The following is a 133,553-nucleotide window of genomic DNA, read 5'->3' on the forward strand; positions in this document are numbered from 1 at the left end:
TGACACAGTATTCCCAGACTAAAGGTGACCCAAAATGGCTACACAAAACCAGAGTAACTAACCTCTTTTAGTGCAGGGTTTCCACTAATCAATAATTTTTTTAATGAATACATGTACAGTACCGATCAGACCCAACCCAACAGAAAGTAAACCCCAACTAAACCCTGGGTTTACTTTTTGGGTTTACTCTGGGTTTACTAGAGTGGACGCAGAGTAAACCCAAAGTAAACCCAGAGTGGACCCAAAGTAAACCCAGAGTGGACACAGAGAGTAAGCCCAGTTAGAAATATACCCCTTAAAACAGACGCTAACTGTGCATTCGGAATATACAAGAGGCATAAATTACAGGCAGAAGGATGGTAAGATAAAAGACGGGTCTACTTCACACTTCAGTGCGTAATGTTGACCTCAAAAGCAATATTCAGGTAAACCCCGAGTAAACCCAAAGTAAACCCCGAGTAGACCCAAATTTTCCAAAAGTAAACCCAGGGTTTAGTTGGGGTTTAGGTTGGGTCTGATTGGTACTGTAGTCTTACAATGATATAAAAGTCATTTACATTCTTCTTTTTTAGTAAATGGGGTGTTACAAGTTTAAACAAGCGTTTCGTGTGGCTCACTTTCTACGGGAACGACTAATACGCCCCCAAGAAAATGTACATGCGTGATTTATGAAAAATTTATAACGGTGAGCATGTCAATCCGATGAAAATATCAGCCATCGAGCTAGAATTATCATTTATCATTAATTTCTTAAATTGGTCGCAGTTTTACAAAATGGCTGCATTTTTGCAACTAATAAACTTTGTTAGTAAAGTACTACTGAAAACTTTGTCACACCTGATTTGTTCGTCTGCAGATAGGAAAGAAGAATATGACGTTATAGGACAAGATTTAGTCTTTATTGTTAGGCTCTTACTTTTAATGTCTATGTACATAAATGAAAAAACACAAATGTCCAAAGGGCTGTTTGAAATTTGAAACTAGAAATTTTAGTTCCACTATTGGGCCTCCTAGTGTCCTCTTTGTGGCTTCAGATTGGGGAGGTTTAAGGATGTTTCAAGCTATCGTGGATGAACGGACACCCCCTTCGAGGTTGGGTCCATTTTTAAGTGGATGTCAATTTTCTAAAGGTTTATATAGAAGAAATAAAGAGGGAGCTGGGGGAGACTTATTCAATCGGACAATTTTAAGGGGATTTCAAGGGGTGTCTGTATTGGGAATATTCCATGCAAAGTGGGGATTTAACATTAAAACTGAATATATGCAAATCTGATTTTCCCGAAAGTGCAAACCGGGTGCCCCTGAGATAACTGCGCATATTCTTGGACTGTACCTGGAAATGCGCTAGTTGATTCCCAATGAGTCATCAAGATAATTATGCAACTATTACGCTTTTCGCAACGTCTACCTTGTTTTATCCACTGTCAGCCTAGTGCTAAGACACTAAGGAGCATTGTTCCGATGCACTGATCTTGAGATGCATGCATTCACACAGTAAGTTATGTTTTTATTGATATGCGCAATTCAAGAATTTACATTCGAAAGTATATTTACTTAAAGTGGCAAGATCAATACACTACTTGCTTTTCAAAGATGACTAAATGTCGCAATATATTTTGCCAATTTAGAGCTAGTTTTTCTAGATACTGACAGATGCGTCGTCTTCTACCCGAAAATCAACAGAGTTAGGTTTGATTTGTTTAAAAATTAAATTTAATACTTATAAAGTTACCACTATTCTGTTTTATGAAGACTGGTAATGGTTCCAGGGCAAACACTACCTTATGGGTTCTTTTCTTCTTTTAACAGCCTATAACGTTTACGCCTTTATCCAAAGTAAAATAAAAAGTGTCATGAAGACTGCATGGCGCTGTCAGGGGGTATAAAAATGGTAGATGTTAGAAGTTTTATTACATCACTAAAATCTACATGGATTAAAAGCTTAACTTGTTTACATAAACCATGGATGGGTATATTCTATGCTCTCAATGGAGATGATATTTTACAGAAATTGTATGATTTTGGAGATAGTTTTGTGTTTGATTGTTTGTTAAAAGAAAACAACGCCTTTTGGAAAGATGTTTTGATTGGTTGGACCTGTTATATGAAATTTTTTACTTACTCTCCGTATTTTAAAAACAAATTTCATTACATTCTTGTGTGGTATAACTCTAATATAAAAGTGGATAACGAACCAGTTTTTATCAAATTCTGGTATGAAAAGGGAATAAATTATGAAGATTTTCCTTGCAAAGAACCCCGTGTATTATTTTTACGGCCGACATTAAATTCCACATGCATCATTAGACAATTAACTTAGATTGTTCATCGATTAATTATCAAAATGCAGCGTGCATATCGAAATAAAAACACTTCTCTGTGCAACATCATTATATATTGATAACATTTGGAGCAAATTGAAATCGATCGCTATGCAGCCGACAAAGTTTGAATATAGAAATGAGATACCGGGTATAATTATTATAATTATAAAGAGTTCTGTACGATGTGTCTTTTTTAAAATCTATTTTCTTTACTATTTGCTAATTTGAATCTGTCATCGATTAAGAAATCAAAACACCGAGACTAGAAATCTCTCCCTTCTGATCTGATTGTGGACAACCTTAATACTACGGTAAAACGATGAACAATCTAAGTTAATTGTCTAATCGATGCATGTGGAATTTAATGTCGGCCGTAAAAATAATACAAGGGGTTCTATGCAAGGAAAATCTTCATAATTGTCAAAAGTTTTTCAGTTCAATCCTTATTAGTTTTTTTTTATCAGACGTATATTAATAAATGTACATAAAATCTGCATGTTTGTTGTACTTCCAGTTTATTTTTTGTTGCTAAGTTACGCGGGAATTCAACAGTGAAATTGACGTTAAAAGGAATACAACCCCCCCCCCCCCCCCCCCCCAATATTTAGACCAATCAGTATGAAAAACGTTAGTCAACATGCGACCCAGTGGAAGATATGGTATTTGCCGACACGATCGTTGTATCGACCATAGAACTTACGAAAAGATGATTTCAAACGAGACAGTTGATTGTTCTGTTTTATCAACTTGTTTGTCAGTAGTTTACCTCGCCTTAGACACTGTTCATAGAAAGAGCATGCCTTTGTGTATCGAATGAATTGAGAGACAAAAACACCATATGCAGGTGATGAAGATATACTAGTATTGCTATATAAGTACGAAAGTTGACTATAGAAACATTTAAGTTATCGCGTTTATCATAAAGTTTTGTTGTTAGGTTACCATTAAAGTCCATTTCCAGTACAAATGATAAAAAATCCTGATAAATGCAAAATATAGGATACCGAATTTAATGAGCTTAAATTCTGTTTTATTTTTGTTCTCCTTTCTTGTGTTATGTTTGTTTTCTTTTTTTCTTGAGGGAGGGGCCTTTAACTTGGCCGACCCAATTTTTAAGACATGTTATTAAAACTAAAAAACTACGTTTGATAGCATTACAAAAACCTCAAGTGCATTTTGGGATTACAGTTTTCGTACATTCTTTTCTGTTTAATATATTTCAATTGCGGATGTTTATATGATGTATTTGGGACCATTTTTCAGGTTAAGGTTTCTGTTTTGTCTTCTTTTTGTGAAAAAGTGTACATCACAAGGTTGGTGGCTCAGTCCAGAAAATGGACCAACCTGCAAACCAGGGACATGTGGAGAAAACGATGAAACATGTGAATGTTCACTGACAATTGAACACAGGCTTACCATGATGACGACAAACCCTCCCTTACTAGTTCTACCTACCAACGGGCGTCTTCGTTTTTATAATACTTCAAGTATAATGCCTGATGAAAAGATGTCAGAGGTTATAACGTGTGATGGATATGGATCTCGCCTTGTTATAGCTATCAATGGAAAGTTTCCTGGTCCTGAAATTGTTGCATACGAAAATCACAAAATGATCATCCATGTTCGAAATTTAATGCACACAGATTCCACTACGATTCATTGGCATGGCATGCATCAAAAAGGAACTCCAGGATCTGACGGTGTTGCCTTTATCAGCCAGAGTCCTATCTTACCTGGACGTACATTTACGTACAAATTTACAGCTCAGCCACATGGAACCAGTTTTTACCATGCACACATCGGCGACCAACGAAGCATGGGATTATATGGAGGACTCATAATATATCCAAGATATAAGTTCTACTCACAGCCTCAAGTCGGATTTACTGTTATAATTCAGGACTGGAATCATGATGATGAACCAGAGGCCTTGTATCAGCGAATGCTTAACGGTGTCTATAATCAAGATAAAAAACCATACATTGAACCTACCAAGTCTATTGATGGCGCTAATTTTAGCAGATTTCATATGCATTCTGGTTTGATTAATGGAAAAGGGCGCTTTTACAGTTATAACAATGCGTTGAACCACAATGGAGCGCCCCTTGAAATGTTTGAAGTAGAACATGGACGGTCATATCGGTTTCGTGTAATCAGTGCAGCCACCTTGTATCCATTTCGAGTTTATGTTCAAGGTCATCACGAACTGAATATCCGTGCGACGGACGGTTTTGAAATAGTTCGTGGCACTGGGAGTGAAAGCAGAGATCTGATAGTGGAATCCTTTATCATTCATCCCGGCGAGAGGTACGACTTTACATTTTTAGCAAATCAGGACCCAGATATTTATCTTCTAGTAGCCGAAAGTATTGAAGACCTTAGAACGAAAAATCCTCCAGAATATCATGCAGCAGAAGCGTTAATTCGGTATAAAGGGAATGCAAAAACCACGAAGGACAGAGATAAAGGACAGGGTCACTGTACATATAATAAGCCATGCATGATATTTAACTGCCCATACCTTTATTATCCAACATCCACTAATCTAAAATGTTTAAAATTTGACCAAGCAAACAGCTACGAATATTCGTCGAAGTTTAAGGAAGTTGTAACTGCCGACGAAACACTTTTCTTTAATTTTGCATTTCCTGGAGAGCCAGGAAACACACCAGGCTCAGTCAATGGACATCAATTTGTATCTCCTACCTATCCAATCCTTACAAACGAAGCGGCACTAACTACGCCCTGTAAAACTAGTGAATGTGGACAGGACAAAATATGTAGCTGCACTTACAACGTTGAATTGTCTTCTGACAGGGTTTATCAGTTTGTCTTAACTAATCTAGGTATTGGGAGAGGGTGGTCACACCCTGTTCATCTACACGGTCATTATTTTTATGTTGTGAAAATGGGATTTGGAACCTATGATGAATCAACAGGGAAATTTTTGCTGTCATCCACTGATATTGAATGTCTAGGTAACAAAAGCTACTGCAATGAGGCTCAATGGGCTAACAGTAGTTGGACAGATAACAATATTCCTGGTCTTCAGTTGGATTATCCTCCTGAGAAAGACACGATTATCGTTCCCACGGGTGGGTATGTTATTATTCGTTTTAAAGCTGACAATCCTGGTGCCTGGTTTTTCCATTGCCACATCGACCTTCACAACACAAATGGAATGGGAATGGTATTTTTAGAATCCAAAGACAAATACAAAGGTATTCTATATTACTAGATTTATACTGAGGTATGCGTATGCAAAGTTAAATTAATGTCAATTCTTTTCATTAAATTTCTTTTTTATATACAGGTTTAAGCAACACTGGGGCTACAAATGAATATGGAATTCTTCGAAAAATTATTCTGATAACAATATTGATGGTAGTTGTTCCGCTGTACTGAACAAAACACGAAAAGATCATTTTGAAAGAAAGCCCAGACGATTTTTCTAGCTGTTCAGAAAACGAAGACGACACTGTGAACAATGATTCCTATAATTGTTACATTTTTAACAAGTTTAACATATGTACTACTCTGCTGTGTGGTTTAATTGCGGCTGTTGTATGTTAAGACCTATGATAAGAATACACCATTTCACTTGTCATAGTGTATGTTGCCGTGTTAAGACTGTTTTGCAGTTTGTTATCAAAAGCTTATAACAAAGTGGTGTGATCTATATGGTATGTCTTGCTTGCGAAATACAGCTAAGAAGTGAATTAGACTTTTTTCAATTTAACAACTAACTGAAATGTTACGTTCTTTAACAAATTTACCTTATGTTTTACTCTGCTGTGTAATTTAAGATCCATTATTGCCGTGTTGATACTTTTTCAGCAATCAATTATCGAAATCTTTTTAGAAAGTGGTGTGATCCATACCTGCGAAAACTGTGTAATCGTAGAAATATTTATAACATTAAAATATCATTGCATAAATAATGCAATAAAAATTATTTAAAATCTGTATTAATAGAATGAAAATGTATCATACATGTAAAACATATTCCAAACGACACACATACCTTTTTGAAAGTATGTTTTATTTTTCAACCCTATAAAATTACCACCAACTAAGCATATATGATTCTACCACATATTCAATAAGCTGATCCTTGTTTATTCACATAGATTTTTTTGAAGAAATAAATTAGCCAAAAATAATTTTCCTTTTTTCTACGGATGATTACAAGCCAAAAATTACATTTAAATTTCCTATGCAAGTAAGACACCTGTTTAGGAACATATTATCTTTGTTCACTTACAGCTACAAGAGCACATGTGTATTTATTTTCTCAGACGCTGAACATTTAGTTAGCACAAAATATTAAGCCCCACAGATTAAAAAAAAACCCAACTAAATATTGATTAGAGTCTATCAAGAACCTAGATGTTAGCGAAGTTGTATTCAACAGTTTATAAGCACATAATGCCAGTAAACATTAAATCAATAATCTCATTCTGGAAAAAAAATACCCAAACGTGGTGTTAGATTTAAATCGGAGTAAGATTTAACAACTAATTATCTCTTTATTTCAATACCACTGACCTTGAAAAAGTCTTTTGTATTTATTGGATAGCACCCTTGAGGTAGGCCCCAGAATGTTGAGCGACTGTTAAAAATATAGGCGGGATATATCACAAATGTTTGTAGTAAAAACAAGAGCGGAATGTTGATTTTTGCCAAATGCACACACTACTTGTTCCTCAAGCATCTTGTTATCAAACCGCAAAGAATTATTCAACAATTTTAAAACTTTTTTTAGATTAACAAAATTGTGTTTTTTTTAAAAAAGTTATTTCTATTTATATGTTTTACTCCTAAGAACTTCGTTCACTAATACATCGTAGTCATCTGTGTTGTTCAGAGGGAACGTTAACATTGAATGATAAATAACAAACACAACGAGAGCACTTATGGGCCCCGGTATAAAGGGGAAAAAATGAAGATTCAAATGAAGCATATTTTTATCGCATTAAATCTATTGATATTCAAACCATAAGAATCAACACGTTTTAGCAATGAATTTAGATTATTTATAGGCATTGAACAATGCTAAATTGTTTAAAATGTATGCAAATTTTAATACTTTGGTAAAGTTAAGCGTGCATGTAAATCAGAAGTATCCATCAATGATTAAATACTACGAAAAAGGCAATCTGATATTTTATGCAAAAAAGACACTGAAAAAGGGTCCATTCTCTATAGCTTAAGTGCACTCGTTCTTTAAAAAAAATTGCGATACGCCGTGAGCAAGTCGGCATTGTTATGTACCAATACTCGATAGACTTTCCATTTAAATCATAGGAATCAGGTCATAACGATTAAAGAAACATAGACACGAATTGAGATCAAAATTCTATTTTTTATGTTTAAAATTGTTAACGTGCATTTTGAATGATTGACAAAAAATTGAATGCGAGAAATCAAGTTACAAATGAGATACATAGAAAAAAAAAACATTGTTATGTAAACAAAGCTCGTCTTATATTTATTTACAAATAATGCAAAGTACAGAAATTACCATTTCTTTGACCAAATGACTCATGGCCAACATGATAAACTGATTCAATATATTCAAAAATAATGTCAACCAAAGAGGCTTAACTTGATTGAAACTCGCACAATATCAGTATCAATGTACATGTACCAATATCACACACATGAAAACAATAACAGGACTCTAGCTTTCTTTCCCTAACAAAGAATTTTTAAATCTGTATCTTGCTTGAAACTCGATATTAAACTTTCAAACTTTGACGAATCATTAAAAACCCATATTTACCATTCTAGATACTTAAAATGGAATTTTAAAAAAATGAAAATTCTGAGCTCAAATCGTGTGTAAGTCCCTTCAATGAAGGATTAATTAATGTGTAGGCAGAGTAAAATTATTATTCTTTCGTTTCATTCGCTTTTTAGTTCACCTGGGCGGAAGACTCAATCAGCCTTTCTGATCAAACTATTCGTTGTCTATATAAAGTTGCCGGCGTCGTGGTTGTCAAAAACTTTTTACATTTTCACAATCATCGTCTTCGCCAGAGCCATTGTACCAATTTCAACCAAACTTCTTACAAATTATCCTCACCGATCGAATAAATCAGGTTTCATGGAATTCTAAATGCGAAAACGAAACTTTAGTTCAGTTAAACATGCGTATAGCGAATGTTTATGATGAATTGACGCTTACAGTAAAATGATAATTATTTATTCCACGAGGGTTTTCAACATATCGTAAAGCTTACGGATGTAAGAAATCAGGTTTATAACGAAGCAAAATCGCCATTCCCTGGCACTTCGTTTTTAGCGTGTTCTACAGGAACATGTTTGTAAAAAAGGGTAATAAAAGAAACCTTAAAAAATAAAATAAAAGAGACAGCAAATTCTCTGAAAATATTAAAAATCAACGATTTTTTTCAAAACCAGTAGCCCTAAAAGCTTTGCCCTCTAAAAAATCTTCTCATATCACTTGTAAAAATCACGTTTCAATCACAGTATTGGATGGTAAAATGTCGACTATAAGAACTAAGGTAAAGAATCTAACTCACAATGATGGGTGGGTAGGTTATCTAACAAAACAGCCGTACCTCATTGTTTTTCCACGACTACTACTGTACACACGTCCTCCCGTCAATCAACGAAATGGGATGACGTCACTTCTGTTACACGTGATTTCCCGTGGGATATTCCTGGATTATCACCCCATACAAAGACCTGTACACTATGATACGGTCATTTTATGATTATCACAAAGAAAGTCAAGTTTATCACAGCAAAATTGAAAACCATTTGATGTTCCCGGCCAGGTATCATATAATGTATACATTTAGAATATTCAGATCAACATTCACACGCACTATTAATTAATTTTTGATATCGACCGTAAAATGTACAGAATTATAAAGGAAGCATCCGGATCTTTAATGAAATATTGGGGGGAAGACTGTACAAACATAAAACAGTCCTTTTAAAAGTGAAACATAATAAAGGTATATCTTGAGTAAACATTTAAAGAAAAATGAGGATTCCTAAATTTCGCCTTCTCACTGACCTGCAATAGATAAAACCAGGGGAAACAATATTATTATTATTCTAAATAAAGAGTATTTAAAATTCGTGTTCAAAAGCTACATTTGTAATGCTACAGATTGTTTGTTTACATGATTTTTTAAACCAAATATATTTGTTTTAAAAATTATTATGTAAATGAATTTTTATATTTCATAATTAATACTAAATACAAGCAAGTAAAAACAGAATCGAAAATGTAGATTGCAAGTAAATTCTAATAATCAAAAACTGTTTTCAAAACCAGAATTATGTCTTTAGAAGTTTACAATTTAAATAATGATTTCGTAAAATTTTGAAACAGTGGGTTTTATTGCCAATAGCCAGTTCTGAGAGATGTCAAAATAGATATTATGTTCTTATTCAGAATTCTTAAATGACCATGAGGTATTCATAATCTTATGACGCAATTACTGTGCGTTTTCATTTTTCACATTGATCTTAAAGAAAAAAAACCCGTTTGTACAACGAATGTATCTAACTGGACAAATTTTGTTTCGTCGGTAGGTAACACTCGATCTTGATCATCACATACCGTATATCTATTTTTTTTGCGTGTCACAAAATTTGCGAAAATAGGGGAAATATGACGCATTTTGAATTTGCGTCTGTCATTACTTTGCGATTTTAAAAGTGTTTTATAGAAAATGATACAGGATATAATTTCTGTGAATTCAATATTTTGCAATTTAAAAGAGAAAATCAGATCATCACGCAAATTACCGGGTACATGTATACGGTAATCAGCGTATAAGTATGTCCTAAGCAGATCATTTTATATTAACAGAACCAAGATTCTCACAAACCGTATCTCTTCAAAAAAGTATGAAACCTGTTCAGAAAACAAAAGAATCCTCCGAGAAAATTAAGTTTATTGGTGTGTGTGGATCGCAGAACATTTAACTTGGATCGCAAACAAAGGATGACAATAATTTCTATGCGATTTTGAGATTAGTTGCACAAGATGACAAACAAAAACAAGACACCAAAGAAAGGAACCCTGAGTGATTGCAACAGCTTGAGGGAAATTACTCAAATGTCAGTGCTAAGTAAGATAAAGGCCAAGATAATCATTCGAAGAATGACTGGTGCTGTTGATGACGTACTGAGGATGGAGAGGCTTGGTTTCAAGAGGCATCGAGGCTGTACTGACCAGACCTTTGCACTCCGCAACATATAGTCCAGAACATGGCACAGAGTGGCAGAGACAACTGTAAGAAAACTTGTGGACTTTGAAAATGCATTTAATAGTGTCCGACATTACAGACTTAATACTGATGTTTTGGCAAGCTCAGGTGTTGCGCATGTTATGTTATCATCAAAATATTTAAAAATCTAAAATATGTTGTTACTCACTCGGTCAAGAGGACGAAACACCCGAGCCTCAACTGTTTCGAGTATGCTTGTCATCCCTACATCTGTGGGCAGTTTATTCCTCTCTTTTTATCGGTTCATAAGAATCAAAGTACTGACGGGAGTTGATTTTATCGAATTATTTATTTTAGAATCAACGATATGTTATTTCTCATGGCAAGAAGTTTCTAATCTGTATTTGAATTATGCACATTTTTAAAATAAGAATTCTCGGACAAGAATTTCGAGAAATCCCATATGAATCAAGTTGTATGATATTTAAAGATAGAACTAATTCCATCAAACTATGTATCAGTATCGAAATATTTTTGGAAAATTTTATTGTTCCATGCAATATTGTACTCTAGTCTCGTTCAACCAGACGCTAGGCTATCGCCGTTCATCTCCGACAAGCACTCTGCTTGTCGCAGATTTACGAAGACAGCCAAGCATCGGGTTAAACAACTATATTGAACTCTGGCGTCGAAATACAAACGACTACAAAAGATATCAAAATTGGTGGTACCATTTAAATTCTGACTATTTTCAAGGTATTTATAAATAAGTGTCCCTGAAAATCAATGTTTCAGCATACATTACATCGAATTTGTGCATTATTTTGAAGAAATAAGTCTTGTCAGTGGTGAAGATTTGTGCTAAGTTCTAAACATTGTTTCACTTCCGGTTTACCAGACATGAACTGTGTAAGAGAGTTGATTAAAATCAAGTCCCAAAAATGAGTGTTTGTGATAGTCGTGCTCGGAAGTTGGTGTTTGATATGTAAGCTGGTGAATATGGCGTGTACGTCGCAGTGTTGGTATGATGCGAGCATTCTTGATGATGGCAACTTGGTCGTTTATTACTGTGTAAGATAACACTAGTTTTTCATACTCCTACGTTGTTACAGTGACTGCCATTGCAGATATGAAACGTATTGTCCACACGTGACCTGTTGCCTGTTACTGACGTAACATGCTTCATCCCCTTACCAAATTGCCTAGTTTACTGCGGAATCATCATTGAACGTGGGAAACAATATACCTGACTTTTGTATGTAACCCTTGCCCACTGATTTACATCACCTAAACGCATATACAAGCATAGGTTTTATTATTTATTAAAAGTTATCCCGAACTTGCTACCATCGAAATTAAGTTCCAGCATACCAGGAAAATGTTGGCTTACCACAAACCCAACGAAAAAAAATGATAACATAATATCTATGTCGGTCTGGAGTGTTTGGGCGTCTGATTCTGGTGTTGCTGAAAGGCGTCATTTGCAAATGGTCTGACTGTAGCGTACGTTCAGGCCTTCTGGCATAACATTGATGTAGAATAGAAAAAAAATTTGGCCAAAGGACCGACCCTTCAGCTTCCCCCGACCCAACATTGGCATAACTAGACATTTACCAGTTAAGAACTAAATCATTTAATTTCGCGGGGGTCATTTTCGTGGATTGTCAATTATTTGCTTATTCGTGGGGATGTAATTTCCTGGATGCGTCGGTTTTTAGTTTCAGTAGGAAAATTAAATCATATCATTAGTTTTTATCGAGGATGTACTTTCGTGGGTGAGGGCTACCCACGAATTCCACACAAATTGAGCCAACACGAATTCTAATGCTTCTACAGTACACCCTGGGTTTTGTTTGAAAGAATACAAGCTTGCAAACCATTTGTTTCCATTTTGATCAAATATCGTGACCATGCCCCTTTAAGAGTAAAAATTTATATGTCATGTACTTGACCTTGTGCAAGAGCTATCCTTAATACATGTACCTTTTCTATGAAATTGCATCCAATTCCATTGACAACTGCTGTCATTCAAAACCACGTGATGTAAAAAAAAATTTCAAGTCTAGATGTCATGAATTCAAAATTTCGGAACATCTTTGACACGCGATCGCGAACAGTAAAAAGGTTCAAACTTTCAGAACTTGCACAAATTCTATTCTTTTATTGAACTGTGTTTGAAAAAATAGAAATGACCAAGATGAGGAAAATGAGCTGTAGTGTCGTAACGGAGTTTTGAGGACGTCACTGTAGTGTTCCCTGTATAAGGCAGCAACTGTGTAAGCATCAGTTTATTGAACAGAGTAGTCACTGTATTAGGGGTATCTTAGGCCACCACCGCTCGATTTAAAGACCGAGCTTTGTTTGAAATGACTCGTTCTGAATCCTGGTCCTTGCTGTGTTTGGCTTTGATTTCGGTATCGTGCCAACTCGATCAAGAGGAGAGAGGGAAATAAATTAATAAAAATTTCATAAATTCATCTTTATCTGATGAACAGCAATCGAATCATCAATTGTCAATTAATAAATCATTTTCACATTTTTAAAAGTCTAATGGGTGCATAAAATTACCACATTATAATAAAATCACCTCGTTATAATATATCGTCGGAAGCCATAAATTCGTGATGGTCTAAGAGCCGTGTCCCTATATATCGCTAGATTAAGGACGTTGGACCCTGCGATCAAAAGTCTTTATGTTTTTTCTACAGTACTTTTTAACATCTACACACATGGCTTAACCAAAATTCAAAACAAAATTCCGGGATCTATATGCTCCTTTCGGTGCTACGGTGTATTTAAAAACTATATACGTTTGGGTTTTGTTTTCTCTTTTTAGCAGATACATTGTAGCTGGGTAAATGGTCCGATGATGGTGACCTGGATAGCAGATCCCTTTGGGTTACTGCATACGTCACAGTGGTCGAGAGGGCGTGATTGTCACCTTCAGTTTAACCATCGATCTGCTCTTAGTATGTAGTGAGTTTGTTGTGGTTGATGTTGATGTATATAGATATATTATGTGGACTTATAGGACATTTGAGTAAAAAAAATCAAAATTATGTAATACAAATATATTATCAAATTCGTGATGAATTGTGTCCGTAGCATGATTGCGGTCAACCCAGCGTGCTACGTTTTCCAGCAGGGACGGCATAAAATGATGTAGGGGGTATGCCATGTTGTCGGATACCCCATTGTTGTAAAACCACTGTGGACAGTACCTGCCAACTTAATAAATCTGTTCAAAAATACGTGTGTTGTTGAAAATAATTATACTTATATAAGGTCTTTGATAACAATATTTATATTTAAGTTACGCGTTATATCGCGATAGCTTCGCGAAAGTAACGAGTTATATCGCGATAATGACGCGTTTATTCGAAAACTTTCGCGTTTTTTCGCAAACCTTTCGCATTAATTCGCAAAACTATTGCGTTCATTTGCAAACATTTCGCGTTTATTTGAGAAAGTTACGCGTTTTATTCGCGAAAGTTTTGCGTTTATTCGCGAAAAAAATATTTTTTTTACCTACGAAAATGAGCTCGATTGGCTTTCGTATAAATGCACTGTATTTACTCGTACATAAAATTGCAGTTGACACTTTGTTTACGCAAATAACAAAATCTGAAATGTGAACTAAAAATAAATACTACTTTTTGACCTTATCACCGCTTTTAGATAGAAAGTTTTTTCTTCACTATATTCAATCAATGCTTACTATATATAGGTAAGTCAGAATCAAAGCAATTTCAATAGAATCAGAAAATCAATACATAAAAAGCATATATTATAACACTTCAGGTAATTCAGAATCAATGCCATCAGCTTTAAATTCACTCACAGTTTTATAATTTAATCAGAAGCAGCAACTGTCACACATGTAATAGAGAAACCTGACCATGGATACTGTAGGCCTAAACTACAGAGTAAAGAACAGGACGACAAAGTAACAATTTCTGAAATGATGGAGAGGTTCAGTGTTAATGTGTCTTAAAGTATATGTAACTCGGTTGAACAGGTTAGCAGATTTGGTAAAATCGTATTATTTACCAAGGAAACAGGTGAACTCTGTAAGAGGAATTGGTTTAAGGACATAGCTATTGAGATGAGTGAGAAGTGCCCTGAACTTTTCCAAGTGCTGTTTTCTGCCATAGGTAGGTTATTATCTTTGGATGTCATGGGGAAAAACATTCATTTCATGTTTCTTTTTCTTTTGAAATATGTTTTAGCAGTATTTTAGTCATTGTTTCAATAACAATTAATAAAGGTGATAAGATCTCCATGGAGTCAAAACTTGCCACAATCTCAACAATTTATGGCATGATACTCCACTGTCACAATGTGAAGGCCTGTGCTGTGCAACGCATTTTTACAGCCTTGTGCATAAGATACCATGCAGATAATAAGGTATTTATTTGTTCATATGCATTAGTTCATATTATGGCTTATTCAGCTGCTATTTAGCCGGCTGTTATTTAGCAAGTTATGCATGTTGCAATACTTGGCTGTCCAGTATAAATCCATATATGGTTTATTTTAGTTTTGAAATTCTTAAAATTTTAAGTAATTATTGAGAATGCCTCCAAGATTGGGGTTCAAATAAGGAGATAAATTGACATCTATAACTCTCTGTTTGCATTTAATCTCTATTAATAATGAAATTTTTAAAATGTATATACCGGTAATTATATATATAGGAAATGATTAACCACACAATGAAAATGGATTGATCAGGCAGCTGTTGTATTTTGTTATTACTAACCTTGTTCATTCATATATATTGTTATGATAACCACCTAGATATACTCCCTGAACCAGTTTGTAAAAGGCAAGGGATTCTGATGGGAAATATGATTATGAGACCATGGTTAGCACTCACCTTGATTAAACCTTACTTCATTTCAAGTATATTATCTGAAAATAACAATGTGATTAGAAAGTTACCATTAAAATTAATTAAATCTTCAATCATTTGTGAGGGAGAGGGGGGAAGTGTGAATGTCAGGGAGCATATGTGTAACTTATTTTGTTATGCTATTTTCAATTTTCATTAGTTCGTTCCTTTATACCTTTGATTTTATGAAAACTGAGATGGTTTGAAGACTACCACTGTGATGGTCTATATAGCTGTAAGTATTTCAGGAAATATGTTCTTTTATAGCACCCATGTTCAGTTATCATGAGCCCATTATAATATCGAAAGACACATGTTAATTTCTAAATAAGGATAAAATTGATAATGAATATAATATTATAATATATGTATGTGAATATCATTTATTGACCAATTTCACATATTGGTACATGTAACAAATAACTAGATGAAAAGTTACCATCCCATTTATAAAAAAAACTAGTCTTTTAATTTCACTTGAAATATTTTTTTAAGACATATAATTTTTTTATTCAAAACTTTCAGCTTTTAGAAAGACTTAACAAGGTACACTTTACCTTATCACATGAGACAAAGAGGAATTTATTAAAAGACTTTGCAGAATTCTCTGATTTTCGAATCATTGAGAAGGTTTCTGAAGGAAATGATGGAAAAATCAATGGTGATAATCTTGATATCTACGTCACTACAAATGATATCCGAATGGATAATAAAAATAGGGACTATCACTTTTTTGCATCAGATTTTGTCTTTGACCGGATTAAAAATGCGATTTGTAACGAACGCACCAATCCTAAAAAAAAATCTGTTTTTGTTTTTCAACAAATTAGTCAAGAAAATATTTATTTTCGGAGGAGTGAAACGAGGGAGAAAATAAGTATTGTTCTTCTTTGACATAACAGTGCATAAAATAATCTATTTTAGGCTCACGAAGATTTTGTTCTGACAGTTGGAAATGCCTACCTCTTATCATTTATCATGAACAAATTTGGTATGGAGACATTGGATGCAGAACCTCAACATCCCCTTCTGAAGAATAGAAATATTAAGTTCATGCACAACAAGTATAAGGAGGAAGTTTTCCACACTATCATGGGTGAAATAGTTGAGGACCTCATCTGTACATTTCCAAAACTGGTAAATACCAGTATAGTATTCATACTTTTGTCACAGTCGGCAAACATTGGGGTGCCTTAGAATTAAAACGATACTACATTTACCATATCTAGTCTTAATTAATAATAGTTCGACTATAAATAATGTCACTGAGATCATTTCTTGATACCATATTTCAGTAAGGTATATAGATAAAGTGACACATATAGGTATCATACAAAGTTTAATTGACAGGTTAAATAAAATGTTAGCAAATGTTATAGAATGACTCATATTTAAACACATTTAATGTCTCCTTTCAGGAGCCCACGGTATCACTGAATGTAGAAATCTTCAATTCACAATTTACCGTGAATAGTACTGTTGGAGAAGGGAAAATGCTCAAGTTTGAGTTAGTCATCAACAATCAAAAGGTTCTTTTCAATGTTTCCTTGGAGGATGCACAGGAAGGAGTTAATATTGAATTAAACATGTTGAATCGAAGGATTCCAGTCAGAATTTCGATCAATGAAAAGGACAGAGATGATTTACAAAGTTATGTTTTTCAATTTCTTCAATGGTACTTCGTTATTTTGACATTTAAGGATGCAATCAAGGAGGGAGACTCAGATAGAACAAATATAACATTAAAGTTTTGCATCCCAATATTTTTCAGCCGATCAATCGTATCAAAGTACATGTATCTTGAAGATTGTGTTGACTATATCCTAAAAACTGAAGTTCTGCTCACAGAAAAACTAGCTATGAAAGTCAGGTATGGCTCGTTTGTGAATTTGACTGGTCATACAGGAGAAAACAAGGCTGCAGATCTTCAAAAAGAGAACGAAGTTCTTGTCCTTAAAGAACTGATACGTGGACTGGGGTCCAACAAAACAGAAAAAGCCATTGACACCATCACAAAAGCAGCACCTGTTATCCAGGATATTGTTGATAACTTTGATAAAATGTCCAATATTTCTCACAGAAATACACATCACAGAAAACGCTCATCAGAAGGAGATATTAAGTGTATTCTAAAAGTTATTGTTCCGTTAAAGATCTGGAATTACACAGAAGGGCGGACACTAGAAAGTTTTAAGAAAATTAAGAAATCTCCGTTTGATTTTGAAAGATGTCAGTTTAAAGAAGCGATAAACAGAAAAATTCAAAGACTTAGGCGAGGAATATCTGTTCCAGAAAGCAGTGATGAGGAATCGTACCAAGAGTAGAGCTGTCTAGTAAGTAAGCATTTTACATGTATCAATTTTAATGGGAAATTTATTCACAAAACTAATTGGACTACATGTACTTTACAATAGAAATTCAAGTTCTACATGTATACCTTACAGTTTGAACAGCAGTTTTCTCTCTCACCAGAAAAAATAAATTTGTCAAAACCAAAGTAGTTAACCAACATAAGTCTTAAACATTTTTGTTCAGTACAATTCATTCTTATCTCATCTGTCATTCCCTTTCGGTTTTTGGCAATGTCATTTTTATTGAAAAACATTACAGCTGTAGAAGGTTGTTGTCCATTACGTCCGGCACGTCCTATTTCTTGCAAATATTTCTCTAGATTTGTTGGCGGTCTGCAATGAATGATACGTTCGACACTTGGTGCATTCAATCCCATGCCTAGAGCAACTGTCGCCAGAATTAACCTAAGCTTTGAGTTGGTTTTGGTCAGTTCTTGAATTATGATTTGTTTCATTGACTCGGATAATCTTTATGAAACTGTCCAAGGATCCTATTTTTGAGGGATTTTTTCACCATCATAAGCATTATCCTGAAGCTCATGCAAGAGAAATTGAAAAAAATACCCCATTGCTTCTAGATTTTCAATGTACATGATGGTTACTGGGAATGCATGCAATTTTTCCTTCAGTTCTAGTGCAATTGGGTGGATCAAATCATCATATTTCTCAATTTTTTTTATATTAGGTAGTCTGTTTCTAATTTCCAAGAAAATGTTTGGTCTGTCCACATTTTCAGCAACCACAACTGGTGCCTTCAAATTCATTACCTTGGAAAGAGTTTCAGTGGCACTCACAGCTGCTGTTGCTGTTAGGAGTAAATGCATTGCATCCTCGAACACACAGACCACTTCACCAAGGTTCTTAAATGCAGGGCGAAAATGATCTCCCCTGAAATAGGAAATTAAACCAAAAATAAAACAAAATTTAGCATAAAATAATGGTTTGTTAAATCATTTGCAAATAGTGTTATGCAGCTATAGCAGAGGAATTATTTATAAAAATAACAGTATGAAAAATTAGTTTTTTGAAACAAAGTGGATATCAATCAATGATCATTATATACATGTATTATCATTTTATCTTTAATAAACATATACATGAAATACATGGCTACGTGGGGCCACTAGGCTGTTTGCCCTCTTTGCACCAGCTCTTAATTAAAACTGCCTAGGGAGGGAATCGAACCCTCTTACGTAGCCATTATGTTTTAGATTATCTCCATTATTTACAACCACTACCCATCTGAACGCATGTCTTACCTGATTGTCCTTATGCATATACATTAGTAAGTCTCAACTAGACACGAGTCCTTGAAAGTTTTCCAACAACATAGTTTTTTTCTTTACCATGTTTACTGTATAAATGTTGTAGCCCTGCAAATCAAAGAAGTCTGGGGGTTTCAAGCTCCCACCCCTTTAGATCTGGACATGATGACATCTCAAATAAATACTATATATTTGTGATAGTGGGTTGTCCCAAAGAAATAAACAAGTCCACTTTAAGGGTTCTTCATTTATTTGGATACATGGATAGGATTAAACCCTGTTTATGGAACAAGGTTTCACAATCCTGATTACTAGCTCTGATAATGGTACTCTCTTACTAATATAACTGACTGCTTCAAATATGTTGATGAAATAAATAAATAAGTTAAATCGTCTCTTGAAGAAATCAGGTCTTACTCCTAAGAATCCTAGCCTTGGTCTGTCACAAAGGCTACTCAGTTAGAGCGGGAAAACTTATAAAAACATACTATTGGCTAAGTTAACCACCTGATCCTGTCCACATGTATGTAAGTGACCATACAGGTGAAATGACTTAGGGCTATAAAATATTAGAAGCCACTAGTATAGGTAATTGAGTAATGATTACTTGATAGATGCATAAAAGACAGGGAGTTATAGGGATAGTAGTCTGTTTCTAAATATGTACATGTAAAATATGGAATGTAGGATGATGATGATAATGTTGATGATGAAAAATGAATAATATGCATGACTTTAATTATCATAAAATGCACCCTATTACATATTCCTTATCTTACCATTCAGAAACCATGTGGACTTCATCAACAACAATAGCTCCAACAATATCCTGGTACAATTTGGATCGCAGCAGTCTGGAAAACTTAGTTTTAATGAAAGCTTCTGGATGAGAATATATTAAGATGAATACTCCATTTGCCAGTTGTACGAATGGAACATCAGATTCCAGACATTCTGAACTAGTGAAATCAATTTCCTCTTCATCATCAATACTTTCTTCATATGTAATACCATGTGTACCTTGAAAGAGGGACATATATACTTACTAATTTATATATTGTTATATTTGTCTCTAATGAAATGAAATCGGTATATAAATAACAGAATGATCAATCATTTGACAATGTTAAAATATCTTGTTAGGGCTTGTCCACAGATTATTCCAACTTCATACAGGAAGGTTAACATTACATCTCTAAACTAACCATTACAGCATTTAACAAAAGGTACCTTAATCTTAACCAACTTTATTTTTCATTAATATCCTCTAATAAATATCATAAAACCGTGATCTGTTACAATAATACATGTAATAGCCGTTAGGTATTTACACCCGTTATAAATAGTCAAAGTAAACAGAGTGCACGTAGTAATATATAATATTTAAAATTCAAAATAAAATATTCAAATACCTGTTATATTCAAATAGCAGGCTTTAACACCCCCTTTCCTTAAGCTCATCACTTGATCAATCATCAAAGAATTCAAAGGTGAAACGACCAACACACACATAGGTTTATCGCGTTGCAGTTTTCGCTGAGTGAACCAAGGCAGTAACTGAAAAATTATGCTTTTACCGTATCCTGTAGGTAATATAGAAATACAGTCGTTTCCGTCATATAGTGTTTTCAATGTCTGTAGCTGTTTTTCTTTGAGAATTATGTGTTTTTCTTGAAATAGAGGACAGTTTTTTAATGCAAACTCGATACATTCATCAAATGACGCCATTTTGAGAACTAATTTTTGTAATCGGCACTGTTTCCATGTGAGTGATTAAACGGCCGCATTACAAATGTAAGGTGTAACTACATATCAAATCACATCATACATCCGAGGTTTGATGTAGGATACCGGAATCGGCCGAGGTGCGCCGAATGAGATCTAAATCCAAAAGATTTGAACTGCTTACTTTCACTTTGGTTTCAAAGAAGTGAAGCGGAAGATTGATAACTCTTACTCAGAAATTTCGATTGATAACTCGTATACAAAATTGATTATGACATTGATTTAATGAAATAATAATTTGTAATAGTATTAATGGTTTGGAAAGGCACATGCATTTTTTATTTGTTATTTTACAGAAGTGTGCAATCTATGATAAATATTTTTTAGTTTTGAACGAATTTTGTTATGCCCCCCCCCCCTCCTTTACAATGGTGTAATTTTATCTAAGTTTTTGCATAAAAATTTGACCAATTAATATGACATTGCATTTGTTTTAATCTTTTACAATGATGCATATTTGTGCAAAGGTTGAGGAAATTCTATTGGAAGGTTTTTTATTAACTTACTAGAAAATTGAAATGGAGTGCACACACACACATACGAACACACACACGCACGGTAGCGATGCTATATCCCCTTCGCAACAAGTTGCGCGAGGGGATAACAATAACGATGTATGAGCCTACTATACGACATACAGTCAGTGCACCTCTAAAGTTCACGGCAGTACACTCTCAATCAAAAATAATCGAGTGACGTCACAAAGGTTTACACATTGATTACCGTCTTCCTTGGAAGACGGTATAAAGAGTTGAAATAATTTACAGTCTTCGGGTTGTGCACTTCCTTTCCTTTGTGATTGGTTGAAAACACATGATGTGAAAATTTATATTTATTTCATTGGTTGAAATACTGTTCGGCGCAAGGGAGATAATTTTCTGATGATCTTTTTCACATACGACTTAACAAATTTCGTAGATTTCAAATCTTAAAAAATGAGAAAACGAAAAAGCACAAATTGCTATGAATATGAAATTCAGCCTTTGGTTTTCAGGTCCAACTAGTTGAAAGTAACATTCTACAATATCTATTGAATTATTATGTCTCCCCTTTCAAAGGGGAGACATATTGTTTTTGTCGACTTTCTTATTCTTCTTATTCTTCTTATTCTTCTTCTTCTTATTCTTCTTCATCCAAATTTGTCCAAGCCGTAACTTAAATACCCTTTGACATTAAGACTTCAATCTTGGAACATAGGTAGATGGTATTGAGAAGGAGTGCACGCCACCAAAAGTTTTGACCTTGACCTATTTTGTTCTTCAAGGTCAAGCTTTTTATAAAAAATATTGTCTGGACCATAACACAAGACTCCTTTAACATACAGACTTTAAACTTGTATCATAGATAGATGGTATATAACCTAGTTGAACCTTACCAAAATTTTTGTCCTTGACCTATTTTTTTTATTTCAAGGTCATATTAGAAAAAACTTCATTGTTCAACTCCTGAATATACTTTGACAGAAGGACTTCAAACTTTGAACAAAGAACAATAATAATACACTTAGGTGTACTATTGAATAATATTTGACCTTGACCTTGTTTTACTCAAGGTCAAATTAAGAAAAAAATAATAGAATTTTGTCTGGGTCATAACTTTAGTACCCTTTGACATTTAGACTTCAAACTTAGAACATAGGTAGATGGTATTGAGAAGGATTGCACACTACCAAAAGTTTTGACCTTGACCTATTTTGTTCTTCAAGGTCAAGCTTTTTATAAAAAATATTGTCTGGACCATAACACAAGACTCCTTTAACATACAGACTTTAAACTTGTATCATAGATAGATGGTATATAACCTAGTTGAACCTTACCAAAATTTTTGTCCTTGACCTATTTTTTTTATTTCAAGGTCATATTAGAAAAAACTTCATTGTTCAACTCCTGAATTTACTTTGACAGAAGGACTTCAAACTTTGAACAAAGAACAATAATAATACACTTAGGTGTACTATTGAATAATATTTGACCTTGACCTTGTTTTACTCAAGGTCAAATTAAGAAAAAAATAATAGAATTTTGTCTGGGTCATAACTTTAGTACCCTTTGACATTTAGACTTCAAACTTAGAACATAGGTAGATGGTATTGAGAAGGATTGCACACTACCAAAAGTTTTGACCTTGACCTATTTTGTTCTTCAAGGTCAAGCTTTTTATAAAAAATATTGTCTGGACCATAACACAAGACTCCTTTAACATACAGACTTTAAACTTGTATCATGGATAGATGGTATATAACCTAGTTGAACCTTACCAAAATTTTTGACCTTGACTTAGAATTTTTATTTCAAGGTCATATTAGGAAAAACTTCATTGTTCAACTCCTGAATATACTTTGACAGAAGGACTTCAAACTTTGAACAAAGAACAATAATAATACACTTAGGTGTACTATTGAATAATATTTGACCTTGACCTTGTTTTACTCAAGGTCAAATTAAGAAAAAAGAAAAAAATAATAGAATTTTGTCTGGGTCATAACTTTAATACCCTTTGACATTTAGACTTCAAACTTGGAACATTGGTAGATGGTATTGAGAAGGAGTGCACGCCACCAAAAGTTTTGACCTTGACCTATTTTGTTCTTCAAGGTCAAGCTTTTCATAAAAAATATTGTCCGGACCATAACACAAGACTCCTTTAACATACAGACTTTTAACTTGTATCATGGATAGATGGTATATAACCTAGTTGAACCTTACCAAAATTTTTGACCTTGACCTATTTTTTTTATTTCAAGGTCAAATAAGAAAAAACTTCATTGTTCAACTCCTGAATATACTTTGACAGAAGGACTTCAAACTTTAAACAAAGAACAATAATAATACACTTAGGTGTACTATTGATTTATATATGACCTTGACCATGTTTTACTCAAGGTCAAATTAAGAAAAAGATGGGTCTGGGTAACATTATTCTTTTTCAATTGTTAAAATTGTCCCATATTACAATCCTTTGGGAGAAGGGGAGACATGTGTTTTTTGTAAAAAAAACAATACCCACTAGTTTGTTTTTCTTTTAGCATTGTTTATTCAAATATTTATACCAAAATGTAAAAAAAATAAATTGATGCGGTATGCCTAATATCGGTAAAGTTATTTGCACCTTAGATAGATAAATGCAGTGGTATAACTTTGATTTTATCAAAATAATGCGAGTCTACGACCCTACCTAAGATCTCTTTCACCCTATAGTCGATCTCAACTTACAAGCTCGGGTACACAGTTCTCAATTTTAGACACGCAGGCTTAAACGACACACGACACAAAAATGTGGCTTGGGGTAAAATGCTGACGATGGACCCTCCATTTTGGAGGGTCCAGGGTGGAGGGGGTGGAGATTGGTGTGTCAATCTTAATTAAGAGTCCGTTTGATCTGTCATTCCAATTATGTTATTAGAAACAGAATGGACCAAAACATTGTTTTATTTATATGACTTTTAAACACAGGCACATAAAACTCTCCTCCCCTAATTCAAATTTGCTCATTATATACAATGAATATCATGGGGAAAAATGGAGTTTATATCTGTGTAATTGTTGAAATTAATAATGACAGTCAATGGATAATGTTCTTTTAGATCTATTAATTTATTAACATTTGTTACTCCAGGAAAAAAAAAATCTCTCAACATTGAGGTGAGTTAACTTCCTGTTCCCAGTTTCACTGGACTCAGAATAATTGTTACACAAACATAGATTAATTTATGTATCCTGATAAAGTTCATTTGAAGTTGCCAAAATCATTTAATGTTAGGACCCCCCCCCCCTTTTTTTATTTTTAAAACTTCTAATAAACAACCCATATGTTTTGGCTATTAGATGCATGATGAAATTGGAATGACAGATCAAACGGACTCTGAATTTAGATTGACACACCAAGCTCCACCCCCTCCACTTTGGACCCTCCAAAGTGGAGGGTCCATCGTCAGCATTTTACCCCAAGCCCAAAAATGTTTGGATAAATCCACTCGCCAAGCTATGTAGAGGAAGGCGACATTTATATAGAAAAAAAGAATTAAACTATCCTTGAAAACTAATTGCTGTTTAGGGTTTGTTCTAAAGACGGTAAGCTTTTATAAAAAAGCTCAACTTGTCCGATAGATTTTTTCGGCGTCAGTAAATTTTGACCCACAATTCATAGTACCAATGGTTTCCAACCTCACGTTCTCGCGAGAATCAAAGTATAACTTTTGAGAAGCATATATGTGTAATTGTAAGAAAATCATGCTTTTTTAAGTAAATAAAACGGTATACTTCGCGTACTTTTATTTCTCAGGGGAGTTTTAAAGAGTCAGGCGACACTTAACCAACGTCAGCTTTGACGTCACAATAAGCACTGATAAGGGGAAATTACTCTAATTGAAGTTATTGTAAATCTGCGGAAATGACTAAAATCCTCTCAAAATCTTGCAAAGGCTAAGCTAAAGAACAGCTGAAGAATAAGGACATTTCTTCAGATACAGGAAACAGTTGTAAATTGCACTCATTTGGATGAATGCTCACATTTATTTTATTCACTATAAGTACGGTAATTTCCTGGAACGTACACGTAGCATCGCCTTTTTTAAAAAGAGAGTGGGTGGGTGGATGGATGGCAGCCTCATCATCCAAAAAATCTTAGCAAGGAAAAAGAAAAAAATCCTTCAGCTCTTTAGCAGTTCAATGGTTTCTATATTTTCACTTCCATTTATTACAAGCGGGGGGTGGGGGGGGGGGGGGCACCATGTTCTTTTAATATGATAAGCAAATATTTTTAAGTGTAAATAAAAAAAATAATAATCAAACATTAATTTTTTTTTAAAGTGATGGGGGCAAATCCATGTTAAGTCGATTTTCTATGTGTGAATTGGAAAAAAAATAAAATATCATTTTTTTAACATGGGGGGAGGGGGGAGCTCTATGATGAATCAAGTTTTATATGTAAGTTTAAGAAAAACTGTCTTCTGCAACAAAAGGGGGGATGAACTGACGTTACAACCTCTTTAAGAGAGGAGATACATGTACAGTGCAATGAATATTTATATATTAAAATCTTTATTATTCAACAACATTGTATCTGAGATTAAAGTAGTCCGAGTATCGCACTACGTCATAATACGGATTTTACAATATTGGTTCGACTTTTACAAAGCGTTTTAGATACCCGGTATTGATTTTGCTCTACATCGCTGTTGTAAACAATGGCGATAATAAGCAATTAGAACGGTAATATATGTATTCTATGAGAGATAGAAATGATTAATGTTGAGAAACTCGATTCTGTTAAAGTAAAATGAAAAACGAAGTTTCTAATAAACCAGGATCTCAGGTATGCTTATATCTTCTTTGTTTTGATGCCCCCCCCCCCCCCCGAAATTTTATTTTTCTTTTACTAAATTTACTAAAACCGGTTTAAATTTAGAGACAGAAGCTATTTCGAAATTAATCAATCGTCAATTAATTAATGTTTAAATGATATCTAACATTGTTGACAGATCTAGACAGAAAACTGTAGCAAAATGTGATTTTTACGGATTTTTTCGTTAGGGTTTAGAGCTTATAGCGTGAAAAGTAATCCCGTCCACATATAATTAATTTTACCAAATCTTTTTTCTAAGATGTCAATCTATAGAATAAACACCATGAATTTAAGTTTGAGTCCATAAAATAGTAAAAAAAAATTACCAAACGCGATACTAGCATTGCATTTTTTGTATTCTATTTTGATACATCAGGTCCATAAAGCGTACTTACTTACAAAAATTTGCGCAAAATTATTGATGAGATATGGCTTAAATAAATATTCATACTCTACTTTGTATGTTCAGTTGTAAATTTCCCAAAATTGGTAATTATTTTTAGGAAAAACAGACGTCTGGCAAATTTCATAATTGTCAATAATCTTCGCGAGGGGGTACACCCGTCTGAGAGGTGATAACAAACAAACTAGCATGTAAACATGCATATTTTCTTTTGTATATGTATTGCTAGAATGTATATTTATCATTTAAAGCTAAGCTTTTAATGATTGAGCCCATTTAGTGCCGAGTATAGGACTACCTTAAACTACTGTTCTACTTATAAATAAATAAATTATAACAAATCTTATAAACTATGAATAATGAAAATTTACTGAAAAAAAAGTTTGTTTTATTTTTTTGCATTCAAATTTTACGTTGTTAATTTTATTTTTATTATGCCCCCCATCTAAGAAGGGAGGGCATATTGCTTTGCTGCTGTCTGTCGGTCGGTCTGTCGGTCGGTCCACCAACAGTTTCCGTTCATTTTCTTCGCAGAGGATTAACATATTGAAATGAAATTTGGTATACAGGTTTATCATGATAATATCTAAGTCAAGTTTGATGTTGGGTACGATCGAGCAATATTTGACAGAGTTATGGCTCTTGGACGTAGAAAAATTCTAGTTTTTTGCAGTTTCTGCTCATTTTCTTCGCAGAGGATTAACATATTGAAATGAAATTTGTTATACAGGTTTATCATGATAATATCTGGGTCAAGTCTGATTTTGGGTATGATAGAGCAATTTTCGACAGAGTTATGGTCCTTGGACTTAGAAAAATTCAAGTTATTTGAAGTTAACGTTCATTTTCTTTGTGGATGTTTCCATAGGAGGGGGGCATAAGTGTTTCACAAACATCTCTTGTTGCGTGGACCCTGAGGTCCACGCAGAAAATATATAAGCGAGGTTAAACCGGATGCTTTGGGGAAAATTCAGTCTGCGCATGAGCTAGCCATGTTCCTGTACGTAATGGGTAGCTCAGGGAACCAGGCTAGCACAGGTTTATCTGAATCGGGATCGGGATTCCATGCCATATGCTGATAGGACACAGACCACAATTATTTTTCCCTCTTATTCCTTTTTACAAAAATAAATCATATAAAAAATTCCACCGGCTCAAATGAGTTCAAATACAGCATACCTATAGAATGACACTAGTCCAACAACATATCCAAACTACAGGAAAATCAATCGAGAGGGGACTGAGATATGGCCCCTAAAATAACCCCTACCATGAAAAATTCACTTTCACTTTAAAATTTGTGTAAACATTGGCCTCTTTACACCCTTTCTATTGCGCCTGTTAAGATAATTTTTCTAAATTTTTTCCTGCCTGTATTTTTTTCAAACCTTCTTCTTTCCATCCATGCCATAAAAGGAACCAAATTCCACCATTTAGTACCCCTAGGAATTTTTGAAATAATACATACATTTTTAGACTGGAACTACTTGCGTGGTCAATGAGCACGGGGTAAAAATAGTGGTATGTGACCTAATAATTACACAATTCTTCTTTGATTTTGATGAAACTTGGTAGGTAGACACTTATACCCATAATACACCTCCCTGTGAAATTTGGCGGGAATTGTGTATTCTGCATCAGAGTTATAGGCCTTTGAAATCTGGTCAAGGAAGGCTGAAATAACATGCAAAATCTAGCACGTTACACACAATATTCGAATTTCAAGAGCTACATTTAACATTAATTACTTCTCAAAAGTTTCATTAATCTATTACATTCATTAACCTAACATGTCTACATGATGATGCTAATGATGATTTAATTCTTTTACACCTGGAACTATTTTTTGGAAATTTTTGAAAAAAATTCCCCAAATATGGCTCAATTTTTCAGAAAATGCCAAAAATGAAACATTTAATCACATGCTATGAGCTTGAAAAAATATTTAAAAAATTCTGCATTAAGTTTTCTATAGAAATCAGGTATTTTGATAAATATACAGTGGCTAATCCGTTTACATTAAGCAGATAATCACATAGAACCATTTCACACATTTTCAGGAAATGGCACTTGCTGACCAAATTTGATTAACTCAGAGTACACAGGGCTGATATGGATAGGCATGAAATGCCTTTTGAAACAAAACTAACAATTTAGAAGAATACACTGAATAAATTACTTAAACGTACCCTAATTCATAAGGAGCCTTGGTTCATGAAAACTGTACTCTTAAAACACAGGGAGATAACTCTACACATTGAAATCCAAAGTAGGGATTTTTTACAAACATTAACGAGAAACTATTTCAGAAATTACAATTCCATCACCTTTATTCAGCATTATCTGGTGTGATTAATCTTGAGGAGATCATACCTTTTGTAGCGAGGATTCACCATTCAAAGTCATGGGTTTCTACATACATTGTGCATTTAGAGGTGAAAATGTCTGGTATGTTACCATGAACAATGATGACCAAGACTCAAATTAATGATGAGAGTGCCAAAAAGATATTACTACAGTATTACAAATAGTAAAGCTTCAAGCAGACCTCATATATCTTGGGCAATCACTGTTCAATGCCAGCAACCAAACTCATACACATGCTACATTTGTTGGTAATTACATTTCTAGGACACAAATAGGAGAAAAATTGACATAATAAGACTTTAAAGCAGTAATTTAAATAAAAGTTTGCAAGGCATTGATAATTTAGATGCTAAAATGACTATTTCTAACCAGTAAAATGTATATGTCTCATATTAAATATCTATACATGAAGTTTACATATTCTAAAGTACTGAGGAAAATGTTGTGACGCCTACTCACCATCAGATTTCAAGTGTTAAATTGTAAGAAAAATATGAATAAATGAATAAAATCAACTTACCATTTGTAGTTTTCTTCATTATTTCTCTGTCAAAATGGTGTAAACTGGGGGGCGGGGGGGGGGGGCAGCAGGTGCCCCTTTACCAGCTTGTATGTCCTGTCATGCAATCTGCTAGGCAGTGAAATATGTCATCATTCATAGGAATTATAAAGTAACATAAGCCCTACTTTCCTCCTTATAATTTTAATCAAAATAATATTAAAGGAAATATATATATATATATATTTTTACATGTAATATGATTAATATGAGAGAGAGAGAGAGAGAGAAAGGGGGGGGGTATTTTTAAGGCTTTATAACTTAATGAAAAATCGACCAATTCTTTTATGATTTGGGTGATAAGTAAAGTTAACATTAGAAATTGTTTTTAGACATTTTGCAGGTAATTACGTCCCCTGTTTGACTCATTGATGACACCATGCTGTTCACACCCCGTTCAAATCCATTTCACACAATTTTTACCGTTATTTTTTCATATTTTCAGCCAAAATTGAAAAAGAACCCCACAAAATGTCATTATTCATCCTAATTGTTTGAAAAATAACGAAAAATTAGACTGAAGTTGATAAACGTGGATTCTGACCTTTGACCTGATAGGACACAGACCACAATTATTTTTCCCTCTTATTCCTTTATACAAAAATAAATCATATAAAAAATTCCACCGGCTCAAATGAGTTCAAATACAGCATACCTATAGAATGACACTAGTCCAACAACATATCCAAACTACAGGAAAATCAATCGAGAGGGGACTGAGATATGGCCCCTAAAATAACCCCTACCATGAAAAATTCACTTTTACTTTGGAATTTGTGTAAACATTGGCCTCTTTACACCCTTTCTATTGCGCCTGTTAAGATAATTTTTCTAAATTTTTTCCTGCCTGTATTTTTTTTCAAACCTTCTTCTTTCCATCCATGCCATAAAAGGAACCAAATTCCACCATTTAGTACCCCTAGGAATTTTTGAAATAATACATACATTTTTAGACTGGAACTACTTGCGTGGTCAATGAGCACGGGGTAAAAATAGTGGTATGTGACCACATGTAAGTTCAAAGGCGCTGTAATTTTAAAGTTGTCGGTTAACATTACAGAAACAAAGTATTCCTTTTAAAGAAATGATCGGCATGTGGTATAAACTGTCAGTATAATGAAATAAGGTAATGTTATGCCGAAACTACAGCATGCATCAAATAGCATAATTTGCAATGTTTTGTGGTTTTCTGAATACACATGTAGCTGAACTTTACTTTTATAGAAGGCGAGGCTAGATCGAGTACTTCCCGATTAAAATTATTTAAGTATTTAAGTATGAATGAATAATTATGTGACTGTATATAATATAATGGTTGTATAAAAGTTTAAATCTCAAGAAAAATGCATCAAAATCACAAAGCTGTCACTGCATAATTAACAAAGTAGTGCGAAGCGTAATGTGTGAGCAAATAGTAGAATTCGCCGAATGCCTGATACTACACATGCAATCTTCATTGATATAGATCATAATATTTATTATTTTAGAAGTATGAACCCTTTTAAAAATTCTGAGATTAAAAGTAAACTTTACATATACAGTGTACATAATACAAAGTACATATTTAGTGGTTAAAAGCGGGGGGCTAGAGTCGGTGGAATCTGTGATAATTTTAAGGCTTTCACGTTTTCGTTGGAAACACATGCAAATGGTCCACGTGTTGCAGTCCTTTTTTAAAGGACAGCAACTTGTTGATTTATTATAATTCATTGTTTGATCACATGCTGTGCTCGCCCCAACGGTCGCACCGTAAAACATATTAAACTTCGTTTTAGTGAACAAGTAATATGTTTTTTGGTATATTAATAAAAAAAATGATATGCATACAGATAAGGACCAGCTAAATTATTTACAAATCATTATCTCCAGGCTTTTACACTTATACACACAATTATATTTTATGGATTGAGCAGCTGTACTATATAATCTTTAAGACATGCTTTTATCTAAATCAGAGGCCCATGGGGGCCACATCGCTCACCTGAGCAACAATGGGCGTTCAAAAGATATTGCCCTCGGTAGAATAACAAAAAATAAATATTGTAAAGTAATCGAATTTCACACTTATTTTTGCATACTCGTAATTTTTGACATTGTACCTACATAGAATACTATTTTTACCCAGAATAAGAAAATCCTACGCAAGATATAAAACTGAACATTAGGTAGTGGTACACTGTTAAATTCCAATTCCCTATATTTTCGTTCTGCCCCCCCCCCCCCTCAACTTTATGAAGCGATCAAAATATATGAGAGATTATAGGTACATTTTCTTCCTTAACTACTTACTAGTTATTGTATTTTTTTTAATATAATTTAATAGTTCTTGTATTTTATTTTTAAAAAAACCCTATAGATGTGTAGAAGAAAATTGTACATCAATGCACTCAATCCCTCAAATTAAAAACATTCAAAAATTTAATCAAACATCAAACGCAAGCTACTTACATACAAAAACTTCGATAAAATTCCTTAAATACTCTCCATACTGAACTTTTATTCTGCAACCACATTGACTTCGGACAGGGCCAGCCATTTTGACGTCTTCGAGAAAGACTGATTCTGATTGGACCATCAGGAATATTAACCAATGAAACTGAGTTTAACATTAGCTATCACAATGGCCAGTCTGGTCAGAAGCTGATGTGGTTGCAGAATAAAAGTTCAGTTTGGAGAGTATTTAAGGAATTTTATCGGAATTTAAGGATGTATATGTAAGTAGCATACGTTTGATGTGAGATTTTAAAAGATTAGTGCGAATGTTCCTCGCCTTGTTGCAATACTGCTGTTGTCATAGGCAAAATCCCATCGTGAGCCCTGGACCGGTAAATGTCCGAGTAAAAATAAACTGGCGACTCCGAGAGAATAATGACGTATAACTCCGCTAGTTTAAGACCCATCAACTTAAAATTCGGCATGAGTGTATCTCAGACATTACTTTGAAAAATACATGCATATTGCGAGTGTTTAAAAAAATTGATTAATTAGGCTTTTGAAGCGAGCTGGTAATTTTTTATCTGGGTGAGAGTTCGACCCCTTTCTTTATTTATAGTTACATTGAAATCTATAAATGTTAAAACGGGCCCCTGTGGCTAGAGCGGCTAACAGAGAGCCGAATTACATTGAACTCACGCTATATTTTTATTTGGAATGGTAGAATGACCACATACTACGATAGCCTCAACAAGAGAGTTAAGAAAAATGTAATTTTCTAAAGACGACAGATGTACCCCCATCTGATTGAAATGGAACAGGACCAGGGTTTATGTCCGTGCGATGGATAATTGCAACCCCTCCCTCGGATTAAAAAAAACATGGTAAATATGTGGGAATATATACGCTTGCGAGATTTTCCCATGACGCGTAGGTTAAAAGAATATTAATAGCGCTAATAACGAGGGGGGGGGGGGGGGGGGGGGAGGATGTACAACCATATCACCCTAGCATTTGGAAAACGATACTTTATATAGTCAAGCGTATCATCTGCAACGATTCTGAAGTTTCTACCCAAAAGCTTGCTTTGATCATTTTTCAAACAGTGTAAACATATCAAATAAGGTACAGGACCCACCTATTCCAATGCTTTAATCGTTTGGCGTGTCTGACTTAACTGGAGGCCACCATACCCTTGCCACCACACAGCTAAATGTCACGCCTGTCTTATGTAAGAGTGTGCCACCCGGTCTTATAACTGCCTCCAAAAATGCATGTTTAATTTGTGAAGAACCCACTAACGATATAGTCTTAAACGAATAATTAAAACTTTGGTATACGAATATAAAATTGTATGATGAAGACTTTCGGCGCCCTAATTTCTGGATTTCTTTAGTAGATCAAGTCTCGAGGATCAATTGTTTCAAATAGGTATAAAGAACACCGATTATGATTTCAAGTAACTTTCATTTGCTACATAAACGTCCAGTGGAGGGTATCTGAGATACAAATGTTGAGTAGTAAATGGTTCAATTTTACTCTGTTTAATCGACCGGCAAGGCATCAAAGGCATTTAATGCAAACACTGTTTTCTGATAGAATAGTTATGTAAAAGACTAGAGACGAGCTCGTTGCAAGCAACGATTAGGTCTTCCGTCGTAGCTGCGTCATACTTGTGACGTAATACAAAAAACTGATAGCTGACCATAGTACAATATTATATGTATAAACACTGAGAAACAAAGTATTATACTACTGTGACCGCGTAGATATTACGGTGCTAGATAATTCGTCTGGATCTGCATCGGTCGTGTGCAGTACGAACCGGGTGAGGGAATGTTGGCGTAAAGTGTATAAGGTATAAGGTTGTGGCGCGCTGTGGGCCGTAAGCTAAAACGAAGGGTAGGTTTGACGTATTCCCGAAGGTCCACCAGTATACAGTTCCAGAGAAATAAACAGGCAATTGATGCAGGATTCCACATTTATTGGACGAGACTCAACGATGGCAACATTATAACAATTTAACAGACAGACATGTTACAAACAAGTCGGATATGGCCAGTAGTGGCCTCCGGACTCAAGACTCTGGGTGAGTCGGACGTGGCCGGGGCTGGCCGCCGTATTCCAGACTACGCATTGACAATTGTACATAACTATATATAAGAATCTTAACAATGAGTATAAATTGACAGGTAATGATATAAGTAAGCTGAGTGAAAGATATAGAATAATTAAATAAACTCAATTTATGAGTCTTTGATATCCAAGAAAAGAAAATCTGATAAATGCACAATGTTGTTTTAAGAGATTAACAGTCCTAGAGACATGACACTCTGTGAAATCTCATGTAGAGTCTAAAAAAGTGTCAATCACTAAATAAAAAAGTAACTTTGTAAGAAATAAACTGTGAGAAAAAATACGAAACAGATGTTGAAATTTACAAGTAAACTAAAAAAAAAATTATAATTGAACAGTGAATTCTGCATGATGATACTACATGTTTATAAGCAAGTACAGATCTTAACACGTTGTTTCTAGTTTGATTCGCCGCATTTTAATCACAGAGTGGGACTGTGGTTATGCCCGGTACGAAGGTAAAAAGACCATTGGCAAACGTTTTACACGCATTTTTATCGAACGCTAGCGCCAATGAATCTTTTAATATATATGCGGAGATCCTGGAAATTTTACAAGGGGTTTTGAAAAATAATTTTGTATTTCGAGGAGGGGGAACATGCGCGATTAAGTTTATAATGTACACGTAATTGATAGGGATTTCGCTGGGGGGGGGGGGGGTCTGGAACCCTTCCCCTTCTAGATCCGCGCATGGAGAAGACCGATGCCGGTAATTCTACTGTAATTTTAACCATTTTTATTTAATTATGCATGTCCATAATTATCAGAAAACCAATATTACCTTTCAAAGCGGTTAAAACGGCTAATTGTATTCAGCGCGTCGGCGCGCCCATCTCATCTCTTATATTCCAAGTAAATTCTTCCCGTAGTAAAACAATCAAAAGACGTCGATTTTTCTTTATTTTAAAGGGTGCAAAACACAGTTTTATATGTAACGTTATAAGGACGTTTTCAGATGAAGGGCAAGCAAAACTGACCCCTATAAAAATAAATTGTTAAAACATGTTACATATATATCTATATATCAATAGAAAGATAAAATCGTGATTTTTTTAAATATTTAAAAATAATGCACATGTAACTTAATGCTAAAATTTATTTGGCACTCAAAACATGCGGAAAATAGACAAAAGGATGCCTCTAAATGCAGTACACCAATGTATTTTAGGCTCCCCCTAAAAGCAGAATGCAACCAAGATGGATGATCTGGGTCCTCGGTCGTCCATCCGATTCTTTTTCAGACTAAAAGCTACAGACCTGCAGTTAGAGATTGTCAAACTCTTATTGATTATGTCAATGTGTTTGTCTCAATGAATCATTTTTAAATCAATAAAGTTTAAATTTAAAAAAAAGAAAGAAATCGGGCACAATTTTCAATGTTAGCATTTTACAATTTTATGGTCCAATAAAATTTCAAGAAACAACTTTTCATTGCTTTATCCGAAATGTTGCATGAAAAAATATTTACATCGCATTTTTAAATTACAAAAGGATATTAAAAATGAAATTGGATTACCCGCTAACAAACAGGCATAAAGAGAGACTGAGAACCAATTTCTTCTCTTTTTTTACATCAAAAGAAATTCAAAAATAAATCAAAATATTTTTTTTTTTCTTCTTTGTATGATTTAATGAAACTGTAGATCAGCAAGGGGTTCTTTGTCGTGCAAGCACCTACTTAACAGATTGTTACACGGGTCTACAAAGATGACAAATATCGAAAAGGCAATATTGTGGGTGAAGGATGAATGTGTAGTTTGTTTTTGAAGGTTATTTTTGATACATATAATTTTATTTATCGATCGTTTTTGTTTGTTGGTTTGTTTTGTTTATTAAAGAGGGGAATAAAGAAAGTAAATTCCAGGCACGTAGCATCGTTTATGAAAGGGGGGGGGGGGGGGCAAACTCATCTTGGGGGGGGGGGGGAGGGGGCGTGCGTACTATATAACTTCAATTTCACTCCTCATTTCTTTATTCTCATATCAATTTTTTACATACTCCAAAAAAGTGGGGGGGGGGGGGGGCAACTCCATGATAATTTCATTTTTTATATGTAAATTTTAAAAAAATTGTTGCTGCGAGAAAAAGTGGGGGGGGGGGGGGCAGGCCCCCCCTGGCCCCCCCTGATGCTACGTGCCTGTAGTTAACAAAGTAGTGCGAATCGTAATGTGTGTGCTGACAGTGCAAATGGTAGAACTCACCAAATGCCTGATTCAAAGATAGATCATAATTATTTTAGAAGTATGAATCCTTTAAATTCTGAGATAAAAAGTCAGGGCTATACATACATGTATACGTAATACAACGTACAAATTTAGTGGTTAAAAGCAGAGGGCTAGAGTCGGTGGAATCTCTGATAATCGTAAGGCTTTCACGTTTTCATGGAAACACATGCAAATGGTCCACGTATTGTAGTCCTTTTTTAAAGGACAGCAACTTGTATCCCTAATAACCGTAACTTATAACTAGCGGCTTTGGAATCAAATATTATCGTATACGAATATTAAGTTCACTTTTTAAAATCATCTCCACGATGATAATATTATATCCATCGCTAATCAGTAATTTGTTTTGCTTTAAAAGAAATGTTCTATCGGGAGCAATCCCGCGTTCGTTTAAATTGGAAGCTTACATTTGTCATGTCAGTAATACACATTGTGCTTTATAAGACGGCCGTGTATACGTATTGTAGAAAAGTTAAGTTTAATTACCATGCATTGGAACCATTTTAATAACATATCTCCCAGTACTGAAACAATTCAAAATGTCTCTGTTACAGTAACACAGTGGGGCGTTCAACGTGTACGTCCAGCTCTACAAGCACATGCACTGTCGTCTAGGCGACGGCCTGAATACAGCTAGCGACTTTCCTCTCGATCGGTTACCCGAGTCTCGTAATTCATCATAACCTCCTAAACGTGCGCACCCCCACAGAAATTGACCGAACTGACAACAATTGTTTCTGCAAATACTGACTATAAATTACGAAAACATTAAATTGAAAACTATGGAAGGATTCAAAATTAATTTCTTTACAACTTTGCTTCAATAATGCATTAGAAATTTTTATTCCTTTACAAGTTATTGACAAGAAACTTTTGACGCCTATTACTCCCTAATTATAGGGGCCAGCCCCTTTTTCTGTATACCGAATGAAAGGTCTTTGTAAGACCAAGAACTTTTAAAATACATGTTATAACAAATTTTTATCAGGTAGAAAACTAACACGGAAAATACGCGAATTTTTTTGAGTTTTTTTTCTTGCCTTTGTTTCAACATCTATATCACCCCTTTTATTTGCATTTAAATAATCAGCCCATCTTTGAGACTCTGCCAGTCATCGTTAAAGCTAAACCCCCCAGGACAAAAGAAGTCGTTAAATTTTACTAAAAGGGGAACAACTCAAAACCGGATAGGGATTTTCCTCTACTAAAATATGCAACGACAACATCACGCGGCATTTTATCAGTCCTGAAAATTTCAAAACAGTCTGTGAACAAACTAGCGAGATATTAAGGATCAAAGTTGGCGTCTAGAAAAGAAATTTGAATAATTTTCCCAGCGGAAGACCTTAATAATGCAGTCTTGAGAGTTTATTGTAACCATGATGCAAATCGCATTCATACTAAATTATTTTGAAGTTGAATGTTCTCAAACATTAAGCACACTATAATACACCTATGTATTCAGTTTCATTTTGTTTTTTATCATCAAACTTTGTTGCCAAACAATGTATGTGTGCATGGAAGATACATGAAACACGATTGTGGTTTCTGGATGACGCTCTCGTAAATCTTACTCTCAATCAAATTCATGGTAAACAGTACCCTTTAAGATTTACTGGTTAGATGTACATGTATTTTCATTTAATTCTTTATATAGACTTGCAATATTGAACATTTTCTTTGTTAATAAAAAATTAAATCAGGGATGGCAATCGATTAATTGCAATTCGTTCCGACATTTTAACTGGTAATTCGTATCAAAATACACAAATTTTTGTCAATTTTTTTTTTAAGTTACTGTCATGAATACCACGATCGAACACCAAATATTCAAGAAAAATCTAAATAAACTATCAAACAAGTACATGTCACAATTCAATAGCCAGTTCAACTTATCAAATAAAATATGATTGACTAAGGTCGATTTAGGTTTTTATATGAGAAGCTCTAGATGTTCTGTTTGGAATAATCATTAAATGTTATTCGGATCGTAATTACATGCACGTGCCCAATATAAATAAATGCATTTGCTATGTAATTTCATATTTCTTATGTAATAAATTAATATTTGGTTGACCCCCTTCCCCCCCCCCCCCCCAAAAAAAAATGTAAAAAAACCAAACAACATTTAAAGTAGCTACAACAATAATAGTTGTAACAGTACTCAACAGTAATGTAGTATGATTTAGCACTTTAAAGTAAAGCTGAACAAGACGGGACACCGGCATGATAACTAACACCTGTACAGACCGATTCTCCCTCATGATTGAAGCGTCAGGGTCCAAACTGTCTCCAATTTAACTTGTTCAGATGTAAATGTTTCTTGATTTACAAATATTTGATATGAAATTGCGTTAAAATATACAATTTGTTTATTTTATACGAGTAACAGATTACTGTTTTTGTAACCGTTTTCCATCTTTCCGACCGAGCAACTGTTCAACCGGTTTGAAATTGCCATCCCTAATCTAGATTAAAATTAAATTAAAAAGTTATTAACTGTATAACTGTACAATTTACCAAATGAATATATATTTTAAAAACTCATAGCATGAAAAGACACAAATTATTATATATTGCACTATTTGCTTTCACTATCTAATTTCGATCAACTTCCCTGATGCTGTATTCCCAGACCTCGTTACATTACACATTGTCAAAGTTAATAACTTTCATTGGAATAAAACGGCAGTCTTTGTAAAAAAACATAAATCAATTTTGTTAATGAAGTGCAAACATTCTATTTAAACATAACCAATGTATTCAATTTATTGTCAGTCGTCTGAGTCATTATTATCGAACACATGCCAGTATTCTTTAACAAACCTAGTATAAACCTGTTAAAATGTCATCTCAATGCATTGCTATGTTAAAAATTTATCAAATTATGAGCCTGTTCTGGATGCATGAGACATTACAATGAAAAGCCTTGAACGTGAACCACTATGAAATGGCATGGTATGTTGCTATGCTTTTTTAATTTCGCACTTGGTACTTTTGGGCCTTTATTGGTAGACGTATTGAAAAAGATTTGTGTTGTACCAGTTCTGCATGGCAGTCATGCCTTTTGCCATCGTCTTGATAATTATTGCCTATCTCGGAATCAGATTAAATTTTTAACCCAAAAAAAAATTAAAATAAATAAATATATGAAATTTTAAGCATAACTTTTAGCTACATAATACTCTTTGGTTTATCAGTTTTTAACCGGGTTTTCCGAAGGAAAATTCCGGTTATTATAATGGTGAAAATGGTGGGCGGGCGGCTGCCAAAAGGGTACCCTCATTGTACGGATAACTCCTCCTACAGATTTCAAGATAGGAAGTTGTTCTTTTGCAGATCAATTGTACATATTTCAGAGGTGTGCATATTGCTCGGATTTTGATTTCCGATAATTTATAAAAAAAAAATACCAGCTTTTGAACTTTCTCATTTTTTGGCAAAATATTGCATATAGGGTACCCTCATTGTACGGATAACTCCTCCTACAGTTTTCAAGATAGGAAGTTGTTCCTTTGCAAATCTTTTGTACATATATCAGAGGTGTGCACATTGCTAGGATTTTGATTTCCAATAATTTATTAAAAAATACCAGCTTTTGAACTTAGTCATTCTTTGGAAAAATATTGCATATATGGTACCCTCATTGTACAGATAACTCCTCCTACATTTTTCAAGATAGGAAGTTGTTCCTCTGCAGATCAATTGTACATATTTCAGAAGTGTGCATATTGCTAGGATTTTGATTTCTGATAATTTATTAAAAAAATACCAGCTTTTGAACTTAGTCATTCTTTGGCAAAATATTGCATATAGGGTACCCTCATTGTACGGATAACTCCTCCTACATTTTTCAAGATAGGAAGTTGTTCCTCTGCAGATCAATTGTACATATATCAGAGATGTGCATATTTCTAGGATATTGATTTCTGATAATTTATGAAAAAAATACCAGCTTTTGAACTTCGTCATTCTTTGGCAAAATATTGAATATAGGGTACCCTCATTGTACGGATAACGCCTCCTACAGTTTTCAAGATAGGAAGTTGTTCCTCTGCAGATCAATTATACATATATCAGAGGTGTGCAAATTGCTAGGATTTTGATTTCCAATAATTTATGAAAAAAATACCAGCTTTTGAACTTAGTCATTCTTTGGCAAAATATTGCATATAGGGTACCCTCATTGTACGGATAACTCCTCCTACATTTTTCAAGATAGGAAGTTGTTCCTCTGCAGATCAATTGTACATATTTTAGAGGTGTGCATATTGCGAGGATTTTGATTTCTGATAATTTATAAAAAAAAATACCAGCTTTTGAACTTAGTCATTCTTTGGCAAAATATTGCATATAGGGTACCCTCATTGTACGGACAACTCCTCCTACAGTTTTCAAAAGAGGAAGTTGTTCCTTTGCGGATCAATTGTACATATATCAGAGGTGTGCATATTTCTAGGATATTGATTTCTGATAATTTATGAAAAAAATACCATCTTTTGAACTTTGTCATTTATTGGCAAAATATTGCATATAGGGTACCCTCATTGTACGGATAACTCCTACTACATTTTTCAAGATAGGAAGTGGTTCCTTTGCAGATCAATTGTACATATATCAGAGGTGTGCATATTGCTAGGATTTTGATTTCCGATAATTTATGAAAGAAATACCAGCTTTTGAACTTAGTCATTTTTTGGCAAAATATTGCATATAGGGTACACCGTTTCATTGGATATGGGTTGACATGGATTTCTTTTTAAACGATTTTAAAATTTGCTATTCTAATGGCCTTTTACCGATGAATACGATATCTTTAAACGCTTGCATGGACAGATTTATGTTCATTATTCATATTTATTTTGGTCGGTGCGTGTTCAAATCAAATAAAGCTTGAAGGGCTTTATGATAGGTTTGATATGCACGCTCCGACCGATATTATCACCTAATAATATTCAAAGAATGATGCCTTTTTGCTTATATTTATATTATTTCCAATTTCTACACTTCAAAAAAAAAAGCATTTTAAAACCACTAGGTTTTTTTCATGCATAGCACATGTTATGTATTATTGCAGCAAATACCGTTTCTCGGTTATGCTGTAGGACACGCCAATTTTGTTTCGCTCATATTTTAAAAATGATTGGACTATAGGTTTCAAAATTGATTTGTAATTTTATCACAGTAAAGGACATTTGAAAAATATAAATATGATATTTTATATGACAAAGCCAGGCATTATAGCCAGGATGTGTGCATGTGTGAACCAACTTTCCATCGGGATTGGTAAACGTTTGGGAGGAAATTCGATAGCTTCTTGGAGGAACTTCAAACTGATGATAGGTGCTAAAAAAAAAAAAAAAAAAAAAAAAAAAAAAAAAACTAAAACAAAAAACCGCGACTTTTATATTATATAGTAATTAGAAATTAAAGGAATGTTATGTACCTTTGGTTAACACTTTAACAAGAGGCCCATGTGGCTACATCGTTCACCTGAGCAACAATAACTTTATATGGGCGTTTCAAGGATATTATACCATATGGCCCCTCGGTAGAATAACAAAAAATAAATATTGTAAAGTATTTGGATTTTTGTTACTTATTTTTGCATGCACTTAATCAGCAAACATAAGGCTTAACATTTACTTCCCGAAGAATGACAAAATTGTATAACTTCCTTTGGCTAAACATTTACTTCCCGAAAAAGGACATATTTGTATAACTTCCTTTGGCTTAACAAGCTCTTACCGAATGCTGACAAGACCAATGAGTAACAGTTCCCCTTGGAAAACATTATCAGTTGCCTGAAGAATGACAGGGCCGCTATGTTATACGTCCTGTAGGGAAACATTCTGAGTGACGGTATTTGACTACACTCTTTTCAACTGTCATCAATAAGAATGCTTCCTTTATTGCTGAAATATCTCTGATGGCTGAAAAACATATTAAAGTACTAGTCATTTTTGTTTACTTTCAGAACATGTAGGTTTACCTAAACACAAACCTTAAAGAGCTATCCTTTCTCAAAGCAGCTGTTCTGTAACAGTTTGAATTGCCGCTATAAGAATACTTGTTTTATACACTTGTCAATATTTATTGAATACGTCACAAAGCATGTTTAATAGTGAATATCGATGCTGGGAGACAAATCATCGAAATGCAGTGCAAATAATGCCGAAAAAAGGCTTACCCAATACAGAGACCCCAGATTTGGATGTGTCAGTTACATGTAGAATATAATCAGGATAATACAGGCATGGATATTTGTAATATCAGCAAGTGTTATGAGGTATACAGATAGACATTTATATGGCTTGACCGGCCTTTCCTCTCGACAGCAGTGTGAACAAAAATGACAAGAGTGTAACACTACCCTGAATATTATGAAAGATGAATTTGTCAAATATAAAAAAAAAAACTATGACCCTTTCTTTTTTTATTTCGCATGGACAATTTTATGGTCAGGATGAACCCATACTAGAACTCCCAAACATTAAGGAATTAAGAATTTGGGGTTAAATGCTCAATTTTCCGTTAAAGAAAAACATTAAAGATCGTTTTTTTTATTTATATTGAATATAAGTTATGATTATAATTATTATAGTTTTTTTTTATATTTGCCAAATAGTTATCATTACACAATGTCCAAAACCGTGTTGATATGCTGTACTGACTTGGCTATTGTCTCTGACTTTGTTAACCGAACCCAATGACAAAAATGATTCGCTTTCAACCATTTTATCTTCACAAAACATGAAATAAAATAAACTTTAGGAAGTAATATTTTACTAGGAGTACTTTATTTCGTTGTTATTGAACTTTCACAAATATATTCCTTTATCACTAGAGGTAAAAAACAAGGACAATCTAATCACTGTGCTCAACCGATAATTAACTAGTAAAAGGCAGTAAACGTACATGAATAAACATGCACTGGCTTTGAAAAAAAACGACGGAAATGATCGTTGTTAATTAAAGCTTGCATAGTGTGGTCAACTGCGATTGATAATATACAAGTCAAGAAATCTAAAATATATATCTAGGTCAGTTGAACCTAGCAGATATAGGTTAATATTTAAATCTCGTGGATACAGCTGAACACTGTAGTAAAAATAATATTTAATAATATTGCCAAAAAATGAAGACAAATACAAACTTCAAAGGCAAACTGCATAAGCAGACATTTTAAGGCACTTAACAAATATCAAAATTGGAGTTTTCAAATTACCGATAATCATTAAGTCAAGGTGATACTGACCTTGAAAAAAATGAGCGAAACAAAATGGGCGTGTTCTACAGCATAACCGAGAAACGGTAATTGCTGCAGTAATACATAACATGTGTTATGCATGAAAAAAACCAAGTGGTTTTAAAATGTTTTTTTTGAAGAGTAGAAATTGGAAATAATATAAATATAAGCAAAAAAGCATCATTCTTTGAATATTATAAGGTGATAATTTCGGTCGGAACGTGCATATCAAATCTATCATAAAGCCCTTCAAGCTTTATTTGATTTGAACACGCACCGACCAAAATAAATATGAATAATGAACATAAATCTGTCCATGCAAGCGTTGAAAGATATCGTATTCATCGGTAAAAGGCGATGAGAATAGCAAATTTCAAAATCGTTTAAAAAGAAATCTTTAACAAAATAATTACGGATACAACTTTCTAAATCTGCGATACTTAAAATAACTAGATAGGTCAAAACATCAGACCTATATCGATCATTTTTGCTGTAAAATCGAATTTATTTTGTATTTGTATAGCTTTGTAAGGTAATTTCCCTCGTGTTGACCTCGTGACGTCACTGAAGCCTCGTTATCGCCTAATTTCATTTTCTCTTGATACGATTTCTAAAAGCAGGTAAAAATAGGCACTTTGAAGAGGCATAACTTCATTATTTTTGAATCGATTTCGGTGCGGTTTAACATTAAATTCTGGTAAATAAATTCTATGACATAAGTTTGACATTGCCTGGGCTGCAAGTGCCATTTAATAAATCAGCATGATCATTGATTAATAACATAGACTAAACAATTTTTGGGATTTTGCGCAGAAACCAGTCGAAACAAATCTGTATATCTTTCATGGTATTTTTGGTGAAAATGCGTTGCTACATATATAGCAGTTCTTAAATATTTTGTTTCTATCTATGTAGGAATTCTAGCAAAGCCGATAAAGTAAGGTGTCTTTTGGAATTGTTACATCTGTTACCACGGTTACAACAACAGCTCTGACAATATGTTCATCCACTTTCGATTTTACTCCAACAAAATTTATCCATTTACCATTTCGCCGTTTAACGCCGATCAATTGATCGGCAAATTTCGTCGTACGCCGATATGGAAAAAATGAAGTCCGACCCGTTTAATTTGTTCCCCAAAACATGAAATTTGTTACCATAAATTGGATGAAATAGGTTAAAACCGATTTTAAAAAACCGAAATTACGAATAAAAACTTTGAAATAACGAATTCAAGAATTCGTTATTTCTAATTCAATTTGTTAAAACAGATTTCAAAATTTGAAATAACGAATTCAGCGAATTTGTAATAACAGATTAAATTCGTTAAAACGAATTCCTAAAATTTGTTATAACAAATTTAATTCGTTATAACGGAATCAACAATTCGTTATAACGATTTAAATTCGTTTTAACAAATTTAAGAATTCGTTATATCAAATTCAAATATATTTTTGATAGGTCCTAAATTGGCTTCCGTACACAAGCCAAAACTTGTTCTCTTCATTGTAAATCGTATATCAAGTTTCCAAGGACAATCGTTTGTGATACCATGTGCAAAATACCTAATCACGAAAACCATTGAACGTTGCACTATCTTTGAAATGGCATGGTGAGTTTTTGGTTAATGTATATGTTGTAGTTAAGTATTTATTATCATAATTTTTTTGCAATGTCATTAATAACTTTCACGTGTAGTTCAATTACAAATGATAACAAATCCTGATAAAATTATGCAAAATATAGGATACCAAATTTAATGAGCTTAAATTCTGTTTTATTTTTGTTCTCTGAAATATATCGTAATATTACATCCTTATATGATAGATTTGGTGTGTATGTTTGCGGCTAATTATCCTTTATTGTGTTATTTGTTTGTTTTCTTTTTTTCTTGAGGGAGGGGCCTTTAACTTGGCCGACCATATTTTTCAGACATGTTATTTAAACTAAAAAAACTACGTTTGATAGCATTACAATAACCTCAAGTGCATTTTGGGATTACAGTTTTCATACATTCTTTTCTGTTAAATATATTTCAATTGCGGATATTTATATGATGTATTTGGGACCATTTTTCAGGTTAAGGTTTCTGTTTTGTCTTCTTTTTGTGAAAAAGTGTACATCACAAGGTTGGTGGCTCAGTCCAGAAAATGGAACAACCTGCAATCCAGGGACATGTGGAGAAAAAGATGAAACGTGTGAATGTTCACTTACAGTTGCACACAGGCTTACCATGATGACGACAAACCCTCCCTTACTAGTTCTACCTACCAACGGGCGTCTTCGTTTTTATAATACTTCAAGTATAATGCCTGATAAAAAGATGTCAGAGGTTATAACGTGTGATGGATATGGATCTCGCCTTGTTATAGCTATTAATGGAAAGTTTCCTGGTCCTGAAATTGTTGCATACGAAAATCAAAAAATGATCATCCATGTTCGAAATTTAATGCACACAGATTCCACTACGATTCATTGGCATGGCATGCATCAAAAAGGAACTCCAGGATATGACGGAGTGGCTTTCATCAGTCAGAATCCTATCTTACCTGGACATACATACACTTACAAATTTACAGCTCAGCCACATGGAACCAGTTTTTACCATGCACACATTGGCGACCAACGAAGTATGGGATTAAATGGAGGACTCATAATATATCCAAGATATAAGTTCTACTCACAACCCCAGGTCGGATTCACTGTTATAATTCAGGACTGGAATCATGATGATGAACCAGAGGCCTTGTATCAGCGAATGATTAACGGTGTCTATAATCAAGATCAAAAAACATACATTGAACCAACCAAGTCTATTGATGGCGCTAATTTTAGCAGATTTTATATGCATTCTGGTTTGATTAATGGAAAAGGGCGCTTTTACAGTAATAACAATGCGTTGAACCACAATGGAGCGCCCCTTGAAATGTTTGAAGTAGAACATGGACAGTCATATCGGTTTCGTGTAATCAGTGCAGCCACCTTGTATCCGTTTCGAGTTTATGTTCAAGGTCATCACGAACTGATTATTCGTGCGTCGGACGGTTTTGAAATAGTTCGTGGCACTGGGAGTGAAAGCAGAGATCTGGTAGTGGAATCCTTTATCATTCATCCAGGCGAGAGGTATGACTTTACATTTTTTGCAAATCAGGACCCAGATATTTATCTTCTGGTAGCCGAAAGTATTGAAGACCTTTCAACGAAAAATCCTCCAGAATATCATGCAGCGGAAGCGTTAATTCGGTATAAAGGGAATACACAAACCACAAAGGATAGAGATTATACCGGTCAGAATCATTGTACATCTAATAAGCAATGCATGATATTTAACTGCCCATACCTTTATTATCCAAAAACCACTAATCTAAAATGTTTAACATTTGACCAAGCAAACAGCAACGAATATTTGTCGAAGTTTAAGGAAGTTGTCACTGCCGACGAAACACTTTTCTTTAATTTTGCATTCCCTGGAGAGCCAGGAAACACACCAGGCTCGGTCAATGGACATCAATTTATTTCCCCTACTTATCCAATCTTAAAGCTGACATGAATTCATAAAAGCATGTGGTCGCCATATTAGTTTCGATCGTTCCTCTACTGCCACTGGGGTATATATACCGGTTGAGAAAGTTACGGTCGGTTGCTTTCCGATCGAGGCATTCACGTTACACGGACTTCTAAATGCATGAACATACACATTGTAGTAACATGTAGTAATAAAGAATAAAGGAAACAACAGTCAATGAAATGCAACATTTATTTGTTCTTTGAATAGATGTCCAAGGTATCCGTATTATTTTGTACAGACAGTGCTGCCTTACTTCGCATGCACATCGAACACGTGTGTCGTTCATACAGAGTGCATAACGCCTGCATCTTCTTGAAAACCCCGGCGACACTATATCCAACACAGTAGCTAAATGATAGTAAATCCAAGAAAGTAACAACGTTTCCATACGTTCCTACAAAAATGCCACGTTTCTAAAATCCATGCGATACTTGACATTGCTCGATCTGCCACAGTGTGTTGTTTGCGCATGTGCGATGTAATACACAGGAAAACGGTCTACAATTATCGAGGAATTTTTGAAGTATCTGCGCCTGGATTTCAGCCTGTCTTGTTTCGTCGTTTATTGGATATATCTTGCCAGTGCAGTGTTTGTCATATTATTTTTGTTCAAAACGCGTTTTACAAGTCTCTTCGTCCAAGGTAACGTGTTCGGGTGTATGCAATTCCTGAATGCGGTGAAGCATGAAGAGTGCTCTCGGCCTTATATAGGGGGTGTGTAGCGATGAGCAGAACAATAGAAATCGACAACTAATATGGCGGTAGTCAGAGATAAAAGGGAAATAATGCGTATTTATGAATTCATGTCAGCTTTAACAAACGAAGCGGCACTAACTACGCCATGTAAAGCTAGTGAATGCGGACGGGACAAAATATGTAGCTGCACGTACAATGTTAAATTGTCTTCTGACAGGGTTTATCAGTTTGTCTTAACTAATCTAGGCATTGGGAGAGGGTGGTCACACCCTGTTCATCTACACGGTCATTATTTTTATGTTGTGAAAATGGGATTTGGAACCTATGATGAATCAACAGGGAAATTTTTGCTGCCATCAAATGATATTGAGTGTCTAGGTAACAAAAGCTACTGCAATGAGGCTCAATGGGCTAACAGTAGTTGGACAGATAACAATATTCCTGGTCTTCAATTGGATTATCCTCCTGAGAAAGACACGATTATCGTTCCCACGGGTGGGTATGTTATTATTCGTTTTGAAGCTGACAATCCTGGTGCCTGGTTTTTCCATTGCCACATCGACCTTCACAACACAAATGGAATGGGAATGGTATTTATAGAATCCAAAGACAAATACAAAGGTATTCTATATTACTAGATTTATACTGAGGTATGCGTATGCAAAGTTAAATTAATGTCAATTCTTTTCATTAAATATCTTTTTTATATACAGGTTTCAGCAACATTGGGGCTACAAATGAATATGGAGTTCTTCGAAAAATTATTCTGACAACAATATTGATGGTAGTTGTTCCGCTGTATTGAACAAAACACGAAAAGATCATTTTGAAAGAAAGCCCAGACGATTTTTCTAGCTGTTCAGAAAACGAAGACGACACTGTGAACAATGACTCCTATAATTTTTTTGGCGAAATGACTGCTATAAGTTGAATCAGACTGTTAAATTTAACAATATACATGTATCATTATATTGGTGAACAAACTGAATTGTTACATTTTTAACAAGTTTAACATATGTTCTACTCTGCTGTGTAGTTTAATTGCGGCTGTTGTATGTTAAGACCTATGATAAGAATACAGCATTTCTCTTGTCAGTGTTTATGTTGCCGTGTTAAGACTGTTTCGCAGTTTGTTATCAAAAGCTTATAAGAAAGTGGTGTGATCTATATGATATATCATGCTTGCGAAGTACAGCTATGGAGTGAATTAGACTTTGTTCAATTTGACAACTTACTGAATTGTTACGTTATTTAACAAGTTTACCTTATGTTTTACTCTGCTGTGTAATCAATTGCGACTTTTGTATGTTAAGATCCATAATTAGATTGTTAATGTTGCCGTGTTGATACTTTTTCAGCAATCAATTATCGAAATCTTTTTAGAAGGTGGTGTGATCCATATCTGTCAAAACTATGTAATCGTAGAAATATTTATAACATTAAAATATCATTGCATAAATTATGCAATAAAAATTATTTAAAATCTGTATTAGTAGAATGAAAATGTATCATACATGTAAATCCCTATTCCAAACGACACACACACCTTTTTAGCTCACCTGAGCTGAAAGCTCAAGTGAGCTATTCTGATCACATTTTGTCCGTCGTCCGTCTGTCCGTCTGTAAACTTTTTACATTTTGAACTTCTTCTCTAAAACTGCTTATCCAATTTCAACCAAATTTGGCACAAAGCATCCTTATGGGAGGGCGAATATAAATTGCAAAAATTAAAGTCCGATCTGTATTCAAAGCGGAGAACATCTTGAAACTGTAGAAAAAGGGGGGTGTATTTTTAAAAATCTTCTTCTCAAGAACTACCGAGGCAAATTCAACGTAGTTTAGCATAAATTATCCTTATGGGAAGGAAAATACAAATTGCAAAAATTAAGGGGTAATTTTATTTCAAATCGAAGTTATTACGAAAATAATAATAAAGGAAAGGCGTGTTTCAATCGGGCTCGGCATCCGGTAAAATGGGTAGGCAAGACTTGGCCTGGGCAAAACAAAAGATTGGCAGTTAATAATCTGCCAATCTCATTAAAATTTCAGGATATTTGATGGACTAGTATATTTGTATTCGCTGTAGATATTGCTGCAAAATAATGCGTATTTGGAATTGACGATTGCCGATCTGCCCCGGCATTTATTTTGCCACGGCCCGGGTTTGCATACCCATTTTACCAAGACTCGTATTCCATACTTCTAAAACGAGGTTCTTTGTTTAAAGCAGCCATGACATTATACGAAAAAGGGTCGATCTGACTATGATGAATTTGCTTGTTGTGCAACAGTTCGCGTATGAAGGGAAGTTTTGAAACATGAAAAATATATTGGTGCCGATTTTGTGAAGTAAATTGAGGCTAAATATTTCAATGCGTTGACAGTTTTCACACATGACGTTGGTGTTAGCTTGTTCTGATTTTCGTTTCGTTTTCATTATTTATGCTTTGTAACCTGGAAACTATCGTCTGTATTTCGTGATTTTTACGTATCAAATCAATCAGAGACTTCGGTAAATCAAACAGTTACGTTAACTGTTTACCTGCGCAAATTAAGCAAAATCTGATGTAGGGGTACTGAAATACAATTCATTCTATCGGTAATTCGGCATTATCTTTTGCGTAATGGTAGATTAATGCAATAGGTTTTGTTGAGATGCTCGGCATTTTCTCTAGTTTATTCAGTTTAAATAGAGTTTGATATCGCTTACGGAAATATGTAGGTATATCCATGTATATGTATATGATTCATTTCGAAAAAATAAATTGTGTTCTTTATTTGTTATACATGTAGTGCATGTTGTTTACAATTTCTATTTACTAACCATATTTGAGTGTTAAGCTTCGAATTATAAGCAAGATACAGAGATTTGCTCACAATTCTATGTTTGTACACAGATCTTAAAAGCTCAAGATTAAAAAAGTATAAAAAATTGTCAATATTTATAACGAAAATTTTCAAAATCTGTTCTTCCAGAAACCCACTTATTGAATTGTAAACTTAACCTTTTTAGCTCACCTGAGGATGGGGCCACAATGGGGGGTCGAAGTTAAACATGAATATATAGAGTAATTCTTTAGAAATCTTCTTCTCAGAAACTAATCGGCTAGGAAAGCTGAAACTTGTGTGGAAGCATCCTCAGGTAGTGTAGATTCAAAGATGTGAAAATCATGACTCCTGGGGGTAGGGTGGGGCCACAATGGGGGATCGAAGTTTAACATAGGAATATATACAGTAACTCTTTAAAAATCTTCTTCTCAGAAACTAATTCGCCGGCAAAGCTGGAACTTGTGTGGAAGCATCTTCAGGTAGTGTAGATTCAAAGTTGTGAAAATCATGACCCCTGGGGGTAGGTTGAGGCCACAATGGGGGATCGAAGTTTAACATATGATTATATACAGTAAATCTTTAAAAATCTTCTTCTTAGAAACTAATTAGCCAGGAAAGCTAAAACTTGTGTGGAAGCATACTCAGGTAGTGTAGATTCAAATTTGTGAAAATCATGACCCCTGGGGGTAGGTTTGGGCCACAATGGGAGGTCGATGTTTTACATAGGAATAAACAGAGTTATTCTTTAAAAATCTTCTTCTCAGAAACTAATCAGCCAGGAAAGCTGAAACTTGTGTGAAAGCATCCTCAGGTAGTGTAGATTCAAAGTTGTGAAAATAATGATCCCCAGGGGTAGGTTGGGGCCACAATGGGGGGGGGGGTCAAAGGTAACAAAGGAATATACTGTATAGGGTAAATCTTTAAAAATCTTCTCAGAAACTAATCAGCCAGGTGATTCTTTATAATTGTTAAGACTTTGGCCCCAGGACAATTCTTTGGCCTCACGAGAAGGTTCAGAGTTTGATGTACCTTTATATCCCATATATAAACTATTGTTAGGGATCTTTTTTAGATCTGCAATACTCAACATATGATATGACTATAAAATCATCCTGTTAGAAAAGGGACTAATGATTATAAACATAATATAATATCCAGGGGAAAATGGATTTTATTTATACAGGATTTACATGAATTATTGTACATTGTCCAGATAGTTTGTATTATGACTCCATTGAGCTGATTTTATCATACCGCTTGTTCCTCAGGTGAGCGATGTGGCCCATGGGCCTCTTGTTGAAAGTATTTTTAATTTTTTTAACCCTATAAAAGTACCATCAACTAAGCATATATGATTCTACCACATATACAATTAGCTGATCCTTGTTTATTCACCTAGATTTATTTGAAGAAATAAATTAGCAAAAAATAATTTGCCTTTTTTCTACGGATGATTACAAGCCAAATATTACATTTAAATTTCCCATGCAAGTAAGACACCTGTTTAGGAACATATTATCTATGTTCACCAATAGCTACAAGAGCACATTTGTATTTATTTTCTCAGACGCTGATCGTTTAGTTAGCACAAATTTTAATATTAAGCCCCACAGATTAAAAAAAAAAACCCAACTAAATAGTGATTAGAGTCTATCAAGAACCTACGTGTTAGCGAAGTTGTATTCAACACTTTATAAGCACATAATGCCAGTAAACATTAAATCAATAATCTCATTCTGGAAAATACTCAAACGTGGATTTAAAGATTTAAATAATTCGCAGTAAGATTTAAAAACAACTAATTATCTCTTTATTTCAATACCATTGATCTTGAAAAAGTCTTTTGTATTTATTGTATAGCACCCTTGAGGTAAACACCAGAATGTTGAGCGACTGTTAAAAATATAGGCGGGATATCACAAATGTTGGTAGTAAAAACAAGAGCAGAATGTTGATTTTTGCCAAATGCACACACTACTTGTTCCTCAAGCATCTTGTTAACAAACCGCACAGAATTATTCTACAATTTGAAAAAAATTCTATATTAACAAAATTGTATTTTTTTTAAAGTTATTTCTATGTATATGTTTTACTCCTAAGAACTTCGTTCACTAATACATCGTAGTCATCTGTGTTGTTGTGAGGGAACATTGAATGATTCATATACATGAATAAATAACAAACACAACGAGTGCACTTATGGGACCCGGTAAAAGGGAAAAAAAATGAAGATTCACATGAAGCATATTTTTTATCGCATTAAATCTATTGATATTTAAACCATAAGAATCAACACGTTTTAGCGCTGAATTTATTGTACGTGAAAAGCACGAAGCTTTACAACATAGTAGAGGTCAGACGACGATCGTGAATTTATACAGTAATTCGAGGACGGACAATCATTTCAGTGCCTTTGTTTACTGTCAGCCTAACCGTGCACAAACTTGTGGAAAAGAAAAATGACGCCTTATATATTTAGAAAACTATTGTGAAAATAAGAAGTTTGTACAACATTAGGCTGGTACTTCAGATATGAAAAATGTATGGAAATTTCAAGGTTTTTCCTATAGCAAGCAAGAGTTATTACCTGTATGACCCATGTTTAAACCCAAGTGTATGGAATAAATCATTTAAAATAGTCACGTGGGTATATAGATAGACGTTTGTCGAAATTTTTAATGTGCTCACTATAAAACACTGACACGTTTTAAATCGTTTTCCATCGACTTGGTAGGTCAGGAATGTTTGTTTGATCACTATAGTAATATAGAACTTTAAATTTTATTCTATGTTTTTTACAGATATAAAATATGCAAAGAAGTATAATTCAGCAAACGCGCCAATCGACCCACCAACAGAATAGTGTGGATTTAAATGTCTCCTCCCTCTGATTTAAATAAACATAACTCAAATAGGGTCGGTACAATTTTTCCGGATTTAGATTATCTATAGGCATTGAACAATCCTAAATTGTTTAAAATGTATGCTAATTTTAAGAATTTGGTAAAGTTACATGTAAGCGTGCATGTAAATTAGAAGTATCGATCAATGATTAAATATTACGAAAAAAGCAATCTGATATTTTCTGCAAAAAGGCACTGAAAAAGGGTCCATTCTCTATAGCTTAAAGCTGACATGAATTCATAAATATGCATTATTTCCCTTTTATCTCCGACTACCGCCATATTAGTTGTCGATTTCTACTGTTCTGCTCATCGCTACACACCCCCTATGTAAGGCTGAGAGCACTATTCATGTTTCACCGCATTCAGGAATTTCATACACCTGAACACGTAACCTTGAACGAAAAGAAACGCGTTTTGAAGAAAAATAAAATGACAACCACTGCACTGGCAAGATATATCCTATACACGACGAAACAAGACAACTGAAATCCAGGCGCAGATACTTATAAAATTCCTCGATAATTGTGGACCGTTTTCCTGTACATGGTATAACATCGCACATGCGCAAACAACACACTGTGGCAGATTGAGCAATGACAATGGTTGCATAGATTTTAGAACCGGTGCGTTTTTGTAGGAATGGATGGAAACGATGTTACGTTGTCTCTTTCTTGGATTTACTATCATTAACAACAGTGTTCGATGTAGTGCCGCCGGGGTTTCCAAAAAAGACGCATACGTTATTCACTCTGTATGAACGACACACGTGTTCGATGTGAATGCGTAGAGAGGCAGCACTGTATGTGCAAAATAATAAAGATATCTGGGAAATCCTTTCACAGAATATTATATTTTGTATTTCATTGATTGTTGTTTTTTTTATTATTTACAAGAAACATTTTACTACAATGTGTAGTTCATGCATTTTGAAGTCCCTGCAACCTGAATGCCTCGATCGGAAAGCAACCGACCGTAACTTTCTCAACCGGTATATATACCCCAGTGGCAGTAGAGGAGCGATCGAAACTAATATGGCGACCAAATGCTTTTATGAATTTATGTCAGCTTTAAGTGCACTCGTTCTTTAAAAAAAATGCGATACGCCGTGAACAGGTCGGCATCGTTATGTACCAAAACTCGATAGACTTTCCATCTAAATCATAGGAATCAAGGCATAACGATTAAAGGAATATAAACACGAAATGAGATCAAAATTCTATTTTTCATGTTTAAAATTGTTAACTTGTGCATTTTGAATGATTGACAAAAATTGAATGCTAGAAATCAAGTTACAAATGAGATACATAGGAAAGAAAACATTGTTATGTAAACAAAGCTCGTCTTATATTTATTTACAAATAATGCAAAGTACAGAAATTACCATTTCTTTGACAAAATGACTCATGGCCAACATGATAAACTGATTCAATATATTCATAAATAATAATGTCAACAAAAGAGGCTTAACTTGATTGAAACCCGCACAATATCAGTATCAATGTACATGTACCAATATCACACACATGAAAACAATAACAGGACTCTAGCTTTCTTTCCCTAACAAAGAATTTTTAAATCTGTATCTTGCTTGAAACTCGATATTAAACTTTCAAACTTTGACGAATCATTAAAAACCCGTATTTACCATTCTACATACTTAAAATGGAATTTAAAAAAATGAAAATTTTTAGCTCAAATCGTGTGCAAGATCACAAAATTCTGCGAAAATAGGGAAAATATGAAGCATTTTGAATTTGCGTCTGTCATTACTTTGCGATTTTAAAAGTGTTTTGTAGAAAATGATACAGGATATAATTTCTGTGAATTCAATATTTTGCAATTTGAAAGAGAAAATCAGATCATTACGCAAATTACCGGGTATACGGTAATCAGCGTATAAGTATGTCCTTGGCAGATCATTTTATATTAACAGAACCAAGATTCTCACAAACCGTATCTCTTCAAAAGAGTATGAAACCTGTTCAGAAAACAAAAGAATCCTCCGGGAAAATAAAGTTTATTGGTGTGTGTGGAACGCAGAACATTTAACTTGGATCGCAAACAAAGGATGAAAGTAATTTCTATGCGATTTTGACATTAGTTGCACAAGATAACAAACAAAAACAAGATACCAAAGAAAGGAACCCTGAGTGATTGCAACAGCTTGAGGGAAATTACTCAAATGTCAGTGCAAAGTAAGACAAAGGCCAAGATAATCATTCGCAGAATGACTGGTGCTGTTGATGAAGTACTGAGGATGGAGAGGCTTGGTTTCAAGAAGCATCGAGGCTGTACTGACCAGACCTTTGCACTCCGCAACATATAGTCCAGAACATGGCACAGAGAGGCAGAGACAACTGTACGAAAACTTGTGGACTTTGAAAAGGCATTTAATAGTGTTCAACATTACAGACTTAATACTGATGTTTTGGCAAGCAGGTGTTGCGCATGTTATGTTATCATCAAAATATTTAAAAATCTAAAATATCTTGTTACTCATTCGGTCAAGAGGACGAAACACCCGAGCCTCAACTGTTTCGAGTACGCTTGTCATCCCTACATCTGTGGGCAGTTTATTCCTCTCTTTTTATCGGTTCATAAGAATCAAAGTACTGACGGGAGTTGATTTTATCGAATTATTTACTTCAGAATCAACGATATGTTAATTATTTCTCATGGCAAGAAGTTTCTGATCTGTATTTGAATTATGCACATTTTTATCATAAGAATTCTCGGACAAGAATTTCGAGAAAATCCCATATGAATCAAGTTTTATGATATTTTAAGATAGAATTAATTCCATCAAACTATATATGTATCAGTATCGAAATATTTTTGGAAAATTTTATGGTTCCAGGCAATACTGTACTCTAGTCTCGTAAAACCAGACGCTAGGCTATCGCCGTTAATCTCCGACAATCTCTCTGCTTGTCGGAGATTTACGTAGACAGCCAAGCATCGGGTTAAAGGAGGCTATATTGAACTCTGGCGTCGAAATACAAACGACTACAAAATATATCAAAATTGGTGGTAACATTTAAAATCTGACTATTTTCAAGGTATATATAAATAAGTGTCCTTGAAAATCAATGCTTCAGCATACATTACATCGGATTTGTGCATTATTTTGAAGAAATAAGTCGTGTCAGTGATGACGATTTGTGCTTAGTTCTAAACATTGTTTCACTTCCGGTTTACCAGACATTAACTGTGTAAGAGAGTTGATTAAAATCAAGTCCCAAAAACGAGTGTTTGATATAGTCATTCTTGCAAGTTGGTGTTTGATATGAAAGCTGGTGAATATGGCGTGTACGTCGCAGTGTTGGTATGATGCGAGCATTCTTGATGATGGCAACTTGGTTTAATTACTGTGTAAGATAACACTAGTTTATCATACTCCTTGTTACAGTGACTGCCATTACAGACATTGAAACATATTGTCCACACGTGATCTGTTGCCTGTTACTGACGTAACATGCTTCATCCCCTTACCAAATCGCCTAGTTTACTTTGGAATCATCATTGAACGTGGGAAACAATATACCTGACTTTTGTATGTAACCCTTGCCCACTGATTTACATCACCTTTACCCATATATAAGCATTGGTTTTAATATTTATTAAAAGTTATCCCGAACTTGCTACCATCGAAATTAGGTTCCAACAAACCAGGAAAATGTTGGCTTATCACAAACCCAACGAAAAAAAATGATAACATAGTATCTATGTTGGTTTGGAGTTTTTGGGCGTCTGATTCTGATGTTGCTGAAAAACACCATTTGCAAATGGTCTGACTGTAGCGTACGTTAAGGCCTTCTGGCATACCATTATATAGGAAAAAAATTGGCCAAAGGACCGACCCTTCAGCTTCCCCCGACCCAACATTTGCATAACTGGACATTTACCAGTTAAGAACTAAATCATTTAATTTCGTGGGGGCCATTTTCGTGGATTGTCAATAATTTGCTTATTCGTGGGGATGTAATTTCGTGGATGCGTCGGTTTTTAGTTTCAGTAGGAAAACTAAATCATTTTCATTAGTTTTCGTCGAGGATGTAAATTCGTAGGTTAGGGCTACCCAAAAATTCTACAAAAACTGAGCCAACACGCAAACAGTAAAAAGGTTCAAACTTTCAGAACTTGCACAAATTCTATTCTTTTATTGAACTGTGTTTTAAAAAATAGAAATGACCAAGATGAGGAAAATGAGCTGTAGTGTCGTAACGGAGTTTTGAGGACGTCACTGTAGTGTTCCCTGTATAAAGCAGCAACTGTGTAAGCATCAGTTTATTGAACAGAGTAATTAATGTTGTCAGAGACACTGTATTAGGGGTACATGTATCTTAGGCCACCACCGCTCGATTTAAAGACTGAGCTTTGTTTGAAATGACTCGTTCTGAATCCTGTGCCAACTGGATCAAAACGAGAGAGGGAAATAAATTAATGAAAATTTCATAAATTCATCTTTATCAGATGAACAGCATTTGAAACATCAAATGCCATTTAATAAATCATTTTCGCATTTTTAGAAGTCTAATGGATGCATAAAATCACCACGTTATAATATATCGTCGGAAGCCATAAATTCGTGATGGTCTAAGAGCTGTGTGCCTTTTGTTTTTCTTTATATATATACATATATCGCTAGATTAAGGACGTTGGATCCTGCGATCAGAAGTCTTTATGTTTTTTCTACAGTACTTTTTAACATCTTCACAAATGGCTTAATCAAAATTCAAAACAAAATTCTGGAATCTATATGCTCCTTTCGGTGCTACGGTGTATTTAATATTACCTTTCTGCAGTGTAAGTGCACCTTGCACATAAATTGCTTTTCCCTGTATAATTTTGTATCATATACAAATTTACATTATTAAGAATTAATAAAATTAAAATCATCATAAAAAAAAAGTTTGCAATTTTTTCACCTAATTATTATTTTGACCTTTTTGTACTGAAAAACCCCACTATTTTTATTTATAAATGATTCAACATGCAATAAATTTATCTAAAAGTCTCAAACGTTTTCTCAAAGTATGACAGACTTGTCAAAAGAAACTTACAAATTCAGAAAATAAAACCAAAAGTATGGGTCTATAATGTACATTTTGAGATATGGCATGAAATAAGCTAAGTTTAGGGGAAAACTGGAGTTCATTTTTTCTTGACTTGTATAAAATATCAGTGAAAATGCCAATAATTATATATTTCGATAGAAATATTGTTAAAATATTTTTTGTGAAACAACACCAAGATATCCCAATGCAAAAACTATCTGAAAATTTGGTCTGCACCCAAAATGAGAAAGCTAAAATTACGGTACTTTAAAACTACTGAGCTATGAAAATATACACCACAAAATATAGTCCCATACTAAACTCTGTAAATATGTAATTTTTTCTTTACTATTTCATTCAATTTTGTTTATTTGGCATTGTATAAAAGAATTTACATGTAGAATTCATATATGACACAGTATTCCCAGACTAAAGGTGACCCAAAATGGCTACACAAAACCAGAGTAACTAACCTCTTTTAGTGCAGGGTTTCCACTAATCAATAATTTTTTTCAATTAAATGAATACATGTACAGTACCGATCAGACCCAACCCAACAGAAAGTAAACCCCAACTAAACCCTGGGTTTACTTTTTGGGTTTACTCTGGGTTTACTAGAGTGGACGCAGAGTAAACCCAAAGTAAACCCAGAGTGGACCCAAAGTAAACCAAGAGTGGACACAGAGAGTAAGCCCAGTTAGAAATATACCCCTTAAAACAGACGCTAACTGTGCATTCGGAATATACAAGAGGCATAAATTACAGGCAGAAGGATGGTAAGATAAAAGACGGGTCTACTTCACACTTCAGTGCGTAACGTTGACCTCAAAAGCAATATTCAGGTAAACCCCGAGTAAACCCAAAGTAAACCCCGAGTAGACCCAAATTTTCCAAAAGTAAACCCAGGGTTTAGTTGGGGTTTAGGTTGGGTCTGATTGGTACTGTAGTCTTACAATGATATAAAAGTCATTTACATTCTTCTTTTTTAGTAAATGGGGTGTTACAAGTTTAAACAAGCGTTTCGTGTGGCTCACTTTCTACGGGAACGACTAATACGCCCCCAAGAAAATGTACATGTGTGATTTATGAAAAATTTATAACGGTGAGCATGTCAATCCGATGAAAATATCAGCCATCGAGCTAGAATTATCATTTATCATTAATTTCTTAAATTGGTCGCAGTTTTACAAAATGGCTGCATTTTTGCAACTAATAAACTATGTTAGTAAAGTACTACTGAAAACTTTGTCACACCTGATTTGTTCGTCTGCAGATAGGAAAGAAGAATATGACGTTATAGGACAAGATTTAGTCTTTATTGTTAGGCTCTTACTTTTAATGTCTATGTACATAAATGAAAAAACACAAATGTCCAAAGGGCTGTTTGAAATTTGAAATTAGAAATCTTAGTTCCACTATTGGGCCTCCTAGTGTCCTCTTTGTGGCTTCAGATTGGGGAGGTTTAAGGATGTTTCAAGCTCTCGTGGATGAACGGACACCCCCTTCGAGGTTGGGTCCATTTTTAAGTGGATGTCAATTTTCTAAAGGTTTATATAGAAGAAATAAAGAGGGAGCTGGGGGAGACTTATTCAATCGGACAATTTTAAGGGGATTTCAAGGGGTGTCTGTATTGGGAATTTTCCATGCAAAGTGGGGATTTAACTTTAAAACTGAGTATATGCAAATCTGATTTTCCCGAAAGTGCAAACCGGGTGCCCCTGAGATAACTGCGCATATTCTTGGACTGTACCTGGAAATGCGCTAGGTAATTCCCAATGAGTCATCCAGATAATTATGCAACTATTACGCTTTTCGCAACGTCTACCTTGTTTTATCCACTGTCAGCCTAGTGCTAAGACACTAAGGAGCATTGTTCTGATGCACTGATCTTGAGATGCATGCATTCACACAGTAAGTTATGTTTTTATTGATATGCGCAATTCAAGAATTTACATTCGAAAGTATATTTACTTAAAGGGGCAAGATCAATACACTACTTGCTTTTCAAAGATAACTAAATGTCGCGAATTATTTTGCCAATTTAGTGCTAGTTTTTCTAGATACTGACAGATGCGTCGTCTTCTACCCGAAAATCAACAGAGTTAGGTTTGATTTGTTTAAAAATTAAATTTAATACTTATAAAGTTACCACTATTCTGTTTTATGAAGACTGGTAATTGTTCCAAGGCAAACACTACCTTATGGGTTCTTTTCTTCTTTTAACAGCCTATAACGTTTACGCCTTTATCCAAAGTAAAAAAAAAAGTGTCATGAAGACTGCATGGCGCTGTCAGGGGGTATAAAAATGGTAGATGTTAGAAGTTTTATTACATCACTAAAATCTACATGGATTAAAAGCTTAACTTGTTTACATACACCATGGATGGGTATATTCTATGCTCTCAATGGAGATGATATTTTACAGAAATTGTATGATTTTGGAGATAGTTTTGTGTTTGATCGTTTGTTAAAAGAAAACAACGCCTTTTGGAAAGATGTTTTGATTGGTTGGACCTGTTATATGAAATTTTTTACTTACTCTCCGTATTTTAAAAACAAATTTTATTACATTCTTGTGTGGTATAACTCTAATATAAAAGTGGATAACAAACCAGTTTTTATCAAATTCTGGTATGAAAAGGGAATAAATTATGAAGATTTTCCTTGCATAGAACCCCGTGTATTATTTTTACGGCCGACATTAAATTCCACATGCATCATTAGACAATTAACTTAGATTGTTCATCGATTAATTATCAAAATGCAGCGTGCATATCGAAATAAAAACACTTCTCTGTGCAACATCATTATATATTGATAACATTTGGAGCAAATTGAAATCGATCGCTATGCAGCCGACAAAGTTTGAATATAGAAATGAGATACCGGGTATAATTATTATAATTATAAAGAGTTCTGTACGATGTGTCTTTTTTAAAATCTATTTTCTTTACTATTTGCTAATTTGAATCTGTCATCGATTAAGAAATCAAAACACCGAGACTAGAAATCTCCCCCTTCTGATCTGATCGTGGACAACCTTAATACTACGGTAAAACGATGAACAATCTAAGTTAATTGTCTAATCGATGCATGTGGAATTTAATGTCGGCCGTAAAAATAATACAAGGGGTTCTATGCAAGGAAAATCTTCATAATTGTCAAAAGTTTTTCAGTTCAATCCTTATTAGTTTTTTTTATCAGACGTATATTAATAAATGTACATAAAATCTGCATGTTTGTAGTACTTCCAGTTTATTTTTTGTTGCTAAGTTACGCGGGAATTCAACAGTGAAATTGACGTTAAAAGGAATACAACCCCCCCCCCCCCCCCCCCATATTTAGACCAATCAGTATAAAAAACGTTAGTCAACATGCGACCCAGTGGAAGATATGGTATTTGCCGACACGATCGTTGTATCGACCATAGAACTTACGAAAAGATGATTTCAAACGAGACAGTTGATTGTTCTGTTTTATCAACTTGTTTGTCAGTAGTTTACCTCGCCTTAGACACTGTTCATAGAGAGAGCATGCCTTTGTGTATCGAATGAATTGAGAGACAAAAACACCATATGCAGGTGATGAAGATATACTAGTATTGCTATATAAGTACGAAAGTTGACTATAGAAAAATTTAAGTTATCGCGTTTATCATAAAGTTTTGTTGTTAGGTTACCATTAAAGTCCATTTCCAGTACAAATGATAAAAAAATCCTGATAAATGAAAAATATAGGATACCGAATTTAATGAGCTTAAATTCTGTTTTATTTTTGTTCTCCTTTCTTGTGTTATGTTTGTTTTCTTTTTTTCTTGAGGGAGGGGCCTTTAACTTGGCCGACCCAATTTTTAAGACATGTTATTTAAACTAAAAAACTACGTTTGATAGCATTACAAAAACCTCAAGTGCATTTTGGGATTACAGTTTTCGTACATTCTTTTCTGTTAAATATATTTCAATTGCGGATGTTTATATGATGTATTTGGGACCATTTTTCAGGTTAAGGTTTCTGTTTTGTCTTCTTTTTGTGAAAAAGTGTACATCACAAGGTTGGTGGCTCAGTCCAGAAAATGGACCAACCTGCAAACCAGGGACATGTGGAGAAAACGATGAAACGTGTGAATGTTCACTGACAATTGAACACAGGCTTACCATGATGACGACAAACCCTCCCTTACTAGTTCTACCTACCAACGGGCGTCTTCGTTTTTATAATACTTCAAGTATAATGCCTGATGAAAAGATGTCAGAGGTTATAACGTGTGATGGATATGGATCTCGCCTTGTTATAGCTATCAATGGAAAGTTTCCTGGTCCTGAAATTGTTGCATACGAAAATCACAAAATGATCATCCATGTTCGAAATTTAATGCACACAGATTCCACTACGATTCATTGGCATGGCATGCATCAAAAAGGAACTCCAGGATCTGACGGTGTTGCCTTTATCAGCCAGAGTCCTATCTTACCTGGACGTACATTTACCTACAAATTTACAGCTCAGCCACATGGAACCAGTTTTTACCATGCACACATTGGCGACCAACGAAGCATGGGATTATATGGAGGACTCATAATATATCCAAGATATAAGTTCTACTCACAGCCTCAAGTCGGATTTACTGTTATAATTCAGGACTGGAATCATGATGATGAACCAGAGGCCTTGTATCAGCGAATGCTTAACGGTGTCTATAATCAAGATAAAAAAACATACATTGAACCAACCAAGTCTATTGATGGCGCTAATTTTAGCAGATTTCATATGCATTCTGGTTTGATTAATGGAAAAGGGCGCTTTTACAGTTATAACAATGCGTTGAACCACAATGGAGCGCCCCTTGAAATGTTTGAAGTAGAACATGGACGGTCATATCGGTTTCGTGTAATCAGTGCAGCCACCTTGTATCCATTTCGAGTTTATGTTCAAGGTCATCACGAACTGAATATCCGTGCGACGGACGGTTTTGAAATAGTTCGTGGCACTGGGAGTGAAAGCAGAGATCTGATAGTGGAATCCTTTATCATTCATCCCGGCGAGAGGTACGACTTTACATTTTTAGCAAATCAGGACCCAGATATTTATCTTCTAGTAGCCGAAAGTATTGAAGACCTTAGAACGAAAAATCCTCCAGAATATCATGCAGCAGAAGCGTTAATTCGGTATAAAGGGAATGCAAAAACCACGAAGGACAGAGATAACGGACAGGGTCACTGTACATATAATAAGCCATGCATGATATTTAACTGCCCATACCTTTATTATCCAACATCCACTAATCTAAAATGTTTAAAATTTGATCAAGCAAACAGCTACGAATATTCGTCGAAGTTTAAGGAAGTTGTAACTGCCGACGAAACACTTTTCTTTAATTTTGCATTTCCTGGAGAGCCAGGAAACACACCAGGCTCAGTCAATGGACATCAATTTATATCTCCTACCTATCCAATCCTTACAAACGAAGCGGCACTAACTACGCCCTGTAAAACTAGTGAATGTGGACAGGACAAAATATGTAGCTGCACTTACAACGTTGAATTGTCTTCTGACAGGGTTTATCAGTTTGTCTTAACTAATCTAGGTATTGGGAGAGGGTGGTCACACCCTGTTCATCTACACGGTCATTATTTTTATGTTGTGAAAATGGGATTTGGAACCTATGATGAATCAACAGGGAAATTTTTGCTGTCATCCACTGATATTGAATGTCTAGGTAACAAAAGCTACTGCAATGAGGCTCAATGGGCTAACAGTAGTTGGACAGATAACAATATTCCTGGTCTTCAGTTGGATTATCCTCCTGAGAAAGACACGATTATCGTTCCCACGGGTGGGTATGTTATTATTCGTTTTAAAGCTGACAATCCTGGTGCCTGGTTTTTCCATTGCCACATCGACCTTCACAACACAAATGGAATGGGAATGGTATTTTTAGAATCCAAAGACAAATACAAAGGTATTCTATATTACTAGATTTATACTGAGGTATGCGTATGCAAAGTTAAATTAATGTCAATTCTTTTCATTAAATTTCTTTTTTATATACAGGTTTAAGCAACTCTGGGGCTACAAACGAATATCGAATTCTTCGAAAAATTATTCTGATAACAATATTGATGGTAGTTGTTCCGCTGTATTGAACAAAACAACACGAAAAGATCATTTTGAAAGAAAGCCCAGACGATTTTTTCTAGCTGTTCAGAAAACGAAGACGACACTGTGAACAATGATTCCTATAATTTTTTTTGGCGAAATGACTGCTATAAGTTGAATCAGACTGTTAAACATGTATCATTATATTGGTGAACAAACTGAATTGTTAAATTTTTAACAAGTTTAACATATGTACTACTCTGCTGTGTAGTTAAATTGCGGCTGTTGTATGTTAAGACCTATGATAAGAATACACCATTTCACTTGTCAGAGTGTATGTTGCCGTGTTAAGACTGTTTTGCAGTTTGTTATCAAAAGCTTATAACAAAGTGGTGTGATCTATATGGTATGTCTTGCTTGCGAAATACAGCTAAGAAGTGAATTAGACTTTTTTCAATTTAACAACTAACTGAAATGTTACGTTCTTTAACAAATTTACCTTATGTTTTACTCTGCTGTGTAATTTAAGATCCATTATTGCCGTGTTGATACTTTTTCAGCAATCAATTATCGAAATCTTTTTAGAAAGTGGTGTGATCCATACCTGCGAAAACTGTGTAATCGTAGAAATATTTATACCATTAAAATATCATTGCATAAATAATGCAATAAAAATTATTTAAAATCTGTATTAATAGAATGAAAATGTATCATACATGTAAAACATACTCCAAACGACACACATACCTTTTTGAAAGTATGTTTTATTTTTCAACCCTATAAAAGTACCACCAACTAAGCATATATGATTCTACCACATATACAATTAGCTGATCCTTGTTTATTCACATAGATTTATTTGAAGAAATGAATTAGCAAAAAATAATTTGCCTTTTTTCTACGGATGATTACAAGCCAAAAATTACATTTAAATTTCCTATGCAAGTAAGACACCTGTTTAGGAACATATTATCTTTGTTCACTTACAGCTACAAGAGCACATGTGTATTTATTTTCTCAGACGCTGAACATTTAGTTAGCACAAATTTTAATATTAAGCCCCACAGATTTAAAAAAAAAACCCAACTAAATATTGATTAGAGTCTATCAATGCAAGAACCTAGATGTTAGCGAAGTTGTATTCAACAGTTTATAAGCACATAATGCCAGTAAACATTAAATCAATAATCTCATTCTGGAAAAAAATACCCAAACGTGGTGTTAGATTTAAATCGCAGTAAGATTTAACAACTAATTATCTCTTTATTTCAATACCACTGACCTTGAAAAAGTCTTTTGTATTTATTGGATAGCACCCTTGAAGTACATGTAGGCCCCAGAATGTTGAGCGACTGTTAAAAATATAGGCGGGATATATCACAAATGTTTGTAGTAAAAACAAGAGCGGAATGTTGATTTTTGCCAAATGCAAACACTACATGTACTTGTTCCTCAAGCATCTTGTTATCAAACCGCAAAGAATTATTCAACAATTTTAAAACTTTTCTTAGATTAACAAAATTGTATTTTTTTTAAAAAGTTATTTCTATTTATATGTTTTACTCCTAAGAACTTCGTTCACTAATACATCGTAGTCATCTGTGTTGTTCAGAGGGAACGTTAACATTGAATGATAAATAACAAACACAACGAGTGCACTTATGGGCCCCGGTATAAAGGGGGAAAAATGAAGATTCAAATGAAGCATATTTATATTGCATTAAATCTATTGATATTCAAACCATAAGAATCAACACGTTTTAGCAATGAATTTAGATTATTTATAGGCATTGAACAATGCTAAATTGTTTAAAATGTATGCAAATTTTAATACTTTGGTAAAGTTAAGCGTGCATGTAAATCAGAAGTATCCATCAATGATTAAATACTACGAAAAAGGCAATCTGATATTTTAAGCCAAAAAGACACTGAAAAAGGGTCCATTCTCTATAGCTTAAGTGCACTCGTTCTTTAAAAAAAATTGCGACACGCCGTGAGCAAGTCGGCATTGTTATGTACCAACACTCGATAGACTTTCCATTTAAATCATAGGAATCAGGTCATGACGATTAAAGAAACATAGACACGAATTGAGATCAAAATTCTATTTTTTATGTTTAAAATTGTTAACGTGCATTTTGAATGATTGACAAAAAATTGAATGCGAGAAATCAAGTTACAAATGAGATACATAGAAAAAAAACATTGTTAAGTAAACAAAGCTCGTCTTATATTTATTTACAAATAATGCAAAGTACAGAAATTACCATTTCTTTGACCAAATGACTCATGGCCAACATGATAAACTGATTCAATATATTCAAAAATAATAATGTCAACCAAAGAGGCTTAACTTGATTGAAACTCGCACAATATCAGTATCAATGTACATGTACCAATATCACACACATGAAAACAATAACAGGACTCTAGCTTTCTTTCCCTAACAAAGAATTTTTAAATCTGTATCTTGCTTGAAACTCGATATTAAACTTTCAAACTTTGACGAATCATTAAAAACCCATATTTACCATTCTAGATACTTAAAATGGAATTAAAAAAAAATGAAAATTCTGAGCTCAAATCGTGTGTAAGTCCCTTCAATGAAGGATTAATTAATGTGTAGGCAGAGTAAAATTATTATTCCTTCGTTTCATTCGCTTTTTAGTTCACCTGGGCGGAAGACTCAATCAGCCTTTCTGATCAAACTATTCGTTGTCTATATAAAGTTGCCGGCGTCGTGGTTATCAAAAACTTTTTACATTTTCACAATCATCATCTTCGCCAGAGCCACTGTACCAATTTCAACCAAACTTCTTACAAATTATCCTCACCGATCGAATAAATCAGGTTTCATGGAATTCTAAATGCGAAAACGAAACTTTAGTACAGTTAAACATGCGTATAGCGAATGTTTATGATGAATTGACGCTTACAGTAAAATGATAATTATTTATTACACGAGGGTTTTCAACATATCGTAAAGCTTACGGATGTAAGAAATCAGGTTTATAACGAAGCAAAATCGCCATTCCCTGGCACTTCGTTTTTAGCGTGTTCTACAGGAACATGTTTGTAAAAAAGGGTAAAAAAGAAACCTTAAAAAATAAAATAAAAGAGACAGCAAATTCTCTGAAAATATTAAAAATCAACGATTTTTTTTCAAAACCAGTAGCCCTAAAAGCTTTGCCCTCTAAAAATCTTCTCATATCACATGTAAAAATCTCGTTTCAATCACAGTATTGGATGGTAAAATGTCGACTATAAGAACTAAGGTAAAGAATCTTACTCAAAATGATGGGTGGGTAGGTTATCTTACAAAACAGCCGTACCTCATTGTTTTTCCACGACTACTACTGTACACACGTCCTCCCGTCAATCAGCGAAATGGGATTACGTCACTTCTGTTACACGTGATTTCACGTGGGATATTCCTGGATTATCACCCCATACAAAGACCTGTACACTATGATACGGTCATTTTATGATTATCACAAAGAAAGTCAAGTTTATCACAGCAAAATTGAAAACCATTTGATGTTCCCGGCCAGGTATCATATAATGTATACATTTAGAATATTCAGATCAACATTCACACGCACTATTAATTAATTTTTGATATCGACCGTAAAATGTACAAAATTATAAAGGAAGCATCCGGATATTTTATGAAATATTGGGGGAAGACTGTACAAACATAAAACAGTCCTTTTTAAAGTGAAACATAATAAAGGTATATCTTGAGGAAACATTTAAAGAAAAATGAGGAATCCTAAATTTCGCCTTCTCACTGACCTGCAATAGATAAAACCAGGGGAAACAATATTATTATTGTTCTAAATAAAGAGTATTTAAAATTCGTGTTCAAAAGCTACATTTGTAATGCTACAGATTGTTTGTTTACATGATTTTTTAAACCAATTATATTTGTTTTAAAAATATTATGTAAATGAATTTTTATATTTCATAATTAATACTAAATACAAGCAAGTAAAAAACAGAATCGAAAATGTAGATTGCAAGTAAATTCTAATAATCAAAAACTGTTTTCAAAACCAGAATTATGTCTTTAGAAGTTTACAATTTAAATAATGATTTCGTAAAATTTTGAAACAGTGGGTTTTATTGCCAATAGCCAGTTCCGAGAGATGTCAAAATAGATATGTTCTTATTCAGAATTCTTAAATGACCATGAGGTATTCATAATCTTATGATGCAATTACTGTGCGTTTTCATTTTTCACATTGATCTTAAAGAAAAAAAACCCGTTTGTACAACGAATGTATCTAACTGGACAAATTTTGTTTCGTCGGTAGGTAACACTCGATCTTGATCATCACATACCGTATATCTATTTTTTTTGCGTGTCACAAAATTTGCGAAAATAGGGGAAATATGACGCATTTTGAATTTGCGTCTGTCATTACTTTGCGATTTTAAAAGTGTTTTATAGAAAATGATACAGGATATAATTTTTGTGAATTCAATATTTTGCAATTTAAAAGAGAAAATCAGATCATCACGCAAATTACCGGGTACATGTATACGGTAATCAGCGTATAAGTATGTCCTAAGCAGATCATTTTATATTAACAGAACCAAGATTCTCACAAACCGTATCTCTTCAAAAAAGTATGAAACTTGTTCAGAAAACAAAAGAATCCTCCGAGAAAATTAAGTTTATTGGTGTGTGTGGATCGCAGAACATTTAACTTGGATCGCAAACAAAGGATGACACTAATTTCTATGCGATTTTGAGATTAGTTGCACAAGATGACAAACAAAAACAAGACACCAAAGAAAGGAACCCTGAGTGATTGCAACAGCTTGAGGGAAATTACTCAAATGTCAGTGCTAAGTAAGATAAAGGCCAAGATAATCATTCGAAGAATGACTGGTGCTGTTGATGACGTACTGAGGATGGAGAGGCTTTATTTTCAGGAAGCATCGAGGCTGTACTGACCAGACCTTTGCACTCCGCAATATATAGTCCAGAGCATGGCACAGAGTGGCAGAGACAACTGTAAGAAAACTTGTGGACTTTGAAAATGCATTTAATAGTGTTCGACATTACAGACTTAATACTGATGTTTTGGCAAGCTGGTGTTGCGCATGTTATGTTATCATCAAAATATGTAAAAATCTAAAATATGTTGTTACTCACTCGGTCAAGACGACGAAACACACGAGCCTAACTGTTTCGAGTACGCTTGTCATCCCTACATCTGTGGGCAGTTTATTCCTCTCTTTTTATCGGTTCATAAGAATCAATGTACTGACGGGAGTTGATTTTATCGAATTATTTACTTCAGAATCAACGATATGTTAATTATTTCTCATGGCAAGAAGTTTCTGATCTGTATTTGAATTATGCACATTTTTATCATAAGAATTCTCGGACAAGAATTTCGAGAAAATCCCATATGAATCAAGTTTTATGATATTTTAAGATAGAATTCCATCAAACTATGTATCAGTATCGAAATATTTTTGGAAAATTTTATGGTTCCAGGCAATATTGTACTCTAGTCTCGTTCAACCAGACGCTAGGCTATCGCCGTTAATCTCCGACAATCTCTCTGCTTGTCGGAGATTTACGTAGACAGCCAAGCATCGGGTTAAAGGAGACTATATTGAACTCTGGCGTCGAAATACAAACGACTACAAAAGATATCAAAATTGGTGGTAACATTTAAAATCTGACTACTTTCAAGGTATTTATAAATAAGTGTCCTTGAAAATCAATGCTTCAGCATACATTACATCGGATTTGTGCATTATTTTGAAGAAATAAGTCTTGTCAGTGATGACGATTTGTGCTTAGTTCTAAACATTGTTTCACTTCCGGTTTACCAGACATTAACTGTGTAAGAGAGTTGATTAAAATCAAGTCCCAAAAACGAGTGTTTGAGATAGTCATTCTTGCAAGTTGGTGTTTGATATGTAAGCTGGTGAATATGGCGTGTACGTCGCAGTGTTGGTATGATGCGAGCATTCTTGATGATGGCAACTTGGTTTAATTACTGTGTAAGATAACACTAGTTTATCATACTCCTTGTTACAGTGACTGCCATTACAGACATTGAAACATATTGTCCACACGTGATCTGTTGCCTGTTACTGACGTAACATGCTTCATCCCCTTACCAAATTGCCTAGTTTACTGTGGAATCATCATTGAACGTGGGAAACAATATACCTGACTTTTGTATGTAGCCCTTGCCCACTGATTTACATCACCTATACGCATATATAAGCATTGGTTTTAATATTTGTTAAAAGTTATCCCGAACTTGCTACCATCGAAATTAGGTTCCAACAAACCAGGAAAATGTTGGCTTATCACAAACCCAACGAAAAAAATGATAACATAGTATCTATGTTGGTCTGGAGTTTTTGGGCGTCTGATTCTGATGTTGCTGAAAGGCACCATTTGCAAATGGTCTGACTGTAGCGTACGTTAAGGCCTTCTGGCATACCATTATATAGGAAAATAATTGGCCAAAGGACCGACCCTTCAGCTTCCCCCGACCCAACATTTGCATAACTGGACATTTACCAGTTAAGAACTAAATCATTTAATTTCGTGGGGGCCATTTTCGTGGATTGTCAATAATTTGCTTATTCGTGGGGATGTAATTTCGTGGATGCGTCGGTTTTTAGTTTCAGTAGGAAAACTAAATCATTTTCATTAGTTTTCGTCGAGGATGTAAATTCACAAATTCCACAAAAACTGAGCCAACACGAATTCTAATGCTTCCACAGTACACCTGTGTTCTGTTGGAAAGAAAACAAGCTTGCAAACCATTTGTTTAAATTTTGATCAAATATCGTTACCATGCCCCATTAAGAGTAAACATTTATATGTCATGTACTTGACCTTGTGCAAGAGCTATCCTCAATACATGCACCTTTTCTATGAAATTGCATCCAATTCCATTGACAACTGCTGTCATTTAAAATCACTTGATGTAATTAAAATTTTCAAGTCTATATGTCATGAATTCAAAATTCCGGAACATCTGTGACACGCAATCGCGAACAGTAAAAAGGTTCAAACTTTCAGAACTTGCACAAATTTTATTCTTTTATTGAACTGTGTTTTAAAAAATAGAAATGACCAAGATGAGGAAAATGAGCTGTAGTGTCGTAACGGAGTTTTGAGGACGTCACTGTAGTGTTCCCTGTATAAAGCAGCAACTGTGTAAGCATCAGTTTATTGAACAGAGTAAATAATGTTGTCAGAGACACTGTATTAGGGGTACATGTATCTTAGGCCACCACCGCTCGATTTAAAGACCGAGCTTTGTTTGAAATGACTCGTTCTGAATCCTGGTCCTTGCTGTGTTTGACTTTGATTTCGGTATCGTGCCAACTGGATCAAAACGAGAGAGGGAAATAAATTCATGAAAATTTCATATTTATATTTATCAGATGAACAGCATTTGAAACATAAAATGCCAATTAATAAATCATTTTCGCATTTTTAGAAGTCTAATGGATGCATAAAATCACCACGTTATAATATATCGTCGGAAGCCATAAATTCGTGATTGTCTAAGAGCTGTGTGCCTTTTGTTTTTCTTTGTATATATATATATATATATATATATCGCTAGATTAAGGACGTTGGATCCTGCGATCAGAAGTCTTTATGTTTTTTCTACAGTACTTTTTAACATCTTCACAAATGGCTTAATCAAAATTCAAAACAAAATTCTGGGATCTATATGCTCCTTTCGGTGCTACGGTGTATTTAATATTACCTTTCTGCAGTGTAAGTGCACCTTGCACATAAATCGCTTTTCCCTGTATAATTTTGTATCATACACAAATTTACATTATTAAGAATTAATAAAATTAAAATCATCATAAAGAAAAGGTTTGCAATTTTTTCACCTAATTATTATTTTGACCTTTTTGTACTGAAAAACCCCACTATTTTTATTTATAAATGATTCAACATGCAATAAATTTATCTAAAAGTCTCAAACGTTTTCTCAAATTATGACAGACTTGTCAAAAGAAACTTACAAATTCAGAAAATAAAACCAAAAGTATGGGTCTATGATGTAAATTTTGAGATATGGCATGAAATAAGCTAAGTTTAGGGGAAAACTGGAGTTCATTTTTTCTTGACTTGTATAAAATATCAGTGAAAAATGCCAATAATGATATATTTCGATAAAAATATTGTTAAAATATGTTTTTTGAAACAACACGAAGATATCCCAATGCAAAAACTATCTGAAAATTTGGTCTGCACCCAAAATGAGAAAGCTAAAATTACGGTACTTTAAAACTACTAAGCTATGAAAATATACACCACAAAATATAGTCCCTTACAAAACTCTGTAAATATGTAATTTTTTCTTTACTATTTCATTCAATTTTGTTGAAAAGAATTTACATGTAGAATTCATATATGACACAGAATTCCCAGACTAAAGGTGACCCAAAATGGCTACACAAAACCAGAGTAACTAACCTCTTTTAGTGCAGGGTTTCCACTAATCAATAATTTTTTTCAATTAAATGAATACATGTACAGTACCGATCAGACCCAACCCAACAGAAAGTAAACCCCAACTAAACCCTGGGTTTACTTTTTGGGTTTACTCTGGGTTTACTAGAGTGGACGCAGAGTAAACCCAAAGTAAACCCAGAGTGGACCCAAAGTAAATTCAGAGTGGACACAGAGTAAGCCCAGTTAGAAATATACCCCTTAAAACAGACGCTAACTGTGCATTCGGAATATACAAGAGGCATAAATTACAGGCAGAAGGATGGCAAGATAAAAGACGGGTCTACTTCACACTTCAGTGCGTAATGTTGACCTCAAAAGCAATATTCAGGTAAACCCAAAGTAAACCCCGAGTAGACCCAAATTTTCCAAAAGTATTTAAAAATTTAAAAAATTAATTTCTTAAATTGGTCGCAGTTTTACAAAATGGCTGCATTTTTGCAACTAATAAACTATGTTAGTAAAGTACTACTGAAAACTTTGACACACCTGATTTGTTCGTCTGCAGATAGGAAAGAAGAATATGACGTTATAGGACAAGATTTAGTCTTTATTGTTAGGCTTTTACTTTTAATGTCTATGTACATAAATGAAAAAACACAAATGTCCAAAGGGCTGTTTGAAATTTGAAACTAGTAATTTTAGTTCCACTATTGGGCCTCCTAGTGTCCTCTTTGTGGCTTCAGATTGGGGAGGTTTAAGGATGTTTCAAGCTATCGTGGATGAACGGACACCCCCTTCGAGGTTGGGTCCATTTTTAAGTGGATGTCAATTTTCTAAAGGTTTTTATAGAAGAAATAAAGAGGGAGCTGGGGGAGACTTATTCAATCGGACAATTTTAAGGGGATTTCAAGGGGTGTCTGTATTGGGAATTTTCCATGCAAAGTTGGGATTTAACTTTTAAACTGAGTATATGCAAATCTGATTTTCCCGAAAGTGCAAACCGGGTGCCCCTGAGACAACTGCGCATATTCTTGGACTGTACCTGGAAATGCGCTAGGTGATTCCCAATGAGTCATCCAGATAATTATGCAACTATTACGCTTTTCGCAACGTCTACCTTGTTTTACCACTGTCAGCCTAGTGCTAAGACACTAAGGAGCATTGTTCTGATGCACTGATCTTGAGATGCATGCATTCACACAGTAAGTTATGTTTTTATTGATATGCGCAATTCAAGAATTTACATTCGAAAGTATATTTACTTAAAGGGGCAAGATCAATACACTACTTGCTTTTCAAAGATAAATAAATGTCGCGATTTATTTTGCCAATTTAGAGCTAGTTTTTCTAGATACTGACAGATGCGTCGTCTTCTACCCGAAAATCAACAGAGTTAGGTTTGATTTGTTTAAAAATTAAATTTAATACTTATAAAGTTACCACTATTCTGTTTTATGAAGACTGGTAATGGTTCCAGGGCAAACACTACCTTATGGGTTCTATTCTTCTTTTAACACTTACAGCCTATAACGTTTACGCCTTTACCCAAAGTAAAAAAGAAAGTGTCATGAAGACTGCATGGCGCTGTCAGGGGGTATAAAAATGGTAGATGTTAGAAGTTTTATTACATCACTAAAATCTACATGGATTAAAAGCTTAACTTGTTTACATAAACCATGGATGGGTATATTCTATGCTCTCAATGGAGAAGATATTTTACAGAAATTGTATGATTTTGGAGATAGTTTTGTGTTCGATTGTTTGTTAAAAGAAAACAACGCCTTTTGGAAAGATGTTTTGATTGGTTGGACCTGTTATATGAATTTTTTACTTACTCTCCGTATTTTAAAAACAAATTTCATTACATTCTTGTGTGGTATAACTCTAATATAAAAGTGGATAACAAACCAGTTTTTATCAAATTCTGGTATGAAAAGGGAATAAATTATGAAGATTTTCTTTGCATAGAACCCCGTGTATTATTTTTACGGCCGACATTAAATTCCACATTACGTATATTAAATTCCACATAACGTATGAAAAACGTTAGTCAACATGCGACCCAGTGGAAGATATGGTATTTGCCGACACGATCGTTGTATCGACCATAGAACTTACGAAAAGATGACTTCAAACGAGACTGTTGATTGTTCTGTTTTATCAACTTGTTTGTCAGTAGCTTACCTCGCCTTAGACACTGTTCATAGAAAGAGCATGCCCTTGTGTATCGAATGAATTGAGAGACAAAAACACCATATGCAGGTGATGAAGATATACTAGTATTGCTATATAAGTACGAAAGTTGACTATAGAAAAATTTAAGTTATCGCGTTTATCATAAAGTTTTGTTGTTAGGTTACCATTAAAGTCCATTTCCAGTAGAATATCAAAATATGAAACAGCTGACGCGGACTCTGTATTATCCTTTATTTTAAGTTCCTTAGGACTAACTACAAAAAAAACTACATTGATGTTGTTAATCCGAAAGTCAAGCATCTTTTTAATGTCAACTTCAGAATACTTGTATGTGCAATCAGAATAGTGTTTTATTTTCAGATTTCCGATAAAAAGGCAAGCATTTTTATAAATACATGTTGAGGTGACTTCTAGATTTGACATCGTGTTTATATTTAAACCACTATGCGGATCACGTCGTAATAAAATCGTATTTATATTTAAACCACTATGCGGATCATGTCGTAATAAAATGTATTAATATATTAAGAACGAATTTGGACTGATTTACTGTTGAACATTAGAATTCATGTCGGCTCAATTTCGTGGAATTCGTGGGGAGCCATGCCCAACGAATTTACAACATGGACGAAAACAAATTTTGAGTTCTTATTCTTATTGAAACGAAAACCGACACATTCCTTAAATTAATTGAAGAACACGACAGCAACCATACAAGAACTAAATAGCCTGTGAAAACACTTGTTTAAAACATGAACTCAAGGGGACAGGGAGCCCTAATAGGGGTTCAAAGTTTATAATATAAATGAGAAAAAAAAAATTATACCCCCAGCAAACGAAGTTTTTTTTTGGGGGGGGGGGTTATTATATTTAATAGGAATCCCCTTGTCCGTCCGTCTATCTGCAAATTTCGTGTTCGGTCCGTATCTTTCTTGTGATAGACATTGGAAGTTTATACTTCACAAAACTTTGCGTATAACCTGAGGGTGTGTCATGACCTTGACCCAAGGTCATCCGGGCAAGATCAAGGGCGGAAAAGTGCAAATTTAGAGTCCGGTCCATATTTTTGTAATGGGAAGACATTGGAAGTTCCTACTTATGACCTTGGAGCGTGTCCTGTGATTGACCCAAGGTCATTTTTGCAAGGGCAAGGTCACTGGCAGATAAATGCAAAATTCGTGTCTGGTCCATATCATTCTTATGGAGAGACATTGGAAATCCTTAATTCACCCGAAGATTGATTATGACCTAAAGGTATTTTATGATCTTGACCCAAGGTCATTTGGGCAAAATTTAAAGTCATTGTTTAAAAAGTGCTTAAGCTTTATATGTGGCATGTCTTGTATGAACGGAAATGATTAGAAGGTAAAATTTTACTCAAAGCTTGCTTGTCTAAGGCGAAATTAAATAAATTGTACCATTCTTATCCCCGCCTTCTGAAAATTGCCAGCCCCGATGTATTTTATCTTTTTTCGAATTAAAAGTGGAGAGAAAAATCGGGCTCGCCATACCAAAAAATTCAAAACATTGAATGGCAGCTTGACATGTGGGTTATCGTTTGATTCCAGTCATGTTTGTAATAATAAGGATACCAATGTCTACATGCATTAACAGTTAATTTGAAATAAAATTGAATTTAAAGAATAGAAATTAGTTTGTATACTCATATAAGCAGAAGCAATTAAAAAAATAGAGCAGCTGTTATTGATAAAAAGAGGACGGTTATCATTTTTTATAATAGCGACTACTTGAGTTATGATTTTTTCTTAGCAAGAAGGGGGGGGAGGGTATCGATTGTGAGCTTGCTCTCAGTAATTCGTTATAATTGTTTCTGAAGAACTAAAATGCTATAATTTGTGGAAATATTTAAGAAATTTGTAAGTAGAAATATTATTGAGAACGCTTTCTTTGTTTAAAATGGTGCTTTCGGCCAGAATGAGACAGGTGAAGGGTTGAATTATAACATTATATGTAGAATACTTTCTGTTTATGTGCGTAAAATTAAAAAAAAATATGTTGAAGCAAGGATGAGAAAGATCCCAATTCTCTCCGTTAGGACTAGAGGGTGTCTATTTTAGAGGGTGAGGTGGGCAAGGATTATTTGAGAAAACAATGCATATAATTAAAATGAGAGAGAGAGAAAGAGAGTAAACACCGGCTAAAATCCATATGTCATACAGTATAGGAGAACGTTGAACATCAGTGTTTGTACGGTACTTGATAATAAAATGATTTACATGTCAAATGCTATTACAATTGATCACACACAAAGGATGACTGCATTTAAGGAGATTTCAAAACTGCAACAAAATAAATGTAAAAATGGGCATATTTTTTTAAATGTTGAAATTGTCGTCTGAAAATATAGGTACAGATGCTATAGGATATAATGGGAAATTGTCATTTTACGCATTTCATAGCATATTAAAAAAATTCTACAAGAGCGATTTTCCTCAAATTGTAATAGAATGTGACTCGTAATATCATTTTCTACCTTATGTGCTAGAGGGGTGGGGGTCATTTCGAAATACCAAAATGCATCGAAAGAACTATATATGATATGAGTTAAATTTGGCCCCCATAATTCCCGATTTTTTAAGTGCTTCGGGTACAATAAAATGTTAACTAATTTTTTAGAAGAGTTGATATAAAATATATTTTTCATCTATTTATTTGATTTATTTGCACTCACTGGCAGTATATGACGTCAGAAGTGACGCCATTTCTATAATTCAATCAAAATCAGCCAAAAATTGACATTTTTCTTATCTATTTACGAATGGGAAATATAAAGTGCATGCTTAAACAAAGAAAAAATTTTCGGTCACTTATTAGTCTTGGCTAGATATGTCTCATTAAAATATTTTATTTGTTCAAGAATGTGCTCTGTGTTTTCAGAAGGAAAAACTGCTTGAAAACAAGCTGTTTTACGTTAAAAATGAGAAAATGGCGGGAAATGGTTGTCTTTACAATGTCATATTTCTAATTTGTGGGCACTTGAAACAAAATGGATATTATGTAAACACATCACATACATATCTGTACTAAGAAAACAAAGAATGATAGTAAAATGATGATGTTCATTATAGGGGGCCATTTTAGGCCCATATCATATATAGTCCTTTGCTATATATTTGCTATATATTTGGAGTACTGCAAATTAAGTAAAGAAAAAGTAAATAATTCAGTCTATGAAAAAATATTTCTGAAATATAATTGACGGTGTGATACATTGAGATCCAAATATGAATTAAACCATGAATTCAAAAGACATTGGACTACAATTTGCAACATCATTATGTATTGAAGCAACCCTGCTTTACTGGTTGTCACACCAGCCATTGAAACATTACTTGATTTGTATTAGACTTTATAAAACTGTTTAAAGGGACTTGGACACGATTTGACATAAAATTTTCAAATTTCATTTTTCCATTTTCAATGTTTAATCTGATAATTATAGAAGTTTATAATGCTTTGTCAAAATTTGAAAGTCAAATATCAAGTTATAAGCAAGATACAGAGTTCATAATTCTTTGTTTTGTAAACAAAGCTCGAATATTGTCATTTTTACACATCTGTTATATTGGTGTAAGTTTCAATCAATTGTATCTTTCTTTTGTTGATAATAGTAAATATGAAGATATTGAATTAGTTTAAATTGTTTTGTACATGTCATGTTGTCCAAGACATGGTAATTCTCTACATTACATTTTTGTAAACAACTATAAGACTCGAGCTTTATTTACATAACAATCAATTCTTATCTCTGTATCTTGCTTGTAACTTGACTTTAACATTCAATATTTTGGTCAATCATTTAAAATGCACCAGTTAACCATTTTATACATAAAAAATAAAAATAAAATTTTTGATCTCAAATTCCGTCCAAGTCCCTTTAAATAGAGTTTTGGCCGATATAACTTACGTTAGCGATGAGGCCTTTCGGGTTTTTGTTTTCATTATTTAATTGCAAAATTCAGAATTAGTAGTAGTGGTCACACACGATTTATGAATTCAATTGTATTTTAAAACTGGAAAAATATTTTTAGATAACGTGAAATGAAGTTATACTGAACAATCTGAAAAGATCGAAGCGATACATTTTGCATGGATACTTGAGTAAATACGTATAATAAGCACAAACAGTACAATACTTCTCTCAATGTATAATAGAGAGAGTGACTTACAGATTGGGCCTGAAATAGAGTATTTTACTGAGCTAAAATATCGTTACATAAATGAATGATAGTCTTGCGAAATGGAAGTAACAGTATATTACTCTTCAGAGTAACTGTGGCTTAATATGGAACTTTTTATAAAAATTGTTTAGACTTTTATCACAGCAACTAATGTATTAAACTTGATTTTTGTAGACGAAAATTTCACAAAACATGACCCTAAACACCTTAAATAGAAATTACGACTACACTTAATGTATGTTTCCAAAAAATTGTATCCCAATTCATAACTACATGCGCACTGTAGGTATATTATGGTTAATTGTTCAGTTTTTGTTTGTTATTTTGCATCGATAATTATTAGAACAATACAATGCATTCAACAAACGCAGAAGCAACTCACATGGAAACACGGTGTGCCAGTAAGAGTAATGACAATTTATTTTGACTATGACATTTAAACATACATACTCTAGCCTACGTTTTATATTTGCAGTTCATTTCTTTTCAGGATCAAGTTTTTGTTCTTCCTGTTTTGTGTAAAAAAAAACACCTACCAACAAGGCTGGTGGCTAAGTCCAGGAAATGGCCCTACCTGCAAAACGGGGTCATGTAGAGAAACTGATACCACCTGTGAATGCTCACTTACAATTGAACACAGACTTACTATGATGACAATGAACCCTCCTTCGCTAGTTCGTCCTAGAAATGGTCGTCTATATCTGTATAATGATACGAGTTACAGTTTTCCACTTTCTAATGAGAGGCTGTCGGAAGTCATTACTGGAGACGGATTTGGATCTCGTCTTGTCATAGCCATTAATGGAAAGTTTCCTGGCCCTACAATTGAAGCATATGAAGATCAAACAATGATAATTCATGTTCGTAAATTTAATTAAACACCGATTCCACTACAATACATTGGCATGGCATGCATCAGAAAGGAACTCCAGGATCTGATGGAGTGGCCTTCATCAGCCAGAGTCCGATTCTCCCAGGAGGAACCTATACATACAAATTTACTGCTCAACCACATGGAACAAGCTTTTACCATGCACATATCGGAGACCAACGTAGCATGGGACTATATGGAGGACTCATAATATATCCAAAATATAAATTTTATTCACAGCCCCAGGTTGGTTTCAACATCATTTTACAAGACTGGAATCATGACGATGATCCAGAAGCCTTGTATCTACGCATGATAAATGGCGTGTATAATCTTAACAGAAACACGCTGATTCAACCTACACAGTCTATTGATGGTGCTAATTTTAGTAGATTTCATATTCATTCTGCGTTGATCAATGGAAAGGGGCGCTTTTACTCAGGAACAATCGACACGAACGACATAAATACTCACAATGGTGCTCCATAAGAAACATTTGAAGTGGAGTATTCATACTCATATCGATTTCGTGTTATACGCGCAGCCACATTGTATCCCTTTAGGGTATATGTTCAAGGTCATCCTCAATTAAATGTACGTGCATCAGACGGCTTTGAAATAGTCCAAGGAAATGAAAGCGGCAGCAAAGACTTGCTAGTTGAATCTTTCATAATTCATCCTGGTGAAAGGTATGGCTTTACCTTAAATGCAAATAATAGGAATCAGAATGCATATCTTCTAGTGGCGGAGAGCATTGAAGACCTCTCAGCAAAGAATCCTCCTGAATATCACGCAGCCGAGGCGATAATACAGTATAAGGGAAAACCATTAACATATCCAGAAAAAGATAGTAATGATCAAAGCCATTGCACAGTGCAATCACTATGTGTCACGTTCAGTTGTCCATATCTCTTTTATCCAACAAGTGCAAACAGGGTGTGCATTACCTTTGACGAAGCCAAAAGCAATGAATCTTTATCGAATTTCAATGAAGTACTAACAGTTGATGAGACACTCTTCTTTAATTTTGCATTCCCTGGAGAATCAGGAAACACACCAGGCTCAGTTAATGGTCGTCAATTTATTCATCCTATTTCTCCAATTTTGACGAATGAAGCAGATCTTAGGACACAGTGTACCGAGAGTAATTGCGGGGAAGACAAAATATGCAGCTGCACATACAATGTCGAACTGTCATCAGAAAAGGTATACCAGTTTGTCATTACTAATTTAGGCAATGGGAGAGGGTGGTCACATCCTATTCATTTGCACGGTCACTATTTCTTTGTCATGAAAATGGGATTTGGAAGCTATAATGAGGATACAGGGAAGTTCTTGACTTCAACAACTGAAATTGAATGTATTGGTTCTAAAAACTACTGTAATTCCGCTCAATGGGCCAACAATAGCTGGACACAGTCAGGTTACAATATCCCCGGCCTTCAGTTGGAAAGTCCACCTGCAAAGGACACTATCATTGTTCCAACTGGTGGATATGTCATTATTCGATTCAAAGCTAACAATCCTGGCGCCTGCTTTTTTCATTGCCACATCGACCTTCACAACACAAATGGAATGGGAATGGTTCTGTTAGAATCGTAAGAAAAATGGAAATATGGTAAATATTTTGAAAGGTATTCAGTATCTATTTTCTCTTTGTTCTGTTTGTAAACAAAGGTAATTGCAATATGCACGTTTTCATTTAAAAGACCGAAATGATTGTCATTACATTATATACATTTTTTTGTTTGAAAGTAGAGTGTGGAGCACCCAACGTTTAATTGATATACTTTTTTTGTCATATTAGACAGCGGAGGAACCACTTATGAAGAAGGAAGGCATTACGCACCTTTAGTGGTATCGTTGTTGCTATTGACTTTCCCGTTGTATTGAAATAAAAAAACAACCTAAAATCTTAAAATGATACTTTTAAAAGTTTAGAAAAGAAAGAAATCAAATCCCATTGATTGTTATGATACAAAAATACTCATGCTCTTTCACACATTGTCGAGTGGCACCAAACCAGTTTTTCTTAGATAATTAACACTGTCTCTAAATTGTGTCTGATCAAATATGAAAAAAAAACCTTGCGATGATAAACCTTATTTATAAAACATACCAAAATATCATTTAATCGGTATTTTTATTGGATAATATATATTTTACGATCATGTTTAGTGTAGAACTTCCTATCAGTTTATAAATACATATATTAGAATATGACTCAGGGCCTATAACTAACTCTCGTTACAAACAACCTACTATCAAGTCGTATATGAGTTGCGTCAAGCGACAAGGGACCTCTGTGACAAATTTTGGAAAATGGATTTTTGCTGGTTTATTAATAAGCAAGTCTTTCTGAGCATTTTGATGCCAAATGTTTAGTCAAATACTCAATTTAAGACTAGATATAATGCATTTGAAATGCACTAACTAATGCAAGATAACGTCATAAAAACGTTGCAAAACGTCATAGAATATCAATGTCATTAGAACGTCATCAAAAATAAAACAACGGCATTTCTTGTCCTGAAGAAATATATTTCACTAAACTAATTGACATTTTCAAATGTTTAGAATGTTGGTATTCAATAAAACAAAATTCAAACGTGTTGGAAAATGATAATAAATACACTTTCAATGTCATTAAATGAATCCTAACAATACCTTATATTTTCATTTAAAACCGTTCATTTTATCATCATCTTCATCACTCTTCAGCCTCTGGACAGGTAGTGTCCTTAAAAGGATCTCGTATGAAAGGGCGAACAACACGGAACAGGTATCATTGCCTCTCTGAGGTCATCCCGCCGCGAGGTTGAACGTCGGGCATCACTGATCGCGTTGTTATGTCTTCCGGACTTATACTGGATTTCAGAAGCGTGATTTCTCGTTCACTGTCATCGGCGTCACTTTTGACGAACAGTTTTCCTGTATAAAAAAGAATAAATTAATTTCAGTACATGTACCTTTCACAGTGAATATACGGACATTATACATGTATATTTTTTTTTACAATCTATTTGACTGTATTGATATTGATTAAAAAGTAATATATAAACTTCAAGATACATAAATAGTCTGTCGATCAGATGGAATTACCGTATATCAGGTTTTTTCCGCGTCATGTTTTTCCCCGATTTAGAACCTAGAACGGTATATAAAATTTACGCAAATTAAATTTTCACTATTTCAAAGTCATAGTAAAAATATAATTCAAGATTGTTTAACCCTTTGAAGTAAGAGGGTAAAAGTATCTAAATTGCCGCTCTTTTTAATAAAAAATTTGGACAAACCATTTACACCATTTCCTTAATGTTAAATAATTACCGATAATTATGTTCAGAGACGCAAACAGTCATAGATAAATAGATCATGTACCGTTACATATACCAGTAGCTCAGGTATAATTAGACATTGGTTTACGCAAGAAAAGCGACCGTTTTAATTAGCTTGTCAATGGATTATTAAATAAACTATGAGGCTTACTTACCTATTATCTTGCGCTTGCTTCCGATCCCGCGATTTCTACTCTAAACTTACTGAACACAGTTCATTGTATTTTTACATACCTGTTTACTTCATAAGGAAATAGAAAACTATATTATAAGAACAACACTTTGTATCAAATTTAGGCTGATATATTTTCCGCGATTCGGAAATCGTCGCGAACAAAGCGGAAATTGGATACACGCGGAAAAAACCCCAGATATACGGTCTATGTTTTACATACATGTAACTAAATACCCGGTGATAATGATGAAAATCTAAAATGTCGCATTTTCCGGATGCCTTTCACGTTTGTGAAGAACGTGCTGGTAAACGACTTCCAATCATACCACCCCCAGCTGTGTTCTCCAGCGTCGTTGATGTAGGTAACGGGAGAGTTTGATCTGGCGCTTTTCTTACCCACCTCAACACGACCGGAAAGGCTATCTACATCCGTCCTGTGGTACAGCCGCTTTATGTTAGCAAATCCGGCATTAACAAGACATCGGCCATGGTATGGAACCTGCATTGACAGCTGAATATCGTGATGCAAGCCCATGAGAGTTCGCCACATCAGATATCCCAGAACATATCTGTTTTTGTTTTCACCTAAAAATAGAAAATATTAATGTTTGCTACCAAACGACAAATAATAGTTCATGTCATCCTCTTTATTGTAGGTGCGTACTTTACCTGCACAATTGTCACAGTGTATCACACATGACGTTTCTCCGGAACCGTAGGTTGTGAGGCAGTGGTGAAGCATGGAGACAACACCATTGGCACCTTTGATCCCTGCACCATTTTCCCCGATGCCTTGGTCCTCATCAATCAGATAATTGATTTGATGGTGCTGTCCTTCAATTGCAACGCCAAACAACTGAACTTTTTGGGGAGTCAGGAAATACAGTGGTCCTTGGCGTGCGTGATGAGGGATGGAGAGAGCCTGGGAAAAGTCAAATGTGTAGTGAACTTCCTTAAGGTCGGTTGAACAAGGGGGAATTACTCCAGCAGGCCTGTGATGTAGCTCCATTTCTTTTCTCGCATTCTTTACTGCATTGTTATACACATACAATGGATAAAATTAATAATGTAAAACAATAACATAGACAAACTAGACACGATCTCGTTGCGAGCAACGAGTGGGTCTTCCGTCCGATTTTTGAGTAGATTAGGTTAAACTTTTGACTTGAAAGATAAAATCGTAGATCTAAGCGAAAAATAGTATAAAAGATTTGCGGTAATCGGGGTTTGATCCCTAGTCACCTGGGCCATGTTTACGACTCTATTGACTGAGGTACTCAGACTCTCGCTTCAGAACTTTGACGCTTAATTTCTCGAGAATGCCTTGATCGATTTTAAAACAAATTACATATTCTGAATCAGTAAGAGGGTCACCATAAGGTGAATAAATTAAAAAGAAATATTTATATATAAGAAAGTCGAAAAATTCATTTTTTCAGTACTTTTAAAATCGTAATGTCTGAGGCAGATGTACTTTTAAAATTGAGGAACAATATATGTTTTTGAAAGAATTTAGTTGTTTTATTTTATTACCCACTATAGCTGATGCTTATTTATTTGTTTTACTCAAGGAATAAGGAGTTATTCTTTGAGTATATCAAAAGTATATAATTTTGGTCAGAGCGTGGTCAAATTTAATCAAGCCCGATGGGATCGATTTATGATTGATTTGATCAGACATGTAATTGGATAGAAAATATGCTGAGATTGCACAATCTTTTCTTAGTTGTTCCGTTTAACAATTAAAATATTGTAGCGGTCGTCGCCGACATTGTTCGTTTGAAATGTGTGTCTTTATTGTGTGTTTAAAATATAAAAAAACACAATGGAAAATTTGCTTGCGAAAATATGGTAATACTCCTTCCATCAGATTGTCTTATCCTTAAAATCCAATCTTTATTTTTTCTCCTTATAATAAACACTAAACAGCGCTAATTTTAGGTTTATAATGTACATTTTAGATTTTCGCGTTGAATGAAAACTGTTCTGATACTTTCAACGTTATTATTGGCGGTCAATTTTATATCCATCGTCGTATCCATTGTCGCTTAATAAAGATAGCTTGACTCCTCTTCATTTATTTTTCAGTTGTGACTGTCAAATTATTAATAATAATGCAGTTCTTAAGGCCTAATTGAGGAATAGTCAAAACAACACATAGACGCGTGATTATTTAGGCATAAAGTTTTAACAGATATTTTCCGATCCATTTGATAATTTGAATGGTTTGCATGAATGTGAATTATTAAAAAAAATTCAGATAGTCAAAAATTTAAGAGAGAAATGTTTTATAACGAATTTTTTATTAGAATTGGTTTAGGAAATTTGATCTCCTTTGTATGAACTCCAAGATCATTTTAGCTGCATTCAAATTAACTATGTATTAATCAGTTTTCAATGCATGATTTTATCTCATGATTAATATGTTAGGTGCGAATTCATTGTAATATAAATTAAATCCATATCAGAATATATTTTTATTTTGTTCCAACAACAAAAAATCCGAGTTTTCTTTTAATTAAAGCCAAAGTTCCAGTTGGTGTTGGCACGATAATAGTACCCCCACTGATACTGTGATCAATATCCTCTTCTCTGTATGTTTTTAAGCAAACTCTTTAATTTTCTTTCAAAATAATAAGCATGGGGAAAACCTGCAGCTTTTAATTCAAGTTAAATTATTTATATTCGGACCATAAATGACGTATGATACGAGGAAAACCAAGGATGTCTGATGTATTTGTGGCTACAAGTGGTCGAAATTGATGCGCGTCATTAAATACCATGCGGGTCAATTTCGACCAAACTTCTGCGGGTAAAAGGTGTGCATTTTAAGGGAAATCGACTGATAAAAAGTTAAAATCTGTAACATAAAGTCATGCACATAGAAATTAGAACAGTTTTAATTTGATACGTACTTTTGAATTTTGATACAAGTTATGAAATGTCAACAATGTGGCACGAGTTGCCTCTCTTGTATTTGCCGACGTGAAAGCAAGCGTCCTAAAAACGGGAATTTTAAATAAGAAAACTATTATTCTGATCAAATAATTTAAATGCAAAACAAGTTTGGGGTCTGAGTTGTTGTAATTCCGGAAACATCATACGTTTTTTAAACACTTCCATGAATCCTTGTGTTGAGTTTTTGTAATGTGGTCGAAATTGACCGGTGGTCGATATTATCCCGTTCTACCCAAGTTTACTGTCATTAAAGATATGTTGCATTTCATAATATGTAGATAGAGATCATGATATAAATTAGTATCCAAATACACATGAACACATTACAAAATGAACGTTCGTTTTTATTTACAAGCAGTTTACAATTGGTAAATGAGGTTTTGTAAAATGTAAACAATTTTTTCGTTGTATAATGTGTTTATAATATAAGCAGAATTGGACGGAAAAAAATTAAAAAAGGGAAAGACATGCGATATACAGTTGCAGTTAGTCTATGGTAGGCAATTTGAATGTTAGAACATTATAATAATATAGACTTGTTTTTCCTTCTATATTATGGAATTTCTAAATATATGGGGAAAAATGGGTTTTTTCCCAGAAACTTTAGTGTCTGTACAGATAAGCAAATGAAGTAAAGCAATTTTTGATTTTTTTTAAAATGCATATTTTGTGGATATGAAAAGTTGTATAAAATCTATAATCAGGATCAAACTGGAATTTTTTAACTGCAAAATGGAAGTCTTTTTTGTGGATTAGAAGAGATGGTAAAATGTATCTCAGTTTAGAAACATAAAAATATAAATCTAAAATCTACAAACGATGGAAATTGTAATAAAATATTTACATTTAATAACTTTGTTTGTCTTACTTTAAACAAAACTTTCGACGAAATGAGAAAAACTACAAACTAAATTTTTTTGCTTTAGTCAAAGCTTATGCTAAATTGAGTCTAATAGGAAAGCACAAGAAATCAGGTATTGACATTCTATTGTCAAAAACAGTATGGTTAATTTGAAGTGGTAAATTTGAGATATCATAAATCTACGAAACAAATGGTTGTTATATGAGTTTTTTATATTTACCCAATTGATATTGTCATTTTTTGGTTAATAATGTGAAGATAAAATATTGTAAAAATTCTCTGATTTTTACAGTCAAATTCCATGGTTTTGTCCAACTTTGATTCCTTTTGTTTAATCACTTCTATATCCTATTATACATCCAGGGATAACAAAATCTCTAAAACCAAACTTGGTTTTGAGTCAAACCATACTTGTTAATGGTTTGGTCTAATTTAAAACAGAAGCTTCAGATGTAAAACTTAAAAAGGAAAATATAGAAAACAAATCTTGTTCCTGCAAGTCAAACTTAAAACCAGGTCTAGTTAGGAAGCACAAGGCATAAATAATTGACATTATTTTGTCAAATGTAATACAGTTATGTTTGGTACAGTTGAAATGTTCCTTGTAGTTTTCATTCGTGTTGTTCTAGCTGTAGCTCCCAGTCATTTTCTGCTGTAACCATATTGCTGAAATGAATTGAAAATAGTTGTAGGAGGATGATTGTTGATAGAACTTAAATGAGATATTGTAGAATGCAGTGACTGCAGTATAGAATTACTTATTTCTTTTATTTATGTCTGCACAGTAGGTGATTTTGAATATCATTATTGATTGACTGAGATAGTTTAAAACAATTTTAAGGTTCAAATTTATTCATAATTGTAATTGATATGTACTTACATTTGAACAATGGAGTTTCCTTTGACATTGATTGACACTCTCATATTGTCGATGAAGTTCATTTCTGGGAAAATTCTCTTCATCAACTCTTCAGTCAAGTTATAGATGATGTCATTGATCATTATTGACATTTGATTTCTGAAAGGAGGATGAGACATTTTTATTTTTGTTTAAGGAGGGTGACTTTAGTTTACATTGCGCATGTTTTTGCGCTTTCTCATAAAATGCAGTTGATATATACTTCTTATAATTTTTTTGGATATCATTTATAAAATTAAACACAATAAGCAAAATACAGATAAAAATATTTAGGTTGTTAAAGGGAATTTTTTATTATTATCACAATTTTTACGCTGTTCGGTAGGGAAGCATTGCCATTGCGCTTTTATGACGTTTTGATAAAATGAAGCTTTGTAGGAGTACGTTATAAGTAATATCATAAAAGAAAAAGTGAGAATTGTACGCTGTTGAAATTTTATATACAGTATGATCCTATCCTCGAGGATATTTTCTTAATTTTTGGAATGAATCCATTTTACCAATCATCATTCGTGATGATCCAAATATATAGCAAAATTTGGTGCATTTTAGTATTTTGAGATGCCCCCACTAAAAACCAGACGGTAGAATTTTGTGTTTTTTACATATAAGGTAGGAAAAGCTATTATTAATCATATATAACAATTTGAGGAAAAAGGCTATTGTAGTATTTTTTTTTTTAAAACTGTTTGATGTGCGGAAAATGCAGTTTCCTATATATTCCTATAGTAAATGTACCTCCATTTTGAGATGGTCCCTAAAAAGAACCATACGGTCGATTTTCATAAACCTTTGGAAATAAAGTAGAGTTGTTTTAAATTTCATATGGTTAAAGAATATAGAGTTATGCTATTGTAGTTTTTCTGCAAAAAACCCCAAATTGGCCTCCTTAAATGGCTAACATTAAAGTTTTAGAATTTTTAGTTCAAATCATTTACTGTGTGGAAAGAATTAGGCCGTTTATATAAAATTTGGATTTGAACTGTTTGGATGTAAATCAGGAACAAAATTGAAATCTTTGAAAGCTATTGCACGTCTATAGGACAACCAAAAGCATCTTCCAAAGGATGTTTCGTGTACTGTCGAAAATGTAGAGAGAGTTCAAAGCACACTGTTGTTTTTTTTTTTTTTATAGAACTTTTGAAAGGTTTATAATCAAATAGTTTGGCTTACCTTTCAAAGGAGGCTGCTTCAATTTTGCCATGAATTGATTGCTCTTGTTGCATGACCTGAAATGCATTAATAAATTATCAAGAGCAGTAGGATAATTATGTGAGAAAGACATATCAGCTTTAAATCTTTATTAATTAGCTTGGGTGGTTAGTTAATTGAATGGTTTTTCTTTAAGATTTGTTTATGTTGTATTTAAATATTTTAATGAATCTTTTGACAACTTGATGTAAAGGCCATGCCCTTACATGCAGCCAAAGTTCAGAAATCCTCAAACCTGAACATAATTTGAAACAGGATTAGGAATTTTTCTTAAATCAATTTATTTGCAATTTTATGTATCAGTATCATATACTGGTTAGATAGAACAGAGAGTGTAATTTTGTTTTATTTTGTAGTATTTCTTTTTTTGAGGTATTTATTGGATCCAAATTTGAACTGAACCTGTAAAGCTGACAAAACTTTTCAGTGTTTTCCCAATTTATTTGCTATATCAAATAAGTTCATGTATTTGTTTTGTTGTAAGGGTGAATAATTTCCAATTAACTTTATGAAATTTAAGAATGATGTGACTTTTGCCTGAGACTGTGGTATTTACTAAGTATCAAACACTTCAGGTCTGGTTGAATTTTATTTAGAGATTTTAGATTTGAAGATGGTGATGGAGATGATGTACACTTATGGAAGTGGAATATTTTATCAGAGCAATGTTTTCTTCGGCGTGGTTAATATGAATATGATGTCAAGTTTAAAATCAACAGCAAATTTAATGTGAGCACAATGTGTCATAGGAGGGTTGAGACACAATTATTGGAATGAAATTGGAATGGTTCTGGGGTTTTTCTCAATGATGATTTTGGCCATAGGAGGTGGTATTGTTTTTTAACTATCGCCAAAGAGTTGTATCAAGAGAAGAATTGTGAATCATAATGAGCAAGCACAGGAAAAATACCAATTTAATGTTTTAATGTGTCATCACATATAATTGATTTAAATCAGTGCTGTGTGATATTATTTGTGCTATTGATGAAATGGCATATGAAATACAAAATTTTGATAATTTCATTTTATTCTAATATTTTGTTTTCAAATATTTATGTTTGTGTAAGCAGTTTGAAATTTCAGTGAGTGGATATTTTTTTGTCAAATCCATTTATATGAATTAATGAGTGGAACAGTTTTAAGACATTGATCATAGGTCATTAATGATGGAATGGCAGATTGATAAACAGGGAACATTATGTCCTGGCCATTTCATGGTGGGAAGATTAACAATCAATTATGTGTATGAAAACACTTTTTTGGTTTGTAGGATTTAAATTTAGGTTAAATAACAGAAAATTTTTATTTAGCTAATTAGATTTATAATTTTTCTTATATCAGATTTTCCATGGAAAAGTGGTTCTGAATTTCAATATAATAAATTAGTTGTAGAGGAAAGTGACAAATATATGTCTAAAAGGTAAGTCTATGGGAGAATTCTTAAAGTTGACATCAGATTTGCATAAGATTAATTCTTGCAATATATATATGATAAGTATGATTTCTACTATGTTAAAATTTTAAGTTGTGGAATGAATATTTGTTGATAAAAATCTGCTTTGGAAATATTTTGGTAAACAGCTTAAATAATCAGTACTTTTCTGCATGGAAATTGTTATAAAATATGATTTTAAGGGTCTGCTAGTGTTTTGTATATTTTATTGACATTTTTCCTGGTTTATATAGATACCTGCAGTGTTGTGGATGTATTTGAGTTTAGTGAAACTCTTCCCATGTACAGATCCACTGTTAGGCATATGATAGTTACATCATCGTATTGGTTGGTAAGTTTGTTGACGTGAGAGCCCCACATTTTGATGTCAAGGGATCCTGTTTGGTCAGATAATGTGATGATTCTCCTTTTCGATGTTTTTGTCTCCAAGACGTTGGTAATCTAAGAGCAAACAGATATTCAATGTGTAATAAATATAATATTAATTGTTTTAATAGTTCATTTTTGGGAGTTTAACCATTATTTATTTTTGAACTGTGTTTCTCACAGAGCAATTCAAATATGTGTCAAATATACATAGTGCTGCATTTGTCAACTTCTCTGCATTGTTAATAAATTTAATCGGAAAAGGAGGATAAATAATTGTGTTTTGAATTAGATTGTTTTGTTTATTCATTTTGTTTTGAATATCAATGGAAGCAAAATTTGAACGTTTGTTGAGATTTAAACCAGTTAATCTCCGTTACAAATACATATATTGAAGTTAGTTTGCTTAGGGTTTTTTTCTGTGAACCTTGATTTACTGAAGAAAACAGTTGGGTTAATGAAGAGTTGGGTGTTGGCAGTGCAAGCCATATTGCAATTTCATACTCTGAATTGTGGATACATTGCAATATGTTGCAAATACATTATTTTTGATATTTCTATAAATAAATTAATGTGATGAAAATCATGGTCTTCTATTAGTTTGTAATGTTTGTAATAAGGATCTAATGCGTAAGGTGGTAAGATATAGCATTTGTAACCATTTGGCTATTCTCTACATAATGGTGGAAAGTCAGGTTTTCTTTGGGCCTGATTTGGGGGTGAAATTTGGCCTCAGGCCCAATCGGAAATTTTAAATATTTTCCGAATTTCGGTCTGAAAATTCCCAATTGTAATTTTAGGAAAAAATCTTTGTACGAGTTGTCAAAATTTTACGTATGTCTTATCTAACATGTTCCGGTTACGGTAATGAATGCTGGATAAACGCATTGTGGTGTTTTTTGTATTTCATTTTGAATAAGTTATAGTCATAGAAACCATTAAATTTCATTGAAATAAATGAAAAGCAATTTTCCCAATCTTTCGGCTTTGTCGCTATTTTCCAAATTGAGAGCGTCCTAGCCCCCAGTCCCAAATTGGTGGAAAAAGAAACAGTGTAAGTGGGTCATTGGGTTATACTAATACCCCTTAATGCACTGAAGTAAAGATACATGTTTTATTTGTCACTTAGGTTAAATAATGACGAGATATTTCCTTTATTTAAGGTTTAAATACAATAAATAAATCCAATTTCTTAAATTAGATAAGCTTTTATTTATTAAAATATTGTTAGATTTTTTATTAGTTGTTGCAGACATGCTTTTAATCTAATTTACCTGTATTTTAAGTATAGTCTGTCTTAAGGTATTTAAATTACAATATTTTAAAATTATGTTTTGAATTTGTGTATATCAATGTAAACTTAATTAAATAAATGAAGTCTGTTTGATTCAATTCACAAAGTTCTTTCTGTATAATTTTTCTGTTAGGGAGAAGTGAAATCTTCAGACCAAAAATTCATGCCTTATTGTAAATATAATATGCTATACTAGTAGAAATGATGATGTAGGAGAATGAAATAAAATCAATAAAGTAGAAGATAAGACATGTATGTGTTCAAATTAATTGCACTCAATAAGCATGAATAGCATGAAAAGCATGAAAAAAAATTATTCAACATAAATTCCACTATTAATGAAGGTCCAGCAGAATTTGTGATAAATAATATCACAATTTTTCTACAAATATTTACTTACTTTGTCTACATGGCCTTTGACAGAAACTCTGTCTCCTTTTTGCTTTGTCTTGATTTCAGCAATTGATAATATGTCCGGTTCAATATGTTTTTTGATGATTTCAGTTGAGATACTCTTTTCCATAGCAGTATCCATGACCTTTTGTTAAAAGGAGCAAAATTCAATGTAGTATACATCTATTTTATAATAATTGTGTTTTTAAACTTACACATGTTTAATCGAGTACATTTTTATGTAAACAGAAGACTATGAATTTTGTGCCATCTGTAAACATTAAAGATTACCTTAATATTTTTAGATTGAATGGTAGATTGAATTGATATGTCAGTTTCTTTTATTAAATAAGTTGAATATTGAATTCTTACAATGGTGGTGTCAGTTATCCTTATGGAATGATCATCTCTTTGACTAAAACCTCTTATGAGTAGGCATTTCCCAGTTGACTTTTTGATTTTTTCGAGATGTTTGATGGTTAGGTAGAGTTCGTGTCTTGTGTTGAATGCTGTGGTGGTTGATAGAACATTTGTAACAGCATATTCTTTAGCATCTGTTGGGTTTTTCCTGATTTCTGGTGTTTCCATGATGTAGATTGTCTGCTGTGCGGCTTGAAACTGAAATGAAGGTACACAATTCATTTATATCAGGATGTTAAAGTATGTGAAATTTTAAATTATTTAATTTCTGGTTATAAAAAATACAATATGTACATGTATATGTTATTTACAGTATTGTTTATAAAACGATTTGGAAGTGTTGTTAATGCTAAAATATATATTACACATTCCATAATGCTGTTGTATCCATGGTTGTTGCAGTTTGCGGTTTATGTTTGGAAGATTAGTTTTTAATTATTTCATTAATGATTTATTTATTTCTGTTTGCACTTACTACTAAATTTCTCAAATATTCCTCTCTGGAAAATCAAATCTGAAATTTTTATTGTTTGTCTGTATTTTGTTTAATGGGGTCTGTTGGTCTGATTTTGGTTAGCCATTTTGGGTCATCTCTAGTCTGGAATATATGTGCCATATATTAGTTCTCTTGTAAATTGCTATTTTACAATGCCAAATAAAGTATATTGATTAAAATAGTTAGGGGACAATTACATATTTACAGAGTTTAGTAAGAGACTATATTTGGTGGCAGAGGATGTTTAAGAATATTATGAACATTTTTCATAACTCAGTTGTTTTAGGGTACGTAATTTTAGTTTTTTTATTTTCAGTGCAGACCATATTTTCAGCTAGTTTATACATTGGGTTATCTTTGTCTTGTTTCAATAAACATATTTTAATAATATTTAAATTTTTTTATTGACATACATTGGCGCATTTAACTATTATTTCAAAAAAGTCTCGTGGATTTAACTATTAATTCATAAAAGTCAAGAGAAAAATGAACTCCAATTTTTTCTAAACATTAGTTTATTTGATGCTATATCTTAAAATTTACATCATAGAGTTATACTTTTGGTTTTATTTTCTGAAGAATTTTTAAGATATTTTTGCTAAGTCTATTAAAATTTGAGAGGAAGTTTGAGATTTTTAAATAATTTTATTGCATGTTGAATTGTTAATGGATAAAAATAGCATTTCATCAGTGCAAAAAGGTCAAAATATCAATATGGTGAAGATATTGCACAATTTTTCTTAATGATTATTCAAATGATATTAAATTTATTTAATATAAATTTGTATTTGATGCCATGGTTTATCTGATTAAAAATTATTGTGGGAAAAGTGATTTGTGTGCAATTTGCACTTTGAGTGCAGAAAGATCATATTAAAAATTCACTGTAGCAGCGAAAGGAACATATAAACCCCAAAATTTTGTTTTTATTTTTGGTTTAGCTATGTATGTAGAATTGTAAAAAATACTTTTGATAAAAAGTTAAACACTTATGATCGCAAATTCCAACGTGTTAAGTGAATTTTCTGTTTCAATTTATATACGAGGCAACTTTTATAATCTGATTGATCCTGCTCTGATATAAGCGCAAGAAACCTTTTCAAAATAGATTTGTTAAAAGTGTTTATATCTGTATTATTGAAGGAGGAATATCATTGGATATTTCTAAGAGATTTTGGAAATTTGCATTAACTTTGGTATCAACAGATTATTTATAGATGAAAAATGGTTTTTGGTATGAAGAGTCGTTTAACTTTGACAATTAATTTTTTTTTCTTGTCATCTTAATTTGCAGAGAAATATACACATTGATCTGGGAGATTTATACTTGCAGTTTAGTAATTTATGATTAATGCAAAAAAGTATATTATTAAAAGCATAATTTTAATAATTGCACTGTAGGTGAGCATTGCTGGGGGTTAACTTGCTATTGACTGGTGTCCTATCCAGGGGGAGTCAATGACTCTCATCCACTTAGCATGACGGAAACTGGGGGACAAGCACTGGCCCTATGTACTTTCATGGCATGGAGAAGGATTTAATTTTATTTATTATAATAATTATGATTAATTATTTTGGTAAAATTGTTTTAGATATATTGTTTTTACTCATAACCAAGTCAAATTGAATTTTAATCTCTGAATGGGGTTTTTATCATACTTACAATGCTCTTTGTTTTAAAAACTGAATATGCCATAAAATCACATCTTGAATATTTAATGATTTAGAAAGAAAACAAGTGGAATAAATGCTTTTTTACCTAGACATTGGAAACAGGATTAGAAGCTTACATTAGTTATATATTCAATGATGAAGATTTAAAGATGTGATTTTTAACCTTAGAATCCAATGAATAACATTTTCAGCAAGTTAAATGAACTATATGTTTAAATCAGGTTGGAACGAACCCCCAAATGGGAAGAAATAGGGCGTTTGGGATATCATAGTCCAAATGGGATATAAAGTTAATTTATTTTATAATTCATTTGTGCTATTATATCTCAAATGAGTTATTTTAGTATTATATTCCATTTGGCTGTTTGGGCGATTGGTTCGAACCGTTTATTGAAGTACGTAGCTTCGCGATACGATAATCAATTTTTTGAAGACATTGAATGTATAATATATTTTTGTATAAAATAAAGGATATAATTAAATAAAACAATCACCTGATACAAATTGATTGGTTGCGGTCAAGAGTCAAATTATGGCGTCGTTTCAAAACTGTTTACTGACATGGTTTCATCGCATTATTTGAATAAACATTCCCAACTTATAATGATGACTCACCGGTGAGGATTTATGTTTCTTGGGAGATGGAGCCCCATCGCTACCAGCAGCTCCCGCTAATGCCATGTCTCTATCCTTCGTCTTTTCTCTGTAGTGTTTCGATTTTAAGATGTTCTCTGTTTTTCAGCGTCTGTGATAGAAGCGCGCGAAAGCTGTTCAGGCGGTGGTTTATTAAATGGTTACTGCTATTCTGACACATAATTTTTATTTAAGTTATAAAGATATGAATATCATTCTGATATCTTATATGAGATAGGAATATATCATCTTATAGTTATTTTTTTTTTCTTAGTAAAGTCTATAGATTTTCGTATTGAAATGATGAAAAATCCATTGGAGCCAGGCAGAACTGACGAAGGGGCGAAATGTTTTATACACCGTGTACGATACATTGGATTAGACAATATGAAGGGGTGAACGGGATTGGTCATTTATTTTTAGTACAGACAGATGAGGTTAATATTGATTGTAATTTTGCGGAAATGAGAAATTGAAATAGTGTTATTTTGTATTATTGAATTTTTAGATTTAAAAGGTAAAATACCAACTGTTTTTGGAATGGAAAAAAAACCGTAAGCAGTTTTTTAGTCCATTATGGAATGTTCCATTTGTGCAATCCGTACTTTTCGTTTTTGAATTTTTCGGGAATATTGTCCCGGAATCAGTCATTTAAGATCCATTTATTAGTTACATATTGTTGTTTACATGAAAACAAGGTATGTGCTTTGTGCTAAGTTTAGTTGATATTAAAAACCGGTCTTTTTCAAGTTAATCGTCATATGCGACATGCGCATGTATATACATACGTCCGTGATAAAATATAGTATTATTTTGTTTTTCTTTTCTGGATGAGTAATGTCAGAGAAAACATATAAAACAAATGGATTTTAATGAATGTTTTCATATAAATCATTAACCATTAATTTCAATAACGTAAAATAACTCCTGAAAGGACTTCACTTACACAATGCAATTACTGTAATTGAATTAGGCTGTAGCAGGTCATGTGATAAAAACGCAAAAATAATTATCAAATTTTAATAAATAATTGGATTGATTTTTTTAATTTTCTGGAAGTTTATCGTTCATTATATACAAAAATACTGAACCCGATCGAAATTTTATACACATTTCTTAATCAGTTAATTATACGATATTGAGGTAGTGATGATGTACGTGTTCTGCCAAGAGGATTTTTTTTTTTTTACATCTTATTCGATGAGGACTGTAGTCGGGCGAAGATGTTTAATCGTTTTCAGCACATGTCGATCAATTTCTGTTACATGTACTTTACATGTAGACTAATGCAGGTATCATGGTATACAAAATCTTTGATAACCCAATTTTATGTTCTTTTGTCCAAAATTCATGTTTTGTAATTATAGTTTACATACAGGTAGTTGGAAAATCATGCCCTCCTGTTGTCTCCATTAACATTACATGTAGGATATGTAAATGTACATTTGACCTTCAAATAACAGATTTGGTAGGATTATTACTTTTGATATGAGCAAGAATTAACATTTTTTTACCTTTTTATTGTATATATGCTTCAAAAATATAGAAACACATATAAATTAAAACATTTTTCATATGAAATGGTTATGTGTCTCAAGCTACCCTGGTGTGTTTGAATTTTATTTCTTATTTTTGGCAGGCATATCACAGTTGTAGGTCTTACTGTTTTAGAGTGGTTTAAGGTATTCAATGTATAATGAAGAGATATTGAACAATTTTGAATCATTTCAAGCTACTTAATTAAATATGTATTGCTAGATAACAATGAAACTGATATAAACCAAATTCACATGACTGATAACATATAAAAAGCCGGTCATTTTGTATCTTAAATCTTTTTATTATCTCCGTTTGATGAAAAAGAGAAAATTTTAATTCTGTCAAAATATCTGCAGTAAATGATTCATTTTATTTCATATTTTAATATATAAAATGTGTATACATGTATTATCGAAGAGAGTTTTTACCTTGTTGAATCTGGATGTTGTCGATTCCGGCGAAATTATTGGTTAATTTTAAATGTTGTGCGATGCGGATCATGCCTCTTCTTGTTTTAACATTTAAAGTTAGTTTTAACAATATCTTAATGAAACATTTGTTGCCCATAGACTTCAATTCAAATTTCAAGGTGTAATTAGTTGGACCATAATTAAAATTTTACAAATTTGTTTGGTGGAGTATTTTTATTTGATAACACCTTTAAAATGATTTAATGTTTAAGAATACTGGATTAATCATTTATTAGGTACAAAATGTGATTCTTATTGATCAAAGACCTTAATAAAATTAGACTGAGAAACCTGGAAAGATTTGATGCTCATTAGATATGATTGTTAGCTTCGTTTTTCATAGAAACAAGAAACCACATGCAGGACGGCATGTCTATCTTAGAGTAAAAATGCTACAAATTTTTAAATTTACCAAAAAGGAGCAATTCTTAGCATCAGTAATGATTATTTGAAAAATGTGTAAGAAATGACTTAATTGAGGAAATTGCCACAGGTTGCATATTATTAGGCAAAATATATTAACCTTAATGGTTTATATGAAAATCAAAAGATAGTGGGAGGGTATACATGTTAGGATATTTCTAAGTGATGTGATGCTTTTTTCAAGATAATTTCATGTAAATGTATGTAGTATTGAATAATGTTTTTAGTAAAGGAATTTGAACAACAAATGACCGTTAAAAGATTAAAGTAAATATCTTTTAATGATGGAGAGCCCGATAATTGTGATATAGATCGATAGAGAATAGTGGAAATGGTAGGTTCATTTAAATGGCCATATTTTTGTTTAAACTGAATTGATTGGCAAAATGAAGCATACCTTTTCTCAGAATTGAATAAGCTTTCTAATTTTAAGGCAAGATATGTTTTAATAGAATGTTAATACAAATGTGATTATGTTACAGCTGAATGTTTATATTTTGGTAAGTTTTAGAGAGAAATTAAGCACGTCAGCCATGAAATTCATGTATGAGATACCGACTTTCCTTGAATCACTGTAGTTTTTAGAGTAATACTAGTTCAGGGATTTTAAAAATCATATCTATTTACGTGCATTTTTATTAAATGTAATTTATTAATAGGTTGATAAACGTTTTTTCATAATCGATAAAATGGAAACTTTAAATGCTGTACTGATTTTCATTGATAGGTTTTTTATCATTATTTCTAGGACTGATATTTAATCAGCAGATTGTAATGAGTTTTTTTCTGGGTATAGGGTGATCAGCAAACCCTCATGATAGCTGTAGTAGGTTGGCATTTTTTGAACTTTCGCCTGTACATTTGGTGACACATAAACGTGGTCTAATATTGTTCCTCCTTCAGTTGTGTAGAAATGTACCAATTGTGTCATACCAAGTTTCTCCATTAAATTTTGGATAGGACCATGCAAATTTGCATCTTCGTTAAAATCTCCGAGACAAACTATGTGCCTATGATTTGAGGAATATGTTTCTAATACTCTTTGCAGCTGAAGTAAAAAGTTTGAAACATTCACACAACTGGATCGATAGACAGTGATAATAATGATATCATCTTTTGTTATGTGTACTGCAATTCCCTCAATATTTTTTTCTGGGAAGGAAATGATGGTTTTCCTTGGTCCAGTTTGTTTCAAATACACACCAACCCCTCCACCTTTTGCGAAACGCATATGTATCATCTCATCATTGTTACATTCATATGCAAGTCCTCTAGATGCATGGTGAAACTTAAAGTTATTCATTTCAAAATTACTGACGATATGATTTGCTTTTAGCCATGTTTCTGTTAGGCATATAACATCAACAGTTTTAATCCTAATATCTCTCTGGAGGTCAGCAAAATGTTTTGGAAGACTTTGTATGTTAGGAAGGAGAATTGATAGATTTTGCGCAGAACCAGCGGAGCAATCTGAAAAGGTTATATTTGCCATTTGTTGTAAAGCTTCTTTCACTTCTGGGTCAGCATATATTTTTTTCTGTAGTCCTTGTAGGTCATTGGTGTCAATAAACAATCCGTCTTGAGATGTAACTCTACTTAGAGCAACATATCCTTGGCCAGGTGAAAATGCTCGATCTATATTGACAACTACTTTGTCGACTGTCATACCCTGCACTTTATGCGCTGTGCAAGCCCATGATAAACGCAATGGAAATTGGTGTCGAATAGTAGTTTTTGTTTTTCGTTCAACTACTTCCTCTTGGACTCTTTCGATCATGACAATGTTTCCTTGATTCGTTCTTTTTCCAGATTTTTTTCCAACAGATATGTTGTCAAATATTACTCCCACAGCCATTATAGTGTTGGAGTTATTTCCTTGGCCAAATTGAAAGTTAGATACATGCCCCATTACTCCATTTACCAGCCCATCATCTACTTTGCAGTTTCGTGTTAGCATTACTCTTGCGTCAGTGGCCAGCAATAATGTACTGGGCAATCCTTCAGTCTTATAGCTAAAGGGTTTTTTCCTCAGATTCAGTTTCCCGGTAGAAGAATCTTTTGTGAAGTTTTTGGCATCAATTTCCACAAGATTTACACATCGTTTTTTTAACATTGTAAGATTAAACGAGTTTACTTTATCATTTGTTGCATAAATGTGAAGGGCATCTTCTGGTCCTTCTCTAACACATTGAGACAACATAGATTTGGTTTGGTCAGTTGATTTCGTTCTCTAGTTCGCAGTAAGTTCAATGTAGCTGCAAAAGACATGTCCTCCTTTTGTCTCATCACTTCTGTTAACTCCACTTTCCTGAAATTTTCTACCCAAAAATCTTCAGGGTATGTGGGATTGTCTTTGTATAACCTTTCATCTTTGCGTTGTTTTACTGGCGGAAGTTGGTAAAAATCACAAACAGCAATAACGGACACTCCTCCAAATGGTTCTCTTTTTTTCTTGATTTGAACAAGTCTTTCATGAATGCAATATAACAGTCGTTTGTAAACCATCGAAACTTCGTCAATTATAAGAATTTGTAGCTCGGAAAGTTGTAATCTCATTTCACTCAAACTTTGTTCTTTTAATGGTTCATATGGTAGTGTCATAAATTTTGGCAAAGAAAACAAATATGGAGTGTATTTCCTCCGATATTGAACGCAGCCGTGCCAGTGAATGCAGCTAAGAGCACAGTTACACTTTCTGGAGATAACATTTGTTTTTCAAGCAAACGGGATGCCTCATAATGTATAGCTTTAATTAAATGGCTTTTACCTGTCCCAGCTCCACCGGTTATAAACAATTGTAGCGGATTAGGATTCTGTCCTAAACTTTTCATTAGGCACCATTCACGCACATGATAAAATAATTGGATCTGCGTTTTGTTTAAGGTTTGTAAGACCGGCAATATCTCATCTCTTGAATTAATTCTCTGTTCAACTCTTAATGGAACATCAGCATTAGTGGTTTCCTGCATGTCTGGGATTGTTTCTATCAATTGTTCATTACAGTCATCATATTGGCCTCTTTCTCTTTGGAATTTCTGCCTCATTGACTCTGTTTCTGGACAAAGGTTTGCCCAAGCATCTTCTGGTTCTCCTATGTTTTCAAATGTTTCCATTGCTTCATCTATTACTTTTTCGTTTTGTGCAAATCGTGCATGGTTTTGATCAACAATAGATTTTACTGATCTGATCTGCTTTTCTACCATAAATTTGATGTGGCCTTGTTCATAAAATGTCTCGAAAAGTTCATACGGTGGTGGTTTTAAATGAGAACCATTTCGATATGGTAGAAACAATTGAAGAAGAGATTGATAGTACTTCTCGGTCATCTTTTCAGCATTAAACCTTGGGTATCTAATAATGGCTGGTTGTGTTCTTGTTCTTTTTTGAATATAACCCTTTTCATTTTGTAATTTGAAGACGTTTTCATTTGCAGTCTTTGGAATCTGTGATTTTGCAAGAACTCTAAATTCTGAGCAGAATTCTGCCAGACACATGGTCTCAAAATCGTGTTTGTCTGGTCGATTTTCATATCTCTCAACTATATTTGTCATCCAAATGTCATTTTCATCATGATCTTCGTCTCCATCTGTATTTTCTGTCTTTTTATTTCTTTTAATCTGAGAGAGAGGTTTAGTCAATCTGGTAGGATTTTCACCCACTGGAACAAATACAACTTTCCTGGAACATTCTTTCATTCTTAAGTTACAGACTCTGTAAACAGCCTCTTGTGCGCTTACTTCCCTATGATTTAGGTAAGCTGATCCAATTTTCTTCAATGTGTCTCGTGCACTGGCATTTCCTTCCTCAGCTTCAAGTTTTGTTTGTTTCAATATCATTCCCATTTCCCTTTCAGACTTTGATATGTATGAAATCATATACACGATGCAACTAAATGGATCTGTAACAAACTGAATATCCATATTTGCATTCCAGCATTTCAGGAGACATGGATTATATTGATTCGTCCATAGTTCATCAAGTTTTCTTTGAAGAACAACTGAATGTTTCATTGTCAAGATTTTATGTGCTTTTTCATACTGATCTTGTGATACGTTTACTCCCTCCAAAACGTCCTTAAATGTTTTTGATTCATTTTCTTCATTTATCACTTCATTCCAAATACGTTCAAGAATTTCTTTTGCAGCTACTTTTTGTTCTTTCAATTCAACTGAGTCAGTTTCATCTCCCTCTTGTGTTTCGTTTGGAGAAGTAATGAAAGTGCGAGCAGAAGGGGGTCGTGGAAAATTGAATCTACAATTTGTGCCTTTTTTCCTGCATGATTTCGAATGTTTTTTGCTGTGTTGTTGCACTGCCAATACAATGTCTCTTAATTCAGGATCTTCATGTTCTGCAGGCAAAGCACATGATACATACTTATCTATAAATTTGCATACAGTTTCTTCGCCATCCTGGTCAAGTTTTGGAGCATTTTCTACCCAATATAAACAATGCATGTGTGGAGACCCTCTTTGTTGGAATTCTACTCTTTGAAAGTAATCTGCAACTTTTCCAATGGGTTCAACAGGTGAAAGAATTACATCTGTCTGAAAGACATGAAATCTGTGTTCAAACATTCTTGCAACAGTAACAGGATTACTTTTTAGCACCTCATTTTTCTCTGACCAGTCTAACAAACAGGATCTCTGTTATCATTTTTTTGTCGTAAAATTGTTGTAATTGCATCATTCCATCTATATTCAGCTGCTGAGAAAGAACAGAACCATGTTGGGATTCCCAATTGACGAAGCATTGCAAAAAGATCCTTTTGGGCAGATGACCAATATGCTGGTGTTCCACGAATTGGCTGCATAAACCTTAAAGCTTCGTTGTTTTTCATGAGCCTTGCAAGAATATCAGGGTCCTGAACCATTTGAGAATCTATAACCTTGTTGCATCCCATTGCTTTGATTGATTTCCTCACTGATATTTGTGTTTTCTCTATTACTTGATTAAGATCAGACATATACTGACTAAAGAATATAAAAGTGCTGTCCTTTGCAAATCTGTCATCAGCATTCATTAGTCTGTTGTTGAAATATCTTGATAAAGATATCTTTATATCCCTTTGATCATTCCATGAAAACTGACCACTCGGGAAAAGGTATGGAAATGTTTTAGCTTCATTTCCGGGTTCCTGCAACAGGAAGTTGTGCAATTATGACGGTATTTTTGTTGTATGCATAAATTTGCCACTTTTGCTGCGTTTTCATTTTTTATATACATAGATTGTTCACATCTTTGAACTTGATTTTGAAATAGAAGTCGGTTACAACAACAGCATGTATAGTCAATGCCCTCTTTTGTTTTGTCCTTAAAGATTCTCACAACTTCATCCTCTTTTTTACATTTTTCCTTTCTTATTTGTCTACTATGCCTAACAGCTGTTTTCTTCATGTTTTTTGTCTCTGAACTAGATTCATAACGCCTCTGGCTATAAGTTTTGACAGCTGATCTGAATAGTTCATCTTTGTTATATCTTTCTGCAGCAGCTTTGAGCTTCTTTTCCCTGAAATCATTATTTTCCTTGTATCTTTGAATGCTTGCTTTGTTAATGAGCATCTTGTAATTGGTATCTGCGGCATACTTTTCCTTACTTCTGAGTTTAGTATTTGCTCTGTATTCAGTGTTGTTCTTATATCTCTGAACATTTTCTAATTTGACCTTTTCTTTATGCTTTTTATCTTGTGTATACCTTTGTAATCCTCTTTTCCTGTCCTTTTCCCTGCTTTCTTTATCAGTTTTATACTTGCGTTTGCTCCTCAATTTGACATCTTCTTTATGTTTTTGATTTTCTGCGTATTTGCGTACACTTCTTGCCTTTACATGTTCTCTGTGCATCTCATTTGAAGCATATTTATCAATGCTGGCTTTTTGTTTTTTAGCTCTCTGAACAGTGTCTCCATAAAGATTCCTGCTTCGAAATTTAGCATTTTTTTGGTATTGCATGTCTTTGTGGTATCTGTCTGCATTGTTTAATTTTACTTTAGTTCGATATTCATCATCATGTTTGTAGCGGTTAAGTGCTTTCTCAAGTTTGTTTTGTCTGAAGGTTGCACTTTCCCGGTATTTTTTTCTTAAAGATTGTTTTCTTTTATCATCTCTCTTGATTTGCTTCTTTCTTTGCAATTGTTTGTTACTTTGATATTTTGCTGCACAATTCTTGGGAACTGGTCTTGAGTCGTGTGAATTTAAATTTATTGGACTTTCTCTGCATGGGTTTTCTGCAACATTTAGAACCACATTGTAATGATTTTGGCCAACATGATCCAAATAAATTGCACCATGATTGTTTTTTGGCAAAACTGTGTTTACTATCTGTCCAGAATACCTTAACCAATGACCTTCTGAGAATGTGTAAATATCAACTTTCAAAAGATGAGCCATTGCCAAAATCTCGACCTCTGTTGCCCATACACCATCTTGTGACATTGATGAAGATGCAATGTTGATCATTCCTTAAAATTTTTTTGAATAACTCTTTATTTTCCAAAATATGTGCACACACAGCATTACGCATGATATTGTGAAAATCTTCAGTATTTGTCAACGCATATGATATTGCTCTGAAATAGCAGCTGCCATCTCTTAAAATTTCTTTATGGCAAATTGGTTCTCCAAGGTTTTGTTCATGACACTGCGACAGTTGATTATCTGTATTGTGCAAAAAAGGGACGTTTAGAGATTTACAAAGCGATGTTTTTTCTTTATTGTTTAAAAGTAGGAATCTATATTGTTCATGTGTTTCACAAACAAATACCAAATCATCATTATTTGTCAAATTTTGAGTTCCATTGTCGTTTCCCTTATCTTCGGGAATGTTTAAAATATTGGTCATTTTGCAGTGAACTCCAGTCAAATTACACTCTACATTTGAGGAATACCCCATTGAAAGAGCAAGGCCAGTAAGATGCAAAAATAGTTGGTCAATAGTATCAAATAAAACTCGTGTGCTTTTGCCGTTTGTAGAAAACAATCCCTCTATTGTTCTTGAATGAGAATCAAAACTAAAGAATCCATTCTTTGTTTTGCCAATGAGTAAAGTGTTCCCACCAAAACAAACAAAACAACCATCAGTATTTTCTAGAGTATCAGTGAGTGTTTGTTGCAATGGTAAAGCATCAAATTCTGTGAAATTAATATGTTGATCTGGCAAAATAACACTTGTCTTTGGCTCATTCGAGAGAAATTCAAATGAACGATCATAACATTCAAAATTCTGTGGCAGCTCTTCTACAAGCAAATATCTATCATTAATGGATGAGCTTCTTTGCATAAATGAATACAATTCATCGCCTGTTATTAAGATTCTGTTCATGTCTTGCGCTGACCAAAACTTAGTATTCTTTAACTTGTGATAAGAAAGAGCTGATAAACAGTTTGCAACACATTGAGTTCCTGCGTTCTCCTCAAACAAATAATCAGCTTGATGGAATGAGCCCTGAACAGAACGATATAATTCATAGATACCTGTACATGTTGAACTTTGATGACTCAAACTTGCGTCTTTCTCAATTTTGTCTTTTTTGTTTTCTGCAAGTTTATGTGACAAGTCATTTTTATCATAATAAAATCTCATTGTTATATTTTCATACTCTGTTTCATTTTGTTTCATATATTGCATAGTATTTCCTTTTGATTCCTTTTTATTTTCCTCAAAATATCCCTCATCTTTTAATTTCCTGCTGGTCCCTCCATCCATGGAGGTTTCCAGCTGCGCCTGACCTGCTGGTCCAGACACGTGCACGGTGTCTGGTCCAGGTGCCCTCGGTGGAGCACAAACCCACGGTGGGGAGTCAGGGGACGGTGCCGTGGCTCCGTCTTGGGCACACAGACGACTTCCCAGAGGAGATGGCAACCTCTGGGCAGGTGGATGCATTTTCACTCTAGGCGAGGCCTGCATCCTGGCCAGGGGTTTTTCCTCTTTAGGTAGGCACCCCATAGAACCTGACCCCAGAACACTGCTGGGAGGAGCTGAGACAGCTCCAGAGACTACTTCTGGTAAAATATCAGGCTCTACCAATGCTGCAGAGTTAAGTCGTTGTTTTCTCTTTCTCAACCGGTCTTTTTCACGCTGGTATTTTGCAGACAATGCCTTTCTCTTTGGCATCTAAAAAAAAATCATGAAATGAATGAAAATAGAAATCTCATTGTTATGGACATTATTTAGAAATACAATTTGTATTTTTATTTAGGAGCATTGGCAATGTTCATGGTGTTTGGACAGAAAAGAAGGTACAGTTTCCTTCAAAATTTGCCTTAAATTTCACAAGTTATTAAAATCTCATGAAAATGCACGTATACCATCTTGAACACATGTGCATATAAAGTACCAAGTTATACACTTTTACTCTGTTTTGAAAATGAATAATGTGTTCAACATTTCTTCCTTTTCCTAAGATGTAGAGGAAAATAATGAAAAATGGCATATATCTCATAGTTTTTTGAAGTGGAAAATGTGTAAGCAGCTGTCGTCCTCAACTAAATTAATATATTTAATGTGATATCACATGATAAAGTGATAACGTAAGTTTCATCATGGGCGACGGTTGTGGACAAACTGTTCTGTTCAAAAGATCACAGAGGAAATGGCGTCTTCTGCTCAGTTTTAAGAAAATTACGGGAAAATGCACTGTTTATGATGTCATAATTACACTTGTGAAAGTCTTTCTAGGTAACAATTTATATCTTAATTTATGGGTATTCTTATGAAAATAATTGTAACATTTTAATTTTTTGTGATATTTTTAAAAATCAGTTTAAACCAGGGCAAATATGACTGAAATTTTTATGTGTCTGTATCGACAACAACAGACTACAGTCCCTTTTTCCATCCTTATAATATTTACAAAATATTAATCGCAGTAATTAATATTCGAGAGGGCCAGTTTGCTGAAGAGTGAAAAATGTTCTTATAGATTAAATGATACACAATATTATCAATTGATTTTATATTTTACTGAAATTGAAATATAGGGCCAATATATACAAAAAATTGTGAACCTCAATTTGCCGTACGTTTCCTATTTTAGAGTGGAATATTTAGACTAAAATAAATAGGATTATTGTAACGATTGGCCAGACGGCCTTAATGGTCACCTGAGTACCATAGCCCACACACAAACTTGTCGAGGAGTCTCATTTTTACATTTAATTAAGTTTCATTCTGGTGTATAAAAATTATAGTATTGAAACAATGACCACTCCCTGCCTGAAATCTTTCAACCTTTAATTATTATTTTTTGAAAAAAGATCCTTTTAGAGTGCATGACCAAATATTGAAAAGGGAAAATGCTCTGATAGAAAATAATTTTCCCCATATTTGTTAATTTTCAAGATAGGATTTAAGTGTATATCTTTTCATGGATAAACTAATATGAGGTGGCTAGTAAACATGTTTTATCTAAAACAATCTCCAATCCTTCATCCTAAAGGGCAGACAGAAACTCTCCCTGTGGGAAATTAAACAAAATAAAACCCACTCTTCTTCATACAACATCCAGAGATACTCGCTAATCCTATTCCGGCTTTAGTATTAATCAGTGGTTCACCATCTGGTTTTTATACCAAAATCATTTTACATGTACTGTTTATCAATCAGTTTGGTTAGCCAATTATTACTATACTATTAACAAGTCTATTTGTTTATTTACTAAGTTCATAAAGTGTAACAGTTTTTGTTTCCAACAATAAAAAATGAAAAAAAAACTCTTTTGATTATACAACTTCTTAATTACATAAAACTTAATGATTAAAAACAGAATTATGGCAAGGCAAGGGAAAATAACTCCTTTATGAAGAAGCAAGGAAAGAAAACACCTTTAACTTTCACAATTTCTTAACTTTGATAGACAGATTCATTCTGTCTCTTTTCTAAATATCTGAATTAACTCTTTTTTTTCATTGAAATTCCTGAGCAGAATAATATAAAAAGACAAATATACATCCCCCCCCCCCCCGCCCCAGCCTTAAACCTTGCCTTACATGTATGTGATATGAAATATTCTTAGATGACCGCTCAATGTTTTTTTTTCCTAATTATGCAGTCAGTTTTTATTCTGTGTCAGTGGACGTTTTTTAAACATTCTATATACATTAACACTAAATGACCATTTCGGCCACATATGACCTTGAAATTTGTTTAACATAAAGCCTGAACACTGGTGATAATTGTGTCTAAATTTCAAGTCTTTACTTTGAAAAGAACACAAGTTGAACATTTTTAAATGATATAAGGCTAAATTGCACAAAAATCATATGAACGCCATCCAACTGTGTGTTTCAAAATTATCAAAGTATGTTTTATATCAAATTTTTTTTAGCCTCAAGTAATTCATGAGTATGATTTATATATTTTTTCTTAAGATAATGGGTTCAAATTCACTTTTACATAATATTAAGTCATTATTTTCTGTATTTGAGAAAATATTTCAAATAATAATTTCAAGTGTGTTTCATAGTACCTTAAATCTATATGACCATTTTGGTCCGCCCTAGAGTCAAAACCCCTATCTTGGGGGACATAAAATTGATAATATTGGTAGAGGGTTTCCTAGTCAACAAAATTATGAATTCAATTTTCATTACAGCTGTGTGGGAGTAGAGGAGAATTCCTAAAGTAGTAAAGAACCCTGTTCCAAATTCAACCCCATTATTAAAGATACTTGATCAATTCTATTAATTAAGAAGGTAAGGTCACCCCTGCAGATCATATCTTATATACAATGACACAAACTATGAGTTGCACCTGGAATGACACAGGGTATAAAAAAAATATATAGATAAAGGATTATGGTGTCAACTTTTTTCACAAGTTATCTAATCATTTCTAATTTCGAAAGGGGCTGGTAAGGTCAACATTATACATGTATTTATTGGACACCACACCCTTTGTCTCAAAGCCATGGTTAAAACAATTTTAGTACATGTACATATATATACATGTATAGATCATGGCAAATGCATAATGTGTTTTATGCACATTTTGTTACAGTAGTGATAGGACTGTTAGATCAATGTGTCAAGTTTTTGTAACATTGAGTACTTTTACTTCATGGGATTTCACATGGTTTACCATTTTTATTGTCATTTATTTTCAAAGCAGGGCCAATTTCATCTTTTCAATTAAATTTCTGTTCAGACAGTGACAATAAAGTTTTAGAAATAGGTCATAAGTTAAAGTATTATGAATATTCACTGTATCAACATCTTGTCTTTATGACACAATAAATTAAAGATATCTTTATTTGAAACTAAGGCTGAAGTAATAGATTCCTTAGAACAAATTTAATAACCCTGTCTTTTCTTTTACATCCTCATCCTAACTTTACAAATTCTTTGAACTGAACAATTTACATCTTAAAGATAAAATTTTTAGCATATACATGCAAACTAGATGTGTCGAAAAGCCACGAATGCTCCCACAATCAGTCAAATCTTCATATGCCAAATTAGGCCATTGCAAATTTTGTCTTTGCTTAGTGTCCACCCAAAACTCAAAAACCCATCTTTCTATCAGGAAAAAAACCCACAACCCTTAGAAAAAACACACAACTTTAAAGATTAAACAAAATAAAATTTATAATATATTTTTAAGCATTTTCTTTATTTTGTAAGAAAAATGCAAAAATAACAAATAACCACTATGGTTTTCATTTTGAATGTTGTTATCATAAATATTTGATTTCCGATTTCATTTAAAAATGCGATCCCAAGCCCGACATATGAAAAAGCGATCTAATCTTATCAAAAATGATTTTTTAAATTTTATTTCAACATCTCGAAACCAATCCGTCCGTGGACGCTAAACATAAAAAAAAAACTTGGAATCGCCTTTACTGTAACAATTCAATACAAAAGATATATAAATCCCTAAAAATCATTCTTTTTATATAACTTCAAGACGCATACTTCATCAGAAATCATCAGACCAGAAGTAAATTTCAATCTTGACCTGTATTTTCTAGTCAAGTTAACAAAAGCATCAATTTAAAATTTAAGAGCAGTCAATCTTGTTTTAGAACAAGCGAAATAACTCTGAATTAATCATACACTAGGATGGAACCAAATTTGAACTTGACCTATATATTTGTCAATTTGACTCAAGCACAGACTTTTCTTACACAATCTCATAGATGTGATAACGTAACAGAAGTTTGTGCATGGTTTTGTCAGATTGTAAATATTTATTTAAAAGTTGTCCCTATAACAGTTATACTCTCGAATGATCTTCACTTTAGTAAGCAATGTCTATTTATTAAGGTGACATAATCATCCTCATGTGTCTGCGTTTCATTTCAATAGTGCCCACTATAATCACTACCATCTGTACTTGAAATAAATATATCTTCGGAATAGTATGTAAATCAAGAATGTATATATATACATGTATATATATATATATATATATATATATATATATATATATATATATATATATATATATATATATATATTTATAGCAGATTATCTTTCATAACAATTTAGATCTTAACGATCGGTTCCGACATCCAAACCTAGAGATACAGCTATTCATGCAACTGGAATTATATGCTGACGTGAAAGACAATCTGACATGACTTACTCTGTTTCAATTTGATTGATATAACAAAACTGTACTATCGTTCTCTTAAAAAAAGAGTATACAAGATGTATCTTCTTGTTTTGGAACAAAGCAGCACCGTAAAAACCTCTTGAAATGTCTTCGATATCTTTCGACAAACTAACGGCGTAGTTTCCTTTGTTTTGTTTTTTTCTAAATATAGAACTATAGCTTATTAGTTAATTGTACGAAAACATTTCTTTATTTCAAACTTTAATTAATGAAAAATAACGCTACGGTCATTTGGATGAACAGTAGATCCTTTATATAATGCATCAAAGTGGTCACTACTGATCTCATCAACTGATCAACGAAGGGAGATAGATCACTGGTATGATTCTTTTGCACGAAGCCAAATTTTATGGGCTGTAGTGTCGGTTACCTTATAAATTCTAAGATAATAGCTATAGTTATAATAATTTTAGGAACAAATAAACAATTTTCGGAATGAATTTTGGTACAAATTACTATCGTGTTTTTACCTGAAAGCACATTGTTGCGAGCAACAAGTGGGTCTTTCGTTTGATTTTGAATTGATAGCGTTCAATTAAACTGTTGACATTTGGTACGATTTACTATCATATTAACTTCCTTTTAAACTACTTTTTCAACCAACACAAAGAAATGCAATCTCCCACCAGCGAAGCAGGAATGATAACTCTGGGTAGACATTGCGCGAAATGCAGATTCCCGGAAAACGTCATTTTTAAACTTCAATATCTCAGCAATGCGTTGTCCGATTTTAAAACGGTTTTTAGTTTTGTATTCAGTTTAAAAAATGTCAACAAAATGCATATGCTTTAAAATGCCAAAAATCCAAATATTAGAATCACTTCCGGTAACGACCGGAAGTGACGGACGACCTGCTCATATTAAAATTTGATAAGTTTAAAACATATTCTGATCGAAAAAAAATTGTAGATTATTTGATTTAAAAAAATTTTAAAACACAATTTTCCGAAAATGCTGTTTGAGCGGACCGGAAGTGACGGACGATCGTAGTTTTACCTGATCGGCCCTAGAAATTCAAAAATCTATCATTCCTGAAACTTTCAATTTTCTATCTTTAATCGTTTTTGAGAAAAAGGGAGGACAAGATCACTTTTTACAAAAAGAAAAACGAATATAACGGCCGACCGGAAGTGACGTCATCAACAAAACTGTACATGATAAAAGACCTTGATATTTTGTATTTTTCGTGAAATTTTCATAAAAATCCATTGTAGCATATTTGAGATATTTGAGTTTTAAGAAAAATGTTAAGAAAAAAAAGAATAATAATAGTGAAAAATAGAGAAAAAGAAACCTAACAAAAACAATAGGGTCTTCCATTGGTAACGGAAGACCCTAATTACAGAAAAATACATAAACATTGTTGATATATTATCAAAATGTTTAACTACCTAACGCTCTTTCTCCACCATTAACAAATGCTCAGTGAAAGCCTGCAGATGCTCCTGTTTTTCCTGTTGTCCAGCAGCTGTAGATATGTTGGCCCGATGATTCTCACATTTTGGACAGATGTCGGACCGTGGAGTCATATACTTGATATGGGGACAGCAGTCTCTCTACAGAAGCTTAAATGTTGTAAGACCAACGTGTCGTTTGTTTGCATCAGTACATGATGTGACGTAGGTTGAATGCAGAGATGACTTGTTACCAGATGACGGCAGAAAGATGTGAGGATGTCCTTGGTTTTTCACATTGGGCTGAGGGAGTCCAAACTCTTCAGCGTAATTCTGGATAAAGTCTATTGCATTTTTCAGGTCATCAAAGCAGAAAGCATTGCTAGGGCGTCTATTCTTGTTTTTGTGCGTTCTTGGTATGCACCCATTTTCGTTCATATGGAACACAATATTTTTCACATATTTTGAACCAACACCATATGCGAAAAGAAAATACCCCATACAAATTTCCTTCTTCCTGAAGAAGTAATTGTATCTTTTCCTTTTTCTTTCCTTTCCTCTCTGTGTACAGCTATTCGAATTGCACGAAAGTTTCCCCATGATAAACATGTCTCTTTCCTCTCTTGAAAGTTCTCTTAATGCCAAGATCGAGCTCTGGATATCATCTAATGGGACACTGTCTAAGCAATTTTTTCCACATGAACAAGATGTCAAAACCTTTTCTTTCAAACTCAGTATATCACTGTTTCCATTACATGATACGTTGTCGTCGTCTTCATTTTCAATCTCTTTACTATAGTCATCTCCATTACTTCGAGTAAACAGGTCTATTCGTTCTCTTAAAACATCATCATGAACGCGGTTACTGTGTATTAACACGTCCCTATCCGAATCGCTATCATTTTCTTCATCAGACGGTGCACTTGTCACTTGTCTATGACGAGGGAGGAACTCATCAATGAAGTTGTCTAAAGCCTGTTGATTTTAAAAAGTTTGTTTAGTTCGTGTATTGAAAAATTAAATTAGGATAGGACCCTTTACATAATTCATCGGATTGCCATTAATCAACTGACAGACCCCCTTTTTTATATATTCTTTGTATCAAAACAATAATATCTTCATAAGAATGAAAGTAAAGCAGTTAACTGATAACGGCATTAATAAGCAGAAAATAGTTGCAAAAGGGAAGTTAATTTTTTCCATTGTTAAAATTTTCACTATGCATCACGCTGCAACAAGGCTCGATCCCAGTACCTCTGACATTAGAGGTAAGACTCATTACCCTACTCTATGGGGTCTTGGATGTGAAAGGAGTTAATATTGTACACATCTATCGAAAGGAATACTTCATGATCGTTGTCATGACAAACTATTCCGCTATCAAATATATTTGGTTTAGCAGGAAGAGAAAATAAATAGTTCATACCAAAACATTGCATTAATGACTAAGTCTATAGATGCCGCTAAAAATTACTTAAGCTACAGTACGTTTCATTACGGGTTGACAGTGCGTACTTTACTTCTTGATCAACATGCAAGTTGTCTACGATTTCTGGTGTCAAATCCTATGAACGGAAGGAGCTATTAATTGCTATTTTATTGGAATTGCATTTGTTTGAAATGAGTAATGTTACCTCTAACGATTTATGTACAGTTAGTTATCGTCTGACAACTATATAGGCGTATAATTATCATATAGGCCCTATACATTTATGTTGTTTTTATGAAGTGTCATATAAAATAAATGAGCATGTAATGAAAATAAATAAGTAACCTGTAAATCCATGAAAGTTGAATACAGCAGGATCGATGGTCACGCTTTTATTTACATTACATATAGATATGATACAATCATTAACGTTGTGCGTTTTTTTCACCTTTTCCCGGTAAACAAGCAGACGAAACGTCACGTCTTTGCAGCGTTATTGTGACGTATTTATTCTATGTCACGAAGGTCCCTTTTCGCTTGACGCAACTCATATACATTCATCTTCCACTGTCTCTTAACTGTCGCTAACTAAACATTTAAAAAGACATTAGATTTTGTTTATAAAGCACCAAAAAAAAAAATTCATAGTAAGTTTTAATGAACAATTAATTGTGATTAAATATCACTGTAGGACCTATATCATTAGCGTACATTCAATTTTTATTGGAGGCTACACAGACATGCTTCAAAATGAAAGAAATTTTGAATGAAAATTTCCAACCGATCAGCTTGGCCGACATGTTTTGATGACCGTAATGTATATTATGTATTACGGTCATCGGCTTTCCTATAGTGAAATATAGTAAACGGTTAAACATGTCTTGTGAAACCGCTCTTTGGATATAAGTTTCTATTACTGTATTGATATCATTCAGACATAGATTATAGCTTACAGAAGCTCATGTTTACTTATATTCGTTGCTCTAAATTGGAGCTAAAACATTTTTTAACTTATTTTATTTAATAAAATACGTAACAAGTGAGGCAAAATCTCCGCAGAGACCCTCAATTATATCGTCACCTGGGGTTCCAGGGGACCTCTGGATCAAGTAAGTAATACAGTTATATATATATATATATATATATATATATATATATATATATATATATATATATATATATATAGATAAAAATTAAATAAGAAAACACGAAAAACGTTCAATATTGAACGTTTTTCGTGTTATTTAATTTTTATCTATAACTCGCCGACCACTGTGGATTTTATTGTGTTTCAATATATATATATATATATATATATATATATATATATATATATATATATATATATATATATATATATAGTGTGTGTGTGTGTGAAAACAATGAATTTACATTAAGATCTTGTTGGGGACTCGGTACAAAGTGTCCATAGAGATCCCTACCAGTTAACATTAACATTATACTCCAGAGTCACCCTTGGGTTATTGCATTTTTCCTATATTGTATTTAGAGTATGAAAATATATGTAACAATTCTGTGTTTACGAGGTTTACAATAAATATCACTCATATCTACATTCAGTTTGAATTTTGTCATTAAAAACATATTCATTTATAAAGAAATGTATTCACTGAAAACAATTAACCTACATAAAGAGGTTTTTTAGGAGCTAAAAGTTGTAAAAAATGTATCTAACACCATTTATAACTGACTCCACAATGAGAGATCTATTAAAATATGCAAAATATAACAATTATGTCATGAAAGCGAATTTATGATAAACATGTCCGTGTGTATTATGATAAAGTGTATTATGAATTTTGAAATGTTGTATCTGTTTAAACTACTGTATGCATGGAAATATTCGCCCCCGTTTTATTTTCGCCCCTTCTGCCCTCGCTGTCAGCGATCGAATTTAAGACTGGGCTAATAACAATGCTTCAAATGATCTTTCTTTAACCACAGCTGTGTCTGGGCGAATTAAAAACGATGTTAAACTGTTTGCAAGAGTAGAAAGACGAATATTACAAAAGGCGAAAATAACTCTGTATACAGTATTTGATTACAAAGAAAGTAAACCAGAATACTGCGCCCTACAAATAACAATCGTTTTGATTTTATTCACTTAAGCAGTTCAAAATAAAATAAGCAAATTCCAAGTTAGCCATTTTAAATATAATGTAAATTGCTATTAATTGATACCTTTTTACACTGCTTTTGTATGACCTTATGGTCGGCTTGGTTTCTTGAATAAAAAAATCAAGATTTTTCCCCTATATAATATATATATATATATATATATATATATATATATATATATATATATATATATATATATATTTATATATATATATATATATATATATATATATATAACAATTAAAATAATCAGCTGAAAGCAGTGTTTTTAACATGGAAATGATAGTCCGTAGTCATTTTTAAGAAATGGGATTAAATTTGAGAAAGCACACTAAAGAATTGTTTACCACCATTTCCTATGACAGTACTTTATACTATCTGCATAAACTGTCCATAAGATCGCTTGACGATTGTAGATTTTTTGGCACCACAAGTTGCTCAAGACATACTTCGGACAAATTGCAATGGCAGTATATCTAAAAGAAAACTAACTGTCTCTCTACATTATTAAGATTATTAAGGTATTATTAAGGAATTAAGATTCGTTGCCTCTATTTATGAATTTTAACTTATTTTATTACGAAGTAAGAGTTTGTCTTGAGTCACAATCAGGTATGTTTGCAAAATTTCTCAGCGGTCTAATAGGTAGAGATTGTGTAAAATTACCGGGAGAATTATCACTCAGAGAGCCTATCGAGAATCGGTGGACTGCATTTTCATTGCACATAGTATGTGCCATAATATTAGAAATATTACTGTTTAACAGTGTCTGTCAGATGGGAAATGGATTGTAAGATTTTATCTATCCCTAGATTACTTTTGAGTTTGTCAACATTAAACTCTTTAATACATTCAGCCTAAGTTTAGGACTTTTAAAACTGTCTTGTCGCCCCGTGGTGGCGGTACACTTGCTGAACATGAGGTCTGCGCGTTTCACCCCTCTAGGTCTTTTATTTGTTACAACTGTACTTGAATCCTCCGTAACACTTCGTATTCTTGGTTGATTGCTATACAATTCTGTATATCTATATAATTTTCATGATCGCTTCCCATGAACGACAGGACATCATCCTGGTTTTCCATTTCTATGGTAGAGTACACAACTTTATATTAAGGAAGAAGTCTTTTACGTTATCAGACACACTTCATATTTTAAGAAATTCATGTAGTGTTAGCCCAGTCAAATAGATAATATAACCATGTGATTCTATCAGTTTAATCAAACCTGATCATCTTGTTTTCAAGTCAAGGTCAGGTCAAGGTCACTACATCCCCCCCCCCCAACTTTAGGGGGTGTGCGGCCATCTTGTACATTTGAGAATAAAAATGTAAACATTTCTTGAACTGGTTTGCTTCGCCCGAAACTGTTGCCAAAATATACAAAAGTAATACATATGAAGTCCTACATGTCATTTTGTTTGAAAAGTATGTATACAAGGACATGGCAATGCCTTCTTAATCTCTTAGAACAGCTGTCGAAATGCGCAGCTACAGACTTATTTTGAAGATTAGAAATCTGAAAAAATATGAAATATGAAGGGGGTTCATTCTGCGAAATATTTGGATGTAAAATGTAGGCGGGAAACGGGTGGTAGAGTTTACAATTCTCTTTCTGTTGTCGTCGTCATTAACTTTTCACATTTCACATCTTATTCCCTAAAACCATTGGGCCAATATTTGAACAAAGTATTACTATATAAAGTAGATTTAAGTTTATCAAATGAAGGGTTAAGTTCTTTTTAAAGGGGAGATAATTTTGAAAATATGAAAAACTGTTGATGTCACCTTCTGAAAAACCATTTTAACGGAAAAGCTAAAACTTGTGTGAAAGCATTCTCAGATTGTGTTTATTCAAATCATGAAAAGGGGAGTAAGTTTGGGGCCTCGATGGAAGAAGATGTCAATTACGTAGAAATATAAAGACAAAAATCTAAAACAAAAACATGCAAGTTTGTACATGATCACCGGGGTACATGTAGAATATGGCCACCAAGGGTGAGTCATTTTTATTTAGGAAAATAAAGAGAAAAAAGTTTTTTTTTTGGTCAGAACAGCTGTAGCTTGTGTGGAAGCATCCTCAGGTAGTGCAAATTCATGATCAAGTTTAATTTATTCATGATTGCCGGGGGAAAGGTGGCAACGCCTTAAAAAAGTCATATTTATACTCCTGCTCCGAATGATAAAATAACTTTCTTTATTTTGAACCTAAAGGACTAAACATGTTATGGGCCTAAAATGGCCCCCTTAAAGCTGACATGAATTCATAAAAGCATTTGATCACCATATTAGTTTCGATCGCCCCTCCACTGCCACTGGGTATATAAACCGGTTGAGAAAGTACGGTCGGTTGCTTTCCGATCGAGGCATTCAACTTGCACGGACTTCTGAATGCATGAACTACACATTGTAGTGAAATGTAGTAATAAAGAATAAAGAAAACAACAACCAATGAAATACTAAATATATTTATTCTTTAAAAGGATGTCTGAGGTATCCGTATTATTTTGCACAGACAGTGCTGCCTTACTTCTCATGCACATCGAACACGTCTGTCGATCATACAGAGTGCATAACGTGTGCATCTTCTTAAAATCCAACACGGTAGCTAAATAATAGTAAATCCAAGAAAGTAACAACGTTTCCATCCGTTCCTACTAAACTCCCCGTTTATAAAATCCATGCGATAATTGACATTGCAAACCACAGTGTGTGGTTTGCGCATGGGCGATGTTATAACATACACAGGAAAATGGTCTACAATTATCGAGGAATTTTTGAAGTATCTGCGCCTGGATTTCAGTCAGTCTTGTTTCGTCATTTATTGGATATATCTTGCCAGTGAAGCGGTTGTCATATTGTTTTTGTTCAAAACGCGTTCTTACAAGTCTTTTCGTCCAAGGTAACGTGTTCGGGTGCATGAAATTCCTGAATGCAGTGAAGCATGACGAGGGCTCTCGGCCTTATATAGGGGGTGTGGAGCGATGAGCAGAGCAATAGAAATCGACAACTAATATGGCGGCAGTCGGAGATAAAAGGGAAATAATGCGTACTTATGAATTCATGTCAGCTTTCAATAAACACCATCATTTTACTATTCTTCTTTGGTTTTTTTGTACAAATATATATATATATATAGATAACAAAAATGTTAATTTTTGACTGATTTTGATTGAGTTATAAAAATGTTCTGCCAGTGAGTGCAAATAAATCAAATCAATATGTGAAAAACATATTTTACATCAACTTTTCTAAAATAAAACATAACATTTTATTGTACCAGAAACACTAAAAAAAATTCAACTTATATCATATATGGTTCTTTTCAAACAAATTTCTCAGCAACTATTCATTGCAGATGATTGTTTCGGCATGCTACATGTATTTTTCAATATGATCCATTTTTGAATCGATCAGATGTCGAATTCCTGTTAAATGACGACGTTGCGTCACATAAGGTTTGGTGTATTGCTAGTGAGCTATGGCTCACAGATATCTCGTTGCTCATTAGAATACGTGGGAAAAAGTCTTTTAAAAACTTATTCTCAAAAACTATTTGCCGAGAAAGATATAACTCGTATAGAGTACTGTGGATTTATGTTTATTGAAATAATGATCCCGTGGGGTAGGGTTGGGGTGGTTGTACTTTAATTTATTGATTGTAATAATGACCACCTCTCTGTCTGAAATCTTTCAAAAAGGACTATGAAACCTTTAATTTTAGCGAAAAACAAAAAAATCATAATAGAGATATTAAACGGTGCAGGTTGATAGAAAATAATTTTTTCATACTTAGTTAATTTTCAAGATAGGTTTTATGTGCATATTTTTCCATAGATAAATTGTTAACGGACGCCGCACAACACACGGCGGCGGACGAAGACAAACTGCAATAGGTCACCTGAGTGTCGTGATCAAGTCCAATAAAGCCCAAAGAGCTTTGTGATAGATTTGATCACGCCTCGACCGAAATCATGACCTCATTATATTCAAAGAATGATTCCTTATTACTTATATTTATATAATTTAGAGCAGTTGAACGATTAACATTAGAATATTAAGCTCGCAAACCCCAACTCCGCCCCAATAATATATCATTTATATTATAAAATTGACTCGTAGTGTTATTACAAACAAAGACACTGGAAATATAAGTAGTAAAGAATAGTGTTGTTTATAGATCTGTAAAGTCTTAAGTTAAACATCCAGAATTGAAACATACGCCAATTTTACTCTCTATTTCTACCGTAATTTAGAAGAGATTATAGAACTCTTTTCTACATTCTACTTATTACCATAATAATGACGGAATAAATAAGAAATGTAGCAGTTTATACTATGCAAGTACAAAACAATTTATTTAATAATAAAGAAATCGGCATGATTTTAAGGTGTATAAATCAGATATGCTGGAGTGTTTCCACAAAGCGATGGCATTAATCGATCGGTGACCTACTAAATGTATATGTGTTTTGTTTGGTATTTTTTGGATACGTTATCAGACTTGGATATTGTTTATCAAGGTTAAAAAAATACCAGGAAACAGATATATGCAATCTGACTTGTTTTTTCTATCGATCTTCATTAGTCCCCTACCGGTTTTCACCGGAGTGGACTATAGCTTTTCTCTGCGTCCGTCAGTCCGTCCGTCTGTCTGTCCCACTTCAGTTTTCCACACTTTTTTTCTGTATGCGTTTGAGGAATAATATGAAATTTGCTGAACAGCTTCAAAATGTCAAACTACAGATCAAGTTTACACTTTTGTGGCGTCTGTTTGACATATTTTCGAGATAATTAATTTTTTATATTCCAATTTTTTTATGTTCGTGTTCGATATTCTGCATAACAGTGCATTGTTTTCACAATTTCCACAAACCGTTAGGGGACGTGTATTGCTTCTACAATACTCTCAGAATGCTTGTTATTTGATGTTACACAATTATGTGTTGATTTTATATTTCAAGTTCTCAGCGTAAACCAAAGTTTATATCTTATTTCAACTAAAGGCATGTTTCCTAAAAGTCTGTCTTTTGATAAGGTAAGTTCAATAAATAAACTAAAGAAATAAAGTAAGTATATTTACAAATACTGATATTTTGTAAGTATTTTACGAACAAAAGTAGCTACCTTCTTTTGTTATTTCTGTACACAATATATTGTTTGACTAAACTCAACTTTAGCCACAACAGTAAATGTTTTGATTCATTTTATTCTGTTTATATTTAAACAATAAAATCATTTATTTCTGCAATGTAATTTGACTGACGTATTAATCATTTCATTGTTTTTATGCATCCTTAGTTCTCTTAAAACACATTAATATTTTATAACTGTTAATTAAGACTTTGAAATCTGATAATTTGCTTTAATTGACCTACGTTTGTATCAATCTGTAAAAATACATTTTATTTCGTTAAATGTTTACTGTGTGCAGTATGAATTGTGTGTTTTTGAAATGTAATGTTGAATTTTACAATTTAGTATTTTTACATGTAGAAAGAGATAGCACAACTCAAACAACGTTGATTATACTAAGTTCTAATTTTATTGACTGCGTTAATGTAAAAGCAACATTTGGACAGCTTAATCAACAAAAAAATGAAGGTTGTTTTTATATTTTGCATTACACAGTTACAAACAGACCCGCCAGATTTAAAGTTAATTCTTAATCTAATCAAACGTTGAACAAGTACAATTTTTTTTTTAATTTCTAACATTGAATATTTCTTTGAAACAATTAATATTGTAAAGACAATTGTAATTTTTTATAAATTACAATCTAGAAAAATACTTCTCGTCAGGAAAAATGCATTATATTTAAATAAATATAAAAAAATTAAACATCTTTTAAGTATTCCATTCTTTGTATTTTAATGAATAATAAATAACTCTAAAACCCCAAAACTTATAGTTTGAGATCCAAAATCTGGTCCTAATCAAGCTAGTTCCCTGATCATTACTAATTTGAAAATTGTTACGACGAGTGTTGTATTTTTTTTTTATTACAAGCTAACTTAAAAGACAAATCTTTTTAAAAATATAAATCACATCTTCAAATTTGTCAATACTACACACAGTGTTTTATGTAAAAATATTTCACAAGGAAGAAATATGTTAGTAGAAAATAATATAACTATTTTTATGTACATATGACACAGTTTTAACGACATTGATTAAACTAATTTTTAATCTTTTACTGATTAAATGAATAAAGAAAAGCAATATTATTACACCTAAACCAACAATAATATATGAGGTTACGAGTATTATTGATACTAGTATTTATTCATCACACAATAACAAATCCAAGACCCATCAGAGTTAACTAAATATTCTATTTCTATTCAAAGCCTAAAAAAGTACTGTTGAATCATTAAAGCTCATGGGGGCCAATTTTCGTGGATTGCCTAAAACTTACAGGTTCGTTGGGACGTTATTTCGTGTTTTCTCTTATGCCTACAAATGACAGATTTTTTAAAACCCATAATTTATTATTTCACGAAGGATGTTGATTCATGGATGAGAGGTATCAACAAATTACACGAAAATTGAGCCACTGCGGAGTCTATAATTCCATAGTATACGTTTATAACAATATATTTTTGTAAAAACTTTTAATATTAATAAGTTTTATTTCAATAGTGGTTGCTTCAATGCTAGCAAACCGCCGATTCGTGCATCCGTTGTTCATTTGTCATGACTGATAGCCCAATTCGGTTTTTTTAAAAGAGAGAATGTCCCTTTCGATTGATTCTTAGTCGGTCAATATAAACGAACATATTGACCAGTCGATATTTTTCGTAAAAGCGAATAACTCAATTACGATTTGCCATAAATAGCTATAAAGTGAGAATATACACATGTACTACAAAATCTAACAATACAATATATTCATTTAAAGTCATTAACTTGTTATTAGATTTTATAATACGCATTAATTTTATGCATAAAATGAAATTCAATAAAGTGAAATATTTATAATTAAAGTACTTAATAAATGTCCATCTTGTTTCCTTTTTAATTGGAACATTCTTTCACTACATTGAGAAAACCAGTCCAAGGATTGAAAACAACACAATGATGTGGAAGGTTCCATTCCTAGTGGAATCCCCTTTGCTGCTGATATCTGTTTAGGCGATGAAAAATAAATGGTGGTACATAAAATAATTTATATCCATGTACAGTACATCATACTCGTATCAATTTTTGTGTTAGTCATTTTCAGTAAATCATGTACCTTTATTTGACTATTATGCAAAGGAGGAAAAATTAAATGTAAAGATATTAACATTAATTCAATGAAAAATACATAATGTATATAAAACAAGACTTACAATCAGGCCATTTGTCTTTGGATTCTAAAAGTACCATTCCCATGCCATTTGTGTTGTGAAGGTCGATATGGCAATGGAAAAACCAGGCACCGGGATTGTTAGCTTTAAATCGAATAATGACGTATCCACCCGTCGGAATAATAATCGTGTCTTTTTCGGGGGGATAATCCAACCTGAGACCTGGAATAGAATTACCTGCATTTGTCCAAGTGATGTTGGCCCATCGAGCGGAATTACAGTAATTTCTGGAGCCAATACATTCAATGTCGGTTGTTGAAGTCAAAAATTTGCCTTCAGCCTGATCGTAGCTTCCAAATCCCATTTTCATGACATAAAAATAATGACCATGCAAATGAATAGGATGGGACCAGCCTCTTCCGTTTCCCAAATTAGTCAAGACAAACTGGTACACCCTATTAGATGAGAGCTCAACACTGTAAGTGCAATTACATATTTTGTCCTCACCACAATCGCTATTTCTACAATTTGTAGTAAGATCTTTTTCGTTTGTTAATATAGGAGAAGTTGGATAAATAAACTGATGTCCATTGACCGAGCCTGGTGTATACCTTGGTTCTCCGGGAAATGCAAAATTAAAAAAGAGAGTTTCATCAACATTTTGAATTTCCTTGAATTTCGACAAACTTTCATTGCTATTTGCTTTGTCAAACGTTAAACATGGGCGGTAATTTTTTTTTGGATAATAGAGATAGGGGCAATTAAATGTTACACAAGGTGTTGAGGAGTTGCAGTGACTTTGTACGCTACTGTCCTTATTCGGATAGGTTGAAGATGTTCCTTTATATCGAATTATTGCCTCTGCTGCATGATATTCGGGTGGGCTTTTCTTAGAAAGGTCTTCAATGCTTTCGGCTACCAGTAGGTACGTTCGTGGGGTTTGATTAGCATTTAATGTGAAGTCATACCTTTCACCAGGATGGATGATAAAGGATTCCACAATTAAATCACTGATATTGTTTCCTGTACCACGAGCAATTTCAAAGCCATCTGATGCCCGCATATTTAAATCACGATGACCTTGAACGTATACCCGAAAAGGATACAAAGTTGAGGCGCTTATAACACGAAATCTATATGACTTCCCGTACTCTACTTCAAATGTTTCTAATGGAGCTTCATTGTGTGCAAATATGTTATTTAACTGTTCCGTGTAAAACCGCCCTTTGCCATTGATCAAAGCGGAATGAATATGAAATCTGCTAAAGTTGGCACCATCAATCGACTGTGTTGGTTCAATTAGGGTGAATTTACTAAGGTCATACACACCATTAATCATGCGCTGATACAAAGTCTCCGGCTCATCGTCATGATTCCAGTCCTGTAGAAGAACTGTGAATCCGACCTGTGGCTGAGAAAAGAACTTATACCTCGGATATATTATAAGTCCCCCGTATAGTCCCATGCTTCGCTGATCGCCAATATGTGCATGATAGAAACTGCTTCCGTGAGGTTGAGCGCTAAATCTGTATGTAAATGTCTGTCCAGGTAGAATTGGAGTTTGACTAATAAAAGCCACTCCATCAGATCCTGGAGTTCCTTTTTGATGCATGCCATGCCAATGTATTGTAGTGGAATCTGTGTGCATTAAATTACGAACATGGATGATCATTGTCTGATCTTCGTATGCTTCAATTGTAGGACCAGGAAACTTCCCATTTAAGGCTATAACAAGACGTGATCCATACCCATCAGCAGTGAGCACTTTCGACATCCTCTCATCAGAAAGTGGAAAACTGAAACTTGTATCGTTGTACAGATATAGACGACCATTTTTAGGTCGAACTAGCGAGGGAGGGTTTGTTGTCATCATGGTAAGTCTGTGTTCAATTGTGAGTGAGCACTCACACGTTGTATCAGTTTCTCCACATGTCCCATTTTTGCAGGTAGGCCCGTCTTCTGGACTTTGCCACCATCTTTGAGGTGTGCAGTTTTTCACAAGGAGAAGAGAAAGTAGAAACTTTATCCTGAAAAAGAAATCCCCAAGATTTATCATTTACACCTTTGCTTCTGAAAGGAAAATATAAACTGTGCTTCTGAAAGGAAAATACAAAAACAGTTGGTTATAGAGTTGCAAAACCACTTGTAAACGCATTTTAATTTGGTTTGAACTTGTTTTAAGTCTTTCTTGCATTAGGCATTAAATTATACCGCCATATAAAAGTTATCGATAGTGTATGCATTGAAAAATGTTATATTACAAATCCATAACTACAATTTTTACAGTAACAATATAAGTCTACTCACCATGCCATTTTAAAGATTGTGCAACATTCAATGTTTTTTCGTTGTCGCGTTTTGTGCAGATATGAAATGTTTGAAAAGACTTTTGGAAATTCAACTCTGTTTTGTAGCTATGACATAATGCATTTAAATGAAAACAGGTTTAGACATGAGTATTTTAAGAATATCGGCATATCAACGAAAAGTAAATAGAAATTGCTGCCAGATGACAGACAAGAAATCAATTAGTAATATGACACTATTTCATACGGAGGCATTTTAGTGCCACATTAAGAACTTTTTACTTTTTTCGTTAATAAACTTGTTGTTATATCAAAAGAAAATAAAAGCTTCAAAATAAGTTGGATTTTTTAACTTTAATGTTGGAATTTCCAACTCTAAAGTTAGAATTTTCAACTTAAACGTTGGAATTAAACTTAACTTAAACGTTGGAATTTTCAACTTTCGTCTTGCATTTTTCACCTTTATTTTTATTACCATGATGATAAAGGCAAGATTAAACTATGTACATTGGAAGGCTTTGTGTTTGATTGTCTCTTTGTGTGTTTGATACTTTACCTATTGCAAAAATGTTGATATAATTGAATATTTTTTATATTTCATATCTCATGTTGTGTAAATATATATGTTTTACTTTACTGAAAACGTCTAGTTTGGACGAATACAAACACAAGTTTAGTGCATAGTTTTTTTCTGTGATATACATGTACTTTATAGTGAAATATTAACAAGATATCAGCTTAAAACAACGTTGGAAAGTCCAACATTTACATGTAAATGGACATTTTATTTTAAGTTAAAAATAGCTTTAGCTAATATTAAAGTTGGAAATTCCAAGATCAAGTTTAAGAAAACTCCAAAATGGATATACAAGGATTACAATTGAAAATTTTAAAGTTTGAAACTTCAAGACTAAAATTACAAAATCTGATTTTAAATTTTGAATTTTCTGAGTAAGTTGAAAGTTTAAAGTTTGAAATCCCAACCTCAAAATTTGTAATTCAAAGATTAAAATGTGAAAATCAAAGTTTAAAGTGAGAGATTTTAACGTTTAAGTTTGAAATTCCAAAATTCTAAAAAATAGAAGTTGAAAAACCTACTTTATGACACTTATGCGGTCTCATATTTCATGACCTCAGCATAGCAGGAACAATTTTTTTTTGTCTTACTGGCTATAACAAACATTCATGACACAGATATTTGCTTTTACAGAAAAGCTACTGGATTACTTTTTTAACGTATTTGTCATGATCGTGTTACCAAATATTTAAATTGTTTGTTAAGTTTGAGTGATAAATGCCATAACCAACTGCGGTTTTTTATTTTTTAGAGAATTGATGTAACATACTGGTTCCTTGATCTAATAAATGTACATCCTCTATTCTATTGATTCTTGTGAATATATTTAAATACTGTGGTTTCATTAATATTCAAGGGTATCAATTTTCGTGGATGAAGTGATAAACACAGTTTCGTGGATACGTAAATTCGTGGTTAATGACCCTATCAATACAAAATGTTAAAAAAATTGCACTTCGATGAACATTTAATTTCGTGGATCAACTAAACAACGAAATCTACGAAAATTGGTATTCAACGAATATTGATGAAACCACAGTATATTAGTATTTGATGGAGGCATTTATGGTATGTTTTAAATGGCATGTTGCAAAAGTGTTATTTATCCAACGCCAAGAGAGGTTGAGAAGAGCTGCCTCTTACGAACTATAGGTAATATACTAGTATGTGGCCACACATTAAAAGTACAGGACAAGAGTGTTTCTTATTGCGACAAGGTAGTCTGATGATGGCTGAATACCGTCTAGCGTAATTGAGGGCAATCTGTATTGTTACTAGATCAATGAATTTTTCAAATAACTGGTGGTTTATTAGATATCAATATATTCCATATAGTTTAAAGTTGTAAAAAGTATTTCAAAACCATTTCTTTTCTAACATGTATGTATTTGTAAACTTGTTGGAACAAAATCACGCATTTCTGGTACAGAAAAGGAAAGCTTTTATTTAAAATGGGGCTATTAGAGTGTTCTAATGATACATACTACTAGAATAACATCACTTTATGCAATGTATACGACTTTATACGAGGCATAACGTATGCATGCATGTGACATTACTTGTATAAATAGCGATATATATAATAAATCCCTTTCTTTTGAACTTTTGGTTGAAGGTAAGATGTACGTAATTGCCTTTTAAAAACAAAGTTTTGTTTAAGATGCCGTTTGTGAACTGTTTAAAGTATGACAGGAGACTTGACCAAAAAATTAATTTATGAGTAATTTATGATATGCTTAATTATAATATTATCCACATTCACATAATCAAATTATTCGGTATGTATGATTATTGCAGTATGATTCAGACATGTAAAGCCACCCATAGTTGAGTCGTTAAAGGCCATGTTAATTACCGGTATTGTCCTGAAGACTATCGTATTATGCATGCTTTTTCATCAGAGAACAATCATGGTTAAATGGAATACCTTCGCTGCATTTTTATTAACTTAACAACGCCTTACAATTTTAGAATTTTAAACAACCGACAACAGACTTCAAACATGTGCATTCATGCTGGTATCATCGAATTACAGTAACTCTGAATTCTTTAAATAGCAAATCAATCTTTTTTCATAATAACATTCTTTACTCGAGAAGTAACGATACCACAGGAAAACTGTGCTATTGTCTGAACTAGAAGTTTTCATGTAAAAAAAAGATTACAACTTGTACAAGTACACAATAGACAAATATCGAAAAATCTTTAATTTAAACTCAGTGTTTTTAAAACAAAAGGTGTCGTCAAATAAATGCAGTATTAGAAAGAAGCACACAAAGAGCCTATTTCACCTTCACCCTAGATATTATCGAACCAGTGAAAGGAATTGACTACATTTGATAAATCAAATTTTCCCCCTCCTTAACCAATTTGCAAAGACATGTAAAATCAAAATCAAATCTTCCTACAACATTATAGAGCAAATGTCTACCTCATTTATCTTGGTATTTTATAAATAGTGCCTGTTTGGGAGGGTAACAGTTGAAATTGACACCCTGAGAAAACCATTGTCAACGGACGCGAAGCGGAGGTTGACAATGGTTTTCGAGGGGTGTCAATTTCAACTGTTATCCTCCCAAACAGGCACTATTCATTTTGTTATTCTGAATGTCTTAAATTTTATAAAAATTTTACCGCTTTCATATAGGAATAACGTGAATTCTACAGCGAACCGTACGCGCATAATTTTCGCGCATGTAACATTTTTTAATGTTACCCGTTGCTAAGTGCGTTGCTAACGCTGAGGGAAATAGAAAGGATTATGAACTGCGTCTTAACCAATCAGATTTCAGTATTTAACATGAAAGTATAACAAAAATCATTACTGCCCAAAGACTGTTCATCTATGACGGCACTAAAATGAACTACATGTAATTAAAGCAATTTTAAAAACAAATTAGAATATTGTCATTTTCCCCTCATACAAATCTTTAAAATGATTTCAGCTCTCTTCCACCTTATTTTTAAGCCTGCTATAGAATTTTATGTTTGAGAGCGTGAAATGCATAATACTGCATACAGTAATTTCTTAGGCATTCTGTTGTGATTCGGAAACCGGTCAGAATAATTGTGATAACAGAGGGATTTCCAAACATAATGGGTTTCCTTAAGAAACGTTTCAATAGAGAAAAATCTTGTATTACTTTGCGCAAATACATTGTACTTCTTTCGCGTTTAAGTTCAAATTGATTATAAGTAATTTTGTTTAAACAGAATAGAATAACAAGCAAGTTCGTTGGCAGTTATTTGTCATTGTTTTACTTAAGGAGTATAATGAATGGCAAAGAATACAAAAGATACAACAAGACTTCAATAAAACAATGAATTGGGGTATCAATGGTTAAACAACGGTCACAACAAAGATGATCAACGAAGTTTGATAAATGTTCAATATGGTTAAATGACACAAATTTAATGTCAATCAATGGATTATGCACAATGGTCTACGTGAACTTTTAAAATAGTATATGACGTAGAAAAACAATGACAATGACAAAATGACGGAAGCCCATATTATTGGCCAGAGACACTGGAAATAAACAGAATCTGCGACGGGGCTTCGTGCAAAATTCGGCTACACAAAGCAAGCCCTAAAGCATCAGCACTAAATGCTTGGCGACGAGTCTATAAATGATGGCGGATGCAGAAAAACACTGACTCCCTGGGATTTGTGCAGTAAAGCAATGACGCAGTCTGGATTTGACAAGAAAGAGTACAACACGAAATTATATTAGAAAAAACAGCAGCACACAACAACATTACAGTACTATAAAATTCAACTAGATTTTGACCCGTGCGTGCACTGGTTGACATTGCATAATTATGATATCAGACCTTTACGAAATAGATACATCAACACACCGTATTGTTGACATTTACATAACCAAGACTACAATAATGCTAATAATTTCACTTCACTCTGCTTAGTTAGAATAATCTAACTGTGTCTCGGGACAGGTCTCCACCACAGTTAAGATGCCTCCCATATACCCGTAATGTAGCAAACAAAAAATACACAATCGCTCCGCAACAATTTTGGTGAAAATCAATAAGGCTACATTGAAAATAACAGTCAAATTTTCATCTAAACATTTATTCATTTTAAAGAAGAATTAAACACTTTTTCACCAACGTTTTTTACTTGCCTCGATTTTACACACCATGCTGACATTTAACTCTCGGGATATTTTATATTAAATGCACTGAGTTTGAGTTATCTCCCGCATTCCTTTGATGAACAGAATATAAGACAAATTTTTAATAAAAATTTACACGTACTTGTAATATCGTGTCAAGAGTATCCATGCAAATGCGATATTGTGGAAACATAAACTAAAGAGCCTCTCGTGATTTAGCGTGAATTAAATGCGCATGTGCAAGATTGTAAAATCCAAACAATCCAGATAATTTCCAGATATTTTAAAGGAATGTTCGTTGATTATTAATTGGCGAAGCTTGATTGAGAAAAAATTAAAACAAATTGGTAATCGTCAAGTACCAATGATGTTTAAAATATATCAAACAGAAGACATTTTTCTTCCGATTTCTCGGGATTTAAGCCCCAAAATTCGAGTCTATTATTTTAATAAAGTAGTATAGATGCATAAATGTTTCATTTAGGGAAGGGAGGGAATGATCGAACTAGCGCTTGAAGGCCAAATCCAATCAAAGTACTGAAAGTACTGAAAACCGTAAAATAGCTTGGTTCTAAAAGAAATTTACTTTGTGCCTGCTTAGCGAGAAATTGAAAATATCGAAGACCTAAAAATTGTAAATATTTGACAGCACCAAAATCAATAATGGCATTTGGCAAATGTTGCCGAAATACATACAAAAAAGAGATGCAGGTTTTCAAGCCGTCCAAATCCAGCCAGTGGTATTGTGCCATTAATGAAGGCTGCTTAGTTGCTGATATCAAAACCAAAAAATAGCAATGCCGAATTGAGTTCTTATATAAAAGATGCGACTATATTATTGGGTAGTTCAATATTTGCTTCAGAGAAGATATTTGTTAAGAAAGGTATTATCTTCAAAATTTTCAATTGTGTGCAATGCACATCAGAGTGTTACGGATCAATTGTTTGCTGATTATGTTCAGAAAAAGATCTGGCAGATTTTGACAAGTACAAGCGAAAGACTGGTTATCATTGGCAGCCATACAATTCATTTTGAGAGGTGCTTAATATACTACCAATTTTAGAGGAAATTTGAGAAACAGCGGAAATTATGGTCTAAATGACAAAAGACTTTTTTAGGCCTATGGGCAGTACAGGTATAAGAAATGGTAAGTGGAAGACTTTTTGGCTTGAATGAAAAGATATTAAAAGTAAATCGAGGTTGTTTAGGACTATCCGAGATCGTGAGATATATTTTGTTGAAATGCCAGAACAAGTTACTGTAACTCGTCAAATTCAATTTGATGTAGATGAAGTTAATCCTATTTATGACGAAATTGTAAAATTATTAGAAAAAAGAAGTATTAAAAAGGATATTTAAATAAAGCGTTTTTATCTAATATTTTTAGGTACCGACGAGATATAGAAATTGAGACCTGTTAATAGTTTTAAATAGCTAAAAGAATTATGTTTAAACAAGACAGTTTTCAAACTACTCTGCGTTTAATTCAATGTTTTCTTGTAGCATTGATTAAACGATGTTTATTTTAGTACACTACCTAAAGAAAATGTTGTTCCATTACGATTGTTTTCAGCGCCCAGAATTTTTACAAAACGGACAAAAACCAGTATTTTTATTTCATTAGAACTTGGAAATTAGAAGTTATTTCTACTTAGATGAATCCATTACTATGAATTAATCAATGATATTTTGTGAAAAAGAAACATTCTTGTTATCAAGAATTATTCCCAAACACAAGGATCTAATAACAACGTAGAAAATCGACGACTTATTCAAAGGAAAATGACTTTAGTCGCCGCGGCTATATCTGGAGACGAAAAACGGGTGTTGGATTTCCAAAAGAGCTTAGACTTGTGCTTATTTCAGCCTGGAAACAATCCACTTCTAAACAGTATGACATTTCGTTTTTTTCTTTCAGTTTTATTCTTGGTGTAATAAATGGAAGAGAGATTTTGATAGCCTCAACGAAAAAAATTAATTTCGTACGTTTTGCCATAATTAAAGCTTGAAAATCACCTTCTGTAATTGATACACACAAAGAGAAAATAACACAGACTTAAGGATTTTTAAAGAAATCACTGATATTTAGTTTCAAAGTTCATGAAGGGGCTATATAATCTAAAGCCTCCGTCACAAGGATATGAATTTATTTGGAATATTTCTGTTGTTTTGAAATACTTGTGTACTTTGTTTCCGCAAAAAGGACTGAAGACTACCGTAAGTTTGATCAATTGATTATATAATTTGCAACTGATAAATCAGTGTCTACTTCCACTTTGTCAAGATACATAAAACAAGTAATAGATACAGCAGGTACTGGTACACAAAAATTGAAAACCTATTCAGTAAGAGGAGCAACTACATAATCAGCTGTAAGAAATGGGATTTCTTTAAAGCATTCTTAAAACTGGTAATTGGTCATCTTCAGGTAATTGTTGTAAGTTTTATCTCCTGGATTTAAAATCAGAAGATGCAAAAACATTTTTGAAGTTTACTGAGAGGCCTGATGTGTCACTGTGTTTGATGTGATACGACTGTGTTCTCTTGCAAATTCTAAATTATGGTGTACTTTTATCTAAAACTAAATTTTATTATAATTTTTGAAATAT

At 33.5% G+C, this 133,553-nt stretch overlaps 5 protein-coding genes, 1 long non-coding RNA gene and 4 pseudogenes across 7 annotated transcripts; 5 read left to right on the plus strand and 5 right to left on the minus strand.

The window, feature by feature from the left end:
- Positions 1–3,841: 3,841 nt before the first annotated feature.
- LOC128175065 (uncharacterized) lies at positions 3,842–6,438 on the plus strand (annotated as a pseudogene).
- Positions 6,439–15,532: 9,094 nt separating this feature from the next.
- Positions 15,533–19,956, plus strand: LOC128176903 (uncharacterized). Its single transcript, XM_052843426.1, has 5 exons — positions 15,533–15,669; positions 15,960–16,202; positions 16,359–16,571; positions 16,853–17,767; positions 19,837–19,956. Exons 1-4 carry the CDS (start codon positions 15,655–15,657, stop codon positions 17,756–17,758), a joined length of 1,377 nt encoding a protein of 458 aa, XP_052699386.1. The 5' UTR covers positions 15,533–15,654; the 3' UTR covers positions 17,759–17,767; positions 19,837–19,956.
- LOC128175888 (uncharacterized) lies at positions 17,790–20,862 on the minus strand (annotated as a pseudogene).
- Positions 20,863–45,139: 24,277 nt separating this feature from the next.
- On the plus strand, positions 45,140–49,352 carry LOC128175887 (uncharacterized). The gene is made up of 4 exons (XM_052841751.1): positions 45,140–45,162; positions 45,630–47,084; positions 47,930–48,435; positions 48,528–49,352. The coding sequence occupies exons 1-4, from the start codon at positions 45,155–45,157 to the stop codon at positions 48,617–48,619; spliced, it is 2,061 nt and encodes a 686-aa protein (XP_052697711.1). The 5' UTR covers positions 45,140–45,154; the 3' UTR covers positions 48,620–49,352.
- Positions 49,353–60,438: 11,086 nt separating this feature from the next.
- On the plus strand, positions 60,439–64,801 carry LOC128175883 (uncharacterized). Its single transcript, XM_052841747.1, has 3 exons — positions 60,439–60,517; positions 62,608–64,565; positions 64,658–64,801. The coding sequence occupies exons 1-3, from the start codon at positions 60,501–60,503 to the stop codon at positions 64,747–64,749; spliced, it is 2,067 nt and encodes a 688-aa protein (XP_052697707.1). The 5' UTR covers positions 60,439–60,500; the 3' UTR covers positions 64,750–64,801.
- A 15,169-nt stretch (positions 64,802–79,970) lies between these two features.
- Positions 79,971–80,721, minus strand: LOC128175889 (uncharacterized). Its single transcript, XR_008242733.1, has 3 exons — positions 80,598–80,721; positions 80,214–80,386; positions 79,971–80,141 (listed from the first exon to the last, which is right to left on the minus strand). It is a non-coding gene; the product is annotated as an uncharacterized LOC128175889 (long non-coding RNA).
- LOC128175884 (uncharacterized) lies at positions 80,473–82,331 on the plus strand (annotated as a pseudogene).
- An 817-nt stretch (positions 82,332–83,148) lies between these two features.
- LOC128175885 (uncharacterized) lies at positions 83,149–113,789 on the minus strand (annotated as a pseudogene).
- On the minus strand, positions 86,324–94,963 carry LOC128175886 (uncharacterized). Of its 2 annotated transcripts, XM_052841748.1 has the most exons (6): positions 93,781–94,963; positions 93,416–93,553; positions 91,593–91,796; positions 89,864–89,919; positions 88,652–88,789; positions 86,324–88,437 (listed from the first exon to the last, which is right to left on the minus strand). In XM_052841748.1, the coding sequence occupies exons 1-6, from the start codon at positions 94,048–94,050 to the stop codon at positions 88,383–88,385; spliced, it is 861 nt and encodes a 286-aa protein (XP_052697708.1). In that variant the 5' UTR covers positions 94,051–94,963; the 3' UTR covers positions 86,324–88,382. The 2 variants fall into 2 exon arrangements, with proteins under 2 accessions (XP_052697708.1, XP_052697709.1); XM_052841749.1 differs by lacking the exons at positions 86,324–88,437; positions 88,652–88,789 and adding an exon at positions 89,260–89,447 and having other exon boundaries at positions 93,781–94,959.
- Positions 113,790–122,275: 8,486 nt separating the features above from the next.
- Positions 122,276–126,378, minus strand: LOC128175882 (uncharacterized). Its single transcript, XM_052841746.1, has 3 exons — positions 126,232–126,378; positions 123,967–125,951; positions 122,276–123,758 (listed from the first exon to the last, which is right to left on the minus strand). Exons 1-3 carry the CDS (start codon positions 126,237–126,239, stop codon positions 123,670–123,672), a joined length of 2,082 nt encoding a protein of 693 aa, XP_052697706.1. The 5' UTR covers positions 126,240–126,378; the 3' UTR covers positions 122,276–123,669.
- Between the last annotated feature and the right edge of the window lie 7,175 nt (positions 126,379–133,553).

This window comes from Crassostrea angulata, chromosome 3 (genome assembly GCF_025612915.1).
Source record: "Crassostrea angulata isolate pt1a10 chromosome 3, ASM2561291v2, whole genome shotgun sequence".
Lineage (NCBI taxonomy): Eukaryota > Metazoa > Mollusca > Bivalvia > Ostreida > Ostreidae > Magallana > Magallana angulata.

Coding starts and splice junctions, on each gene's coding strand:
- LOC128176903 (XM_052843426.1), top strand. Junction 16,203..16,358: donor TCTTTGACCGGATTAAAAAT/GCGATTTGTAAC, acceptor AATCTATTTTAG/GCTCACGAAGATTTTGTTCT. Junction 16,572..16,852: donor TCTGTACATTTCCAAAACTG/GTAAATACCAGT, acceptor GTCTCCTTTCAG/GAGCCCACGGTATCACTGAA.
- LOC128175887 (XM_052841751.1), top strand. Junction 47,085..47,929: donor ATTTCCCCTACTTATCCAAT/CTTAAAGCTGAC, acceptor ATTCATGTCAGC/TTTAACAAACGAAGCGGCAC. Junction 48,436..48,527: donor ATCCAAAGACAAATACAAAG/GTATTCTATATT, acceptor TTTTATATACAG/GTTTCAGCAACATTGGGGCT.
- LOC128175886 (XM_052841748.1), bottom strand. CDS start 94,050: ATGAATTGTGTACCTTCATTTCAGTTTCAAGCCGCACAGCAGACAATC. Junction 89,920..91,592: donor ATACATCCACAACACTGCAG/GTATCTATATAA, acceptor AATGCATTTCAG/GTCATGCAACAAGAGCAATC. Junction 88,438..88,651: donor GGAAACTCCATTGTTCAAAT/GTAAGTACATAT, acceptor AATTCATTTCAG/CAATATGGTTACAGCAGAAA.
- LOC128175882 (XM_052841746.1), bottom strand. Junction 123,759..123,966: donor CAAAGACAAATGGCCTGATT/GTAAGTCTTGTT, acceptor TCGCCTAAACAG/ATATCAGCAGCAAAGGGGAT.
- LOC128175883 (XM_052841747.1), top strand. Junction 64,566..64,657: donor ATCCAAAGACAAATACAAAG/GTATTCTATATT, acceptor TTTTATATACAG/GTTTAAGCAACTCTGGGGCT.